The sequence below is a fragment of the Myotis yumanensis genome, unplaced genomic scaffold (genome assembly GCF_028538775.1).
Source record: "Myotis yumanensis isolate MYYU_CA2020_CCGP unplaced genomic scaffold, mMyoYum1.0.hap1 SCAF_5, whole genome shotgun sequence".
Lineage (NCBI taxonomy): Eukaryota > Metazoa > Chordata > Mammalia > Chiroptera > Vespertilionidae > Myotis > Myotis yumanensis.
Genome location: NW_027223756.1, coordinates 48783834 through 48906316, shown reverse-complemented (window position 1 = coordinate 48906316; position 122483 = coordinate 48783834). Strand labels below are relative to the sequence as shown.

The following is a 122483-nucleotide window of genomic DNA, read 5'->3' as shown; positions in this document are numbered from 1 at the left end:
TGACAAAGAAATGTATGTACTGATTTTAAAAAATCACATCTCTTAATTTAAGCATTTGTTGTTTGCCTGTTATGTACCAATCAGGGTTCCAAAAGGTAGTCTTACAGTAAATAAACACAAATATTTATTGCCAGGTGGTCCTAAAATAAGGCGTATGGGGAAGGGAGTTTTTACATACAGGTAGTCAGGGGAGTCTCTGTGTTAAGGTGACATTTGAGCAGTGTCCAGATGAAGTAAGGCAGTGAACCTTATGAGTGTGTTCTATTCTAGGCACTAGAACGGCAAGTTCAATGGCCTTGAACCAGGAAGATACTTTGTAAATTGGAGGAATAGCAAGAAGGCCAGCGTGGCTGGAGGAGAAAGAAGGGAAACGCAGAATGTAAGTACAAAGGACAATTTATATTGAAAAATACTCCCCACCTACACACACACACACACACACACACCCAAGACTCCTGATCCTTGAGCCCCCTTGCTCGAAAACAACCAGTATTAGTTTCTGGTTTAAACCTCCAGGAATATTCTTTGTAAATGTGTATATGTATATTCCCTTCATCCCCTTGTTAACACACATTAAAGCAGCAAAACGCAATTTTTCCACACCTCAACAAACATTTTTTAAAAGGTACTAATTGTAAAACACTAGATATGTGAAGCTTGCATAAGCCATTATCCCCATTCCATAGAAGCAACTGATAGTCAACTTGGTAATGAAATATGGACATATAATAATAAAATCGTAGAATCTTAGGTCTTGAAAGGGACTTGAAGATCACCTCATTGAATATTTTTATTGCACATAAGATTCAGAAAGGCGAAGTATACAGCCAATTTGGCAAATTAAGAAGTAGAAACTAATTTCTGTTTCAGGGGTCTTTGCGTTAGTTCATAAGACCTTTGTGAAATAGAAAGTGAGATAATCCTGTCGTAAAGTGATAGAATCCTTTTACCTTTCAATGTGCTGTACTGACGGTAGGGAGTGCAGGGAGCTCTTCTTGTCTTCATGCTACCTGTTGGCCCACTTCAATCATGTTTTTCTCCAAGAGAAGAGACTGCTAGCCTGTTTGGTCAGAACCTGAGAAGTGAATTGAACTGCACTTATTGGAAGCAGGGTCCCTGTACATTAAATTGTCATGTGCATGTGACTGCCTAATTTGCATGTAACTGGCAAATATATTAGACCAGATCTGTCCCTCTGGGAAGATTGACTTTCTCTCTTTCTCTCGTATTCTTAGATTTCCTTCTTCCATGTAGCTTGGCTTAATGGTGGTTAAGTCCTAAGCTTAGAATTCTGGCTTCAAGAAAAAGGTGGGACCTACTTAGGTCTCTAATTAAGCTGTGTGCTTTTACCTGGTCTTATCATGGAAAACAAAGGCTGCAGCCCACCGGAGTTTGGTAATATTTTTGAGTAGTACTGAAGAGTCGCTGCTTTCTTGGATTATCACCGAAAACAAACGAAGACACTGTTGATTTTAGAAGCTGCTTAATAGAAAGGGTTATTAGTATGGCTGTTAATCAACAACTTCTTGCAGTGTTCAGCATTTGATCCATAGAGAACCCAATATTAATGCCCCCTTTTGGAGTTTGTAAAGTCTGGAATGCAGTAAATTTATACTGAGAAATGGGTTTCCTCTGTGGAAGCATTAAAAATATCAAGGACAGCCCTAACCAGTTTGGCTCAGTGGATAGAGCGTCAGCCTGCGGACTCAAGGGTCCCAGGTTCAATTCTGGTCAAGGGCATGTACCTTGGTTGTGGGCACATCCCCAGTAGGGAGTGTGCAGGAGGCAGCTAATCGATGTTTCTCTCATCAATGTTTCTAACTCTCTATCCCTCTCCCTTCTTCTCTGTAAAAAGTCAATAAAATATATTTTAAAAAAATATTAAGGACAGTGGCAGCCTTGATTAATTTATGCTGATTTGCATTGCATTTCCCTGAAACCATATTAGGCACTGATTAGGGGGAACTCCTCATGTTTAGGTATGATTCTTTCAATGGGAGAATGGTGAAATATACAGAATGCCAAGGCAGATTTGTTCTCACAGCCACTGGTAATGGGCTTTGCAAATGAAAGTTTAAGCTATTCAGAATTAAGTTATGGGCTGGCGTGGAACTGGTAACCAGAACAAAGAAAATAAACATTGAATCAGGTAGAACTACTTATGATTGGTGGTGTTTTTTTGTTTGTTTTAAAATATATTTTATTGATTTTTTAAAGAGAGGAAGGGATAGGGATAGAGAGTTAGAAACATCGATGAGAGAGAAACATCGATTCAGCTGCCTCCTGCACACTCCCTACTGGGTATGTGCCCCCAACCAAGGTACATGCCCTTGACCAGAATCGAACCTGGGACCCTTGAGTCCTCAGGCTGACGCTCTATCCACTGAGCCAAACCGGTTAGGACGGTGGTGTTGTTTTTTAAGTCAGAGGATAAAGGGGAATAGAGAAGCAGGACAATTAACAGGGCCCCTACAAAGGGTGTGGTGGCACATTAATTATAGCTGAGATGAGGGAAGCCCACTCTAGCTTCTGCATCTACCTCACCTAGGTTTACCTATCAGATCTGCTCCGGTTATCCCAGCCTGCATGAGTTTAAAGCCAGTGATGTTGAAGGGAAATAAGGTATGTTTAGCTCAGGGTAGTGATTTTAATTCAACTATTAATGTGGGAGAAAAGGGCAATCAACTTGAGGGTCAAGAAATCTTTATTTGACCCCAGGTCAGAGGTCTAAGATTGTATGATATAGTCAGTGTTGAGTGGCAGAGGCACCACAACATTTTGAAGGACTATTTGGCAAACTATAAAACATATATATAATGGGCAGTGGCCCACGTATGCTTCTGAGACCCTACCATTCGAACACATTCACACATAATTTTAAAAGTTTCTGACACCAGAATATACACAAATGGGAGGTTTTGAACAAAACATAATACCGCCACCTTGTGGCTACCACTGGGATGTTTAGACTCAAAAAGTTCCTGATGATGGTGCTAGAGAGCTAGTTTGCCAGCATGAAAACATTTCCCATAACTTAAGAGTGGCAAAGTATATTGAGATCTGAACTACCTATGATACGATATGGAAAATATCAGAAGGAGATCGTTATAAAGAGGGTGCTGCACAAGAAAACTCTCAAATAAAATGGAATTTGTTTCTTGAGCGGTATCTCCGAAGTGTTATAATACACAGATGAGCAGGTAGCATCTCTGCTTTAGAGCTAATTTGCAGTTGACTTCTGTTGCTGAACAGTCGAAACCTCAAAACTCTCCACTAAAATAAAACACATTTCTTGGTTTATCCATGAGAGCTAGTGTACAGTAGAATCTCCATTAAAAAGTCACCTACTCTTTGTTCGATGTGCAGTAAATAAGTCAATGCAATGGGCCAAGTTGAGAGCAATATACATGGCAGTGAAGGAATAACTTAGTTCTGTGCCTCAGGGCAAGGTTTCAACATTTAAAGAGTCACAGGCAGTAACCAATATGAGAATATTGGTGAGTAAACATTAAGAATAGCCCCAGTGTAGGGGATGCAATTGTGGGAAGCCCTAAGGAACTTCCAAGAGAGGGTCATAGTGGGCCACAGAGATGCCTACATCAAGGATTGAGTTGGTTCAAGAGGGCAGTGAAATGTCAGGCTGATGCCCTGCCATTCCCTAGAAGTAGCCACCTCGGTAATTTTAGTGAGGACAGTGGTGCCAAAGGCATGTGGTAGTGGTGGTATAATGATGTATATCACTTGTCTTTTAAGTCAATATGGTAAGAGACTGTTGAATACTAATAACAACACCAAAAAAGTAGCCATTTAAAGATGACGTTTGGAATAGTTTCCTGGGCACAGGAATCCAAGCCTATAAAACCAGTGAACTATATGATTACTATTTTCAGTCCCTAGAGGAGTCAGATGGGTTTGACATTTATTCTGTCTTGGGCGAAAGTCCAAACCCTGTCAAGGCTATCTGTTCCCTGTCATACATCTCTCTGGACCAGCGGTTCTCAACCTGTGGGTCGCAACCCCTTTGGGGGTAAAACGACCCTTTCACAGGAGTCGCCTAAGACCATCGGAAAACACACATATAATTACATATTGTTTTTGTGATTAATCACTATGCTTTAATTATGTTCAATTTGTAACAATGAAATTGGGTTCACCACAACATGAGGAACTGTATTAAAGGGTCGCGGCATTAGGAAGGTTGAGAACCACTGCTCTGGACCAAAGAATGCATCCCACACCCCAGTGTGCAGAAATAGGCTCCCTAAATCCCAACGTGACATGAACATAGTGTATTCCTTACCATCTATAAAGTAGTTATTAACTTGATACTAAAACTGGTAACTGAAACATTATTGAAAATACAGTGTGAAGATATGGAGGGCTGACCAGATCACTTAGGTCCGTGGTCGGCAAACCTAGGCTCATGAGCCACATGCGGCTCTTTGGCCCCTTCAGCGTGGCTCTTCCACAAAATACCACGTGTGGGCGCGCACGTACAGTACGATTGAAACTTCGTGGCCCATGCGCAGAAGTCGGTATTTTGTGGAAGAGCCACACTGAAGGGGCCAAAGAGCCGCATGTGGCTCACAAGCCACCGTTTGCTGAGCTGCAGTTTGCTGACCACTGACTTAGGTGAATGTGTTTTGTTCAAATATGAGAGGAACTAAAGGGGGGACGGTTTTAACAAAGGACATGAACCTACCATTCCCAATTTTGTGGCTTAAAACAATAACTTATTTCTTGTGATTCTGTGGGTTGTCTGGTGTCAGCGAGGCAGCTCTGCTAGTTTTATGTGGGGTCCCCACATAGCTGTGTTCATTTAGAGCTCGGCTGGTGCTGGAACGTCCAAGATGGCCTCTCATCCTTGTGTCCCTCTCCACGTAGTCTCTAAGCATTAGGTAATTTGGATTGGACTTCCTTACAGCATGGCAGTTGGGCTTCAAAAAGAAGGTAAAAGATGCCGCCAGTCCTCTGAAAGCCTGGCTCAAGAGTCCCAGAACATTCCTCCCCTACTTTCTATTGATCACGAGTGATAAGGTGGGTGACAGGCTCCACTCTACTTGTGAGCAGCAACATGCACAGATGGAAGAATTGTTGAAGTACCGCAGTTTCCCTAAAGAAAATTTAAGTGCTTTTACCATGGGAAGGACAATTAAAAAAAAACAAAAAAAACCCCATCCCTTGTTGATCCGTGTTGGACTACTTGTCTGTACCACATTCCTGTGTCTGTTCATCTGGTTGTTGGATTGTAAGCTCTGCTTGCTGGAAGGGACATCCTCAATTTGTCTTCTGTAGGCCTTTTCATTGAGGGGAAAATCCTAGAAGCTTGTTAGCTCTTTTCCCAAAAATCAGGCTAGTCTTGGTACATTCATGAGTATAAGAGACAATTTTTTTCATTGAATTTTTTATTTTATTTGGAGGGTATAGGGTAGGATAAATGGTGATGGAAAAAATAAGAGCCGAAACCGGTTTGGCTCAGTGGATAGAGCGTCGGCCTGCGGACTGAAGGGTCCCGGGTTCGATTCCGGTCAAGGGCATGTACCTGGGTTGCGGGCACATCCCCAGTGGGAGATGTGCAGGAGGCAGCTGATCGATGTTTCTCTCTCTCGATGTTTCTAACTATCTCTCTCCCTTCTCTCTGTAAAAAATCAATAAAATATATTAAAAAAAAAAAAGAAAAAAGAAAAAATAAGAGGCAAATTTTGTACATATTGTTAACTTCTGGAATATAAAGGCCAAGCGGACATAATAGATTCCCCTACACTGGTGGTGGAGGATGTGGTGTTTTTATTAAATAAGTACTATCTTGGGATGGTTTGGGCATTTTTCTAAGTATAACCTATGCTTCTATTGGAGTGCTATCACGCAGTGATTCTCAAATATAGTTCCCAGGGCGGGAGCAGGGTGGAAGGAATCAATGAGAGAAAAAAGGAGACATCTGTAATACTTTAAGCAATAAAGATAAACTAAAAACAAACAAACAAACAAACAAAAACAAAGTGTAGTTCCTGGGGCCCGCAGCATCAGTATCATTTGGGGCTTGTCAGAAATGCAAAATTTGGGGTCCCAGCCCTAACCTACTGAATCAGAAACTCTGAAGATGGGCCCAGTAATCTGTGTTTAACAAGGTTTCCAGATGATTCTTGTGCGTACTAAAGTTTAGTGACAGCAGTCATAGATGGTCCATAAAAATCCCTTTCGATACTGTCATTTTCCTGAATTGTGCTCAACAAATGGCACTCACTTGGTACAGATGGCTTATTTCTAAGTAATTTGAAACAGAAATAGAGGCCAAGACAACTGACATTTTATCAACAGTCATTATCTTTCAGGTTGTTTTCTCCTTCAGGATCCTGTCTATATAGGAGACTAGAAAAATCTGTCCTCGTGTACTTTTCTGTGCTACTAACAGTTATGAGACCAGTGTTTAGATCCGGGTTAACTAAAGAAGCCTTAAAGGGCTGTGATGCTGGTAGTATCCCCAGAGGCCACTCTTCCCATTTCTATTATTTGAGCAAATATTTATCTTTAGCCTGGTAATTCTCTACTTCCCCTGGTCTGAATGTGACACTAAAGAGCACATCATAAAAGGGAACTCTGAGGGTCTTTGAGAATGCTACTGTTGTCTAGCTACTGGATTGCCTGGAGTGATATTTATTATTGGCTTCAGTGGTACTGGGCAGTGAGTACAGTGATTGGTTGCAACTGTAGCTCAGTTGTACCACAGGCTGTGTTTCAGTCAGTACCTTTGATCTGTAACATGCCCTGAAATGTGCAGTGGGGAATCCTATGTAATAAAAGCCCAATATGCAAATTGTCCCCTCGATCGGGAGTTCGACCAGGGGGCTGGGCTGTCCAGCCAACTGCGAGAAGGGAGGCCCTGACCAACTGCCTGCAGCCACTAAGGACCCTACCTGTTCATGAATTTTGTGCACTGGGCCTCTAGTATGATATAAAAACTTATCATATAAAAAGTGTCTTTCTCTTCTAGGGGTTTATCACATGGCAAAGGAAATAAAATATGTGCATAACAATTAAATATGATGCAGATTGAGTGCCCTGAGAGAGGATTTGAGTGTTACAGAGAGTTCAATGAAGATAGTGATCCCTTGGTGGATGGAGACCAATGAAGGCTTCATGGAGGAAGTGGCATTTCAGCTGAATCTTTGATAGGTAGGAATATGAGTGTGTGGGGAGGGCAGTTCATGTCTGAGCATGAGGAAGAAGCTGGAGTCAAGAACCAGCAGGTGACTGTTTGTATCTCTAGCACCTATTCAGTGACTGACACACAGTAGGTGCTCAATAAATATCATGTGTTCTGTCTGACTCATAGACCATTGGCTGACTAGAAGATTTTGGTTTTTCCTTTCTTTGGAAAAAGACAAAAGAAGAAGATATAATCTTACAAAATGTAAAAATCAACTCAAAGATATACTGATTTCAGATATATTAGGTGTGAGAGCAAAGAGCTTTTTTTGAGTCTTAAAGGCAGCTGAAAATGTGAAACTGGAGTTCAAGTTAGAGAACAATACATTATTGATTTTGGAGATAGCTTTGTGCTGAATAGCTTCCTTTCCCCACCACACTCTAGCCTACAACTTTCTCTACTCTGCTCCAGAGACCAGGAGGCAGGCTTGTATGCTCTAGGACAGTGATGGCGAACCTTTTGAGCTCGACGTGTCAGCATTTTGAAAAACCCTAACTTAATTCTGGTGCCGTGTCACATATAGAAATTTTTTGATATTTGCAACCATAGTAAAACAAAGACTTATATTTTTGATATTTATTTTATATGTTAAATGCCATTTAACCAAGAAAAATCAACCAAAAAAATGAGTCAGAGGTGACACGCGTGTCATAGATTCGCCATCACTGCTCTAGGACATCAAGCTGGACTTCCTTGCTTTCTGGCTTCCCGGAGAGCTTAGCCAAAGTGAAGACTGGCAAGAGTCTGACAGGAGGCGGGAGGATAAGGTGGATGTATTTCTTTCTCCCAGTTCTCTATCTGGGGAGCTGGCTGGGTCACTGCTCAACTGAAGGCCACAACTCCTGGCCACTAGCTCACGAGGAAATGGGTTATAGTGACAGGGTGGCATGTGTGCGAATCTTTGTTCCTCAAAGGGCCAGAAACCAGCCCAGTGGTGCAAGGCTGGTTTGAGGTAGAATCTGTTTTACCAGGCACTGCCAGTGAGTCCCACACAGGAGTAGAGTGATCAGAGTGGAGAACCCAAATAGAAAAACACATTTAAGGAGACTGGAGAGTCTCACCCTTTTGAAGTTCACCTAGTGTTTCCCAGCCTTGGCTGAAGGTCTGAGGAACTCCTACCTTGAACTTGGGAGAGCTCAGCAAATCTCCCTAGGGCTGCTGCTCATCGTAGACACAGTTTTTTCTTTCATAAAAGTTGACTCCCTGCTCCTTTCCTGGGTAGGGGGTACCAACCGATAAACCATAAAAGGTAAGGGGATTAAACTAAATCATGTGGGGTCAATCACGTCCCACATGAACATTTAAGCCATTGAAGCCATTTGGACATGTGATGGTTACCATTTAAGGCTAATCAGCTGAAAGTAAAGATACATATTTTCTGTAGGAATTTTTGAAATCTATGTATAAGATTTGAGGAACCATTTGCAGCTGTGTAACCTGAGATCCTATATGGAAACTGTTTAGCGCAGAGTCTGGCACAAAAGTCACTCCTACAGGAAGATAAAGTGAGTTCCTGAGCCCTCACCACGTGTCAGCCCCATAGCTTGTCATGTAACTAACCGCAGCCCTACAACCTTCGGATTCTACGTGCTGAGCAGACTCGGGAGGCGACAGGTGCAGAGTTCTCTTAGGGAAGGGAGCTCCCAAGGGGCGGGTGTGCCGGGGTCCCACAGACACCGTGGGGAGGGTGCGCAGGGGCGCGCGTCCAGGGGCGCAAGCGCTCGCGTGCTTCTTGGTCCTCGGTGGTGTGGGCCCTGCTCCCTGCCGCCACCGCTGCGCTGCCCGCTGCCTGACCGGACCCCACCAGCTCCATGAGGGCCAAGCAAGTGAACTTGCTGATGGCGCTCATCGCGGTCATGCTCTTCAGCTTCTCCTGTTTCTGTATCTACAGGATGACTCAGACCAGTAAGCGGAGGGTGGCTTCTCCCGCCAACTGTCTCGCTTCGGGGCTCCTGGATTGCTGGGTCAGAGAGAAGGGGGTGGGCTGACCTAGGGACCTGGCGGGGTCGCCTGCTCTCCTAATAGGGGCTTCACAGATGTAGCCCCCACGCCCTGGTCCTGCCAGCGGCTGAGCTGTAACGGACACCCAGGTCTATCCGCGTGGCTTTGACCGCCACTTGGCACGCGCGTTAACGCATTGGCCTGCAGGGCCTCGGGTAGGTTCCCACGTAGGTTCAAGGACCCGATCTGTGTCCAGCCGCACCCCCCACCCCCACCCTATTATTTCCAGAAACGCCAATGCCTGACTCCAAGAACTGTCCCACAGCCAGCATCTTTCCTCTTTCGTGTTCAGCATTTTTGAGCCACACTTCAGGCTCCCTCAGTATATTCTGGGAAGCTGCAAAGGATGAGATGGCGGAGAGAGGCATAACCAACAATTTAGAGTGCTGGTTTGGAATCTGACTGACATGGCCCACAATGCCACTTTGAAACACACCAAGGTTTTAATTTATTATTGTCTGTGGCGCTCCCAAGGTAGCAAATAAAAGTGGAGGTTGCCCAGTTAAATTTGAATTTCAGATAAGCAATGAGTAAGTTGTTAGTGTAAAAATTGCATGGGATACATTGATACTAAAAAATTGTTTATCTGCAATTCAAATTTAACTTTGGTTTCCTGTATATTATCTTTCAACTCTAGGCCATAGCATAACATTTTAACATTTATACAGTTAAATTTTGAACTGAAGACGTAGGGATTCTGCAAACATATTAACCCAGCCTTCCAAGACTGTCCTTGGGTTGTTTTAGGTTAAATTTTCATTCTTCTTTCTTATACTCATTTATGACTCAGGGTGCACACTAAGTAATCTTGGTAGTAGAGTCAAGGATAAAGTTTGGAAGTGGCTTTAGTCCTCTAATTAATGCTTGTGTCCTCTAATTAATGTTAAAATTATGTTTTAGTCCCCTAATTAATACTAAATTTTGTCATGTACTCACAATACCAACATTGTATGCCATTTGTTTCAAAGATTAAAAATGTATATTAATTTATATGATTTATACTACTAATCTTTAATCATTTTATACTCTTTCCCTCTTCATTTTCTATAAAGACTATGATCTAAATGTGTCTTTTATTTATTTTGGAACAATAAACAATGAGCAATTTTATTAACAAAAAAACACATAAGTCATTACTCATAATTAGAAAGTAAAATGTAAACTTCTTTTGATAGTAATTTTGGAGGACAATTTAGATTGGCAACCTCATAGGACACTTAAATACAATTAACATTCTTTCAATGAAACCAGACTTTTTGAGACACATACAACCATTTTGGTGTGTTTTCTAGTTATGACCAGGAAAAACAAGTTCGGTTCCTCAAAGTGTTTATATTACCACCCTTCATATATCCAAGTTCAGAAAATGAGATCTTGAGTAGTATACACTACTTTTTTTTTTTTTAAATCCTCAGGTGAGGATTTGTTTATTAATTTTAGAGAGAGGAAGGGAGAGAGAGAGTGAGGTGAGAGAGAGAGGAACATCAATGTGTGAGAGAAACATTGATCAGTTGCCTCCTCCCCATCCAAGTGGGGGACCATATATAATCAACCAAGGTATCCGACCTGTGGGAATGTACATTTGTGCCTACAGCATACCCTGCAGCAGGACTGGCAAGGAGAGAGCTCCCAGGTATAGTCAGCAGAGTCCAGGATCCAAGGGCTAGTGGGAGGATAATTCCATTTTGACAATTCCATTATACTTAGTTGTTCAAATATATGCTCCTTTCCCGCATCCCTTGCAAGCCTGATTGTTAGTTAATTTAGAGCAGGAACCTGACTTTATCCATGTTTGTTTACCTATCACAGCACAGTGAGTGGCACATGATACCTATTCAGTGGGAGAAAGAATGAATAGCTCAGCATGCTTCTCCTTACCGGAGGTATTTAGTGAATGAAATAAGGTGGAAAAGTTAGGTCATAGCCACATTGTATAGGACCTTGCATACTAAGGCAAGTTCATTTAGATTTTATTCAGCTAGCATTTAGGGAACCGTTTAAAGTCTTTGAGCAGGGTTTCCAGAAGACTAACTGTGGATTGGAGGTGAGAGACCAATTAAGAGGCAATTATAATACTAGTGCAGCGAGAGGCAATAAAGACCTGAACTCTATAGTGAAGTCAATGATGAGGAAGATGAAACTATTAGAGGTCTATTAACAGTACTTCTTAAATTTTAACATGAATCTCAGTCTCCTGTGAATCATTAAAATACAGCTTCTGACGCAGGAGGCCCTGGGTGAGGCCTGAGATATGTGTATAACAGGCTCGCAGCTGGTATCATCGATCTGTGCTGTCCGGTCCGGTAGCTCCTCTTCAGGTAGCTACTGGGCACTCAAAGTGTAGTGTGTGCAACTGAGGAACTGCATTTTAATCTAATTTTAAGTTAATCTAAATTTGCATTTTAAAATGTAAGCAGTGCAAAATCTTTCTCCATTAAGAATTTTTTTTGTTTTGTTTTGGTAGGACTACATTTTAGTATAACTGTTAATTTAGCATCTGAATTAAGATGTACTGTAAGTGTAAAATACACACAGGATTTTCAATACCATTTTTATATATATCCATTTTTTATTACAAAAACAAAGAATGTAAACTATTTCATTAATTGCTCTTTATGTTGATTACATATTGAGAAAAGTTTTTAGATATTTAGGACTAAGTTAAATATATTATTGATACTTTCACTTGTCTCTTCTTACCCTTTTTGAAAGGTGACTAGTAGAAAATCTAAACTTACAAAGGTGGCTTGCATTTCATTTCTACTGGCCCCTTGCTGTGAGGAGCGAAGGTCGGTGGTTCTCAGGACCTCACCTGGTTCATGGGTGGGAGTCCCATTGGCCCATTGCACATGTGAATTGATGTTTCTTTTCACAATTTTACCACAATTGACTCAAAACATCAAATTATCGTTTATTTCAAACTTTGCAGGAAAGGTAGTTTTATAACAGTCCATCCTCACAAAGTACCTCAGTGATTATGCAACTAATATAAATAACTTAAATAAAAGACTGATGATTTGAATTACCAGGTAAGAATGAACGAGAAGCAGACCTAAGCCTAGAGATTGTGTCCTTTAACATTTCTGTATGGTTGTTTCTGCAAATACTACTTCCTCTAGAGAAAACGCTTTCTTTTCATGTTTACCAAATTGATCCCTCAGGGACTGACTTACCTTGGCCCAGATATGTTGCATCACCTGTGTTATATCAACTCCAAACACATGATCCCTTTTGTAAAGAGAATATTACCTGGGAACCCCAGTAACAGGGTTATACTGGTTAAACTACGTCCCTGTTTATAAAAAGTAATATCCACTCTATAGATTTTCAAGATTTATTGGGGTAGTTGCAATTCTTTTGATGAAGCATGGTTCCGTTTTAGAACCTCTTAAATCAATTTCAATGCTTTAGATAATGCTCCCTGCTGGATTTCAAAGACTGAGTTCTTTGCCCAAGGCTAAGGCTAGTGTGAGCCAAGGCAGGGATGAAGTAAGATTGAGGCCGTATTCTTTCACTACATTGTCTTGCTCAGTTTTATAAGTGCCTCTCAAGATTTTTCGCTCTCAAATCTATAATACCAGCCTAATCTTTCCCTTGAACTTCAGAATCATACAGCCAAATGTTTGCCTTGTATTTGGAAGCCTCATAAGCATCACAATGGCTTTAATGACATTAAATATTCTTTTCCATAGCTGCATGGTATTCAATTGATAAATGAATAAAGAATAGTCCACCAAAAAATGTTTATTAGACATTTGTCAAAGCACTTTTTAAAATGTGTTTCACCATGTGGTTTGCATGCATTATTGAATTGCATCTTCACAACAACTCTGAGGCAGGGATTCTTATATATCCATTTACACGTGAAGAACAGGCTAGCAAAAATTAAACAGCTCAAGCTGCACAAATATTAAGTAGCAAAACAGATTTTATCATATGTGATTTAAGAGCCATCAGACTATTAAAAAGATATTCTGTAATTTATTTAGCATATTTCCATTGTTAGGTACTTAGGTTGTTTCTGATTTTCTTACAATGATAAGTAATGCTGCCCATGTTGAACATCCTTAGAGCCAAATCTGTACACATTCCTGGTCATTTTCTTTAGATAAATTCATAGAAGTGAATTTTCTGCCTCAATTTGTTTTTTCCTCTAATTACAAATCTGATACATGCACCTTCCAGACAGTACTGTGTTTAACATTTCATTCTTTTTTTCAGTCTTTTATGTACATATATATATATACCATATGTATATAGCACTATATATACACTTATACAAACACTTAATGCTAGATAGACAGTATAGCTATAGAGAAGCATACATTTTACATTTTTGTTATATATTATGAAAATTGTATGGTACCATTGCTACATATATAAACATATACATATGTGTTGTCTTTGCAGGTAATCAATTAATTAATTGTAGAAACCATATTTTGGAGTTTAAGGAAAATTTTCTACGTTTAAAAAACAAAACTGAAAGAAATCGCCAAGAGCTGATGGAAGCCTTGAGTAAAATGAAGTATAACAATAGACAGAGTGTAGATGTACCCGTAAAGTTAGGTTTGTGTTACTTTTGTTTTTGTGCATGGTGGTTTGTTTGTTTTATTTTTTATGTTCTGTACATTTTATGCTTCCTGATTTTAGGACATTTCTCCCCAATAAATGTAATTAAATCAGTTCTTTCTCTTTTATTGTCAGACATGGGAAAATCAGGTAAGAGATATCACTGCCTCTCACCTCTATCTGGAAGGGGGTCTTTCTGTGTTTTCCATCTCTGTGAATGCACCATGATGCACCCAGTAGACGCAGCCAGAAGCCTGAGCATCATCTCTGACTCCTGCCTCTCCCTCCTGCATACTTACTTCCATGTCAGTCAACGAGCAACCCCATTGATTCATAATCCCACATACCTCACAAATCTGTCCATATTTTTCCATCACCGTCTCTACGATCCTAGTCAGGCCACCTTCATGCTTCATCTAAAAGTGTGCTAACATACTCCTATTTTTTCTCTGTCTCTCTAGTCTTGTCCCCACCTACCTATCCTCACTGCAGCCAACCTGAAGACTGCACTGTCTTGTATATCAACCTTCAGTGGTTCCCCTTTTCTTCAGGATATAAAGTCCTGCCACGTGCCTCCCTCTGTGTAGTCAAATACTCGCCCCTCCCCTCGCCCCGCCCCACTCTTAATACCTGGAAACCACTGCTCAGTTTTTTGTCCCGGTATTTTTCCATTTTCCCCGAATGCCATGCAAATGGAATCACACAGATAACCCTTTGAGACTGGTTTCTTTCACTTCGCGTAGATTCATCCAAATGTCATGTGACCATTTGTTTGCTGCTTTGTTATTGCTGAGTAGCATTTCATTGTATGGATGCACAATGGATAGTTTGTTTCACCAGCTGAGGGGCATTTGGGTTGGTTTCAGGTTTTGGGTGATTACAAATGCCTGTTGCTATAAGCACTCATGTACAGGTGTTTTGTTTGAATTTTCATTTCTTTAGGATAAATATCTAGAATTTGTGGGCATATGGTAAGTATATGAGTAACTTTGTAAGAAACTGCCAAACTGTTTTCCACTCTGCATTCCCTGCAGCAATTGTATGAGAGTTCCAGTTCCTCCCATTTATTATGGCCATTCTAATGTCATGGCATTTTACAGTTTTAAGTTGCATTTCTGTCTAGTGTGATGATGTTGAACATTTTTATGTGCTTATTTTCCTTCCATCTTCTTTGTAATATGTCTGATCAAATCTTTTGCACATTAAAAAAATTGGGTGGTTTGTTTTCTTGTTGAGTTTTGAGAGTTTTTAAAAAAATATATATTTTTATTGATTTTGTAGAGGAAGGGAGAGGAGAGAGAGATAGAAATATCAATGATGAGAGAGAATCATTGATTGGCTACCTCCTGCACGCCCCCAACTGGGGTTCAAGCCTGCAACTTGGGCATGTGCCTTGACTGGAATCAAACCTGGGACCCTTCAGTCTGCAGTCCAACACTCTATCCACTGAGCCAAACCAGCTAGGGCTGAGAGGTTTTTAAAAAAAATTATATTTTATTGATTTTTTACAGAGAGGGATAGAGAGTCAGAAACATAGATGAGAGAGAAACATCGATGAGCTGCCTCCTGCACACTCCCCACTGGGGACATGCCTGCAACCAAGGTACATGCCCTTGACTGGAATCAAACCTGGGACCCTTTCAGTCTACAGGCTGACACTCTATCCACCGAGCCAAACTGGTTAGGCGAGAGGTTTTTTTTAATGTATCTTGGATACATATCAAATGAATATGTGATTTAGAAATACTTTCTCTCAGTCTGTGGCTTGTCTTTTTATTCTCCTAATGTGTCCTTCAGGAAGCAACCATTTTCAATTTAGATGAAATCCAATTTGTCAGTTTTTTTATATATTATGCATTTGATGTATCTAAGAACTCTTTAAGAGTCATGGGGATTTTCTTTTATGTTTTTATTTTATTTTATAGTTTCAGATTTTACATTTTAGTTCTATAAAACCTTAGAGTTTACTTTTATAAATGGTGTGAAGAATAGGTTAAGGTTCAGTCTTTTTTCTGTGGATGTCCAAGTGTCCTGGTACCATTTGTCAAAAAAGTGCCATTCTGCATTGAATTGCCTTCATATCTTTAAAAAAGTCAATCTACCATATTTGTGTGGGTCTCTTTCTGGATTCTCTATTGTGTTCCATTGGTATATATATCTATTTTTTTCTGTTATACCACACTGCCTTGATTTACATATATTATGAATTAAAATTAGGTAGTGTGAGTCCTCCAGCTTTGTTTTTCTTTTTCAGAATTGTAGAGGCAAATTCAAATGAACGGTGTGAATGGAGTCATTAAATATTGAGGGGGCTATAAAATAAAATTATAAGGATACAAACTTTAATGATGCAATATTAGTCAAAGTAGCAAAACATATGATATGTGCTTTGGAAATAGTTTCAGTTACACTTCTTTATAGTATGTTTCAGTTATACTTCCTTCTTTGGAACTGACAGTCCTATGAGCTTGTGGTTGTTGTAGTTCATAGGGATAGATTTAACTTAAATACAGGAAGCCCTCACTTAACATCATCTATAGGTTCTGCAACTGTAAGGTAAATGATATCTAAGGAAACCATGAACTCAGAAGCCCTATTTTTTCTCTTTCAGGTGAGAAGGAAGTGAATACATTGGATAAGAATGAAACAGTGTCTAATACATTTGAAGTCTTAAAGTTCTTTCTCCCTCATCTGAGGAAAGTAGGCAGAATTTATCCTGATGTAATCATCAGCAAAAAGAAAGAAGGCGGTAAGAAAATTAGAACAGGAAAATCAAATACAGATATTCTGATCTTTGGGTACATGCCTTTAAGTTTTAAAATGTAATCCATTAAAATGATGCTCAATTTGATACTTAGATCACCAGCCTATCTGGCATTAATTTGGATAACCAGAAATCAGTATATCGTCTGGCAGAAAAAAATAGGTTAATAAGTATTTGGAGACATGAATTTAAATTCAGCTTTGATACAGATGCTTTGAATATAACTCAAGTAATATGTTAAGTATCTGCTCAGTACCTGGTAACTCTTTTTCTCCCTTGTTTTTGATAAATCTATTCTCATCTATTATCTCCACATTCCCCATCTTTATGGGGACCGAGGTCTGAAAGGCTTTATAGCAGTGACCTGTGAGCTAAATGTTGAAGATTGAGTTCAAGCTCACCAGATACAGAAGAGGAGAAAAGGGACGTTAGACCAACCCTCAGAAACTTGCCTTTCTCGAAAACCTCATTCATTCCAATGAGTGTGTCCCTCTGTGCCAGGGGTCAGCAAACCACAGCCCCCAGGCTGACCCTGCCTATTTTAAGAACGGTTTTGCTGGACCATAGGCATGTTCGTTGCTTACATGCTGTCTGCTGCTTTGAGCATAGAACCTTGGTATCTATTTAGGATGGCATGGGTGTGTTCTAACATTTCTTCAGCCATTATTGGGCAATAAAAGTCACTTAGAGACATGGATTTATCCCATCAAGTCAGTTGGAAATTACCTCATGTACTGTTTTCACAGATGACATTATTTCATAGTATTTTTCCTATTTGGAGTTCTAGTGTCTCCTTAGGAAGAAGAGTAGAGAACCAGCCAATGCCTTTCATACCCAGTTAGATGACACTATAATAAATGGAGAGTGAATAGTTTTCTTTTCCACTATACTGAAATTGTCTCGTAGTCTATTTAACGCATTTCCTAACCATCCACTACAAATTGGAATTTCCTTAACACATTAAGCGCCCAGTCACTGGTGACTGACACTATACTTTTCATCCAGAAAACAAAACAGGCTGGGCGCTTAATGTGTTAAGCAGAAAATGAAATCCTATATAATAAAAGCCTAATATGCTAAGTGTCCAGTCATCTGGTCATCTGTTCAACCAAAGTGTAATATGCTAATGATATGCTAAGGCCACTCAACTGCTCGCTATGACATGCACTGACCACCAGGGGGCAGATAGTCAACTGGTCAACCAGTTGCTATGATGTGCACTGACACCAGGGGGTAGAAGCTCCGACCCGTAGGTTAGCTTGCTGCTGGGGTCCAGCCAATTGGGGCTGAGTGAGATGGGCCAGACATGCCCTGAGCCCTCCCGCGGCCCCTCCCCCCGGCTGGCTAAGCTCCTGCGTCCCTCCCAGGCTCTGATCATGCACTGGTGGGATCCCTTGGCCTGGCCTGCATCCCCTTGCAATCCGGGACCTTTGTGGGGGATGTCGGAGAGCCAGTTTCAGTCCGATCCCACAGGACAGATCAAGGGACCCCACTGGTGCACGAATTTGTGCACCAGGCCTCTAGTATAATATAAAAACTAACAGCTTTTGGTTGGGATTACTTCTGTAATACAATTTCAAGCACTATTTTTATGACCACACAATTAACCCAAATGTAGAAGTAAGCATAGATATTAATGCTAAATTATATTTTTCTCTGTGGTTTGAAATGGTGATGCCATCCTCGGGTGTCTGCAGTGTCTTTTGCACTGGGCATTTCCACTGTTAAAAGACGAAATTATAGTTACCTGAAGCAAACGCTGACCTCGCTTGTTTCCAGGATGACGCTTTCAGAGGAGAAGAACTCGGTAGTGATTGTCTCTATTGCAGATGTACGTATGAAGGCCAACCAGCTCTCCTTGCCCCCAGCCCACAGTCTCCATGCTAATCACTGTATCATTTCAAAATTTCCCCTCAAATTTCAAAAAGCAATTCACAGATGCCTTTTTTAGATAGAAGACAATGTATTTGATACCTTTTTTTGACACCACCAAGAAAGAAATATGTCAATCTAAAAAGTTTATTTAAATATCACATTTCCATGTGGAGAAATAAGATTATATTATTAAATATGTAAGTAGGCCTGGCCGGCATGGCTCAGTGATTGAGCATTGACCTATGAACCAGGAGGTCATGGTTTGATTCCCAGTCAGGGCACATGCCTAGGATGTGGGCTTGATCCCCAGTGTGGGGTGTGCAGGAGACAGCCAATCGATGATTCTCTCTGTTGATGTTTCATCTCTCTTTCCCTCCCCCCTCTCCCTTCCTCTCTGAAATCAATAAAAATACATTTTAAAAAATGTAACTAGGGGCCTTATATACTATATGGTACAGAATTGTATTTACAAACAGAACATTAAAATTGATGCTATAGTAATAAAACCAGCCCAGTAAAAGTTTGGTATAGGAATCAAGAGATAATTTATATTAAATAATAACTACCACTAATTGGGGGACTCCTTCCTACATATGAAGGATTGTAGACAATTTTTATATAACATTATTTATAACCTGCTTTACATCTCTGTAAAGGAGGTAGTACTATCCTGATTGTTCAGAGTTTATGAAAGTAATTTGCCTAGTTATTAATAGAGCAGATTCATCTCTCTAATGGCCCCAAAGTTTTCTATCTTGTAGTGCTATGTAAGTACTGTATAAATGTTAACACGATAAGGCCTTTGGGAGGGGAACTTGGCAACATGTATCAGATTTAAAATGTGTATACCCTTTGTCTCAGAAATCTCAGTTCTGGGAAGTTATCCGGGCAAAAATTTCAAAATGATAAAATATGACACACAGTATCGTAGTTGAGAACACAGACTCTGGATCTAGATTGCCAGCTTCAAATGCCAGCTTCTCCACTTCCTGGCTGGTGAACTTGAACTAGTTACTTCTCTGTGCTTCACTTTTCTTATCTGTAAAATAGTGATGATAATATTACCTTAGTCACACATAATTGTTTTGGCAATTAAATTAGCTAAAATATTTAAAGTATTTCAAATGCTGTGTGGCATGTAGTAAGTGTTCAATAAGTAATTATTTCAAGGATTTTTAGTGGAAAAACACCAAAATACTGAAAACAATCAAAATGTCAATAAGCGACTGATTGAATATTCATGTCTACACTGCAGTGATTTGTAGCCATTGTAAGAATGAATATCATATTCACTGACATAAAACCATGTCTAAATCATATTGTTGACTAAAAGAAGTTGTAAAGCATCCTGTTTAGCATACCGTCTGTGCAAAATGTGACAGAAAGAAGGAAGATAATACAGATTGATGAAATGTATAAAGAAAAAAAGAATGAGCAAATCTTAGAATGCTATAATGGTTTACATTTAAAAATTAGTAGTGGTATACAAAAACTATATATAAATATCAGTTTATATTTACATATAAGTATAAAATATAATAATGGTTATCTCTGGATGTTGGGAGTTGTTGTCCTTTATTCTTTTCTCTATTATTTGCATTTTCTATAATAAATGTGTCTTTGAAGGCAGAAAAACTCTAAACAAAACAAGCAACAGAAAAACTATTGGGAAAATATAAATAAAAGATTAAATAATCTTTCTCTCCAAATTTAATTTAATATTGGAAACATATACTTAATCTCTGAAATGTTTTGTTACTTTTTTTGTGTCACATATTACAAGCTTTGCTCATTTCCTGCTAACACAATGTACATCTGCCTAAAATATATTGACCAATAAAATATGGGGGACAAATTTTAAAATAGAATATATAATGCTTAAAAAGTACAACTTTAGCACTACGTTTAAAGTAGAATATGTTTCAGCATGTAACAATAACTAGAGATTCAATTTATGGCTGTCTTAAGAAGCTTAAGTAGTATAATAGAGTTATTTGCATCATGACATATGTTTTTAACAAACAACCTAACTATATACATTCAGAACTGCCTTTTAGAGAACTCAGATTTGACAATAGAACAGTCATTATTCAAAATATTTTCAGAATTTTATATTAGGAATGCTTGTAGGCGCTGCGGCTACATCTTGTAAATGCCATTGGTTATGTAAAAAAAAAAATCATCTGAGGGAATAAACCACCGAAAGCTACTTACAAATGAGTCTGTCATCTACTCTAAGCACAATACTCAATAAAGAGTAGGTACACAAAATTTCTCAATGGAAGAAAATTTGAGAGTTAAGCTGAGTAATACTGTTTGGAAAAAAAGTGAAATAATTTCAAAGTAAGCTTATTGTCATATAATACTCGTAAAATGAAGATATCTTCAAAAAAGAGCAATTCTTTGAAATAAGCCATCTGACATTTAAGGCAAAACTGTCTTAGATGCATAGCTTTTGTATACCACAGATATTTAAGTGTAAATAACATGTTGTGATATTTCATATTGTGACAAAAGGAGAATGACATATTTTCATATTCAAGTCAGATCTTTTAGTCACATGGATATTTTAAATTCTTTTATAGAAAGTGAAAACACTAGAAATGATTAGGAAATAATGACATTCCACACATAAACTAGGTTTACATGTAGCAAACATGTGTTAATAGAAGTATGGGGCATGTTTAGTTTCATTAAAATATTTTCCTCATTTTTAGAGTAATGAAGAGTATTCAAAATCTGTTGTTGACATGATTACAAAAAAGTAAGTACTGTTGGATAAATTTTTAACTGGCTGTTCTTTCATTTTTCTATCCTGTTTTTTCTGTCCAATCATTTTATTAGTGATCATATTTGTTTTAATATGTGTCTGTGCCCTATATTTCTATCTCAGGTGTGATAAAGTATAGCTTATCAATTTCCCCAATTGTGTAGGTTATCTACCTATTCCATGTTTTTCATGTTATTATTATAATAATATCTATTCTCCATGAAATCCATTGTCTCTGTGAGAAGCCTACTGGCTTAATTTTAAAACATTCTTGCGTTATTTTTACTGTATGAAGCTACTTTCACCACTCCTGGTTACAGCCTCCTGCTATATGCAGCCCAGGAGATGAAAACACTGATGAACAAATATGAAACTATCAAGCAAGATGTGCTAGAATGGACCCAGCCTTCCAAATCTCTATGTTCCAGTGGGCGATAAAACTGGCAAAACCCAAATCACACGAGGCTACTGTTATTGCGGTGGTTGGGGAGGGCAATATGCATACATATAGAGCAGAGAGTATTTTACGTTGCCCGAAAATATCAAGAACCACTTTCTTGAGAAGGTAACAATTGAGCTAAGTCTAAGGGTGTAAGTAGATATTCTTCAGGCAGACAAAGGGAGGAAGGGAATGCTTGGCAAATAGAATTGCCTGGGAGGCAGAAAGGCCCAAAAGAGAGCATGTAGATTTTTGGAAATATAAATACATCCTGAATCGTGCATTTTGTGTATTTTAATTTTTTGGTGTGTCTCTCTCTAATTTATAAAAGAAATATTTTGGCTAAAGAGTATTAGTTTTATGATATTGATATGCATCAACCTGTGAAATCATTCAAATAAAAATATTATGTGGCCACGTATAAGGAAATTCCTTGTAAGTATTTGTTATTTTGATATATCAAATATTCAATTACAAACCTCCATTTACTTCTATTGATAGATTCAAAAGGCAAGTGAAGTCTGGATCCTTAGAGGTCATTTCAATACCTGCCTTTTTTTATCCAGACACGTTACATGCCATGCAATCAGCTGAGGACTCACAAAAACTAGAGAGGTATGAAATTTAGAAAATTGTAGCCTTAAAAAACTAACTTCATTTGATGAAATGTTGGAATCAGCATCTAATAGATCCTATTTCAAACACAGCCAGCTCCTATTGACTTGCAAGAGCTATGTGGTTCACTTCCCAACTCTGTATTCAGTGACATCAGTTGGTAACATGAAATCAGGAGCATTTACACCACAGAAATGGGCAAAAGCTATAAATCAGGGCTGACCCCTGTCCCACACAGAGAGACAGTTGTTAAACACCACCAGCACACCACTGATACTCCATATCAGGGGTCCTCAAACTTTTTAAACGGGGGGCCAATTCACTGTCCCTCAGACCGTTGGAGGGCTGGACTATAGTTTTAAAAAAAACTATGAACAAATTCCTATGCACACTGTACATATCTTATTTTGAAGGAAAAAAACCAAACGGAACAAATACAATATTTGTATTTGCATGTGGCCCATGGGCCGTAGTTTGAGGACCCCTGCTCTATATTCAGTAATTAGCAAAAGCATAATGAAGGGGAAAAAAGCTTAGGGTTATAAATCATTACTCCTGGATTCTAGATCATCCTAGGCTGGTAATTTTTTTTAGCTTCTTCAACTTTCTAGTGTGTATAATAAAATCTGCATTACCTATTCAGAAAAATCATTGTTGATTATGATAGGGTTTATGCAAGAATTTTGAAAAATTAAATATATATATGAAGGTATATTATTGTTTGGTTGTAAATGTGGTAGCTATTACAAGAAATATAATAATTTGATTCCTCAAAACTTAGTAGAGCAAAAGACATGTCAGAATTCAGAAAGAGGACTTATCCCAATAAACTCATTAGCTCTGCTTTGTTTTAAAATAATAAATGTCATGTCAAAATCTAGAAATATTTTCAGGGTTTTGTTTTGCTTTTTTCTAATTTTATTTTATTTTTCAATTCTTTATTGTTTAAAGTATTACATATGTCTCCTTTTTCCCCCATTGACCTCTCCCGGGTCGTTCTTACTCCCCCAGCACATGCCCTCACCCCCCTACTGTCTGTGTCCATGGGTTATGCTTATATGCATGCATACCAGTTCTTTGGTTGATCTCTCACCCCCCGCCCCCCATCCCCCTCCCCACCTTCCCTCTGAGGTTAGGTGGTCTGTTCAGTGCTTCCATGTCTCTGGACCTATTTTAGTTAATCAGTTTATGTTGTTCATTATATTCCACAAATGAGTGAGATCATGTGATATTTATCTTTCTCTGACTGGCTTATTTAGATTAGCATAATGCTCTCCAGATTCATCCATGCTGTTGCAAATGGTAAGAGTTCCTTATTTTTTACAGCAGCATAGTATTTCATTGTGTAGATGTACCACAGTTTTTTAATCCACTCATCTGCTGATGGGAGCTTAGGTTGTTGTTTTGCTTTTTAATTAATGGTCCACAGTATGCCCAGTTTTTAGAGTCATAATGCTGGGAGTCACTCTAAATCCTTCTGCCCTTTATGTCTCTATCATCATTTCTCTTTTTAAATTTCTTTCCACATCATTCCTCTCATCCCCATTTCTCTGCCTTGGACTTAGTTCAGGCCATTCCAGATCTATTTGCTTTCCCTAACCCCAGCCTAGCCTAGCCTTTCCTCCAGTTCATTTTCCGCACTGTAGGCAGAAGAATCTTTTCATATGAGATCAAGTACAAAGTTTCCTGCATGTCATGAAAGATCCTTCACGATTTGACCTCTGCCAACCTTCCCATCATTAGCTTCTCTCCATCAGCTCTCTGTGCCCTAAATCTAAGGGGCTGCTGTTTCACACATCCCGTGGCTTCGTTCTCTACACTGAGCGCCCTGCAACCTTCTGCTTGACCCTCCTCATCTTATTGTAAATCATCATGGTCAGCATCCCTATATAGCTCTTATATAATTGTTCTAATTGTATTCTTTTTCTATATTTCTTGCTAGATTATGGGACCTAGAAGGGCAAGAACTGCATTGTGTATTGCTCTTTGTACCTTCGAGATCTGGCTTAGTATCCAAGCTTAGTATTACATTAGAATAAAGTTTCTTTATACTTTCATTTGAGCAAGACCTAAGAAAGAATATTAACTTTATTATAATAGATCAAAATTTAACAAACCTAAATGTAAAATAAATAGATTATGCTTATCCTAGTTTAGCAATGGTAGACACTACCCACTGAATAAAAATGGGAAACTTTTGAGTATAACTTTTTAGCATAACATCTTCAATTTTATTCCATACAGATAGTGCTCTATATTAGCAAAGTGAAGTTTATGTTTTTAATTTCTAAAGTGTGTCTATAAGCAAAAATTAAATAGTGATAAATATTAACAGATTTTATTACTTATCTTTAGTTGGCGAATCAAACAAGTTTTGGATTTTTGTTTTTTGATGCTGTATGCCCAACCCAAGGCCATGTATTATCTACAGGTATGACCTTGGTATAAATGTAAAGTGGAAGTTCTCCCTCTCTCTTTTGATTCCTTCCTTCTTCATTGTATTCCTCCACCTTCCTTCATACTCAGAAAATAGAAAATACTTACTATATTAAAATACCATAAGGAAGCTTAAAATTGATTATATATTAGTCTTCTTTCTGGGGTCACTATTAACAGAAGAAAATATAGTTACCTGAAACAAAATGAAAATAATTTATCTAGAGAAAAAAGACATTGTACTGCATACATTTGTCTGCCTACAAGTTTATTGGATTAAATAAACATAATTTGAGTACTTATTATATGTTGGACATTGTATATGCTTATCCCTGCTACCCTACATAGATTCAGATTTTATGGGTAATACTAGAGGACCAGTGCACGGATTCGTGCACTGGTGGGGTCCCTCGGCCTGGCCTGTGGGGATCAGCCAAAACCGGCTCTCCAACATCCCTCGAGGGGTCCTGGATTGTGAGAGGGCTCAGGCCAGGCCAAGGGACACCACTGGTGCATGACTGGGGCCGGGAAGGGACCACGGAGGGCTCAAGGGTGTGTCCAGCCCGTCTCACCCAGTCCTGATTGGCTGGACCCCAGCAGCAAGCTAACCTACTGGTCGGAGCATCTGCCCCCTGGTGGTCAGTGCATGTCATAGTGACTGGTCGAACGGTTGAACGGTCGGACACTTAACATATTGGGCTTTTATTATATAGGATAGTTATATAGTGCCTATGCTATATTTATGAAATAAATGAATTACCTATAGTTTGTACTCCCTGAGTTTCTGCATATTGTTAAATAGTAATGTTATGTTTCCCTCCAGTAAGTGTATCCTCACTACATGAGACACTGTGCAGCTGTGAGAAGAGTTTGAAGAATGTCATTAAAGAACAGAGTTAGAAAAAGGCCTGAAGAAAGGTCTTCTCTTTTATTGGAAGAAAATAAAAAATTCCTTTTGATTTCTAGTTAGTAATAAGGAAATTGAAACATGACATCCAGCCAGCGTACCCTTAGAAACAACACAACTCTATTTCGTGCTCTGGTAATGTGCCCGAGGACTTCCACATTCTTCTGCTAAGTCATTTAGGAGGCCCTCTGAGTCTGGAGATTATGCATAATGTGTATTAATTTTTAAAAGAGCCTGGGGTTTACTGTCACTCCTCCAAAGAAAATTTAGAGTGAATGAATGTTACATGTTAGCATTCAGGAAAGAAAGAGATAATCCCCGGTCTTAGAATCAGAAAATGAAAATTGACTAACAGTACTAGTAAATATCCTCAGTGAACTGAACTATAAATAAAATTATTACCTCATAAAAACATTTTCAGTGTAGTCTATTCAAAGTATTTTCAATTTTCAAGCTAATATAAATTATTCAATGGAAGCACCAAAGGTACTAATGCCTTTTTGTTTTGTTTTTTTTTTTCCAGCTAGAAGATGACATCATAGCTAAAAAGATGTACTTTACAAAAATTATAGATTTCGTACATAGTATCACTTCAAATAATTGGTTTTATATTGAGTTTTCAGTTCTTGGATTTATAGGTAAGCAATGGGTCAATTTTGTGGGGTCCAGCTTTTTGGCATGATAACCTTAATAGTTCTTAAGAACTTATCAAAAAGTTTGTTACTAAATGAAAACGAATGACAAGATTTCTAGAAAAATACAATTACTTTACTAGTAAAATCACATTCAAGGATCGGAATTTCAGAAAATGTATTTTTAAACCAAATTTTTTTTCTGGATGGACAATGTAAATAAGCTGATTGACATATATGCATATGCGTTACAAAAATGTTAAGATAGCACCCCTTGTTAAATACTTGCTGTGAGTCTGGCATTCAGGTTAGCTCAGTGACTAAGATGAACTTCTCTCGATTTTACATAGAAAAATACATGCAAAAAGCATTGTACTGTGAAGTTCCTGTAATTCCCATATTCCAAAACTGACGTACTCTAAAAAATATAATAGTATATGAGTTATATCCACCAAGGAAAGTTCCTAAAATTGTGCTCATGATGAGATTTTTCACTTTCACAATTTTCTGTGGACTTTCCTTTTCCTTTCTTTCCTCCCTTCCATTCTTGTTTAAAATTGCTCTGATGGCAGCAGGTTGAAGTACCATGCTCTCTTTGTAGTGTGTGTTTTCATTGCTCAGGCAGGGGCCCTCTCTTATTTTATTCTTTTGTTCTATGCCTAATTCCTACTCCCACCCCTCCAATAGATTTTCACTCTAATATGTGCAAAATATTATATAAGCATACATATATCCATGTAAAATATTTGGTGCTGATCATGTTTGTACCTGTTTAAAATTGACATAGGTGGTGAAGTGATAAACCTCTCCCTGTTCCTTACATTTTTGTCCTCAAAACTAGATGTTAAAACTGTTAGCATGTTGCTTTGTGTTTCAGTGGTTCTCAACCTTCCTAATGCTGAGACCCTTTAATACAGTTCCTCATGTTGTGGTGACCCCCAACCATAAAATTATTTTTGTTGCTACTTCATAACTGTAATTTTGCTACTGTTATGAATCGTAATGTAAATATCTGATATGCAGGATGTATTTTCAGGGGTCGCTACCCACAGGTTGAGAACCCCTAGTTAGTTCATTGCTTCTTACTGCTGTGTAAGTGCTACCTAACAATCCATTTGGCTCATCCACTCCCGGAGTGGTGGACCTTGATGGCCTGCAACTCTGCCACCACAAAGAAATGAAGTGCCATGTATGTTCCCTGGAGCAGGATCACAGAGGGCAAATTAGCTGGGTCTCTAAGTCCTGCCAGGTTGCCTCGCACATGGGCAGAACAGTGTATATGCCCATTAGCAGTGCATGTGAGCGCCTGCTTCCCCATATGCTTGGCAACATTTGATTTTACCCAGCAAACAATTTTTTTTTGATGTTGAGCAGAGTATAAAGCATTTCTCGGGTTGTTAGTAAAATCCATCTGTTCTTCATAAACTTACTTGACCATTTTCTTTCCCAAAGTTTCTATAAAGTGGTATGGAATCCAATCTTAAGGCCCTGAAGGTTTTTTGCTTAGCTTTGGTTAAAATAAGAAGGAAATTAGGTAACAGTAATACCTGATGAGAAGCTTGCAGAGAAAATGATTTTGTTGACATATTATTCTGAGAATTGTAAATTTTCTTTTATCTTTCTCAGCAAAGTCAGGTATGAGAAGGATAGAGAATATTCACTTTCTGACTACCACAAGAGAACATTGAACAAGGAGCTTGCTGTCTGTGATGCTGAAGTCTTCTTTAAGATTAACTTTACAAAGGCTTTTTAAAGTCATAACAGTTCTTTAGCCAATATTTACCAAAAATATGAGCTTGCTACATAGGATTTTACAATATGCTAACAAAGATAAGGAAAACAGAAATATTAAATCAACTATTTCCATCAGTAAATCACTTGCTTTGGTTCCTTTTTCTCCACAGGAAAGCTGTTTAAATCTGAGGACTTAACTGACTTCATACAGTTTTTTTTAATGTTCTACAAAGATAAACCCATAGACTGGCTCTTGGCGGACATTTTTCAGGTGAAGATGTGTACCCCAGGAGAAACTCCTGTGAGTATGTTTTTACTTTGGAAATACCAAATATTTTAGAAGAATACTATCTGTCTAATATAATTACCTAAAATTTGTTTACCAAACCAAAGCTGATGAATGCATCAGTTTTTTAACTTCCAATATTCTAAATTTATATTGACACTTCTACTGAGAGGTCAAAGAGCAGTGAGAAGTGCAAACAATGGGACAAAAAAAGTGAAGAAACAGAAAAAAGGCAATAAAATGGTAGGCCTAAATCCAAACATGTCAGTATTTACTCCAAACATAAACAGCCAAGATGTACCAACTAAGAGTTTATCAGAATAGATTAAAACAACACTATGCAATTAATTGCTGTCTGTACTCAATTTAGATATGCTATAGACAGGTTAAAAGTAAAAGATGGAAAAAGAGCCCTAGTCAGTTTGGATCAGTGGAAAGAGCATCGGCCTGCAGACTTAAGGGTCCTGGGTTTGATTCTGGTCAAGGACACATGCCCGGATTGCAGGCTTGATCCCCAGTAGAGGGTGTGCGGGAGGCAGCTGATCAATGATTCTCTCTCATCATTGATGTTTCTCTCTCTCCCCTCCCTTACTCTCTGAAATCAATAAAAACATATTTTTTAAAAAAGAGTATGTGAGTTTTAAGCAAAGATTATTGTTTCTCTTTTTCCCCAGGAGAAATGTGTAGAACGAAATAAGCAAATTCGTATTCGATATAAACCTTCCCTTTTCCAGCATGTGGGCATACAGTCATCACGTCCTGGAGCTGAACAATACTTAAAAGTAAGATTTTGAAATGGTAATTGAAAAAGAAATAATGTTTCATGAACTTATAAACTATTATTTAGAAAAGAAGTGATCAGAACATGAGAGAGACTGTAAAATATGGTTGTTTAGATACAATTCATCTTATGCCAGACTGTATATTGTGAAGACCAATCATCTTTTTTTAAAAAAATATTTTTTTATTAATTTCAGAGAGGATGGAAGAGGGAGAGAGAGAGAGAAACATCAGTGATGAGAGAGAATCATTGATTGGCTGCCTCCTGCATGCTCCCCACTGGGGATCCAGCCCGCAACCTGGGCATGTGCCCTTGACTGGAATCGAACCTGGGACCCTTTGGTCCGCAGGTTGACGCTCTACCCACTGAGCCAAACCAGCTAGGGCACCAATCATCTTTTCAAGACCCAAGTTATCTATCATGGTTGGAAAATTTAGCCTATGTAAACTTCTTTGCCTCACTGTTTGCAGCTGTGCAATTCAAAGAGTAAGACTAAAAAAAGTGTTTTGAAAATCATAATAAAGTTAATTATTTTATTATTTTTAATGAAATAACATTAAAAATTATATAAGAATATTTCAAAATAAAATGCTTCTGCTATTGAATTCAAATGTATTTTCATTCTTATTTCAGGCTACTATTTACCAGATGAGCAAAAATTCAGCAGTTTGGTTTTTAGTCATTTTAAAATTTTCCTTCATTTTTGGAAACAATTTATAATTGACTTCAGCATCTTGGTGAGGTAGAAGAAGCAAAGATTCTAGAGTCAAAACACTGAGTTTTAAGTTATGGGAGATATATATATATATATATATATATATATATATATATATATATATATATATATAGTATTTAGGGCAAGACTACCGCTCTTCTGAGCTCTCTTCATCTATAAACAAGGAGTTTAAATGAAATGATCCTTCAGATTTCTTCTATCTTTGAAATACTAGTGACACGTCTGCACACAACAAAGCGAATGATTGCTTTAATCCTTAGTTGAATTGAGAGAAAGGCACATCTGTATCCTCCCATCATTTCATCCATTATTTATGATCTTCTTTCCACCTTCTCTTTCTTTGTGTATTTATTATATGGTGCTTGGGACAGTGCCTGGAACATAGGGTAAACTCAGTAAATGTTAGCTATTAGCTATCAGGCAAGGTGGAATTCAAGATAAAAAGTGTTGGTTAAACAAGACAACAAGTGTCTGGAATAATGAAAATTTAACTGTTAGGAATCTGTATGTAAAAAGTAATACCATCAAAATATATGAAACATAGCCATAGATGATGCAGAAAGAAATTACACCATTCTATTTGTTGGTGCTATTATAATGGGATATTTTTCTTCCGTATATATATATTAGAGGTTCAATGCATGAAATTTGTGCAAGGGACTCAGCCCTCGCAGCCCCGCCTGTCTGGGCCCTCGCAGCCCAGGCTTTGTCTGGAAGGTCGTCCGGATGCTTATTCTGCTGTTTGGTCTAATTAGCATATTAGCTCTTTATTATATAGGATTTTTCTTGCCAAGTAAGATATTTTAATCTTACCTTTGTAAATTCACAACAGATTCAGTAGAATGTACACCTAATCACTAATTTTTTGATGTTATAATATTAGTTTTTTTCTTTTTTTATATTTCATACCACCTAAAATAAATAGGAATATATAACAGCTTAATGCTATATCAAAGTGATTATATTTAAATTATTTTTTAATTTCTAACAGGATATCTACTATTAGGAGTTGCATACTTCTAACACCTTTTATAATGATCAGAATTCTTTGGAAAAAAATGGCATAACAAGGATTAGACTATTTCCCAACCTACTTCATAGTGGATAAGCGACTATGTCATATTTTTAAAAAGTTAAACCTTCAATTATAAACTGGTAAGTATAAAAATGATATACTGTATAAACTTATAGAATATTATCAGATGTTAATCTTATTTTATATCCTTTGTGTATTAAAGTTTTGTACATATAACTTTTTAAAAAATATTTTTAAATTTATTTCAGAGAGAAAGGGAGAGGGAGAGGGAGAGAGAGAGAGAGAGAGAAACATCAATGATGAGAGAGAATCATCCATCGATTGCCTCCTGCATGCTCCCCTCCCCCCACTGGAAATCAAGCCTGCAACTTGGGCATGGGCCCCGGCCAGGAATCAAACCACATGTGACCTGGCTGTGCATATAATTTTCTGATACACTCCATAATATTCTATTTTAGAAGGATCAATCAGTATTTCCTTTCCCCCCTTTTGTTTATCATGTACTGTAGATGTAGATGTACAGTGAATTTGGAGACAATAGATCTGAGTTTAAGGCCTTATTTGTATCAATAGATATAACAATATCGATGAATCTCTGACACATTATACTAAGTGAAAAAAGCCAGTTGCAAAAGACTTTCAATTGTATGATTCTATTTGTATAAAATTCTAGGTAAAGCAGGTCCTGATGTCTCATTATGATTGTAATTTGCATTTCTTTAATGACCAGTGATATTGAACAACATCTCATGGAGCTTGTTATAAATATACACATATGGGTATATGTAAATATAATAATGAAATATACATTTTAATGAGATATATATTTGTGAAATGTCTATTCAGATATTTTCCCATTTAAAAAATTGTGTTATTTGCCTTTTTAATTTTGAATTGTAATATTCCTATTTTGGCATAGTCTGACCACATGTCTCAGCTATGGCTTGCCCTTTCATTTTCTTAATAGTGTTTGCTTGTTTATTTTTATCTTTCTCTGTCACATGCTTTCTCACATATTTAGTGATTCATGGTTGTCTGTTGAATTTGAATGAGCTTATAGAAAACTAGAGGCCCAGTGCATGAAATTCATGCACAGAGGTGGGGGGGGGTGTCCCTCAGCTCAGCCTGCACCTCTCGCAATCCAGGACCGCTGGCTCCTAACTGCTCGCCTGCCTTCTGCCTGATCGCCCCTAACCACTCTGTCTGCCTGCCTGATCGCCCCTAACCGCTCTGCCTGCCTGATTGCCCCTAACCACTTGCTTGCCTACCTGATTGCCTCTAACCACTCTGCCTGCCTGCCTGATCGCCCCTAACTGCTCACCTGCCTACCTGATTGCCCCTAATCACCTCTGCCTCGGCCCCCACCGCCACAGTTTCGTCAGGAAGGATGTCTGGAAGGTTGTTTAGCTGTCTGGTCTAATTAGCATATTATGCTTTTATTATTATAGACTAGAGGCCCGGTGCACAAAAATTTGTGCACTCGGGGGAGAAGGGGGGGGGGTCTCTCAGCCCAGCCTGTGCCCTCTCGCAGTCTGGGACCCCTCGGGAGATAACGACCTGCTGGCTTAGGCCTGCTCCCGGGTGGCAGAGGGCAGGCCCAATCCCTAGGTGCAGCCCCTGGTCTGGCTCAGAGCAGGGCCGATTGGGGAGTTGGGGCGCCGCCCCCTGTCATGCACAGAGCAGGGCGGATCGGGAGGTTGCGATGCCACCCTCAGTCACGCTCAGGGTAGGGCCGATTGGGGGGTTGGGGCACCGCCCCCTGTCACACTCAAGGCAGGGTCAATGGGGAGGTTGCGTCGCCACCCCCTGTCACTCACAAAGCAGGGCCCATCAGGGGGGTTGGGGCTCTGTACCCTGTCACGCATAGAGTAGGGCCGATAGGGGAGTTGGGGCACCGCCCCCTGTCACACACAGAGCAGGGCAGATCAGGGGGTTGGGGCGCCGCACCCTGTCATACTCAGGGCAGGGCCGATGGGGAGGTTATGGCTCTACCCCGTCACACACAGAGCAGGGCCCGTGGGGGGGGGGGGGCGGCGGTTGGGGCACCACACCCTGTCACACACAGAGCAGGGCCGATCAGGGGGTTGGGGCCCCGCACCCTGTCACACACAGAGCCGCAGGGCGATCAGGGGGTTGGGGAGCTCCCCCCTATCAGGCACAGAGCAGGGCTGATCAGGGGGTTGGGGCGCCTTTCCCTGTCAGGAACAGAGCAGGGTGGATAGGGAGGTTGTGGCCCTGCCCCTTATCACACACAGAGCCGCAGGGCGATCAGGGGGTTTGGGCGTGCCCCCTGTCACACTGATCCCGGTGCCGGGAGGCCTCAGGGCTCCGCTGATCCTGGTGCTGGGAGGCATATTACCCTTTTACTATTTAGGATAGAGGCCTGGTGCACAGGTGGGGGCCGGCTGGTTTGCCCTGAAGGGTGTCCTGGATCAGGGTGGGGGTCCCACTTGGGTGCCTGGCCAGCCTGGGTGAGGGGCTGATGGCTGTTTGCAGCTGGTCACACACCCTTCAGGGTGGGGGTCCCCACTGGGGTGCCTGGCCAGTCTGGATGAGGGGCTGAGGGCCATTTTCAGGCTGGCGGGTGACTGAAGCTTCCAACCGCTCCTTTTTTTCTTTTTTTCTTTTTTAATTCTGGGCCAGCTTTAGCTCTGAGGCTTGGCTCCAGCTCTGAGGCCTCGGCTGCTGAAAGCAGGTATCTGGTTTGTTTGGGTTCTATAATCGAAACACTGTTTCAACTCCAGCTCTGAGATCCCGGCTGCCTGAAAGCAGGTTTCTGGGGTTTTGTTTAGCTTCTATATTTGTAACAATGTTTCAAACTGCAAGCTCAGAGGCCAGCAGCAGCAGGCGGGGAACGTTGGCTTCCTCTGTCACTGGAGCAAGCAAGCCTCCTGTTAGCTTCAAGCTGCCTGGCTGCCGGCTGCCATCTTGGCTGGCAGTAATTTGCATATCACCCTGATTAGCCAATGGGAAGGGGAGCTGAGGTACGGCTAATTACCATGTTTCTCTTTTATTAGATAGGATGTTAATATTGGTCAGTATGGGTAAATTTTCCCCCCTCTCCCTGTCCCCCACACTACACTTATCCTCATATTTATTTATTAAAATGTAAGAATGAAGGAGGCTTCCTAGGAAGTTTTGGCATATAGGTAGAATTTGTTGGTTTGCAAACTATATTAGTGTATTTGAGTGGCTACGTTTCTATTGTTTTGTGGTGTGTGTGTGTGTGTGTGTGTGTGTGTGTGTGTATGTGTGTGTTTTTCCCTAGTCATTTGAGAGAAGTTGCACCAGCGTGCCAGGATACAGGGTGCTTTGTTCTGGGCACAGGTGCCTGCTCTGGTTATATCAGGCTGCTCATTCACTTTGGTTAGCGAAGACTGGGTGTGTGTGCATTGCCTGAGCCATAAAGTCCGGCTGCTCAGGTTTGGGCGATAAATGCTCCTGACACAGACTCTCATTTCATTCTCACGGTTCACCCAAGTTTAGCTCCCATCTTCCACCAAATCTGCCATCTCCGCTGTTGCCCCCATCCATGTGTCTAGGCACAGATTCCTCATCCCCTCTTTGTCAGTCCGTACTCATCCATTACATTTATACCTCTCATCAATTTGATGAAAGGTCTCCTAGGCTAAGAGCCTCCCTGCATCCTTGACACTTTGGAGTTTCACCTTTTTTGTGTATTTACAGTGGGGCCTTGACTTACGAGTTTAATTCGTTCCGTGACGGAGCTCGTAACTCAAATTACTCGTATGTCAAATCAAAAATTGAACGAGTGAGACACGTGATGCTGGGCTGATGTTGTGGCGTTCACTGTGATGTTTGCTGCGCCAACTAGCGGTGGGGTATCTGAAGCTGGCTCGTAACCCGAATTTCAGCTCGCAACTCAAAGCAAAAAATCGGCCACTCAAAGCAAAAAATCGGCCGAGAGACGGCTTGTATCTCAAAAAACTCATTAGTCGGGACACTCGTAAGTCAAGGCCCCACTGTACTGTCATTTCTTTGAGGTCTAGCCATCCACCATCTTGAACCAAGTGTTTTGATATTTCATTTCAGTTTTTTAGAACTTTTCTTTTTCTAATCCTCACCTGAAGATGTGCTCATTGATTTTAGAGAGGAAGGGGTCGAGAGACAGAAACATCGATGTGAGAGAGAAACTTTGGTCAGTTGCCTCCTGTACATGCCCCAACCAGGAAGGGGAGATCGAACCCACAACCTAGGTATGTGCCCTGACCAGAAATCAAACCTGAAACCTTTTAGTACACGGGACAATGCTTCAACCAACTGAGCCACCTGACCAGGACAGCTTTTTAAAAATTCAATTTTATTAAGTAAAATAGGATTTACTTATGGCCCCGTGGAGATTGTCTTCCTCTTTTCTTTATCCAGGACTAACATTTTTCTGATGTTTTCCTTAATATTCATTCCATAACTCAGTCTTCTTTTTTAAAACACAACTTTATGTAAAATTTTTTCCCTAGCCAGTTAAATTATATATTACACTTCTCAAAAAACTCCTTTTTAAATGTAAGCTATAGTTTAACCAGCAGAAAAAAAAATAGTTTATCTCTATCTACCTTGTAGTTCAAAAATAATTTAATGAAACAAAATTTATCTTAGTGATAATTTTTTTTAGTTTCTGAAATGTAAAAATCTTGCCCATTTTCAGTTTAAAAGTTCATTATCATTTTATGTTCTACATCTATAATAAACTTGCAAAAATTTCTTTTGGAACCAACTAAAATATTTCAGTATCAATAATTTCTGAAAGCAGTGGAATTTATATAATTTGATAAGCTTCCTCCTACATGAGAAGTCATTTTCCTTTCACTGCAGTGGAAGCAGTTGAATTAGTATAATTTGCTTTTGCTTCCTCCTACATGAAAAGTAATTTTCCTTTTACTGCATTGCTCTGGGCATAGGGCAAAGTATTTGCCACATAAAATAAAGGACTTCCAGTTACTTTGAATTTCAGTTAAGTAATGGCTTTTTTGTGTGTGTGACACATTTGTTTTGTTATTGTTGCTAAATCTAAGCATAGTTGGAGGTGATGGAGGGAGCCATAAGTTTATGCCCTTGACTTGTATTAACCAATGACATATGGAATGTTTGCATTTTCTTCAAAACTTTTAAAAATAAAATAAAATGGAGGTTTAAAATATTTGTACCTTATCTACAGCAGTTTGTTGGCTGTAATAACAATCCAACAATACAGATTTCCCAGTGGTGGAAATCTACTTTTAATCATTTTAACACCAGGACAATATTAAAACTAACATTGTCTCATATATAACTCATAAGAGTTATATCTTTTGCCAATGTAAAGTTATCTTCTCTATTTAATTGGTGGAAGTGTCAAAAAGACAGAAAAATGAAAGAATATAATCAAGTATTTGTCATGAAAATAATTACATCCTCATGAATTAATATTTCTAGATGTTACAGTTTTATATATTTTTATTTTTTTTCAATTATGGTTTACACTCAATATTATTTTGTATTAGTTTCAGGTGTTCTGCATAGTGGTTAGATGATCATATACTTTACGAAGTGTCCCCCCGATATTTCTAGTACCCACCTGGCACCATACATAGTTATTATGATATTACTGACTTTATTCCCTATGCTGTACTTTACATCCCTTGTCTATTCTGTAACTACCAATCTAATTCTCAATCCTTTCACCTTTTTCACCCATTGCCCCAACACCCCTCCCATCTGGCAACCATCAGTCTTTTCTCTGTATCTATGAGTCTGTTCCTGCTTTGTTCATTTATATTGTTCTTTAGATCCCACAAGTACTGTAAGTGAAATTATATGGTATCTGTCTTTCTCTGACTGACCTCTTTCATTTAGCATAATACTCTCTAGGTACACCCATGCTGTTGCAAATGGTAAAATGTTCTTTTTTATGGCCAAGTAAACTCCATTGTATATAGGACCACAGCTTTTTTTGTCCACTTGTCTATAGATGGGCACTTAGGTTGCTTCCATTTGAAAGAATATATCCACCCCTATGTTCATTGCAGCATTATTTACAGATTAGTTATTTGTATTTCAGGAAATACGAAGCTGACCATAACAAGAAGAAACTCTGTAATACCTTGGGACCTCAGAAACTGTGCTTTCTAAATGGCATCTTTCAGACATTGTAATAATGAAAGTATATAATTATATAGAAAAGGAGAAAACAGTGAGCAAACTAGTGGACTTGAAAGCATTAAACTCTCTCTTATGTCAAGAAAAATTAGAACATTTATTTATGATGTTTATACTCTTACAATTTAATATTAAAATAGTAAAGGCAGGGAAGCTTTTAAAAATTGAGAAATGTATTTTGTTGACTTAGATAGTGATGCTATTACATAATCTCAATAAATAGCTAAAAGCTCAGAAACTTGACACTGTCATGGACAGGTTCAGTATGAATTGGTGTATGTTCTAATACATTTTGTGAAGACATCTAAAGAAACAGAAAGCAAAAGTTGAAGCAAGCCAGGGTCTGACAGCGCCATAATATCTTCTTGTTTTTTAAATAATGTATTTAAAATGATAAACTTATGCCTAAATGCCATTTGATCTGATTACCAAACATCTTGATATTATATATTCTAATAGTCATTCAGTTCTAAAGATTTCATACTTTCTCTTATTATTACCTTTTTAACTCATTGGTTATTTGGGAATGTGCATGGATTTTTAAAAGTATATACTGGTTTGCCATATTTTATTGTTGATTGCTTATTTAATTACATTGTTAGAGAACCTTATGTAATAAAATTTGAGAACTGTCATGAATTCTTATGTTTCATACAAATTTGAAAAGAATGTATAGTCTCTATATGCATTTTAAAATATGTTGCACTAATTTGTTTTTATAAATGTATTATGCTTTTAAAATGTATTCTTAAAATATTCCTATTTATTGGGTACAGGGCTCCCTTATGTCAGCCTTTTAAATTTACTTGTTCAACTCTTTTAAGTCCTTACTAATTTTTGTCTGCCTGGTCCATCAATTTCTTATAGGAGTCCATTAAGATCTACTATTCTCCTTGTTATTCTATTGAGTTTTAGTTTATTTATTTTGGTAAATAATGAGATATTTCCTCCTTTTTATCCTTTGTCAAGTATGAAAATCTGAATTCATACTGCTGTTTTATCCTTGAGTGCCAAAAATGCACATTTATCTCAGTATGAAGTGTATTACATACCAATGTATAAAGAGAATATGCAAGATGAACTGTTCATGTCTCCATTTCATTCTCACCTTTTAGAGGAAAAGAAGTTATATCTCAAAGCTGGTGAGGGGGAGAGAAAAAGACATTATATGTATCTTAAAAATTTTTAAATTTGACTTAAATTGTGAATTTTTAAAATTAAATTTGCCAGAGCACATTCCAGGCTAATATGAAAAATTAAAGCTAAGTCCAGGTACAGCATTTTTTGAAAGGATGGCAACATTCCTTGTAAAGGTGCCTACTTGGACTTCATAGTCTACCATCCAAGACTCAAACAAAACTCCTGAAGGGGTGGGACAATAAAGTGGAACAGTATTAAAGGATGCTGTCCGACATATCACTGACTGTTACTGAAAAGCTGAGATGATTCCAAAGGAATGGCCCTCAGAAAGAGGCATTTGAATTCTGACCAAAATACCCTGAGAGTGGCAGATGCTAGAAGGAAAAGAAAAAAAAAGAAATTAAAAGACAGCCTTAAAGATTTAACCCCCTAGCTGCTGTCCTTAATGAACTGATTGCAGAATAAGAGTTTTGGTGGTCAGCACAAAGCATTTCTAGAAAACGTTCCTAATGTGACCAGGAAAGATGTCCCCGCTTCCATCTCCATCCCTACTGCTCCCAAATGCTGGGTGTTTGGAGGATCTCACTCACCTGCAGGGCCTCTGGTCTGAGGTCAGAGGGAGGGGAGATTTGGAGAACCTTAGACACTCATCTAGGATATAGCAGAGTAAATACTTATTGGTTGGTTTGGGCATTTGGTTTATAGCATTCATACTGATTTTGCTTCTTAAAAATCACTTTTTCTTCAAACCTACACATGAAGGCAAATTATGTGTTTAAGCCTCTGACTCAATATAGCAGATAAGTTTGTAAAAACCACATTCAGACCAGATTTAGTGAAATCTTTTTTTCTTAAACACCTTTTTTCAAGTGAAAAGAAGTTCTGCAAACATTGAGACATAATTGAAATTCTGTTGCCAAAATGTCTCTCAGGTATTGAGATAAGCTAACAACACCTGCACTATTTACTATTGAAGTAACTAGTCATATGGTAATATTACTAATAGTAGTAGCAATTGTAAATGTGGTCACACCCATGGGTAGAAGGGAAAGAGAGACCCTCTACTAACTGGGGTGTGTAAAACTATCTTGAGGTTTGTTGTATACTCTTATCTGGACCTTCCACCCTCTGGCAGAATTGCAACAATTATGAACAAACTAGAGGCCTGGTGCATGAATTTGTGCATGGGTGGGGTCTGGCCGGCCCGCCCTGATGGGGGGGAGGGGCCTCAGGCGGTTGGTGGCAGGCCCTGCCCCTGATCGGGGTGTTGGGCACTGATTGGGGGCCGGGTTGGCCAGTGGGGTGGGGGTGCAATGGGGACCCGGATCAGGCTGGTTGGCTGCCGCAGTGCACATCACAGCCACCGGTCATTCTGGTTGTTCTGCCTTTTCGGTCACTGGGCTTTTATATATATAGATAATGGGAACTAAATCTGGGCAGGCTTTTCCCATTGAAACCATCTTCTTATTTTTTCCCCCTTTAATTACCTTGACATCTATTTTTAGATGGTGTGTTGATATTAACAGCCAACCAAAGGCAATTAATTATATGAGGAAGTTTATATGAGCCAATAGGTTTTTGTTTTGCTGGTATTTTCTTTTTTTAAAAGGTGATAAAATGAGTGATTTCTTAGGAAAATGCAGTTTACCTAAATTGATGCAAGTAGAGAGAGAAAGCTTAAACCAATCAATATTCATAGAAGAAAAAAAGTTTTTGAGAAATAACAAAAAAAGCACAAAGAGGTACCAGACCTAGATTGTTGCACAGGGAGATTCAAGTACACTTTCAGAAACCAGGTAGTCCCAATATTTTAAATTTGTTTCAGAATAGCAAATAATGAAAGATTTACAAATTATTTAATTGAGTAGGTATATCATGAACACCTAATCCTGATGGTAGCACAAAAAGAAAGCCACAGACCTATATCATTTATGACAATTGATATAAAAATCTTAAATGCAATATTAGAAGTAGATTCCCAAACTAGTAGGAAAATAACACATCATAACCAGGTGTTTTGCTTTTTTTTAAACCAGTAGTGCAAGAATCAGATTAGGATTCTGTTAGAAAATTTGTTAATAGAGCATACAATACTAATGAGTCTGAGGAGAAAAATATGATTACCTTCACAGATGCTAAAAAAGCCTTTTAAAAATTCAACAGCTACTTCCTATAAAAAATTAAATTGCAGTGAATAGATACTTAACATGATAAAATTAAAATTGCCAGATAAATTACACATATGGAAATGTATGTACCAAAATTATTTGTTGATATAAAATTAGAACCTTGGGTATCCTGTATTTTAATTTGCTATACTGGCAATCATAGATAAAATGTACAAGCCTCATCCTAAAGATGGTTCTTACTTAATGGAGAAATAGTAGAGGCATTTGCACTGAGATCAGAAATATGGCAAGAATTTTTAGTTTTCAGCTTCTTCATTGCAAACTTTGAATATATCCTTAAGAAATTATTTCCAGCAAGTAGAATTGTCTTGGTTATGGGCCACAGAATTATGCTGAATAATAAAAGTTGGAAAGACTGAAGAGAGAAATACTACTATAAAGTACCTCAAGTTAAAAAATAATCAGTAAACACTATCCAAACACACTCCAAAAGGTGACAGCATCAAAAGTCTAGAGTTGGTAGCCTTATTACTGATGCAATGTGAAAAATGTTCCCTGACACTGATGCCTCGCCAATAATTAATTACATATTGTGCATGGATCGACATCAAGCTCAATCTGAGACTCTTCAACAGGGTTATCACAAGTCAATAAATATTTTATTCTTCCAATAAAATTGAATCGTGATTATAGCAAGTTCAAAGTCCAGATTTCCTACGAAATATAAGTAGTAAAAGCTGCATGATCCAACATCTAGGGGTCAAAAAAGAAAAAAACATTCAGTAGTATATTTATGCTATATTTTTATGTTTAGTGTGCTGGTTGAAACTACAGGTTCTGAAAGAGACAGGCCTGTATTTCAACCCTGTTATTTCCACATTTACTAGTCAAAGGCTCTGGCAAGCAAATGATCTTCAGTTTCTTTACCTGGATGGTTGTGAAGGTTAAATAAGATCTTGCAAAACCCCTTAAGAGTACAGCAAGCACAATACATGCTAGCAATTCATAAAAGTGTTTCAGAACAAAACACGACAATGCATTTATTATGTTAACATCTAATATATCTATATTCATCACGCACACGAAATAGGACGCCTTCCTGCTGACCCCAGTCTCCTCTCCGGACCTAAACAGCTGCAGGAAAAGCCTGGATGCTGTTCAAAACCTGATGTACATGGAATTCAGGACCCTAAGATGCGCACCAGGAGGCAGAACCCCACCGTTTGCAGAAAGGGCAGGCGCCGGGCGGGAGGGAGAGGTTGCGGAGCTCATCACGAAGCATCCCTCCCCTGCGGACCCGGGGGCCGAGCCCGCGCATCCCGGTCGGGTCGGGCCGTTGAGCCCGCGGAGCAGGTGCGCGCGGCCCGCCCTCCGCCGCCGCCTCCCGCGCCGGGCCGCACGCGCAGGCGCAGTTAGCAGTCGCTGCTGGGCGGCCGCGGGCGGGACTGGTCTGGGAGACGCGGGGACCGAGTGGCAGCGACTCGGACATATGAGCTGCCACTGCCGAAAACGGGCCCGCAACACAGGTGCGTGGGCACAGGCCGCCTCCCCGCTGCCCCTTGCGCTCGGCGGGGATGAGGAATCGAAATCATTGCTTTCTGCCCCCGGGAGCGGGGGAGGGGGGCTGGGACGCACCCCTTTGGCGACCCGCCAGGCTGAGCTGCTGGGGCAGGTGAGGGAGCGGCGTGGAGATCGGGGTGGGGCGCCGCGGCCAGTTCCCGGGCGGCTCTCCCGGCCTTGGGAGGAGGAAGGTCAGCCCGGCGGCGGGAGTTGGTGCCGCCAGGGTCCGTTGGGTCCCGAGGAACCGCCGTGTCCACCTGCTGCGCCGGGGTCGGGAGGACGCGGGGTGCCAGGTGCCCCCAGCCCGGGCGGTCCCCGAGGCGGAGCCCCTGGAGCCGAGGCCGTTGGTCCAGCGGTTACCCTTCCAGCCCGTTCCACGCTCGAGCCCGGCTGCCGAGGGGTGTAAAGGGGTCGCGGGGGGCGCTGCTCGTCCCACCCGCTACATCTCCCCAAAATGGGAGCCAAACCAACATTGGCTCGGCCTTCGCCATCCCCGCCCCTGTGAAGGCGAAAGGACCCCGCCCTGGGCTCCGGGCCACTCCCTGGATGCGCTGCCTGGAGCCGGCGCTGCCGCTGGGGACCAGCCGTGCACTTGGGTGACATCCAAAGGAGCCCTAATGACTAGGGACTCATTATCTCCCAAAGCCTGTTTATGATCAATCAGATGCTTTAGCCGATTGTATTTATAACATTTCCCCAAGGAACAAGGAGGGGGCATTTGCTTGGGATTTAAAAAGCAAAGGAACTCTGGGGGTGGGGGTGGGGGGAGAAGAAGTCTCAACTTAGGAAAGAGTTCATTTATATTGAGACGTTTTGATGCACAAGAGCCATTAAAGCCCCCGTCTAGCCTTAAGATTTTGCTGGCTTCAGCATTGTACATCACCCTAGGTCACTTAATCACGCCGGGTAAGCCCTCCTGTTGGTGATTGTAAGTTTGATTTTTCAGTTGACACAGTTTTGCCTTCAGATCTAATTGGGTTCGATCTTCCAGTCACATTTACACCTTATCCCTAAATCCTTAGAACAAAGTCTTCTATGTTGTTGATACAACAACATAGTTAATTATCATGTGTGTAAATGGTGTATATTGATGGCTCTGAACAAATTGAACAGTGCAGTAAATTAGCCTTATTTCTTATTTTCAGTACCTAATAAGTTTTAGTGCGCTTAAATAGAAAGCTAGAATTGTTAACCTTCATGGGCCATTAGGTCACCTAATTTAACCCTTTTACATGACCAGTGATAAAACAGGCCCAGAGCAGTTTTAACCCATTGCCTTTTTATTTTTAATTATTTTTTATTATTTTTTAATATATATTTTTATTGATTTTTTATAGAAAGGAAGGGAGAGGGATAGAGGTAGAAACATCGATGAGATAGAAACATCGATCAGCTGCCTCCTGCACACTCCCCACTGGGGACGTGCCCGCAACCAAGGTACATGCCCTTGACCGGAATCGAACCTGGGACCCTTGAGTCCGCAGGCTGATGCTCTATCCACTGAGCCAAACCGGTCAGGGCCTTTTTATCTTTTTAAAATATATTTTTATTGACTTCAGAGAGGAAGGGAGAGGGAGAGAGACAGAAACATCAATGATGAGAGAGAATCATTGAACGGTTGCCTCCTGCACACCCCCAACTGGGGATGCGCCAGCAACCCAGGCACCTCCTGCACACCCCCAACAGGGGATCAAGCCAGCAACCTAGGCATGTGCCCTTGACCTGAATTGAACCTGGAACCCTTCAGTCTACAGGCCGACACTCTATCCACTGAGCCAAACTGGCTAGGGCTAACCCGTTGCCTTTTTAAAAATAGGACTAGAAACCTTGCCATGGTGCCAGTTCAGTGTGTTTTCTATCCCATTCTGTAGATGAGTTCCCAAAGCTGCACGACAACTAAAACTTTAAATAATAGTGATTTTCAAATACTGTTTTTGAGGCACACTAACGTTGGACGAGTCCCCAGCCCGCCATTAAACCTGAATAGTAAAAAGGCATATAAGAATAGCACATAGGAAAGCATGAATATGTTAAATAGGCGAGTGTTGAAGAGAATGACAGAAATGAGTCTTAAATGGGCAGAATTTATGCTGAGAACTACAGAGAACTATTGAGCATTTTTATGAACAGCGAAATAAGTGTTGCTTTTTAAAAGAAAATTCATGCTAGAAGGTGGAGGATGGATTTGAAGGTTGGCAAGACTGGAGTTGAAGAGGCATAGTGGGAGTTTACTTCTCCTTTTCAGAAAGCACGGCTTCCTTTCCCATCCTTAAGGCTGTGGCACGGGGACAGAGAGAAGCACTTAAGAAATACCCACATGTATTTAGTTACCAATGACTAGTTTTAAGATAATGGTTGACTGGAGGTGCAGTTAGTGGGAGAAGGGAATTAAGGAGATAGAGAAGCAGGCTTGGGAGGAAAAACCAAGTTCAAATTAATGGAAGCTTTGGGACATTCTTTTTTTTTTTCTTTAATATATTTTATTGATTTTTTACAGAGAGGAAGGGAGAGGGATAGAGAGTTAGAAACATCAATCAACTGCCTCCTGCACATTCCCTACTGGGGATGTGCCTGCAACCAAGGTACATGCCCTTGACCAGAATCGAACCTGGGACCCTTGAGTCCGCAGGCCGATGCTCTATCCACTGAGCCAAACCAGTAAGGGCACTTTGGGACATTCTTGAAGATGGATAATGATTTGAATCTAAAGAGGAAGTGACCTCTGAATAAGATTTGAGAGTTTTAGCTAGCTTTTATAGCTAGAAGCCAAGTATGTTTTGCTAATGACTGTAAGTTTAGTGTCTGATATATGCCTGGCACATATTGATGATCACAAGTATGTGTGAATGATGAAATGTATTATCTACTGGCTAGACTCCTCTGAATTTCTGGAAACATTAGCTATCACCAAACGAGTAAATTCTGTAGCATGCTACTTTCTTCTGTGAGAAAACAGCTGCATTTTAAGACAAGTCTTGCAGCTTCTTTGGAAGAAGGCTACCTGCCAATAGTGTCACTGTTAACCTGCCTCTTCACCTCATTTGTGATTCTTCAAAGTCAATTTTTAAGAATACCCTTTAATTTTGGTGAAAATTTGTCCACTTTTATTTTTGTGATGTAGTAACACAAAACTTTTTAATTTTTCTGTTTATTATCTTTTCTAGAAAAGCAAATTATGAATTGAGTTGTTCAAATGCAGCATGTCCATAGCAAGATTATGAAATAACTCATAATCAGAGACGGTTTTTCATAAATGTAGAGTAGAATTTTAAAATATGATTAATTCTCCATATTAAACCAGATCATAAAACAGCAAACTTCCTAGACCATTATATTCCTACTCTATAGAAATGCCTTCATTTTGTTGTTTTAACAATGTTCTAATAAACTTTAGAAGACCAATATCAGAAGCATTGCCATAACTATTTATCTGTCTTAAAACCATAAAGACATCTATTGTGTAAGGATTCAGTTCATAAATTTTTCTAGGAGTTAAATTCCAGAAAAGATTTTTACCTCCAAGGAGCCTGTAGTAGACTTTTATAGTGAATACTCCCTCATTTTATTTCTGTTTTTCCCCAATTGCTTAGAAACCCTTTTGCTAAATTTGTTGCTGCCATACTGCTAAGAGAAAATTCTCCTAGTTGGTTGCTTAGAAACATCTCTTTTCCTCCTTCCTGGAACCTTCTCCCTCCACCTCTCCTCCCCATCACTTATGCATTCATTCATTTATTTCATACACATGTTCCTATTTATCATGTTCTAGCACTCTTTGGGACACTATGAATACAGAAATGATAGAGAATTCCAGTGCTGGGTGAGCTTATATCTATGTCTGTTTTGTTTTTTGCAAGTTGCCCCAAGCTATTATTTTGGAGCTATGTAGAAATAGTATAATCCTAAATAAATAAGAAAATGTATCATTATGATGTTTACGTAAAAAATGAGCAAATGATGCTATTTAGTCAATTTTAACTTTAGTGTGTAGCTATGGTTTTAAAACCCAGTGCAGATTTATTCACAGATTCAGGATTTCAGTTCTCATCATTTCACTAATCTTAGACCTTTAGTAGTTTCTCACTTTTATAACATTAGATCCAGGCTCCTCGAATATTTTGTAGCACTTTGTTGCCTAAACTGCCAGAAAGTTGTATTTCCAATGATTATTTCTGCTAATTATGGTTCTTTCCCACTTTCTGCTGTATTTCTTAAGGAATTTTTGTTGTTTATAGGTTCTTCTGATTTAGGAAAATATACCCAGTTTTCGTTAAGAAGTGTATTAATAAATGTAATTCAAAAAAATAAAATAAAAAAAAGCCACCTCAGAGGCCTCACATGGTTTCTGGTGTTCCTGAGGAGTGGATGGCTGTGATGGTTAATTGTATGTGTCAACTGAACCACAGTGTGCCCAGATATTTGATCAAACACTGTTCTGGGTGTGTCTGTGAGGGAGATTTTGAATGAGATTACATTTGAATGTTAGAATGAGTAAAGCAGATTGCCCTTCCCAATGTTGGTGGGCCTCAGCTAATCAGTTGAAGGCCTGAATAGAACAACAACAACAAAAACACAACCCCTCCTGCCTGTATTTAGCTGGTACTGCAGTCTTTTCCTGCCTCTGAACTCAAACTGAAACCTTGGCTCCTCTTGGGTCTTGAGCCTGCTGGCTTTCAGACTGGAATTTACACCATTGGTTCTTCTGGCTTTCAGGCTTTCAGGCTTTCAGACTCAAGAGTAGAAATGCAAAACAAGCTTTTCTGGGTCTCCCTCTTAACTCCACTTCACACCTAACTCCAAAGAAAATATAATATAGTGTTGTCCCCTGGAAAAAGAAAAAAACAACTTCATGATCAGCTAGCAGTCTCTCTCACACTTTACAACAAATATTGGGGATCCTATGATTGTCTTATTTTTAGTGCCCTAGCTACCTCTGCTGTGGAATTGAGCCTTACTTCAATACCAGTAAATGAACTACACTTTATAGTTTGTGATTTGGAGTTCTCAGTGGAAATTTATTAGGGCTTCTCGGTGATGTTGGTGAAGTTCTTTGAGGTATATTAGTCTGCTTGGTCTCGGTTTCAAAAATTAGGGAGAATGGTATGTCAATGGACAAAGTTACTTATACTTTAATTTGTTATTGATTAGCCCAGAATCATGGCAGAGAACTTACATGAGATCAATGGTACATGAAAATGAAGGCACACATGATATTTGGTAATTTCAGCAACTTGTATGGAGTGAGAAATACACAAGAAGCATAGAACCCTGGGCTTGCTATCTTTTATATGTTTATAAGGAGGGAAGATGGTAGAATCAGCACTAAATGTTTTACCTTATACCATATAAACAAATTCTTGCTGCACTAAAACTGCATAGCTCAGAACAACCATATAGATCAATACAGAAACAAAAGACTTGAACAATACTATAAACTATTTGGACATAATAGGACACATAAAGAACACTCCACCTAATAACAGCAGAAAGAAAAATGGATACCAATTTATTGAAAGAAATAATACCAATCTTTCTCTAACTCTTTTAAAATATTTAAGAGGAGGGAATAATTCTAGACTCACTCGATGAGGCAGCATTACCCTGATATCAAAACCAGACAGAGACTCTGTAAGAAAACCTCAGGCCAATAACCTCTATGAATATTGATGCAAATACATGTTTTTCTTAAATGCACATGTAATATTCTCTAAGATAGACTGTAGGTTAGGCCATAAAACATGTCAGTAAATTTTTAAAAATCAAAATCATATAAAGCATCTTTTTCAATTATAATATAATGAAAACAAAATCAGTAGCAGAAGGAAAACAGGAAAATCCACAAATGTGTGGAAATTAAACACCACACTCTTAAACAACCAAAAAGTCAAAGAGAAAATCACAAGGAAATAATAAAATATCTTGATATAAATGAAAACAAAAACACAACATGCCAAAACTTATCAGACACAGTGAAAGCAGTGCTAAGAAGGGAACTCACAGCTGTATATGCTTATATTAAAAAAGAAATATTTCAAATTAACAAACTAACTTTATATCTTAAGAAAGTAGAAAAACCAAAGCTAGCAGCAGGACAGAAATAATAAACATTACATGATAAATGGAATAGGTCATCTATAATAATAAAAGCATAATATGCTAATTAGACTGGGTGACCATCCAGACAAAGCCGGGGCTGCGAGGGAAGCTGGGGTTCTGGGTGCCAGAGGGAAGCCGGTGCCAGCAGCCGGGGGAAGGAAGGCTTACTCTTGCATGAATTTCGTGCATTGGGCCTCTAGTAGGTAAAAATAGAGAAAACAGTGAAACCAAGGGTTGGTTCTTTGAAAAGATCAACAAAATTAACTAACCTTTAGCTAGATTGAATAAGCAAAAAAGGAAGACTCAAATAATTAAAATCAGAAATTAAAGAGAGTACATTTCTACAGATATAAAGAGAATATTATGAACAGTTATATGACAACAAACAGGACAACCTAGATTAAATGGACAAATTCCTAGACACACATAACCTATTAAGATTAAATCATGGTGAAATAGAAAATCTGAAAAGACTGGAAGGTTATTGAATCAGTAATCAGAAACCTCCCAATTCACTGGTGAATTGTACCAAACATTGGAAAAAACTTAATTCCAGTCCTCTTCAAACTCTTCCAAATAATTAAAGAAGGAACACTTCCAAACTTACTCTATGAGTGCCGCAATAGCTTGATAGCTTTTAGAGAAGAAACTACAAGAAAACTACAGAAAAATATCCCTAATGAATAGGGATGCAAAAATTGTTACCAATTAAAATGACCAAGTCTATTCCTGGGATTTATTCTTAGAATGCAAGGATGGTTCAACATATGAAAATCGATCAACATAAGACACCACATTACTAGAATGGAGACAAAAACCCCACATGATTATCAATTCATGCAGAAAAAGGATTTGACAAGATTCAGCACCCTTTTATAAAAAACTAGGGGCCTAGTGCACGAATTTGTGCACCTTGAAAGGAACTGTGGACTGCAAGGCTGTGGTGGACACATGGGTGGGTCTCAACCCATTCTCCGCACCCCCGCCTGGCCCCTCCCACCATGGCCCCTGGTCCCCTGTCTGCCAGCAGTGCCGCTCCCACCGTCGCCACTCCCACGCACTGACGGTGCTGGCCCCGCTTGCACCCGCTGACGGTGTGAAGCAAGTGCCTGGAGGACTGTGGTGCAAGGGAGCAAAGAATTTTCAGTAACCACCAGAGTCTCACCCTAATAACAGAGATCGGCGCCCCACCTTGGTCTGGTGCCCTCCATCCTGCTCCACCATCCAGCCACGGCTGATGCCTGCCATGTTCCACGTGTGCCCCCTGGTGGTCAGAGCATGTCATAGCGACTGGTTGTTTGGTTGTTCTGCCGTTTGGTCTATTTGCATATTAGGGTTTTATATATATAGATTCTTAACAAACTATGAACAACAACAAAAACTCTCTCACAATAATAAAGGCCATGTATGAAAAGTTAACATCATACTCAATGGTGAAGACTGAGAACTTTTCCTCTAAGACAATGGTTCTCAACCTTCCTAATGCCGCGACCCTTTAATACAGTTCCTCATGTTGTGGTGACCCCCAACCATAAAATTATTTTCGTTGCTACTTCATAACTGTAATTTTGCTACTGTTACGAATCGTAATGTAAATATCTGATATGCAGGATGTATTTTCATTGTTACAAATTGAACATAATTAAAGCATAGTGATTAATCACAAAAACAATATGTAATTATATATGTGTTTTCCCATGGTCTTAGGCAACCCCTGTGAAAGGGTCGTTCAACCCCCAAAGGGGTCGCGACCCACAGGTTGAGAACCGCTGCTCTAAGATATGGAACAAAATAAAGGATGCCTGCTTTTGTCACTTCTATTCAACATAGTATACGTTTTCCCCACTATCTGAAAGTAGATTTTTTCCTATGAAACCTTTCACAAGTCAAACTGGTGTAAAGCAAAGGGTACCCCCCTGCCACACACACTTTTTGAAAATGGGATACCTGTACTGGAAGTCCTAGCTAGAACAAGTAGGCAAGAAATAATAAGACCTCTAAATTGAAAAGGAAGAAGTAAAATTATCTTTATTAACAGGTAATATGACCTTATATGTAGAAAAACCTAAAGATTCCACACACACACACACACACACAACCCAAAACACCTGTTAGAACTAATAAAGAAATTGTAGTTGCCAGGGACTCAGGAGAGGGGGGAATGTGGGAGTTCCTGGATGAGTATGGTTTTAGTTTTGCAAAAAGGAAAAAGTTCTGCAACTTAGTTGTATAACTGTGTGAATATACTTAACACTACTGAACTGAACAGTTAAAATTGGTTTAAATTATAACTTGTAGGTTATGTACATTCTACCACAATTAAAAAAGTTTAAACTGCGCAGATTAGTTACTTCAAAGATCCAGGCCCGGCAATATCTTACTTATTTTTTTAAAAAACAATGTGTGACAAACCTCACAGTTTTGTTTGGAGCTTGATGGCATGTTCACACCATAGTGTAATAGACTTTAAAGTGATACACTGAACTTCATGATGTAATTGTCAGCTGGTGTATCACTGAATAATGTTAGAACACTGAAGAATTAAGCAGAAACCATTAGGTCTATATTTCTACTTTTTTTTTTTAAGAAAAAAGAATAAATAGCAACAGGTAACTTGGAATATTTTTCTTAATGGAGACTGTTATAGAACTGCATTGTCTACAGAACAGTTTGCGACCACTTGCAGTTTATTTTTAAGTATTTCACTTGTATAGTAAGGTAGATATGGCTATTTTGGGGTAAATATCTTCATAGCTTAATACTACTAGTAATCTAAATTTTGGAAATTTCTAGGAGGTTTGAAAATGCATGCTGTTAACATTTTTGTGATTTCTTTCCATTGCTTTATCAGTAAACATAAGGCAGTGGGTAAAATTAAAATAAGAGGTAGCATGGCATGTTGATGTAATGTTTTTGGATGGTTTCTAATCATGTGACTTTGACCAGTTTTTTAAATCTTTCTGATTCCAGTTTGTAGATTAGAGGTGATAATGCCCACCCTGTTTATTTCCTGGGTTTCCCATTAATTCTTCCACGGCGGGCCAGTACACCAGAGCTCACACAAAGCACTTAGGACATTTTTATCCCCAACAAATTAATTATTAAGAACCTAAAGTACGTATGTGTTCATTTTGAAGAAGATATGGGTCTAAAGTGATTTTAATGTTCATTATTACTGCTATTATTAATTTATGCATTTCTGTTTTACTCAAATGTTATTGATAGTCAAGCAAAGCACCTTTACATTGTATAAATCATGAGAGGTTTTTAAATTTTTAGAACAATGAAGCTTTTAGGGTTATTAACAGTTAATAAGCAATTGGCAAATATACTCATTTCTGTGCCAGTAAGTGAAAATTTTAAGAAATAAAATTTCATGTTATTGAGTCAAACTGCCCTCCTTCAGTTACTTCCTATCCCAGTCACACTTCCTTCTTATGTTTCAGAGAGCTCAAACTCTTCTAACAAATGACAGCATGCATCGTTTTGTATTGCCTTTGAACATAAAGATGGTGTCATTAACATACCTTTTAATAGGGAATGTTCATATTATGGTAGACCCGTGTTGATTTAAAAACAAAACAAAACATGTTTTCAACGTTAGAGTTGAGCCAATGACCTTTAGAAGAAACCAAGGCAAACTCGCCCATACATCCATGTAACATTTTGATCTCAATAGAAAGGGTCCTAATCAGTTGAGTTAACTATGGAAAAAAAGCTTTGTATAGCCGAATGATTCTTTTTTAGAAACAGCTTATTGATACATTATTTGCACCTTCAATAAACAGCTTTATTTTTTTTAATTCTTTTTTAAAAATATATTATAATAAGTATTACAGAGGGTATTACATATGTGTCCTTCCCCCACCCCCCGCCCTTGACAATCCCCTGCCCTCCCTTATCCCCCAGTGTCTTATGTCCATTAGTTATGCTTATATGCATGCATACAAGTCCTTCGGTTGATCTCTTACTCCCCTCCCTTCTGCCCCCCAACCCTCTCTGGCCTTCCCACTGCAGTTTGACAATCAGTTTGAGGCAGCTCTGCCTCTGTATCTATTCAATAAACAGCTTTATTGATACATTATTTGCACCTTCAGTTTCATGTGTGAAAGTCAGTGGATTTTAAAATACTTACAGTTATGCAGTCAGTAACATATTCCAGTTTTAGAACATTTTCAGCACCCTTCCTTCTCCTCCAAATCTTTCTATCCACTAACCCTTTCTTTCCACTCTTTTCCCTAGGTAATCACTAATCTATTTTTCATTTCTCTGGATTTGCCTGTCTTTTAAATGGGATCATGTAATCTGTGGTCTTTTATTACTGGCTTCTTTTACTCAGCAGAATGTTTTTGCAATAAGAGTCCCATATTTGTTTGTTTTTTAACCCTTTGAGTGCCAACCAATATCCTAGGAACTATGCTAAAATTGCCAAGGCATTTTTGCTGATTTTACAGCAGTTTAGGAGAAAAATTATGAATCGCAAGTAAATGAAGTTACATATTCAAAAACTTAAGGAAACCTTTACTACATTGACATATTTAGCAATATCATCATCACTAACAAAAGCAGACTTAGAACTGGACGCCATTTCAAAGCTTTGATAGCGCTCCTGGCACTTTTGGCGAAAGACAGGAGGAGCGCGATCGTGCTCCCTGGCACTCTAGGGGTTAAGCTGTGATTTGATCTCAGCCAAAGACTATCACATTAAATTCTGATAAAGGTCATTTTCTTTAATTTTTGGTGTTTATCAATGTATTTTGGCTTTATAATTAAGATTTCCAATTGTATGTTTTTATATGCTTATACAATGTTATAATAAACTAGAGGCCCAGTGCACAAAAATTTGTGCACGCGGCGGGGCGGGGGGGGGGGGTCCCCCAGCCCAGCCTGTGCCCTCTCACAGTCTGGGACCCCTCGGGAGATAACAGGTGGCAGAGGGCAGGCCCAATCCCTAAGTGCAGCCCCTGGTCAGGCTCAGAGCAGGGCTGATTATGGAGTTGGGGCGCTGCCCCGTCATGCACAGAGCAGGGCGGATCGGGAGGTTGCAATGCCACCCTCAGTCATGCTCAGGGTAGACTTATTGGGGGGTTGGGACACCGCCCCCTGTTATACTCAAGGCAGGGTCAATGGGGAGGTTGCGGCGCCACCCCCTGTCACTCACAGAGCAGGGCCAATCAGGGGGTTGGGGCGCTGCCCCCTGTCACTCACAGAGCAAGGTCCATCAGGGGGGTAGGGGTGCTGCCCCCTATCACTCACAGAGTAGGGCCAATAGGGGAGCTGGGGCACCGCCCCCTGTCACACACAGAGCAGGGTGGATCAGGGGTTGGGGCGCTGCACCCTGTCACACTCAGGGTAGAGCCAAAGGGGAGGTTATGGCTCTACCCTGTCACACACAGAGCAAGGCCCGAGGAGGAGGGTTGGGGCGCCACCCTCTATTACCCACAGAGCAGGGCCGATCAGGGGGTTGGGGCACCGCCACTGTCACACTCAGGGCAGGGCCGATGGAGAGGTTATGGTTCTACCCTGTCACACACACAGCAGGGCCAGTGGGGGCGGGGGGTTGGGGCGCCTCACCCTGTCACACACAGAGCAGGGCCCGTGGGGGCAGGGGATTGGGGCGCCTCACCCTGTCACACACAGAGCGGGGCCGATCAGGGGGTTGGTGCGCTGCACCCTGTCACACACAGAGCCGCAGGGCAATCGGGGGATTGGGGAGCTCCCCCCCTATCAGGCACAGAGCAGGGCTGATCAGGGGGTTTGGGTGCTGCCCCCTGTCATGCTGATCCCAGTGCCGGGAGCCTCACTGCTCCGCTGATCCTGGTGCCGGGAGGCATATTACCCTTTTACTATATAGAATAGAGGCCTGGTGCATGGGTAGGGGCCGGCTGGTTTGCCCTGAAGGGTGTCCTGGATCAGGGTGGTGGTCCCCACTGGGGTGCCTGGCCAGGCTGGCTGAGGGGCTGAGGGCTGTTTTCCCGCTGGCAGTTGACTAAAAGCTTCCAACCGCTCCTTGTTTTCTCTTTTTTTTTTTTATTCTGGGCCAGCTTTAGCTCTGAGGCCTCGCTGCTGAAAACATGGATACAATGTTGCGGTCCGGGGCTGACTGAAAGCCGGTTTTGTTTAGCTTCTTATTTGCAACATAGTAATAGTTGCTTAGAGTTGCAGTTGAGAGGCCGGCAAGTGAGGCGGGGAACGTTGGAGTCTGCAGTTCCTGGAGGAAGCAAGCCTCCCTGTTCGCTTCAGTGCGTGGCTGCTGGCCGCCATCTTGGCTGACAGTTAATTTGCATAAGGATACGCTGATTAGCCAATGGGAAGGGTAGCGGTCGTACGCCAATTACCATGTTTCTCTTTTGTTAGTGTAGATAAAGCAACTTAAACAAACATGTAGGAAAGAAAAGGGGAGTGCACTTATTATTTGAGTTTGGTGATCACTGTTATCTGTATCTTGAGATTTGTGCCACTGGCTGTTTGTTTTTAGAGGCAGGCCTGTAGCTCTAGAATCTGTGTCCTGTGAGATTGAAAGTTGGTATTTTCCACATGGTCAAAACATAATTTAAGTAATTTTCTTAATTATTTGTTTTAAAAGCCATCCTGAAATAAAGGAGGTATTAAGAAGAAATGATTTCTTTGTAAGTATACTTACACCTATTTTTTCAGAACTTTGTTTTATTTTCACTAATAACTTTTAATTTCACAGATAATCAGTATGCATTTCCAAGGCTTTTGGCTATGTTTGGGTATTTTATGCATCTCAGTTAATGCAGAATTCATGGATGATGATGTTGAGATGACAGACTTTGATGAAAATCCAGAAGAGACTGATGTTAATGAAAATGAACTCTCCTCAGAGGTAAGGTTATTGAGAAATCAGTTGTAAATTATTTCTTTACATGATACATAGGAGTGACTAATCTCTTAAGATTTATTTCAGTCGAAACGGCCCTGGTGAGGCTCAGACGGCCCTGGTGAGGTTGAGACTACTCCAGTGAGGTTGGGACAAATAAAGGGGACCAGTATGGACTGATGAACAGGGGTAGATACAGAAGCAGAGCAACATTGAACAGAATGTTAAACTACAGTGGGAAGCCTGGGGAGGGTTGGGGGGGGGATTAAGAGACCAACTGAAGGACTTATATGCATGCATATAAGATTAACCAATGGACACAAGACACGGGGCGGGGAGGGCGGGGGGGAGGGGCCGGGGGAATGTCAAGGGGGGGAAAAAAGGAGACATATGTAATACTCTTTGTAATACTTTAAGAAATAAAAATTATTTAAATATTAAAAAAAAAAAAAAGAAAAGAAATATTTCGCTTTCGGAGAACAAGAAAAATAGGTTTATTTGCGTCACGCTTATTTAACTTGTGCAGTTATTCAGTGTCTGGTAAGTTAATGTTCAAGAAAAAAATATTCATTTTTATTAAAATTGTCTATTATTTTATGTTAATGATTACTCATTTATTTCAGCCCTTTGTATTCAGCATGCCTCTATGGAAATAAACCTACGTTTCTATGAAAAAAAAAAAAAAAGATTTATTTCAGTCAAAATAATCTTCATTTTCTAAATAAGTAGAAGAACATGCTTTCCTCCAACTATTTTTTGCTTTGTGTTTAGAGTGCCCTTAACTACAGAAATTTGTGCATGGCACTTGACATGGTTTTATTACCAAATAAGTACGGGGAAGGTTTTTACTAGGAAAATAGGAGTTCATCACTAGCTAACGAGGACTAAGTGCTTCTCGCTAAGAGGAAGGTTTTCAGTCTTATTTCTGACACTGCCAGCTCTCTGTAGGTAAAAGAAAAGGTAGTATTATTTGCAGTTCTCCTAGAAGTAAAGTAAAGTAGCTTTTTTGGTGCGTGTCTTGAAGGAGAAAAAGTACTAAATAGGAGGATGAATTAGAAAGGGAAGTGATGACGAAGTCAGCAGTTAGCAAGCTCAACTGTGTTTCTGTCTTAGCATCGATAAAATGTGCTGTGAGGTGGTGACTAACAGGAGTCTGAAAAACTTGGCAGAGTTTTTTTTTTATGTCTTGACAATCCGTAAGAGTTTTCACATTGAGGACTATTCATCTGTAATAATAAAAGCATAATATGCTAATTAGACTGGACAGCCAACTGACCTTCCGGACGTCCTTCTGGATGACCTTGTGTATGAAGCCAGGGCTGTGAGGGCCAAGCCCCTTGCGTGAATTTCGTGCATTGGGCCTCTAGTATATAATATTAGGACAGTCAGACATTTTTCAGAAATATTTTTGATGGTGAGAGCATCAATTGTATTGTGCCAGCTGTGCTTAGAGGGTGAGAGTAATATGCAGTTGTTATAGACTCATTGTAGAGGTTTCTATTTGCAAATGCAAGTGTTGTTCAGCTGTTTAATGTGAATATTCACTCTCCAGTTAAATTTTAAGCCCCACAAGCACATTCTTTTAAAACTTAGTTTTATGAACCACAGAGAGTAAGTAACCAAAGTGCTAATGACTGAGTTAGATACAGCTACTACAGGGTCTTTGGAGATGAACACTCCAAACCAATTGGCAGATACCCACCCCTCTTAACTACGGTTGATGATAATTTGAAAAGGTGATAAAAAGTGGGAAAGAACAGTTTTGATTTTTGGCCCTTCTAATTGTACGGCATGAGTAATCAAGTTGCGATAAAGTATAAATAAAGGGCAAAATACACTGCTGGTGATGTAAAGGGCGGTCTAACAGAAGAAGGAGGCCTCTGTGACACCATTGCCCAATGTTCCGTTGTGCCAAAAACAGAGAGAGCAGGTAACTTCATAGTCGGTTGACTATTTTGATAGCAGAATCTGGATCCTGTTGATAATTATGTGGAATCTTGTTTAACCATTTGTACACCATAAGCGTCTATAGATGCAAGTGGCGGACTTTTTAAAATTAAATTCAAAATATCATGGCAGTTAACTGTTAATTACTGATTTTTCACCCTTTAACAGACAAGAAATGTTATACTATTAGGACAGGATAGGGACTGTGAAAATAGAAAAAGTACTTCTACATCCTTTTCTCTAAAGGCTAAGAGAAGGCATCTCACAATTAATCATACAAATAAAATCATGAAGGCTAACTCAGAAAGGACCCAGATCTATTATGTTTGGCAAAATTTAATTATTCATCATCCATTCAAATTATCTCTTGATAATTTGTCAGTAAACTATCTTTAATCTTGTAAGTTCTTTTGTTGGCATGTTCTATGTAGTGTAGCGGTGAAGTGTACAAGCTTTGGAGTAGGACAGCCTGGACTCATAACTAAATGCAAGACAGTGGGCAAGTTACTTTGTCTCTCTCCTATAGCTTCATCATACGTGAAATGGGCACAAAAACAGTACTTTTCTCGTAGGAGTGTGGTGAGGATTAAAAGGCCACCATATCTCCCTCACCACCACCTCATCCATCATGATCATCATCAGAGCAGCTCTGCAGATAATTTGCTTTGCAGTGCTTTCTCTATTGAATATTTTTGTTTAATAGGTTCCTAATTTTTCAACAGTGTCATCATTCTCTAGTCACATAGGAGTGAAATTTAAGAGTCAATTGTTAAACAAGCCTACATGCTTAGTAAGTTCTTTATCTTGTATTTTTATTGTGCTATTTATTTTGCTTCTAATGATTTATATCCCCCAATATGATAACCTGTTAGAATTCTTTTAAGGCCATGTCAACTGTGTCATGAGGCCTTCTCTATTGCTTCTTGTTCCTTCTGTGTTAGAGGAATCGGTGTATCCTCTGTTTGCACATAAAGTATGTTTTTTCCCCCGTCATCGTATCTCTTATATTTTCTTGTATCTTTTCACCACCAGGATACAAAGTTTTGAGGTCAGCCGTAACCCGTTTGGCTCAGTGGATAGAGCGTCGGCCTGCGGACTGAAAGGTCCCAGGTTCGATTCCGGTCAAGGGCATGTACCTGGGTTGCGGGCACATCCCCAGTAGGAGGTGTGCAGGCGGCAGCTGATCAATGTTTCTCTTTCATCGATGTTTCTAAAACTCTATCCCTCTCCCTTCCTCTCTGTTAAAAAAAAAATTAATAAAATATGTTTAAAACAACAACAACAAAGTTTTGAGGTCAGAGACCATGTTACCTTATATCTGTATTACCTATATGTCCATTATATAATAAGTTCTTAACTAGTGAGATTATTTAACTAAAATATTTGTGAAGATGAATAACTTTAGATTTTTAAAAATTATTTTCTAGATTAAATATAAGACACCTCAACCTACAGGAGGAGTATATTTTACAGAAACTTTTGATAGTGGAAGGTTGGCTGGGTGAGTATTCATTCAAAAGAATGATTCCCTTGATTTGATTAGTTTTTTTGAAATTATTGGTTATTGGCTTATGAAAATTGCCCCTACTATGGAACTATAAAAAAATTTTAAAGTGCTTTATTTGACAGTGTAAACCAGTATCTTAACACATTTTTGTTATGGATAGAAATGTTTAACTTGAATAGTTATTTATATAAAGAAAATAAAAACAAATGAATTATGAATATAAAGTAAGAATTTATAACATTCTTCCCCCTTTAGGACAGATATTAATAATATAATTTTACATGACAAATTTAATTTTCTATTCTAAATAATGGTAAAACAATAAGATTCATTACTTATTGATTATTATATGCCACTGTCCTAAATAGGTAGGTAAATACTACCTTTATCTCATTTTATAGGTGAGAAAAGTGAGGCTTAATGTATCTTACCCATGATCATACAGCAGATTGCAAATAGCAAATCTGATTTAACTCTAACCTTGCAGGATGATGTATAGGTGTCCGATTTAGCCTCTAAATATTTATTTTTGAAGAGAAGTAACTGTTGGATATTCTTTTATTGTGTTTCTAATATGCATTGTATCTATAAATTGCAGTTTTATTTTTAATGCTATACATTTGCTTTTACCTTTACTTATAGGTGGGTTTTATCAAAAGCAAAGAAAGATGATACAGACATGGAGACTTCCATATATAATGGTAAAATTTTTATTTAAATATTACTAGTATGACCCAAAATTCACTAACTTTAGAGATTATATTTCTATGAAATATGTATATAGGACCTCAGTCTTCACAATAGAACATTCAGTCTTTTGTCTCTTTTCCAGTATTTCTTGGAGTCCCTGGGTAATCCATATTTAAGCCACCAATATCAGATTTCCTTGCAGGACTATTTAGTGTTCATAGTAGTTAATGATAGCATCTCTCTTTTTTAAAAAAATATATTTTTATTTTATTGATTTCAGAGATAAAGGGAGAGGGAGAGAGAGATAGAAACATCAGTGATGAGAGGGAATTACCAGTTGGCTGCCTCTTGCACATCCCACACTGGGGATCGAGTCCGCAAACCGGGCATGTGCCCTGACCTGGACTGTGACCTCCTGGTTCATAGGTCGATGCTCAACCACTGAGCCACACAGGCTGAGCAATGATAGCATCTCTTAAGTGCCACTTGAATAAGTTTCATTTTCACATTTTTAGGAGTAAGCAAATGGGCATGAAACATTAAGTGCTGGGAAACAGGGTTTACATTGGGAATAGACTTATTTAAATTTTTCAGATTGAGTTGTTAATAAAAATAATAGATGTTTAATAAATACCAATTCTTTTAAGTGACCAACTTTCAGGATATCTTATGAAACCATATAAATTCTTTTATGAAGTTTTAATTACCTCAGATTTTATATTGCCTGGTATTGTCTACATCAGTGATGGCGAACCTATGACATGCGTGTCAGAGGTGACACGCGAACTCATTTTTTTGGTTGACTTTTCTTTGTTAAATGGCATTTAAAGATATAAAATAAATATCAAAAATAAAAATCTTTGTTTTACTATGGTTGCAAATATCAAAAAATTTCTATATGTGACACGGCACCAGAGTTAAGTTAGGGTTTTTCAAAATGCTGACATGCCGAGCTCAAAAGGTTCACCATCACTGGTCTACATGGTACTAAATGGTACCATGTAGAACTAATGCTAGGTGGTACCTTTTTCAAAGCTGATAAGTGTCTGTGCATAATTGCAAAGAAAAAGTAACACAGTTTTAAAAATCTTTCATTAAAAACTTGGCCTGGCCTGTGGGGATCAGGCCAAAACTGGCTCTCCGACATCCACAGAGGGATCCCGGATTGCAAGATAGAGAAGGCGGTTCTCGGGTGATGCACCCCAGAATCCGGCTCCCTCCTCTCTGGTTCTGGATGCGACACCCAAGAACCGCAGCTGCCAAGCCTCTGCAGCTCGGCAGCTCCTGCATTGAGCATTTGCACCCTAGTGGTCAGTGTGCGTCATAGCTACTGGTCAGACGGTCACTTGGGCTTTCATATATATATATACTAGAGGCCCGGTGCACAAAAATTTGTGCACTCAGAGGCGAGAGGGGATCCCTCAGCCTGGCCTGTGCCCTCTTGCAGTCTGTGACCCCTCAGGGGATGACCACCTGCTGGCTTAGGCCCACTACCCGGGGGATTGGGCCTAAGATGGCAATCAGACATCCCTCTGGCAGCCCAGCAGCACTCGGGGGATGTCCACTTGCCAGCGGGGAGCAGGCCTAAACTGCAGTCGGACATCCTTAGCGCTGCTGAGGAGGCAGGAGAGGCTCCCACCACCACTGCTGTACTGGCAGCCATCAGCCTGGCTTGTGGCTGAGCAGAACTCCCCATGTGAGAGCGCCCTGACCACCAGAGGGCAGCTCCTGCATTGAGCGCCTGCCTCCTGGTGGTCAGTGTGTGTCATAGTATCCAGTCATTCCCAGTCCTTCTGCTGTTAGGGTCAGTTTGCATATTACCCTTTTACTATATAGGATAGAGGCGTGGTGCACAGGTGGGGACCAGCTGATTTGCCCTGAAGGGTGTCCCAGATCAGGGTGGGGGTCCCGCTTGGGTGCCTGGCCAGCCTGGGGGAGGGGCTGATGGTTGTTTGCAGCTGGTCACACCCCTTCAGGGTGGGGGTCCCCACTGGGGTGCCTGGCCAGTCTGGGTGAGGGGCTGAGGGCCGTTTTCAGGCTGGTGGGTGACTGAAGCTCCCAACCTCTCCTTTTTTCTTTCTTTTTTTAAAATTTATTCTGGGATTTATTTACCTTCTATGGCTGTCACTGGAGCTGAGAGCCGGCTTTAGCTCTCAGGCCTGGCTCCAGCTTGAGGCCTCGGCTGCTGAAAGCAGGTATCTGGGTTTGTTTAGCTTCTATAATTGAAACACTGTTGCAATTCCAGCTCTGAGGCCCGGCTGGCTGAAAGCAGGTTTCTGGGGTTTGTTTAGCTTCTATAATTGCAACATTGTTTCTTAGAATGCAGCTCAGAGGCCAGCAGCGGCAGGCGGGGAACCTTGGCTTCCTCCATCACTGGAGCAAGCAAGCCTCCTGTTCGCTTCAGCTGCTTGGCTGCCAGCCGCCATCTTGGTTGGCAGTTAATTTGCATATTGCCCTGATTAGCCTATAGGAAGCGTGTCGGAGGTACAGTTAATTACCATGTTTATCTATTATTAGATAGGACTAGAGCAGGGGTGGGCAAACTTTTTGACTCGAGGGCCACAATGGGTTCTTAAACTGGACCAGAGGGCCGGAACAAAAGCATGGATGGAGTGTTTGTGTGAACTAATATAAATTCAAAGTAAACATCATTACATAAAAGGGTACGGTCTTTTTTTTTTTTAGTTTTATTCATTGCAAACGGGCCGGATCCGGCCCACGGGCCGTAGTTTGCCCACGGCTGGACTAGAGGCTCGGTGCACAAATTCATGCATGGGTGGGGTCCCTCGACCTGGCCAGTGATCGGGGCCGATGGGGGCCCACCGGCGGGGGGGAGGGACCACGAAATGTTGGCCAGCTGGCTGGCTGCAGGAAGTTGGCTGTGGGAGCGCACTGACCATCAAGGAGCAGCTCCTGCATTGAGCGTCTGCCCCCTGGTGGTCAGTGCACATCATAGCTACTGTCCAGTCGTAAGAGTCGCTTAGGCTTGTATACATATAGATAGATATCCTTAAAATCCTAAAGATAAAGGTGTTACTTCTAAAAAGAAGACCTTTTTGTTTTGGTCAAAACAGGTTTGAAGTGATAATATAGTTTATCAGTGTGAGAGAAGTAACATCAAGTATATTAATCTTCTTTTGAAAAGTATGGTATAACCAAATTAGAGGGAGAAAAGGAAGAGAAACCCAAAAACTTTAAAAAATGCATTTTTAAAAGCTCAATAAAGTCTACAAAATGATAGACCAAAAACACCTTTCTCTGATTCATAAACCTGGTTTAGGTAGTTGCTCTGTGGGTTTTTTCAGAAAGAAAAAAAGTAATATAGAAAGCATTAGTGATTCAAAAATGCTTGTTAACGTTTCAAGTTGGCACAATGCTGGAAAATAGCCAATTTTTGTTAAATTGAGGGGTTTTTTTTTGGAATAGGCAAGCCTACAATTTTCAAAACTAGAACAAATTAATATAAGTTGGTTATTTTCCTTTCTAAAAAGAGGATAGGAGAACATTCCAATACACAAGATTTGGGCTACAGGTATTGTATGCAGCCCATAATCTAATTTCAGGAGCTTCCTGACCTTAAACCTGGGAAATTCTGGCCAGAGAGGGCCTACCTCGGCTTTGCAACGGCACAGCTTGTGCTTATCCAGTGCCTATCCAGTGCTTGCTACTCTTTTGCCCAGAAGGCCTGAGAGCTGGTTGGCTTAGCCTGGGAAGGGTGACTACAGTTTGTGTTCATTGGACATACAATTTTCAAAATAAAATTTAAATCCTCACAATAACTTCTGCAAAGTAAGAAAAGTACTGTTGAATACCATGTGTTTCAAAATGAGGTGAACACATTTTGTATTAAAGATGTTCTCTGTCTCGTTTGTAACTTTAAAATATCTCAGTTTAAAAATACAATGTTGAGACAAAGCATATTTTGTAATTTTATTGATAAAAAATTTTTCAGAGAAATCCAAAAACGAAGCCAGCTTTAAAAGGGCTTTGATCAGATACTGTAGTGTTTGTTATTAGTTTCCACAATTTCAGCAAAGAAAATGAAACCATTCTCTGGTAAGAGAAAAAGGAATAGGCATACATACAGTTGCAGATATTATTTTCTGATATTAAAATTTGCTTTATTTTTCCCAAATCAGCTTTCATGGAAAAGTCCTAACAGTCACCACTGCTGATGAATAATTTTTAAGTCAGTGTTTTGGTTGTAGTTTAATTTGCTCTGCTTTATATTTTAGGAAGATGGGAAATAGAAGAACTGAAAGAAAACCGAGTGCCTGGTGACAGAGGACTGGTGTTGAAATCCAGAGCAAAGCATCATGCAATATCTGCTACATTAGCAAAACCCTTCATTTTTGCTGATAAACCTTTGATAGTTCAGTAAGTTTTATGTTTTTAAAGATTTTCTTAAATTTATATTAGTTTTATATAATTTGATTTGTGAGGATAACTATAATGGTTATAAAATGGGCTAAAAATCCAGATTTTCCTTTTCAGTTTTACTTAAACACACAATGCATGTGTACACACAAACACTCCGGGGTTTTGAGTGAAAAGCAGTTAATTCTATATAATAAAAGGGTAATATGCAAATTGACCCTAACAGCAGAATGACCAGAATGACTGCTCAGCCAGTCACTATGAGGCATACTGACTACTTCTCGGTCCCTTTCCCTGGCTGGCAGGCTCCAATTGTCCGGTGGCAAACGGGGAACTAGGGTTAGGGGGGTGGCGCCAGCTGCAGGCAGCCAGGGAAGATGGCTCTGATCTCAGGCCAGGCCTAAGGACCGTACCCGTGCACGAATTTTGTGCGCCAGGCCTCTAGTTTAAAAATAATAGACAGTGATTGAGTCTAGACATAATAGGATAATTAAGCTATATTTACATTTATAGATATAATTTACAAATTGCTCTTTCTCGTGCTTAGCTTTTCATAGAGCACTTTGTTCCTCAAGTTACCTATAATATAGCTATATCTTTTTATGTTATTTTACCTAAAATAGTGAATGTGTATATTTAAGTCACATTGTGAATTATTTATTTTACTTTATAGTCTTCAAAGACCTGAATTTCTTTGACAGCTACTGCCTATAATAAAACTATTGAGAAGGCTTTGAGGAAAACAAACTGTCCTTTATTTAAAAAATGAAAAAGGATAAAACAAAACCTTTCTTCTGATTATAAGAGAAGCTAACATTTTTTTTTGCATTTTTTGACATATTAACTGATGCCTACTTTAATAATATAGAAAAGGAATATAGTTAAATGAAAATTACATTGCCCACATATTCAAATGCTATTTATTAATTAAAAATTTTAATATCAATTCAAATCTTAAAGTTAACCATGGTACGAAAACTATAGGATAGAGTTCACACATAACATTAAAAAATTTCACTAGCATAACACGTTTAAAATTCATCTATTATTACAACTTCATTTAAACATTTTTATAATATTAATTATAATTTTATAAATTTTCATAATTTATGAAAGCAATGGTAGTTTTGACTCATAAAAACCAATGTAGGAAATTTAGAAAATTTTAGTCATGAGAAAAGAAACTCTTCCTTGCACAATTATACTTACATTGTTCCTTTTTTTTTTAAGAAGCCAAGTAAATTTAGTTTTTATTTCTCCTTCATTTTTATTTATCTTTATTGTTGAAAGTATTACAGATGCCCCCCTTTTTTCCCCTTTGGCACCTTCCTGCCATTCCCGCATCCTCCCCAGACCTCTGCCTCACTATTGTCTATGTCCATGGGTTAATCATGTATGCATATAAGTTCTTTGGTTTATCTCTTCCCGAGCACCCCCCCCCCCTCCGAGAATCCTTAGTCTGTTGCATGCTTCCATGTTTCTGGATCTATTTCGTTTGTCAGTTTATTTTGTTCATTAGATTTCACATATAAGTGAGATCATGTGTTATTTGTCTTTCTCTGACTGGCTTATTTCACTTAGCATAATGCTCTCTAGGTCCCTCCATATTGTCTCAAAGGGTAAGAGGTCCTTCTTTTTTATAGCTGCATAGTATTCCATTGAATAAATGTATCACAGTTTTTTTTATCCACTCATCTACTGATGGGCACTTGGGCTGTTTCCAGCACCAAAATGAAAAGGGAACAGCTGGAAAGAATATATTTGCCAATGATAAATCTTATAAAGGGTTAATTTCCAAAATATAGAAAGTACTCATGTAACTCAACAAAGGGAAAACAAACAATCCAGTTTAAAAAATATAGCAGTGTTATTTACAATAGTTAAGAGAAGTTTTTAACATTTTGAGCATTTATTTACCCATTGCTGTGACAGGGTAATCATTATGACAGTCCTTTGAGGTGTAGGTATGGGCAGTGTGTCCATATGAGAGATGAGCAACTAGAGACTTAGAGCTTAAATAATTTGCCTTTACCCTCAGAGTCACTAGAGTAAGTGGCAGAATCAAGAATAAATCTCAGGTCTTTTTTACTTCAAAGTATACACTTGTCACCATATTGTAGAGATCTTGAGAACTAAAGCAGAGTAAAAATAGGAGGGGAGATAACCATGATCTGGCATCTCAATCACTCAAAATGTTACTGTATTTCTTGTTCTTTTCAATACAAAATGTATACACTAACTGTGTTCACACTGTTAAAGTTTTGTATTCTATTTTTTTTACTCTATTATCATTAAAGTTTCTTTTAGAAAGATTTTAAACAATAGTTCATTAAAATTACCACTAGTTTCTGTTGTTTTTCTAGTTTTTATCCTTCTTTTTTATATATATCTATCATATCTATAGATATATACATTTTTTTTATTGATTTCAGAGAGGAAGGGAGAGGGAGAGGGAGATAGAAACATCAACGATGAGAGAGAATCATTGATCAGCTGACTCCTGTACGCCCCCTACTGGGGATCGAGCCTGCAACCTGGGCATGTGCCCTTGACCAGAATCAAATCTGGGACCCTTCAGTTTGCATGCTGACACTCTGTCCATTGAGCCAAACCAGCTAGGGCTAGTTTTTATCTTTCTTTTTCTTAAATTCATTAAACCAAATCATAACTTTTTGGTTTTCATCGTTTTTCACTGATAGACAGTTCCTCATTGATTTATATAATTTGTAATTAATCACTTTACCCAAATTCTCTTCTAAATACTGTTTAATAAGTCTGTGTCTCATTGCCTAACTAGTTCCTTAAGGTGTTTGTTTGTTTGTTTGTGTGTATGTGGGGGGGATTTTTTGCTGAGAAGTACTCAGTGTTGTAAATCCATGAAAAGACACTCATGTTAGTTCTCTCCTTTAATGTTATACTATATTTCCCATCTCTCCTGGCTGTTAAAATCTGAAATACTCCAAGTTATTGATTGAGATTATGAAGACTCTTTGCTGGAGGCATTTCATTGGATGTACAATTCTTTAACATGGTTAGGTATAATTGAACTAAAAGACAAATTAGTAGTGCACTGAATATCTATGATCATTAGCAATTCCTTAGAGTTCTATTGCTGTGGCTATCGATGGTCCTCATAGTCTTTGTTTTTTAGTCTATTAATAAATATGTAGGGTATACCTTATCTGAATTTGAAGTTTCCTATTGTTTTAGTCAAAGTATTTTATTCTTAATTCTGCAGTTTTGATGGAAAAATTATTTCAAAAGTTAGTTGGCTTTTTAATACTTGATAATCATTCTACTTTTAACGTTTTAAGGATGTGCATAAAGAAAGCATTCTGCTATGTCCTCTAGGCTGTGGATGTGCTTATAATGGGCTTTCTGGCAATATAAAATATTCATGTTTAAATGAATGGAGAGTGATGTAGTAGATTTTTAAAGAGCAATTAGTAATTTTTACTTATCAGCAGTGTGATTTTTTTCCCTTTATTTAGATATGAAGTAAATTTTCAAGATGGTATTGATTGTGGAGGTGCATACATTAAACTCCTAGCAGACACTGATGATTTGAATCTGGTATGATATTTTAATGTTAATAAGTATTAAAGTTAATAAGTACTTTAAGGAGTAATTGATAAAATTTAAAAATTTTCATTTTCAACTGAAATTGAAAACAACTTTGAAAATCTTTTCTAACATGAGTTTTCATGGCTTTTACAGTGTGCCTTCAAGTTTGATGTACAGCCGTATTACTTGATGGCATCAATTTTTGTAATTTTTAGCAACATAAAAAAATTTTCCATGTCTATAAATAAGAAATAACATGGTGCTTATAAATGTCAGTGAAAAATCAACTTAGAGTTATTTTCTTTACCAAATAAGAATCATATATTTGTTCAGAAAAATAAGATATCAGAGCAAAGTAGTGAAACAGAATGATCAAAGAACTAAATAAAAAAGGTGGGCCAGTTCAGGAATTGGCAGCCCACAAAACATAACTAAAAATGTTTCATAAAGAAGCAGCTTGTATTAAGCCCATTTGAAGGCTGGCGATGTTGAATTCGTACAGCGTTCTCCTACAGGAGGCTGGCAGGGTGCCTGCATACAGCAGGAATAAGATGCGGGAGATAGTGAGATACCTGTCAGAACACATGGCTCTGTACAGGCTGTGGACATGGAGTGAAGGAGTCCTGCGCCACTATTTGGACCTGGTAAAGGGGAGGTTATATAGTAAATGTGCAGGCTCTTGTTTAGGTATTACCAGGTGACAATCACCGGAGGGTATAACTACAATAATAAAACCTAGTGCCAAGTATTTCTTTAAGCACTTTATCTAATTAATTCAGTTGATTCTCAGAGAAACCTTTTAACATAGGTACTATTATTATCTCCATACTTCAGAGGTGATGAAACAAAACTACAGAGCGGTTAAGGAATTTGCCAGGGCCACATGCAGCTAATATAAGTGGCAGCGGTAGGACTTGAGCCCCGGCATCTTACTCTAGATCCCATGCTCTTAACCAGTAGGCCATGTCAAATGAGAAATTACTAGCAGGAAAACAGCAGGAAAAACAGTCTCTGTGTCTTTTTTTGTTTCTGAATTTCTCTTCACTCTGCTCAGGAGGGTCATTTTCTAGTGTATTCCTGCATAATAGTGATGGATAATTGTTGTCTTGAGGTCATAAGTATGCTTTTCTCTATACTGAATTTTCTTAATAAAATAGTAATATAGATTTGCATAAAGTAAATATGCTTATTATGATGTTGCTAGGGTGGTTTCAGCTTCCTTCCTACATCTTTATGAAGGTGCTTTAAAAAAATTTATTTTGAACAGTATTTGTCATTTTTCCACATCCTTTTTTTGTCATGTGTGTTAAATAATTCTTTGGTGAATTAGCATTTAATATATTTTTGTAAAGTCGGCCCAATTGGATAGACTAGAGAAATTCATTAAATACTCTAATTCTGGATTAATCCCATCACTCATCTCTCTTTGAAGGAAAACTTTCATGATAAAACATCCTATACCATTATGTTTGGACCAGATAAATGTGGAGAAGATTATAAACTTCATTTTATCTTCAGACATAAACATCCCAAAACTGGAGTTTTTGAAGAGAAACATGCCAAACCTCCAGAAGTAGACCTGAAAAAGTTCTTTACAGACAGGAAGACTCATCTATATACCCTTGGTATATCCTTTTCATTCATTCATTCATTCAAAAATATTTGCTGACTGCTGATATTTTTCATGGCAAGTGCTTTGGGAGAAACAAACATGGAAAAAAGGAAAAAAGACAGGCATAATTCTAATATAGGTAGGAAGTAAAATACCATTTGAGAGGTACAGATGAGTTAGTCAAGAGTTCAAAATCAGTATCACTTCCAGTTTGGTGACTCTAAGAAAACCTAGTAAAGGAGATTGTATCTGTACTAGTCTTGAAATGTAGATAGAATATGGAAAGTAGGAGGTGAAAAGGATGTTTTAGGCACTATGATATTAGTAGTGCTGTAAGAATAGAAAGCTGGAAATAAGATCAAAGAGGAAGAAGTCTGTAAGGCCAAGCTGAAAGCTTAGACTTTATTCCAGAGGCAGTTGTGATTACTGATAGGTCCTACCTCAGGGTGGTTGTGTCTATCTAAACTTAGAAAGGGAAAGCATTGAGCAACCATGCATCAACACACCTAGCTTTACTTTATGAAAATAGGAGTCTGTATAGACGTTCAGGGGGCAGAACTTTATAGGGGTCATTCCTCCCCTTCCCAAGTACATATGGTTGTAGAGCTATGGTCTGCCCAGGATTCTGTAAAATCACAGCATGAGAATCCAACAGGACAACTCCATCCAAGACTGAGGCATTTCAACTTTCCTCCCAAAGATTGCAGTTGCAGAAATATTCACCTGGTTTGCACAGGCAATGACCAGTTTCATTTTTAATGGAAACATTGACACCAAAGACTGTATATGAAATTGGAAAATAGTACTGGACATTTTGGGGAACATATGTTGTAGAAATCATGTGAAATTATAACTAAGACAAATTAATGTAATCAGACTTTACTGTACAAACCTGGTCAGAAACAATTTGGTAGTATATATTAAAGACCATAAGAGGTTTATGTCTTTTAAAACCACAGTTCCACTTTCAAGAATTTATCCAAATGACCTCTGTGTGAAAATATGCTATAAATTAGAAGCAACCCAAGTGTTATATTAGTGGTTTTCTTTACAATGCAAAATGATAACTATGAAATGTTTAGCAACAGGAAAGCAATGCTTATAATATTAAAATGGGGAAAGAAAAGATTCAAATCGGAGGCACATCATAGTGCCACTAGGCAAAGTATGCAAGCACATAGAAAAAGACTAGAAAAAAAAAGAACTAAAATTGTCATTAATCATCTCATATGTACCATGCTCTATGCTAGGCACTTTGTTTAGAACCATCATGTGAGGGGAGCAGTTTCTATTTTGCCTTAATTTAGCTTAAGTAACTTGCCCTAAGAAGCAATAGTAACTGATAGGACTGGAATTGAAATTCAGGTGTGACTCTTAAACAGGTGCTTTTCTATATATAGGATTTTACTATATATAAAATCTTTATTGTGTTAAGATTCAGTGACTTTTTTCTTTAGAAAAAACCCCCTCTGTAATACTGTTATATTTTTATAACATTGTTCTGTAATTGTTCTAAGTACCTTACAGAGTACCTTCTGTAAACATGGAAGGGGGTCACTAGGTAAAATTTATATCTTTGGAAAGAATGATAGATGAAAATAGCTGCCTAACATTTGTTTTCAATAAGCTAAGGAAATACAAGCTGCCAACAAATGTCAGGATCGTCTGACTCACCTAGTTACATGGGCTTCGGCTTCCTGAAGAAACGGCTCTGAAATAGAGCCAGTCTCCAGAAGGTTCAGTCACAACAATGCCAAATTATGTCAAACTCAAGTACTGCAATTCAGACACAAATCCAAATAATGCAAACACACACTCAATATTGTCTCTTCTTTTCTCCACTATTTCCTCTTCTACTAACAGCTGAGATTATAACACAATATTACTACAACAAAGGAAAAAAGTCAAGCTAAGAGTAAGAGTAAGACCTTAAATGCAAAACAGTACTAACTAGTTCCTTCCTTATTCAAGAAAAAGGTGTTTCTCAAGAAAAATCTGGTAAAGAATGTTTTCTGAATAAATTTCACAATTGAAATTGATTTTTTAAAAATTAGAGTTTAAAAAGTACACAGCAAATAAGCGTTATGTAAAAAACATCTTTGGACAAAAAAAATCCATTGAGAAGTAATGGTGCATTTTATTAAATTATGTTGTTACTTAAAATTTTATCTTTGATTTTAGAAATCACTAAATCTAGTGATTTCAGCATATTTTAACTTAATACATTGGTAACTCCTCTATTTCTGGTTGAGAGAAAATTTTACCCATGAAGTTTAGGGTAGTTTTAAAAGATTATTTTTAAATGTCTATCAATAAGATAACTATAATATTTTTAAATTGGTCTTTAGTGATGAATCCAGATAACACATTTGAAGTGTTAATTGATCAAATAGTTGTAAACAAAGGAAGCCTACTAGAGGATGTGGTTCCTTCTATCAATCCTCCCAAAGAAATTGAAGATGCCAGTGATAAAAAACCTGACGACTGGGATGAAAGAGCAAAAATTCCCGATCCTTCTGCCATCAAACCAGACGACTGGTAAGCGAAGTTTTTGGTAGTAAAGCATTATTTGGTATAATTAAATAATGGCACAAAACCTCTAAGTGAAGTTTACTACTAATGAAATTTATTCTTTTAAACATCAGAACTACTTATTTTGATTATTTTGGGTGAAGTACTTTTCTAAAATAGATTTGGAACTTCCCTGCTTTTTAATTATCTTAACTTTCATTTTAATTTAATTAACATTTTAACTTGGTTGCTTTTTTTCAATGTATTTTTATTTTTATGCTCCCAGTGCTATGGAGAGAAAGTTCCATAACTCTAACACATTATCACTTTATTTTAATTTCTAGTTTAATCTTTGTCATGTGTATGCATATTTTGCAGAGTTGTAGTCTTTTCCATTACTTAGACTTAAAATAGGTATGTCTTCAACATCTTATAAAACTACTAGAGGCCCGGTACACAAAAATTTGTGCACTGGGTGGGGGGAGGGGGGTTCCCTCAGTCCGGCCTGTGCCCTCTCGCAGTCTGGGACCCCTCAGGGGATGACCACCTGCTGGCTTAGGCTCGCTTTCCCGGGTAATTGGGCCTAAGCTGGCAATCAGACATATCTCTAGCAGCCCGGGGGATATCCACTTGCCAGCTGGGAGCAGGCCTAAGCTGCAGTCGGACATCCTTAGCGCTGCTGAGGAGGCAGGAGAGGATCCCACCACCATCACTGTACTGGCAGCCATCAGCCTGGCTTGTGGCTGAGCAGAGCTCCCCCTATGGGAGCGCACTGACCACCAGGGGGCAGCTCCTGCATTGAGCGTCTGCCCCCTGGTGGTCAGTGTGTGTAATAGTGACCAGTCATTCCCAGTCTTTCTGCTGTTAGGGTCAGTTTGCATATTACCCTTTTATTATATAGGATATAGAAGTCAGTCATGCCAGTTTGCTTAACCATAATTGTTTTGCTAGCTGAGTATTTGTGTCATTTTTATTCTACAGGATTATGAATATTTTCCCTAAAAGAAATGTATTCAATTCCTGAGTTCCCATAGCTTGAGTCCGGATGGTGAGAGATACCTGTATATGTCTCTATTTCCTCTATTCCCAGTAACCTTATCATTTTTTTTCTGCTGATTGGGTAACAGTACTTGGTTTCGCTAAGTAGATTATCTGTCTGTTTATATTTAACCCACTATATTAGTTATCTATTGCTATGTAACAAATTATCTAAAAACTTAGCAGCTGAAGACAAGAGACATAGCACATCCAGTTCCTGAGTTGGAGATCTGGAAGTGGTTAGCTGTGTGGTATGAATACTAAGTATGAGTTTATAAAATTCTGTTCTTATTTTACTAAGTTTTTTTTTTCATGATTAAGTGTTGGATTTTGTAAAATGCTTTTGTGCATCTATTGAAATTACCATATAGATTTCCTCCTTTATTTTCTTAGTATGGTAAATTATATTGATTGATTTTCTAACCTTACAGTCCACTTGGTCAGCAATTATTGTTCTTTGTACATTTGCTAGACTCTAATTGCTTTTTTTCTGTCAGGTGTAGTATAGTATAATTTCATACAGTTAAATTCATATATATATGAATATAGTTCTGTTAGTTGTAATGGACATAAACAATGATGTAACTACCACCACAATCATGACATAGAATATTTACATCATCCAAAAAGGTCCATATCCTTTTGTAATCAATTTCCTCCTCCCACCCTTAACCCCAGGGGACAACCACTGATCTGATTTCTGTCCCTTATAGTTTTTTAGACTATCATATGAAATGAAATCATACAGTGTATAGCTTTTGTTTCTGGCTTCTTTCACTTAGAGTAAGCTTTTTGAGATTATTGGAATTATTGATGTGGTTGGATGCAAACCTACCAACTCACTATTGTTTTCTGTTTGTCCCATATATTCTGTGGTTCTTTGTAAAAGGATTTCCTGACTTCTTTTGGATTGAGCTATTTTATTTTATTATTCTACTTTTTTCTTTTCTGTTAGCTTATTAGCTTCATTCTGGTTTATTTTACTGGTTGCTCTAGGGTTTACAATATGTATCTTTAACTTATTTCAGTCTACTTTCAAGTAGTATTAAACCACTTCATGTCTAAGTGAACATTTCTCCCCTTCCATCCTTTGTGCTTTCATCATATATTTCCTTCTATGTATGTGTGAAGGCCACACATATTTATTTTTCAGTCAGTGTCTTTTAATCAGACAATTAAGGGGAAAGTCCTTTTAATTACCCACATATTGACCATTTCTAGTACTCAATCTTTTTTTAAAAAAAAATCCTCACCCAAGGATATTCTTATTGGTTTTAGAGAGAGGGAAAAAGGCGGGGGGAGAGAGAAAGAGAGAGAGAGAGAGAGAGATTAATGTGAAAATGATTGATTGCCTTCCTTACATGCCCCAACAAGGGATTGAAACAGCAACCTATGATTTCTATACACCAATAGTGAACTTTCAGAAAGAGAGATTAGAAAAACAATCCCATTTACAATCGCACCAAAAAAATTAAGATACCTAGGAATAAACTTAACTAAAGAGGTTAAAGACCTCTACTCAGAAAACTACAGGACGTTGAAAAAAGAGATAGAGGAAGACATAAACAGATGGAAGAACATACCATGTTCTTGGATTGGTAGAATCAACATCATTAAAATGTCCATACTACCCAAAGCAATCTATAAATTCAACACACTTCCCATTAAAATACCAATGGCCTTCTTCAAAGATCTAGAACGAACTCTCCAAAAATTCATCTGGAATAAAAAAAGACCCCGAATAGCTGCAACGATCCTGAGAAAGAACAAAGTAGGTGGGATCCCAATGCCAGATATCAAGCTGTATTACAAAGCCACTGTTCTCAAAACTGCCTGGTACTGGCACAAGAACAGACATATAAATCAGTGGAATAGAATAGAGAGTCCAGAAATTAGCCCGAACCAATATGCTCAATTAATTTTTGACAAAGGAGGCATGAACATACAATGGAGCCAAGATAGCCTCTTCAATAAATGGTGTTGGGAAAATTGGACAGATATATGCAAGAAAATGAAACTAGACCACCAACTTACACCATACACAAGAATAAACTCAAAATGGATAAAGGACTTAAATGTACGACAGGAAACCATAAAAATTCTAGAAGAATACAAAGGCAACAAAATCTCAGACATATGCCAAAACAATTTCTTCACTGATACAGCTCCTAGGGCAGTTGAAACTAAAGAGAAACTGAACAAATGGGACTACATCAAAATAAAAAGCTTCTGCACAGCAAAAGAAACCATCAACAAAACAACAAGAAAACCCACCTCGTGGGAAAACATATTTGCCAACGTCATATCTGATAAGGGCTTAATCTCCAAAATTTATAGGGAACTCATACAACTTAACAAAAAGAAGATAAACAATCCAATCAAAAAATGGGCAAAGGATCTAAATAGACACCTTTCAAAAGAGGACATTCAGAAAGCCAAGAGACATATGAAAACATCAAAGTCACTAATCATCCGAGAGATGCAAATCAAAACAACAATGAGGTACCATCTCACACCTGTCAGAATGGCCATCATCAACAAATCAACAAACGACAAGTGCTGGAGAGGATGTGGAGGAAAAGGAACACTTGTGCACTGCTGGTGGGAATGCAGACTGGTGCAGCCACTATGGAAGGCAGTATGGAGGTTCCTCAAAAAATTGGAAATGGAACTCCCATTTGACCCTGTGATCCCACTTCTAGGAATATATCCCAAGAAACCAGAAACACCAATCAGAAAGGATATATGTACCCAGATGTTCATAGCAGCACAATTCACCATTGCTAAGATCTGGAAACAGCCTAAGTGCCCATCAGTAGATGAATGGATTAGAAAACTGTGGTACATCTACACGATGGAATACTATGCTGCTGTTAAAAAGAAGGAACTCCTACCATTTGCAACAGCATGGATGGAACTGGAGAGCATTATGCTAAGTGAAACAAGCCAGTCAATGAAGGAAAAATACCACATGATCTCACTCTTTCATGGATAATTAAGACCACTACAAACTTTTGAACAATAATAAATACAGTGGCAGAGCTGCCTCAAACTGATTGTCGGACTGCAGTGGGAAGGCCAGGGAGGGTTGGGGGACAGGAGGGAGGGGAGTAAGAGATCAACCGAAGGACTTGTATGCACCCATATAACCATAACTAATGGACATAAGACACTGGGGGGTAAGGGAGGGCAGGGGCTTGTCAAGGGCCGGGGGGGGGGGGGGGGCGGGGGGAAGGACACTTATGTAATACCCTTTGTAATACTTTAAGCGAAAAAAAAAAAAAAAAAGAAAAGAAACAGCAACCTATGTATGTGCCCTGATTGGGAATCGAACCCACAACCTTTTGGTGTATGGGACAAGGCTTCAAACAACTTAGACATACCAGCCAGGGCTCTTGTACTCTTCTTCTTTAGTGTAGATACAAATTTCCATCTGTTACTGTTTTCCTTTTGCCTGATAAACTTCTCCTAACACATTGTAGTGTGTGTCTGCTATCATTGAATTCTCTCAACTTGGATTTGTCTGAAGACATCTTTATTTTGCCTTCCCTTTTGAAGGATATTTTCACTATTGGATTAAGGTTGATAGTTATTTTGCAACAGTCATGTCTTTTCTTGAACCTTGCATTGCTTCTGATGAGAAGTCAGTTGTTCCCATCTTAGTTCTTTACCTAATATGTCATTTTTTTTCCTGTTGGGTTTTAAGATCTATTTTATTATTACCAGGTTTAAACAGTTTGATTTTCTTGTCCCTTGATGTAGATTTTTTTTGTGTGTTTTTCTTCCTTTGGGTTTTTTGAGTTTTTTGGAATGTGGGTTTATAGTTTGAATCAAATTCAGGTAACATTTGGCCATTATTTCTTTAAATATTTATATGTACCTCCTCATTTCTTTTTGGAGAGCACCACTTAATGTATATTAGATTGCTTTATATTACCCCACAGGTCACTGAGGATCTGGGTGTGTTTTTTTGTTGTTGTTTTTTGTTTTGTTTTTGTTTTTTAATATATTTTATTGATTTTTTACAGAGAGGAAGGGAGAGGGACAGAGAGTTAGAAACATCGATGAGAGAGAAACATCGACCAGCTGCCTCCTGCACACCTCCTACTGGGGATGTGCCCGCAACCAAGGTACATGCCCTTGACCGGAATCGAACCTGGGACCTTTCAGTCCACAGGCCGATGCTCTATCCATTGAGCCAAACCGGTTTGGCCTGTTTTGTTTTTTTAACCAATATTTCTCTTTCTGCTTCATTTTGGAAAGTGTCTATTTCAGTTTCTTTAAGTTCTTGATTGTTTGTGAACATTGAGGTTACTACCTTTTCAGAACATAGAGTGTTGCTCCTGGAACCAAAAGTGTTAACTGGTTAGCTCTCTTGTAGATAAAGAGGGATACTGATTAGTAATGAAAACGTCTTTGCTTTCAGGCAAATAGTATAATAGGGAAGTAACTTGGTCAAGGAGGGAAGAACACTACAGTTTTTTAAACAATAAAAAATCACTTATTAGAGTATCACTTTATGAATTTATACGATCAGAAAAGGTAGGACTTCATCCTCCTTGTAGGTTTTCTAACATTGCTTCATATTTGTTTCCCCATAAAGTGTAACGCTGACACTGGGAAATAAGTTTGCCCTTAAATGAGAGAAACTGCATATAGAGACCTCACTCTGATTGGTGACATGTATTAGAAGTTGTCATATATGTAAGTGTACAAGAAATGCTCCCTTAAATTTTAAACTCTGGTTATTCTGAGCCCTCAGAGACTCAAGATAACACTGACATCAGCCAAGTACCAGTCTTTACACAGAGAGTTGATTGCTTTAGTTTATTTGCTTATTTCATCTTGATTGGAAAATCATAACATAGTCTCTTTTGAAATTTCTACTTTTCTATAAAAGTTATATTAGTAGTTCTATTCAGTACATATTAAAATTGTGGGTATATATTTTAGAGTTTACAAAGTTCTATTTTTAAATTAAAATTACTAAAATTAAATATTTAAAAATATTAATGTAGGAAAGACCTTTCTAAATATGATATAAAATTGAAAAATTAAAAAGAAAATATTAACAAATTTTAACTACATTAAAATAAATGATTTTTACATGGCAAAAAAATCACCATAAACTATAATAAAAAACACATGAGAAACTAGAAAAAATATTTTAAATTCATATAGCTGACTATACTAGTAGAGGGCTAATAGTTTACTAATTTCTAATATATTCCAGGATATTCATGATAGCCTTATTTGTAATAGTACATTTTGGAGAACACTGAATGCCCCTCAGTTGTAGATAGGCTAAATAAATAATGCTACACCCTCCAAGGAGAAGACTGTGGAGCTGTTAGAAAGAATGAAGCAGATGTATGTGTACATGAAATAGAGCTCCTCGGGCGGTCTTCACATGTCAACATCCAATATGTATTTGTTGATGAATGACTGAGTTTTAAATGACAAAAGCAACACTTAACATATTTTATATAGAATGCTCTTTGTATAAAAAAGAATATATACATGTGTGCATGTAAGCATAGAGTGCAACAGGAGCAATGTACAAAAAACTGGCAAGTTAGTGGAAGATTTAGGTGATGAGAGGTGGGAACATAGTAGGCACAAAGAAGTGCAGTAAATACTTTTGGTACCTTCTGAATTTTGTACCGTGCATTTGTAAACCTTTGAATAATTAATAACTAACATAAAATCCTGGACTTACAGGGATGAAAGTGAACCTGCCCAGATAGAAGATTTAAGTGCTGTTAAACCTGATGGCTGGCTTGACGATGAACCGAAATTTATTCCAGATCCCAGTGCTGAGAAGCCTGATGACTGGTAAGCATCTTTCATCTCCAGAGGCCCATCCATTGCATGTTTCTTAGTTGCTTTTTTGTTGCTAGTGTATATGACTGACAGTAGAGAATTGAGGTTATTATATTTGCTTTGTTTTAATGTCCTAAGGAATGAAGACATGGATGGAGAATGGGAGGCACCTCTTATTTCCAATCCAGCCTGTCAGATTGGGTGTGGTGAATGGAAATCTCCCGTGATAGATAACCCAAAATATAAGGGAGTATGGAGACCTCCAATGATAGATAATCCTAATTACCAGGTAAGGACCACTTGTTCCAATCCCATTGTAAAGTCAAAATGTTATGCTAGTTCTATTATACTAGTGCCCCAGTGTACAGATTCATGCACATTGAAAGGAAATTAATTAGAAGGTGGCCGGCGGGGCGGGATTGGGTAAGAAGTGGCTGCGGAGTGAGCGGGGTCCCTCCAGCAGGTGGGGTCCCTCGGCCTGGCCTGTGGGGATCGGGACAAAACTGGCTCTCTGATATCCCCAGAGGGGTCCCGGATTGCAAGAGGGCAGTTCTCGGGTGACGCACCCCGGAATCGAGCTCCCTCCTCTCTGGTTTTGGGGTATGTCACTTGAGAACCGCTGCTGCCAAGTTACCACAGTTTGGCAGCTCCTGCATTGAGTGTCTGCCCCATGGTGGTCAGTGTGCATCATAGCTACTGGTCGTATGGTCAGATGGTCGCTTAGCCTTTTATATATATAGATATCTAGTTATTGATGTTACATTAATGTTAGAAAATTGATTTGTAATAGTGTATCTTTGGCTATTTTAAGAAGTCAAAGAAGATAGACTCCAACTAATCTATAATAATAAAAGTATAATATACTAATTATACCAGACGTCCTTCCAGACAAAGCCGGGGCTGCGAGGGAAGCCTGGGTCCTGGGCGCCTGCTGGCAGCCGGAGGGAAGCCCAGGTCCTGGGTGCCAGAGGGAAGCTGGTGCCGGCAGCCAGGGGAAGGAAGGCCTACTCTTGCACAAATTTTGTGCATCAGGCCTCTAGTTTATATTTTAAAAGTAAAGCATTCTTTAATTTTCTGGAGAAATAAAGAACTGGAGATCAGTCACTTCATACTCTATTTCCCCTAATAATCATTGTGGAATAAAGTTCTATTTTAGAATGAAATATAAGAAATGACTTCTGATCAAGAGGACTGTCTGTGCTTAACTAATGTGCTGCTTACTTTCTGGTATTATTAAAATTTGGATTTTTTTTTCTAAAACGAGTCAAATAGCTTTTGAGTGTACCTACTTTTTTGTAGTAGAAGTCCATTATGTTACCCATTTAACCTTGCATTTTTATCTAATTATTCATTGACATTTTCTAACATGTGTTTTACATATGCAGTTACATATTCTAATTGCTCACTTTAGTTTTTATTCATAGCATTTATCACCAAATATTTATTTTGGAAACTTTTTTCTTTAATGTCTGCCTCCCTAATCAGACTTTACCCTCCATAATATAAGAACTATGTCCATCACTGTACCCCTAGCTCTGGCATAGTGCCTGGCATGGAATAGCTACACATGATGTCAGAGTGAGTCAGTGAGTGATCATACTGTCAAACTGATTTAATTGGATCGCGTTTAATCATTTCACACCTAATGGAACTTTTTTGTTGGATAGTTGTTCTGAGGTTCGACCATGATTAATGCCTGTCATGGGTATATATTAAAAGGAGTGGCTCTATTTTTGCCAAACAGTGATCTCTATGATTTGGGCAATTTTAATAACATCTTGCCTTAAATTTAGTAAATACTTTGCTAAATATAGAAAACTTGTCTACCTGGCCAAGTAGCTCAGTTGGTTAGAGTGTCATCCCGTACACTGAAAGGTTGCGGATTCAATTCCAAGTCAGGGCACATGTCTGGGGCGTGTATGGGAGGCAACCGATTGATGTCTCTCCCTCTCTCTCTCTCTCAAAATCATTAAAAAACATATCCTCAGGTGAGGGTTGAAAAAAATCGTGTCTAAAATAGTACCATTTACTTGTGAAATTTAATTACTCAAGTTTCTTTGTGTGTTGGATTTTCACTATGCCTTTTTTTCTGTAGAGTTTAAAGTCAGTATTATTTACAGGAACATTATGTACAGAATAAGCACAAGATTTCATTTCCATTGAATTATTAATGAATTAATATCCAAGTTTTCTTTTTCTCTAGTTAGTATAGATGATTTCACTAAACAACTACTTCTTAAGTAGCATTTATAGTGAAATTATTTTATTTGAAAATGTCTTCCAATTATTTTTCTTCCAGGGAATTTGGAGTCCTCGAAAAATTCCTAATCCTGATTATTTTGAAGATGATCATCCATTCCTTCTGACTTCTTTCTCTGCTCTTGGTTTAGAGCTTTGGTCTATGACCTCTGATATCTACTTTGATAATTTTATTATCTGTTCGGAAAAGGAAGTAGCAGATCGCTGGGCTGCAGATGGTTGGGGAATGAAAAGAATGATAGCAAATGCTAACGAGGTACGGTACTGACCATATAGTAATAATGGGACTTGGTCCTGGTTATAGTCATGTAAATTATCCTTTAAAAGGTAAATAAATATTTAATAATTATTGAGTACCAAATAAATGTACTTAAATTTATATAGCTAGAATATTTAGCTTTACTATATTATGATACTATATAAACTATATAATGAACATTATATGATACATTATCAACTATATAATGAACTATATGTAAGTCTTCATTTCATTCATTAAATTATGATAGCTGTAATGAGGTTATTTGCTGTTTATAGAAATGATACTACTTATTTCTATTTGTAGTCTTTGTCTATAAGTCTTTGTTACCTTGTCAGTTCTAGGCCTAAGTGGTAGCAATAATTCCCAGGTTGATTTTATTAATAAGTCCTTTAAAAGTATAGAATGCGTTATCAGAGCTGTATACTTCTAAATGAACCAGATAACACAAGTTGGGGCAAAAGTAGATTTACAGTTATTCAAATAGAAAATAATACAAATAGAAAATCCATAAATAAGAATTTAAGAATAAACTCTGTTTTGCATACTCACAACTGTAAACCTACTTTTGCCCCACCCTGTGTATATCTATAAAGACTAATTATATCCTGCAATTTAAAGTTACCAAAAAAGAAAATTGTCATTATTTTTGTTGGTAGGTTAGCAGTTTCCACCTATGTAGTAACATATCTTCTACTACAAAGTCTCCCAACAGCAATGGATGCTAATAATTAATAGGTTTAAACTTTATAAAGTATAAGAAAAGAATATGAAGTATCTTTTAGTTTAACAAGTTCACACTCCTTAATATAAAACTCCTAGGTAAAATAAGTTTTGGGGATAGGCTGTATTTCCTGATGAAGGTTTGTAATCTGAGTTACATTTTCATGCTGATTTCCTCTGCAGCCTGGTGTACTTACACAGCTAATGGCAGCTGCTCAAGAGCATCCCTGGCTTTGGCTCATTTATCTTGTGACAGCAGGGCTTCCAATAGTATTAATTATTTCATTTTGTTGGCCAAGGAAAGTAAAGGTAAATAAAATGAATTTTCTTCAACTTAAAAAAAATACCTCTTAGTGTTTAAGAGTTCTATGAATTGAGAAAGTGATTCTTAAACTAAATTTTGCATAGATTTTTTATTGTGTATGATGTCAGTTATTGAAAATTTTTTTTTAAAATATAGTGCTTTGTGGTCCTGGCTGGGTAGCTCAGCTGGTTAGTGTCTTGTCCTCATACACCAAGGTTGTGGGTTTGATCCCCGGTCAGGGCACATACAAGAATCAATCAATGAATGCATAAATAAGTAGAACAACAAATGTATCTCTCTCTCTCTCTCTCTCTCTCTTTCTCAATAAATAAATAAAAACAGTGCTTTGCTTTTAGTAAAAATAGCTTATGTTAAACTACCACAGAAAAAATATGAAGATGCAGAGTATAAAAAACCTGACATATGTAAACCACAGACAAAGGGAGCGCTAGAGCAAAAAGTGAAGGAAGAGAAAGCAGCCCTGGAGAAACCAGTCGACTTGGAAGAGGAAAAAAAGCAAAGTGATGGTGAAATTCTTGAAAAGGGTAAGACAGTGACAGTGATTTATAATGAGGACCCTGGCCAAAGCTCATTAAAACAGTAGATTATCTGGGAAACACTAGCTCTTGTACTACTTGTGTATTGTCAGAATTATACCATCTGAATCCCCAAGAATGTGTGACTATAGCAAAGAGGAGTTATCATCCCTGCCTGGGTGTTGTACCTTGAGCAGCCATCACCTTATTCAGTTTTTGTCTTCTAGGAAGAAAGATATTTAAATATTGTTCAGTTGCTTACGAGCCTAGCAACTATGAATTCCACATGCCCCAGCTTTTTGCAAGGACTTTCCTTCACTCCAACAGTGCAGATGAGATGGGCTGTGTAGCCCATGGCCTCTGTACAAGAGAATAGGTGTAAGGCAGGTGACTGCAGCAACAAAATCAACACTTCCAATGGCTGTTGTTTATCAGATAGCTTATCAGATCAAATAAATAATTTAATCTCCTGAAAGGGTTGCTGAATTATATGTCCCCTTCCCACCCTATACTAAACTCCTAAAGATGTAAAGAACTGAGGCTTTTTGGTGGCTCTCCATTGAGACCTCCTCACGAACACCTAGGTAAGTGTAAAACTATTGGTATTTGCCTGTTGTCCCCAGCCAAGATCCAGGTTGAGCCCTTTATGACTTAAATTATGTCATGAGCACTGATTTTAACTCTAATAAGTTTATGAAATAGTTGATTTAAAAACACACACACATACATATATTTACATATGTATGGGTACATATATAAACACACACAGAGATTCTTTGGTTTTCATATTACATACAGACGGCTTAAGAATTCTTTAAATCTGTCCCTTCAAATATAATTTATTTATAAAATGTAGTATAATAATTAGCATTTTTAGTTATTTAAAAAATTTATAGAACAGTTTGTTTTTAAACATTAAAACTTAAATAAACCCTCCTTATTGTATTAATTACTTTTCAATAGCAAAATTCTAATTCATCAAGCCTTTGCCTTTAATAAAATCTGTATTCCAGAAGAAGGTGAACCTGAGGAAAAGAGTGAAGGAGAAATTGAAATAATAGAAGGACGAGAAGAAGGTAACAAGTCAAATAAGTCTGGATCCGAGGATGAGGTGAGCAACTCTAACAGAAAATAAACCAGTTTCTATGTATGATCATTAGCCAAGTGTTTATGTCAATAAAGCAGAAATCTGGTTTGTAAAGGATGTTTTTGCCATTTTCCTCTCAGCTTTCATAAGAGCCTCAATAATGTTTTTGACATATGTCCACTAAACAAGCAAGAAAATACTGTAATTTATATCATCTTAATGCCTAATGAAATAGTATAAAGCCAGCCCATGGTTTATAAAATATATAGAGAGGACTATGTCTATAAAATATTACAACTTTATCATTAAAGTATTCTGTTGAAAGGTATAATAAACAGACCATTTGAATATTTAAAAGGTAATTGTGTTTATTACAACAGTTTCTTAACAGTCATTTTATACACATTCTCATTGATTCAATAATTTATATCCCACATTCTGAAATATTTCACTTATTGATTGGATAATTGAGTACTATCTGCCTGATATGGTGCTTTTCTCAAATCTTTAGTAAATTTCCCCATTAACTTGATGGGTCTTCCCCTTTTTATATCCTGATATGAAATAGCACTTTCCATAGTACCTTTTTTAAGTCAGTTAAGTCAGTTATGGAATCAGAACCACCCAGGTATAATCAGAACCAGAGCTTTTTTTTTTTTCTATCCAGCATATACCCAAGGCCGTTTTCTATACTTCTCCAGCCCTTGAAGAGCTGCATAATCTTGGCCCAGTCACAACTCTTACTACTTAGCGTTAGATAGGGTGACAGTACATGATGAAATAAACTTTCTATTTTGTCCATTTGAAGAAATCTCCCAAATAAACTTGCTTTATTGTTATTGTTTTCTAAAGCTGATTCAGTACATATACCTGGTTACTGGTCTTAACTGCTTTGTGAGGTTTTAAAGGGGTTTGGAGATCATTATCTAGGATGAATATCCTAGTTGGGTGGAGGTAATTTCTTCCAGAACAGAGTTTTAAACAGTCATTATTTCAGCTGTCATTCGCTAAATAATAATACTTGCAATCATTCACGTGCATATATATTCTAGTTACATTTTTTATTGTTAACACTATTACAGATGTCCCCCATTTTCTCTCCTTTCCCCCACCCTCCCCACCCCAGGCCTTTATCACACTATTGTCTGTGTCCATGAGCTATGCATATATGCATATCTGTTCTTTGGTTAATCTTTTTCTGTCCCCCCTCTAGTTACATTTTGCTTCACATAATATTTTGTGTACCTTTAAAATATCTTAATTCCATCTTCCAGTCGTTTAGTCTTCTCATATACATTTGTTAGTGAGCTAAAATAAGCCACTTTTTGTATATTATAACCTTCAAAAATAATTTTAACTCTTTTGTATAATCCTATATAATAAAGAGGTAATATGTAAATTAAATCTCACATCCTCACAAGATGGCTGCCTGTGACCAGGCCAGCAGGGGGGTTAGTGAGGGACGACCAAACGACTGAACAGCAGGCTGCATGGGGCGACCAGGCCAGCAGATGGGGGCAGTTGGGGGCAACCAGGCCGGCGGGGGGGAAGGGGGCAGTAAGAGGCAACCAGGCCGGCGGGGGGGGGGGGGGGAAGGGGGGGGGAGGGGACAGTTAGGCGACCAGGCCGCCAACAGTGGGGGGTGTTGCAGTTGGCGACCAGGCCAGCAGTGAGGGCTGTTGGGGGTGATTAGGCTGGCAGGGGGGGCAGTAAGAGGCAACTAGGCCGGTGGGAGGGGGGCAGTTGGGGGCGACCAAGGCCAGCAGTGGAGGGCAGTTAGGAGCAACCAGGCCAGCAGAGGGAGGCAGTTGGGGGTGACCAGGCCGGCAGTGGGGGCAGTAAGGGGTGACCAGGCCAGCAGGGGGGGAGTTAGGGGCAATCAGGCTGGCTGGGGAGGGGGGCAGTTAGGGGCAACCAGGCAGGCAGGCAGGTGAGCGATTAGGAGCCAACAGTCCAGGATTGTGAGAGGGATGTCTGACTGTCGGTTTAGGTCCGATCCCTGGGATCAGGACTAAACCAGCAGTCAGACATCCCCCAAGGGGTCCTGGATTGGAGAGAGTGCAGGCTGGGCTGAGGGGACCCCCCTCCCCCCTGTGCATGAATTTCATGCACCAGGCCTCCAGTATATAATAACTCCATTATTTTATATTGTTACACAAGTTTATGTGTAGATGCTTATTTTAGAAGGATAAGAATTAAAGGAAAGAAAAAACCCAAACCATAAATTTGGTGTTTACCTTTCCTCTCTCCTAATTTGTCTCAAAGTACTATTTATGCCAGAAATTCTGTAAAACCACTCCAGCAATTCATTACTTACAGAAATACTGTGATGAAGTTAGTGTTTAATATCTGTCAATGAAAATATCATATGACCTTTAATTATGACAATATCATATAATCTTTAATTAAGTTCTAAATCATAATATAAAATTGTGAATTGAATTGTTAGCAGTATTCCTTGTCAGATGCATATTTGATAAGCAGAGTTATTCTAAAAATGTAATCATGCCAAAAGGTGAAAAAATTAAAACATCAATTTACACATTTTTGGTCAACTGCATGAAGTAAAGGATAAGATAGTATTTGATTTTTAGATTGTATTTTAGAGAATAATAAATATATTATTTACTACCACTTACTAGTTTACACGTAGTATGAAAATAAACATTTTCACAATTCCTTTTTTTCTAGATGAAGGAAGCAGATGAGAGTACAGGATCTGGAGATGGGCCAGTAAAGTCAGTACGCAAAAGAAGAGTACGGAAGGAGTAAACTCTGTTCAAGTATTTTTAATTCCTGAGAGAAACGTGGCGTTCTAAAATCAGTGTGCCAGAACTGAACTTGAATCAGTCTGCACATCCTGTTTTTACTATCTAGTAATGTTACTCATAATTTCAGACATCCATTGTAGTGGAGTCAATTTCAGGAAAAAAACCAAAAACTTTGAAGTCTTTGAATTCAGAATAAAAGAAAAGTGGCAAGTTACATATCTGATTTAAAGAGATTAATATCATTATAAGTTACAGTTATTAATAGTTTGGAGAAAGTTTTGGTTTGTACAGAACAAAATAATATGCAGCAGCTTTCATGCTTTTAGAAAAATCAGTTATTGGAATTTCCTCTTGAATGGCTGTACTACAATATAACTGGTAGCTCTACAATAAAAACGAGAGTGTTCTGTTGTACAGAGCTAAATGCAATAAAGTTTCTGTATGGTTGTTTAATTCTATCAACATTTGAAAGTGTTATGTGTAACCCACATTTACCTAGTTTGTGTCAAATTATAGTTGTGGTCCATTCAACTTACTAGTAAATTACAGATTCCTTTAAAGAGGTGCTTTGTTGGCCGACAGGTCAACAAAACAGAAATGTCTAAGTGTCATTCACAGAATCACTGGTCAGTAGTGCAGCATAATTTACATTTGAATACAAAGCTAATCAATTCATCAAAATAGATTTTTTCCCCACGCTTTTATAGTTGTTTTGAGTATTCTGGCTTTACCCTACTCATAATATTGCTTATGTGTACACTGTTCTCAAATAGAATTTAAATATTTTTCTTCTTTAATTTATATCCTTTTAAATAGGTGAGTTATTATTGGGAGGCTTTAAATTAATTTTCTGTTCATTAAGAAATTCTAATGGCTAATAGATATGCTTTATATTTTTGTCTTGCTTTTTTCCTGACAAAATTAAATCTACTTTGTCTATTCTCTCATCTAGCTTCAAAGCTACCTTTAAGGTAGATAGAAGCAACTATTACTACTACTCCTCTTTTTAAACTACAGTAGTTACCAAAAGTCGTAGAATGATATTATAATCGAGCTGTGTTGTTCCACTTAAAATATTTTAAGAAGTTTTTATGTTTGGGTAACAGGTTCCACCTTTTGGAAGGTGATCTAAATCTTTGAGACCACAAAACTACTTTAATACTATCTTAAGAACTTTATACTAATTGGGTACTATTTTGGATTCCTTCATGGATATACACACCCCATCTTTGGACAAGCACCAACCAAGTTCCCATGTAACTCCCCCACCAGTAGTACATTTAGAGTGCATGCATAGGAAAATGAGTGTCTAGCTTCTCCTTTTACTAAAGGAAGCAGAACATAGTCTACTTATTTCAGGGAGTGAACTGAAAATGAAAATACCTTCTTTATTCCATTGGTGTGTTCTGAACTTGCATAAATTGGTGCTGGCAATCTTAATACATAATTAACCATATTTGTATTTACTTAATAATAAACGAACACATCTTGCAAGGACCCCTTTTCTTGCTTTGTATTTGGAATGTCCAAATGAACTGGACATACTGAATGATTCTAGATGAGAATGTTTCTGAAACTACCTCAGGAGATAAATCCTTTATTATGGAAACCTTCTTATCTGATAGGTATCTTGTATGTAAACTTTTTTTTCTAAAGATTTATTATTAAAGTTTTTTTTACTTCCTTGGTTGCAGATTCGTTTTAACTTTAACATTTGGTTAAACTCCAAGAGCTTGCAGTGGTGAAATCTGAGCAACCAGTTTTGCCAACTCATTGCTACTTCTGTGGATGTACCCTCTGTGAATGTACCATAGCTGACAGGTTTAACCCAAACTTAAACTCTCATCAATGTGTACTAGATCCATGCAGTAGACAGATATAGTATTCCTTAATCCCAAAATGGCTTTTTCCTTTTACCACCCCAGTCTGACTTTAAGATGACTTACATTTTGTCCTTTTCTCTAACAAAGAGATTTTCGCTTTTAGTTAGCTTTTTAAGAGACTTTTTAACTTGACCAGGCTAATGTAGCTGCCTTTTTCTTGAATTTTTTAAAGATAGCCTTGCCACCATTGATTATGTCTCTAGGAAGACACATTAGCAGAATAGTAGCCTTTCTCAAAACTTTGCAACTGTGCCCCATGCACTTTTTCTGCAAATTAGAATGGTGATAATTAGTATGACTTGGCAGTCATGGTTAAAAATGACAGAGCCATCTTCAGTTTCTGCCAACTTGCAGCACTCACCTCAGAACCATTAGTTGGGAGGGAAATTTCTTTATTATTTTATATTATTTATTACTCTATCACATCTTTTTATGGGAGATTAGCCTAACTTAAAAAATACAACTTGAAATCTTGGATCCTTCAAATTCCTTGCTTTTATTTTAAAAATTAATGTATAATATCCTATAATGTTTGTTTAATAAAATTATTATTCCCCTACACATCCAGGAACTGCTATTTAAGGAAGATATGCTACTTACCCTCTGGCTTTGAACAACCCTGGATATACCACTACACCACCCAGTTACTTAGGCAACCAAATCAAAACACACACAATCTCTCCACAAACAAACAAAAAACTAACACACACAATCTCTGAAACAGCCTTTTATTAAACAGCAAAGCAAAACTGCAACACAATTTTAAACATTTGTAAATTAGGTAACAAAAAGGATGCAAAATGTTTTGCATTATGATAATACCAGTATATTCATATAGCTAAAGTCATTCATTGAATCATACACCAATACAAACATAAGATTATTCCATGATTAAAAGTAGCCCAAATCTAGTAACTGTAATTTATATTAATGAATCTCTTTTCCTATATTTTTATATTAATTCTGATATTAATTTCCTTAGCAAATGGAATCTACAAACTAAATTTTAAAAAAAATTGTTAAAGAATGATTAAAACTCTGCATACCAAGTAGTTGGGCTTACAGAAAACTCTGGGAGAAGTAGTGAGATAAAATACTGAACATTATCGATTAGTTTACATGAAAACTCTCCCATTTTATTCATGATTCTGATACTAATACACTCAAAAGATTTTGCAAAAATTGATCTGCTAGATACTATAAATATACTTTGAGACCAAACTCTTTGTAACTATTGTAGATGCGGTTTACATAGGTGAGTCAAACTTAATCCACTTTCATATATATCCCCCAAAAGATCTAATCTGTGCCAGAGATAACACAAATATGGAGTAAAAATATTTGGAGTTGGTTACTACTATTTACCAAGTACTTTTTCCATCCTATTTCTATTTTTCCTCAAATTTTTTGTATTTCAAACATCCGTACAACCAGAGTTCATCTTTTCAGATTCCAAGTTATTTTGTGTAAAAGGAAGTTTTCAAGCACAAAATTTCCCAACTTGCCAGTTCAGCTTCAAGAAAAACCCCCACTTCATTTTTATAGCTTGTTTTCAAATGATTAAAGAAAACCAACAATCCTACCTAAATCCCAGTATTAAATACAGTCATGCACTGCTTAATGACTGGGATACGTTCTGAGAAAAGCATCACTGGGGAATTTTGTTGTGCAAACGTCACAGAGTGCACTTACACCAACCTAGATGGTATAGCCCACTACACACACGTAGGCTACATGGTATATACCTGTTGTATCTTCAGTCTGTCATGGACTGAAACGTCATTTTGTGGGCGGGTGGCTGTATAATAAAAAACAAGCCCTAACTTTTGGTTAAGTTTCAACAATACTGTTCAGGTTACTCTCATAAATGATTAACTACTAAAATTGCTCTTACAAATGTGAAACCAATTTTTCCTTCAGGATAAGGGAAATGGGAAGGAAGGAAGAAGCAAATGAAGAAGAGGCACAAGATGGTAGACAGGGTACATAAAGCTGTGCATTCAGTACATGATTTTGGTCACTTTTCACAACATGGTCATTTTCTTGTATCTCCTACTATATAATAAAAGACAGTGCTGAACCTAAATCTGATAAGACATCAAGTTTCATAAATATATGCATTTCTAATTATAAAGTCTCTACATTTTCATGTTTTCATAGACTAACATAATACACAAACTCACGGAAGTCTGTTATGCTCTTAATTTTGCCTAGATCTGACATTATCTTCATAAATATTCAATGAAGCCACAAACAAAAGTACTATAACTTCTGGAATCTATCCAAGTTTTTTAAAAAAAGATCAGCAGCAATCCATAACAGAGAAAGGATATTGATCTCTTACTTTCTTTTGCTTTTTGTGTCAGTTGTTTGAAAAACACTAGAAGCTGACATGAGGTTTTCTATATATTGTCCAAGAACTTGGTTTTCTGATTTTAGCTTCAGATTTTCTTCCTTCACTGCATCTACCCTTGCAGAGAGGTCTATATTAAAAATAAAAAAGCCCATTATCGATAACATGATGGCAATGTTTCCATTGTACAAAATGCTTAAGATTCATTCTTGAGAGAACACGGTTCTTACATTTTCTATTTTTAAATTGAGATTACTTTAGAAGTTAAAGTAAACAGAGTGCAAATAGCCAAAATTCCTAAAATGACATTTCACAGTAGACTAAATGTTATTCTTTATAAACAGCATTTATGTTGACTAAAACCTAAAAGGGTTTTTAAGATGTGGTAGGTGAACACAACTGAATTTATATACTGGATATAGAAAGCTGGTTTCCAAGCAATTGAACATTTTGTATTTTTCATTAGCAAATAATTTAAAAGATGTAGTTCTTGACGATCAAATAAAACATCACTAACATTCATTCCTTTAACAACTAAGTATTGGGTGCCTGCTTTAAAACCTGGCACTCACTGTTCCAGAGGCAACAGTAACAAAAAAGAAAGGTCTCTGCCCTCACAGAGCTTACATTTTAATGTGCATTTAGGGGGCCCAAGTGGGGGTCAGAAGAAAAAGCAAGAAGAGTAAGGGTCACCAAAAGCAAAAGGGAAGTAGCCCTTTTATACAGTATAGTCAGGGACAGCTATTTTGATCAAGGAAATTTGAACACAAACCTAAAGTGAAGGAATGAGCCTAAATAACTATGGGAAAAAGCAGAGGGGAACAGCAACTGCTAAGACCCTGAGTAGAAGCATACAGAAAGAACAGCGGGGGATGTGAGGGGCAGAGTATCAGGGGTAGAATGTAAGAGGCCTTGTGTGTGACACGGCTCTGAAAGGTAGAAGGGAATAGACTTCCAGAGAATAACTTGGCTTTTATTAACTGTGACGTGGGAAGCCACTGGAATGACATGATCTGCTCACTGTGGTGTCAAAAACAAACACACACACACAGAAAACACACAAAAAAAACCCCAAAACTCAACCTCTTAATTAAAAACCAAAAGATGTTTCAGTGTTAGTATTAATTCTATGTAAGACATTTAGAAAATGAAAAACTCAGATCAATTCCCTTTTAATCTCTGGGGTGAAAACCGCTTTTAGTACAAGACTTAGTAACACAATGTTACCTTATGAAAAGGAGCTCTCATGTACTGAGTAGCATTATGATAGACTTTAAGAGGGAAGCTTAAGGACACTATTTGACTTCCTTATTGAAGCATATCTGTTCTTTAAAATCACCAAAGCTACAAGCCCCAGGGGAAGGGGACGGGGGAAACTATTGAAATGGGCTTGAAATTTATGCTTTTTAAAACTGCGCACTAACAAAATTTAACAACACAAAGGCTCACAATTTCAATTAATTTATGTTACTCAAGAAAGCTACAAAATGCAAACTAACCTTCAAGTGTGTGTTGGAGTTCCAACACTTGGTTAATAAGTCGTGTTTTTTCCTCCAGTTCCACCTGATTTTCAGCATCAACTGCTGTAATAAAAAGGTTCAAATTTACCATAAATATTAGGTACCATTTGTGTAGGGTAGCACTTAAAGATCTGCAAAATGTTTTATATTTACTATCTAACTTGACTTATGCAAGAGACCTGTGAAGCAAAAAGTTCTATCCCCACACTGCAGATAAGGACACCAACGTAGAGATAAAGTGTTTTGCCAATATCTCACAGTTAAGGAACAGAAGCTGCCTTAAATTCTTCCCAGAACTAGAAGAGATATAAATGAGTAAATTAGCCAAATCCAAAACTCTAAATATTCTTCTCTGTTCTTTCCATTGCTTAATAAAGCAAAAGCACCCACAAAACCAGGATTATACAAAAGGAAAATAACATACCATCCATGTCAGCATTCATCATCTTGGGTAACAAACTTTTGGACCTCGGATACAAAATCCTTGGTAACTGGTCTGCAATCAGAAAAAGAAACAAACACAGAGAAATGAAATTTATGTGACCCAGTGGGATCCTTTCACATGCTTTACTGTTTCTAAGAATAAACACCCAATGGCTAAGTAAGCAAAGGATATGTACAAATAGTTTACAAAGATAAGTAAATAAAAGTGCTGAGTTTCTTGGTTATCCGAGAAATGCATAATAAAATGCAACTGTATATCTATTATTTTTTAAAAAAGATGATCAGCCCTGGCCAGTGTTGCTTCATGGTTAGAGTGTTGTCCCATGTACTGAAGGGTCACAGGTTCAATTCCCAATCAGGGCACATCCCCAGGTTTTTGTTCGATCCCTGGTCTGGGTGCTTACAGGAGGAAAACAATTGATGTTTCTCACATCAATGTTTCTCTCTCTCTCTCCTTCCCCTCCTTCCTCTCTCTCTCTCGAAATGGGGGGCAGGGAGGAGAGATAATGATCAATGCTAGCAGTTATGAAAAAACTATTAAAATAATGTCATTGTGCATTAATATAGTAAATGCTTCACATACTTAAATGCATCAAATCAATAGAAGAACACTGCAATTTACAGATGTGGATATTACATCTCAGAAAGTCTATGCATCTTGCATTAGATTTCTGAGCCAACGTCTGTACCAATTATTTGAACCCAGGTCTAACTACAAAGCCCCCTTTTCCCATCATGCAATGGAAGAAACTGTAATAGGACCTTAATCCAAGTTTGCCAAACATTTTGCAGCTCCTGATGTCAAATCCCTTTGATATTTCTACTAACTAAGCAACTGAGGATAAATTACATTCCCTTCAAGCTGCATCAACTGTGAACATGGTTTGTTCGCTCGGGCCCGTTCAAGTTCTGACTTGTTCTGGTTACATAAATCCACAAATTAAGGAACTGTTTGGCCAAACAAGGATCGGAACGGGAGGCAGATCCCGAAGAAACGGCTATGTATATTGAGCGCAATGAGCACAGCACAGAGTATATAGACAGAGAGCTGTGGATCCCGGGTGCAGAAACGGTGTTGGGACCACGTCATAGCACGTCCGTAACACCGTTACGTCACAGTACTGGGATCAATGCACTGCACAACAAAAGCCCTGCTCTTTCTCGGTTCCAACAGAACCCCCCAAACAGGTCACCCAAGAAGATGCTAACCCGGGAGCTACTTTCAACGCCTGGACAGATGTCGCCGGCCCTCACCGTACCGCTCACTTGCCCCCAGAGCAGCGGCGGCCAAGTCCAGGCGCGCCAGGTCCCCTAGCGCCATACGCCCTCCCGCGGCCCCATTTGAGGGCGGGGATGCTGGACAGCGGCCCGGGCTCCAGGGCGGCGGGGAGAAGGCGACAGGACGTTTCGTCAGGGTCCGCGGGGCGCCCCCACGCCCAGAGGAACCTCTGGGCCCAATGATGAGACGATGAGAAAAAGAGATGCGCGGCGGTTCTGCAGGGAGCCAGCTCCCAGCCGCCCACCAGACGCCCAGGCCCCAGGCCGCTCCTCCCGGGCCCCGGTGCACCGGGCCCGGTCCAGCCCGCCCTGGCCGCTGGGTCCTCGGCGGGACCGAGGCCACAACTCCAGTCGCCTGGGCCAGGCCCTCTGCTGCCCAAGAGCCCTCACCTGCCGTTCGAGGCGCCGGGAGGGGCAGGTACCTGGAGGATGCTTCAGGCCCCGACACTTGGAGCAATTGACACCGGCAGCTCCGCCCCCTCCGCCCACAGAGCTTGCGCGGAGCCGGGAGTCCCCCGTCCCGCCAATCACCGCTCCAGGAGGCACGCATGCGCATTAGCTGCTCGGCGCCCCAATCGTCTTCCCTCTTAGCTCCAGGATCCACCTTTTACTTTAACAAAAAAAAAAAGGACATTGGCATCCAATCAGCATTTAGGTCATTGGGGGCGGGTCCTGGAACAGCAACAGCCAATGACAGCACAGAAGGAAAGTTAAGCGTGAGAAAGCCGACGCCTGCGCGGCGTTCCTCCGGTCTCCGCGGGAGCCTGAAAATTGAGGTCACAAATCGTGTATGAAACCTGACAGCTGTCAGGAAGGAGGTTGGTAAAAAGAAACGCCGGGCAAGAGAGAAACACAAATGTGGGAAAGGAGCATTCCTGGACGTAACAGATACAGAAGGCCAATGCAATTCCGTGGTTCCTCAGTTCTAAAAGCAGACTCTTCCATATTATTTTTTTCACTTCCCAAGTCGCAGAGCTCCTACGTGCACCTCTCGTAGATTGTTCCTCTCCGCAAACCTTCCAAAGACCATTGGATAATATTTTAGAGTTGACAAAATACCTTAATTGTACTTTGGTATATAGCGCTTTCTCTCACCTTATTCCATATTCATCCTCACAACAACCCACAGAAAGAAACTGAAGCTTCATAGTAAACAAATGTCTTGCTCAAGGCCATCCCCGCAGTGTGTCAGGCCTTGGGGTGTAATGTAATCTGGCTTGATACCATGCACAGATAGACCCATTCACAGATAGACGGTCCTTGACATAAAGCACACCCTGTTTGTTTTCAGTATATGGTGAGTACATGGTAGTAGCATTCTCCCGAGTTATAGGGGTGACATTATGACTACCTGTTTCTTGGCTTTTTACTTTGGGTACAGTTTGCTGATATAGGAGAATCTGAATTATATTTTGCCGAGTGAAAATAGCCAGGCAGAAAATGTACCGTCTGTATGATTTTATTAATATAAAGTTCTAGAGCAAACAAAGCGTATCTAGTGTGATAGAAGTCAGAACAGTGGTTGCCTGGGGTGGAAGATGAATAGAGGGTTGACCTCAAAGGAATAGGGGGAACTTTCTGGTGTAATGGAAATGTTCTATAATATCTTGATGGACGTGGTAGTTACACAGTGTATCCTATAACTTACAATGTGTGTATTTGATTACGTATTATATTTCTTTAATAAAACCGATATTTTTAAACAAGATTTCTTTAGGGTTTGAAATATTCTAGGCATGTTTCTTGGGTTATTTTACTCAATCCTCAAACAATCCAGTGATCTAAATGTTATCAATCCCATTTTACAGATGAGAAATCAAGACTCAATATCATATAGCTAGTGATAGGCTGAATCGAAACCTACCTTTTTATCTGTAAAACGAGTATCATAATACCTACTTTGATGAATCTTTATTAGGATTGTCAAAATTAAGTAAAAATAAAGCACTGCAAAGACTTTTCAAATTGAAATGCTTTGAAATCACAGCCCAGAGAAGGTGGGTTGGAATTTGCAGCCCAACCTAACCAACTCAAGTTTCTACTAGGGCAAAAATATCAACATTCTTCATAGGACTGAAACAAGACCCAGGGGCTCATAGTGTAACAGTCAAAATATCCAGGATCTAATCCACAGTTACTCCGTTTATGAAGAAGCATAAAAATCTCAACTCACATGAAAGTAATCAATAGATGGCACAAATGTTGAACTTATCTGGAAAAGATTTTAAGCAGCTATTAAAAAATACTTGAACAAGTGATCACTAAAAATCTTGAAACAGAAGTTATAATTGAAGGTATAAGCAACATAATAGAAGCTATAAATAAGAACCAAAAGGAAACTTCATATCTGGAAAATAAAATAATTGAAATAGAAAACTGCAAAGACTCCATGACAGGATGGAGATGAAAGTGGGAAGAGCGACTGGAGGCTGCCTCAGTAGAACTCACCCAATCTGAGTAACAAAGAGAAAAATCAACAGAGTGAAAACACCCCATCACCTCAGGAATAAAAGACCACAAAAAAGATCTAGCATTTATGCCATCAGAGTTCCAGAAAAAAAGGAAACAGAGTATGGTACTGAAATACAGGGGGGGGGGGGGGGGGGCAAAGTAGGTTTACAGTTGTGAGTACATGAAACATTCTTTTGAGTTAATAAAACTATTATAATAATCATATCCTGCATGTATTTTTCCATATGAACAACTGTAAATGTACTTTTGCCCACCCCTATATATTTAAAGAAATTATGGCTCTCCAAGTTTGGGAAAAGACAATTTCATAAGGGGAAGGGGAGATTAGGAAAATAATGTCTAAAAGGATCTGGGGGTGGGGTGAAATGAAGACGACTTTTGAGAAACACTGTTCTAGACACTGAGTACCAATATCACTAACATCACAAAAAGGACCCCCAGATAGCGATTACTTTCTGATGGAAGAAGGATGCACCGCCATCTGTGAAGAGTCTTGTCAGGAAAAAAAGAAAAGAAAATTGCAACCTGACCTGATCAAGCCCCCAAAATAGCAATTTTACACAAAATACGGAGGACAGATTATATATATAATTTTCATTCTACCTCCTGGATAGAATTAGCAAAATCTGGCTATGGAAAAAAAAAACAAGACAAAATAAAAAAAACAATGCCCCTTACTCTAACAAAAAGAAAGTAATTTGCACTGGAGGAAAAAATGGAAAGAAAACCTGTAGGTAAAAAGACACTTAAAATACATACTTCTTTTAAACAAACAAAAATCCTATGGTTTATGTTGGATGTATCCTTGGATAATAAAAACCATTTAAAGGATGCAAGAAAATGATTGCCATTCAGTAGAATATGGTTATTTTAGGGCATTCACCTTTTTAAAAAAAATTCCGGAACCCAACATATATCTTGGTAGATAATTTAAACTTTAAAGGAAGTCTAAGACAAACTATCTAAAAAAAATAACATACAAAAAGATAATCATAAGGTTAGAGAGCAATAGAGCATTCACAAAATATTGCAAATTGGATAAAACAGTGTTGCTGATACTTAAGATCTGTCCTTGAAATAACAAAAATGTGAAGAAGAAGAAGAAAAGGAACACCCAAGTGAATATAAAAAGGGAGTTGAAATTTTGGCAAAGTAATCATGAAGTGAACATTCATTTATATATTTATTTTATACAATGTTCCATACTTGCATTATATTTTTTCCAATAAAAACTGGTTTAAAAATAGGCACTAAAGTTTGCTTCTTTTGAATAGGGAACACATACAAGTACAAATAGAAACCACTGAAATTGCATAGAAATATTTGATTATGATGAATATTCATGTGATCTGGAATATGCATATATTAATGTCAAACCATCTAAATAACAGTAGAAAATTAAAATATTTTCATAGGTAATGGGGAACTCCAAACTGAAAACTGTTGTTACAAGGCAATTAGTTATATGAGGAAGAAATGATAAATAACAAAATAGGGAACTTACAGATCATTTTGATCTTCCAGTCTGACATGCTCTCATCATGCACATAAAAACTTCTAACTTGTCTTAAGTAATTAGAGGGTTCTAAACATACTGTGGATATTTTAAAGTGTAATATGCTAAATGGAAGCATTTTGATAACTTTCAAGTGTAACCAGGTGTGTTCCCTGGTATTTTAAGCTCATTGATTTGCAAAATGTGTTTCATTTCATTTCTAAATAAGAACTCATATTTTCCTTTTTCTTTTTCCTTGAAAGGTTATTGAATTCATTGGAGAATGAGTGCTGTCCCAAACTTGGTGAGTAAGGCATATATTTTACTAGCTGAAACTTGATTTCAAAACCAGACTTAAAAGTATATTCATATTGCTATTTGGTAAGTTAGGCTGTTCATGTGTACTTTTCTCAAGATTATAATTTTCTGGTAATAATCAATAGTTGGCTAATTTGATCAGAATCATTTTCATTCATTTGTTCAATAGATAAAAAGAAATTACCAGTGTATTTTTAGAGTTTTTCAGATGAGAATCAGAAGGATATTAGGGTCTCCATGGAATCAAGCTTTGAACTTTGCAACAAAATTTAAAATAATTAGGAATGATTATCCAGTCTTGATGCTTATTTTTCTCTTGACATAGTCTTGTCTAATCAGTGCTTCCCAAACTGCATACCTCTGGTTGTACAGATGAGCTTTTAAAAATAGTTACAATAGCTGCATCTTTTTAAAAATACATTTTTATTAATTTCAGAGAGGAAGGAAGAGGGAGAGAGAGAGAGAGATATGTCAACGATGAGAGAAATCATTGATTGGCTGCCTCCTGCACGCCCCCTACTGAGGATGGAGCCTGCAATCCGGGCATGTGCCCTGACCGGGAATTGAACTATGACCTTCTGGTTCATAGGTCGATGCTCAACCACTGAGACACGCCGGCCTGGCTACTACATGTTTTATTGTAATAAAAAATATCAATACAACCACTCTCAATTTGAAGATGCTTGGCCTAGAACCATGGTCGGCAAACTGCGGCTTTCGAGCCACATGTGGCTCTTTGGCCCCTTGAGTGTGGCTCTTCCACAAAATACCGACTTCTGCTCATGGGCCACGAAGTTTGCGCCCGCACGTGGTATTTTGTGGAAGAGCCACACACAAGGGGCCAAAGAGCCGTATGTGGGTCGTGAGCCGCAGTTTGCCGACCACTGGCCTAGAACAAAGCCAAGTTCAAAAATGATATTACTTAAATGGTTAATTTAATGTGGTAAAAATTATGACGTTGGTATGCAAATGACTGGTTTGAAAAATACTGATCTATCAAAAAGCAATAAGCATTGGTTTGAAAATGAGGAAATCTGGGTTCCAATTCTGGCTCAATCTATAATTCTTCATGTATATTTGCTGGTTAGAAAATTTATTTTAGTGTTTATTATGAGCTAGATAGTGTAGTGTATCCAAATATTTGAAATTGACCACACCCGTGTGGGGGATGAGTCACTTTACTATAGACCCCTGTTTCCTCAAATGAGGGGTTCGAATAGAGTTCATTCTGCTTCTCTAATATTGAATAAAATAACATTGAGGAATTTATCAGATAACAATACCAATGAGTTGTAGTCGATGGTTCCCCATTTTTAAGAGTGAACCCTTGATGGTTTGGTTGTTATTTTACCATTGTGCTCTTGGCACTATGCCTGCCACAGGTTCTGAAGGCTCTCCTGAGTGAGTTATCTTTGCTCCATTCCAGCTTCTGCAGTTTGGGGTTTCTCTGATTCTCTATATATGAATCTACCATTATCAGTCATTTCAGCTGGGTACATCTTCCACTAACTTATTTTAAAGTAATCTGCTTTAAAATCAAGACTAATCATTGGGCTCTTGGAGCATAAAAGGAGTTCTGTTTGAAAAAGACAAAGTGGTTATTTGAAGGGCATTAGGAGTCAGTTACAGTGATAACTAATATTCTATGAAAGAATGCACATGATTTGCTAGCAAGGCTCTAAAATGCTACGCTGCTCATGGATTATTTTACTTTCAATACACAAGCATAATCTTCATAGTATTCTGTTTCCCTGGTAACCACTTATACTTAAAATAATCAACTTGGGAGAGTTCTTCTGTCAGGATATGAGATTTTGCACTACTTACTAGCTAACAAGTTAGCCCTCTAGGAGTTCATGAATGCCTGATTCCTTAAGTACCTTGGGGCACCAACCGATCTTCATGAATGTAGCCTCATTGCCAACTACATGTTGGTTGAACGAATGAATGTTCTGTTCTGGGTCCTTACTTTTTCTATCTTATAAGAGGCAGTGTCTGAGCTATGTTAGAGGATGACACTGGATTTCCACGGTGTCTTTCCTCCTCAGAGCTCACACTACTTTCTATCAAATTATCGTACGGCCCCTAATCACATCCCAGTAAGAAGCAATTTTCTTCATGGTTACAGTCGTGGCTCTTTACCCTTCCACAACATTAGGCGCACGTGGAACATCACCTAGACCAGCGGTTCTCAACCTGTGGGTCGCGACCCCTTTGGGGGTGGAACGACCCTTTCACAGGGGTCGCCTAAGACCATCGGAAAACACATATATAATTACATATTGTTTTTGTGATTAATCACTATGCTTTAATTATGTTCAATTTGTAACAATGAAATTGGGGGTCACCACAACATGAGGAACTATATTAAAGGGTTGTGTCATTAGGAAGGTTGAGAACCACTGACCTAGAGTGACAACTGATGTCACCTCATAGCATATGTCTGACAACTGTCCGGAGGTATTAAGAATAAACACAGACACCATGAATGCCATTTAAGGGCACAGATAGGGAACTGCTAATGACTTCATTACATTTATATATTCTCTTTGAGGTGGAACACCGCTGACCTCTAGTGGCAAAATTGATTCACAATAAGTATTCTAATACTGGGGAAGGAAGATGTGCTGATTTTGAGAGGCATGTGAAAATACCAGTGCTAAGATTAGGGAATGTATCAAAACTTCACCACTGCCTTTGCAGCTTCAGTGATGCATGCACAAAGTTGTCTTAGAAAAATAAGGTGCAGAAGGTAGAAAATTTAGTTATAGGATACACAAGGCACAGAGGGAGGGCAGCAGGGGAGATAGGACATACACTGTAAATGCCACCTTTCAGCACAGGCACAGCTTATTTTAATTTAATTTTTATTTGGAAACAATCTCAACTACTGAAAATTTGCAAATACACCAAGAAGGATTCTTTTTTTATATTCCTGAATAATTGAGAGTTAGTTGCCAAAACAATACCCTGTCACCCCTGGATACTTTAGTGCACATTTCCTACAAACAAGGATTTTTCTCCTTCACAATCACAATACATCCGACAAAATCAGGAAAATGACATTCATACATCACCATCATCTAATCTTCAAAGCACATTGAAGTTTCACCAGTTGCCTTGACAATGTCCACTAGAGCAAAAGTACCTGGTTCAGAACCATACACTGCATCTACTTGTCATGTGACCTTAGCCTCCTCCAACTGATTCAATTCCTCAATCCTTACTTGCCTTCCATGACCATGATGCTTTTAAAGATCATAGGATAGTTATTTTATAAAATATTTCTCAATACTTTGGCAAGAATATCACAGAAATGATGCTATGATCTTCTCATTACATTGTATTAGTGGTGCATAATCTCTGTGTATCTCTTCACTAGTAAGGTTAACTTTGATGCCTTGATTATGGTGGTGTCTTACTCTTTTTCTTTTAATAATTAGCAAGTATTTGGGGGGGGAGATATTTTGAGACTATGTAAATATTCCATTTCACATAAACTATTTATTTATTTATTTATTTATTTCAGAACTAGAGGCCTGGTGCACGAATTCGTGCACAGGTGGGGTCTGGCCAACCTGCCCCAATGGGGGCCCATTGGACCGGGCTGGCCGGGGGGAGGGGCTGCGGGTGGTTGGCCGGCCAGTCTCGCCCCTGATTGGGGTGAAGGGGGTGGCCAACTGGAGCCTGGATCAGGCTGGTTGGCTGCTGCAGTGCACATCATAGCCACTGGTTGTTTTGGTCATTCTGCCATTCTGGTTGCTAGGCTTTTATATATATAGATAGACTCATGGTTCCTGATTCAGTGAGTGGGTTATAATCTGCAGCATATCCTTAGAGAAGGAGACGAAGAGCTACATAGTATCTTGAAATCTTTTCTGTGTAATATTTTCATCAAATGTATAGAGATTCTATGCCTACTGCCTTGAATTATTAAAATTCTCATACTAACTTTATTTCTTCTTGTCCTGTAAATTAGTCTCCAAAAGAGATGTAGGGAAGAATGACCAACAAGGAAGAACTATTCATTCAAACATTTAACAAGTATTTAATGAGAGCCTAGCATGTACTAAGCACTCAATTCAGGCTGTAACTTCAGGGTGTCTGCTTCAAGGTGCAAGATGGGCACTTCCAGCGGTGGGTGGCCCCTGGGTGGGAGGCAGAGTGAGGCAGCACGTGCTCCTGTTACCATGTGGCTGGCCTCCCCAGTGCTGCTCACTTTAATTTCTCTCAGAAGACTGGATATTGACAAACCAAACATTGGTATTTTCATATGGATCTCAAATTCAGGGCTTGAGTTCGGATTATGATCTTAACTTCCACATGTCAAATATGCCACCTTGACAAAATGGTGAGACACCGCAGAGCTGTCCTTGTCATTTCACTACCCTACTTCTCATAACCCTTCCTCCGACGTTCGTTTTAAGAGAAACACCATCCCGTATGGCTTCATTTTCAGGATTCTAATAGAGGTAGATTGATAGCAGCATCTTTTTTTAAAAAATTTTATTTTATTGTTTAAAGTATTGCAGATAGTAGTACATATGTCTCCCCCCCCCCACCCCCGACCTTCCCCCGGCCTCCCCTATCCCCCGGCACATGCCCTCACCCCACCCCACAGTGTCTTGTGTTCATTGGTTATGCTTATATGCATGCATACAAGTCCTTAGATTGATCTCTTACCTCCCAACACTCCCCAGCCTTCCCACTGTAATTTGACAGTCTTTCAATGCTTCTCTGCCTCTGTATCTATCTTTTGTTCATCAGGTTATAATGTTCTTTATTATCCATAAATGAGTGAGATCATGTGGTGTTTTCCTTTCATTTCCTGGCTTATTTCACTTAGCATAATGCTCTCCAGTTCCATCTATGCTGATAGCAGCATCTTTAATTCATTGTGCCTCATGCCTTCTCTTCTTCCTCTTCACTCATTCCCTCCTTGAATCTTCTTCATCCACTGTGTTCTTCCTTATCACCTTGTTCTTTATTCTCTCTCCATTGCCCTCTGTGTCCTGTTCTCTCTCCCATTCCTCTCTTCCGTCCCTTCTGCCTACTCTCTCACATCTGCCTTGTCTTAGGTTCTCCTCTTTCATTTCTCTCCATTCTGATCTCATGGCCTGACCTTTGCACTTTTTGCTCCTATTGTACTGTTGGTTTAAGGACTTAGAGATAAAGAAACACCTCGTTAATCTGAGTTGAACAACTTTAAAAAAATGTTTTAGTTTTTATTTTAAGTGCATGGAAAGGAAGTATTTAGCTCAGATAAATTTAGGTATAAGCATTTACAGTTTGCATATTACTGGGCAGTTAAAATCATTGCTGCTAAGTCTTATTAACTGTTCACACAAATATTACTTCTAAGGCTAGTATTTTTCCTTTGTTATTCATGTACAAAGTATGCTTTTTCCTTAAGTAGCAGTGAAATGGAATATTTACATAGTCTCAAAATATCTCCCCCCCCAAATACTTGCTAATTATTAAAAGAAAAAGAGTAAGACACCACCATAATCAAGGTATCAAAGTTAACCTCACCAGTGAAGAGATACACAGAGATTATGCACCACTAATACAATGTAATGAGAAGAACATAGCATCACTTCTGTGATATTCTTGCCAAAGTATTGAGAAATATTTTATAAAATAACTATCCTGTGATCTTTAAAAGCATTAGGGTCATGGAAGGCAAGTGAGGATTGAGGAATTGATCCAAGTTGGAGGAGGCTAAGGTCACATGACAAGTAAATGCAGTGTATGGTTCTGAACCAGGTACTTTTGCTCTAGTGGACATTGTCAAGGCAACTGGTGAAACTTCAATGTGCTTTGAAGATTAGATGATGGTGATGTATGAATGTCATTTTCCTGATTTTGTCGGATGTATTGTGATTGTGAAGGAGAAAAATCCTTGTTTGTAGGAAATGTGCACTAAAGTATCCAGGGGTGACAGGGTATTGTTTTGGCAACTAACTCTCAGTTATTCAGGAATATAAAAAAAGAATCCTTCTTGGTGTATTTGCAAATTTTCAGTAGTTGAGATTGTTTCCAAATAAAAATTAAATTAAAATAAGCTGTGCCTGTGCTGAAAGGTGGCATTTACAGTGTATGTCTTATCTCCCCTGCTGCCCTCCCTCTGTGCCTTGTGTATCCTATAAGTAAATTTTCCACCTTCTGCACCTTATTTTTCTAAGACAACTTTGTGCATGCATCACTAAAGCGGCAAAAGGCAGTGGTGAAGTTTTGATACATTCCCTAATCTTAGCACTGGTATTTTTATATGCCTCTCAAAATCAGCACTCAGTCAGGATTCATCTCTTACTTCCACATATTAGAAAAACTAATGTTAATCTTATTTCTAAGAAAAAAATATTGTATAAGTATAACATGAAAATGTGATAACCTATTATTTCTTCACACAAATAAATACAGATTTCTAAGTTCTCTTCCCATCCTAGTCCATATACATAAATTATTTTCACATGGTTGTAATCACATCATAGGTACAATTTTACATTCTACTTTCCTTGTTTGAACGTATTCCAATATTGTCAGAGAGCCTCTGGGGTTCTTCTTGCCCTCTGATTCTATGATTACATTTTTGAAACACTGACCCCATAATATAACTAGGAGACCATATTTCATTATTCAATACCTGCAATGCAGGCACCTTATTGCTTCTACCCAGTCAGTATGATACAGTTATGCTACATATCTAGAAGTTTCTATCCTGATGCATTGTCATTTGACAACAACTTTGAAGTCACTCAGACCAGGGCTGGAATTCCAGCTTTGCTTTGGACAAGTCACTAAATCTTTCTGAGTTCTAGGTTTCAATCTGAAAAACAGAGATAATATTTATCACATGGTATTTGTGACGATTAAATGAGAAAATGAATGTAAAGTTCTTAGCACTGTGCTGGGTATGTAATAAGTTCTGAATAAATGTTTGTTACTATTATTCATCATCTAAAAGATGCATGACTAATTAGTAAAATTGGGCTTACTCCAAAGATTTAATTTTGTGACTCAGTTTTATTTGTGATGAGTATTGGGTTATTTTTTTTAGGTAGTACCAAGTATCCAAAGAGTTAACTAGGAATTCTAAAGAAATGAACTTATTTTCTAATCATCAGAATTGAGAACATATAGGAAAACTAGAGTGACAGCTGATTAGTCATCTTTCTGCAACACCTGCTTTAGGTTTTCTGCCTTCCAAAAGAAAAAGAAACAAGTTTATAAAGCAACAACGCAAGCTCTTAAAGATGTAGTCACTGGAACATAAAATAAATATTACACATACAGTTTGCTTTTTAAAAATGGTCAGTTTGCTACGAATTTGCTTTTAAAAAGTGGTCAGTTGGCTCTGAATTTGCCGAATTTCTTGCACAGTCCAGTGATTACACATTTTGGAAAAAGGATAATGTCCCAGCTTATAAACTGGACCCATAAAGAAGTTACTGTTCATATTAGTAAAAAAAAAAAAAATCTACAAAAATGGTTATTTAGGAAATTCCTTGAAATAGAGGCCCTCCTTGCTTGGGCAATCAGTAAATATTTCACAGAAAGGCACTGGCTGAGAAATTTAGTGTGTAGGGGCCAACAGTCACTGCCAAGTGTGACAGAGTCTCTCAAATTACACATCAATTACATTTTGACAGAAATTCTGTTTTTACGCTAAAGCAGAAGGGACAGGAATCCACTATGTAAGTTGAAGAACATTTAATATCATGAAGCTCAAGCCATTTAAAATTCTAAAATAAAAAAGAATGAGAAACATCATTGAAAAATATCTTCAAATATTTTTTATAAAAGAAGTTTCCAATAGTTATTGTGACTTTAGAAAAACCCACCAACTTTGCTACCAAGAGTGAAAACGAAAGCAAAATATCATGGGCGAACAGATGATAATAGTCTTTTGTCTGCTGGAGAAAGGTATTGAAGATTCTGAGGCATAGGAAAGGAAGAATGTGTTTTAAAATGCAGACTTTCCCAAACAGCTTTGACTAATGTCATGCTACCAGCAATGAGAGAACCATGTGTGTGTACAGCCAAGTACTCTGAGCCAAAGTCATTAAGCTGACACCAAAAGGAAAAGAAACGTGTGAAGAGAAACAAGGGAACAATGAATGAATGAGGAGGAAGGCCATAAGGGCTGAAAAGAAGCGCTGTTGGCTGTTTGCATCCCAGGAAGGCGTGGGGAAGGAAGACGTAGGTGGCTCGCTCTAACAGAAAGGAAGCAAGGGGACACTGTGCTGCGGAACCATTCATGTGGGCTGCCACTGAGTCCCTTCTGTGTCCAGTGTTGAAGATTGAAAGTGAATGCTAAAGTACTAGTACACCCTCCAATGAATTTGGCCATGAATATTAATTTAAAAGGTTATTCAAACATCCTTAGGGATGTCAAAAAAGATCATCTCAAGAAGGGTAGACTTTTTAATTTTTTTTAGTGCAAATGAACAAAGTACATTCATTGCAGCAGCAAAGGCAGGAAGCTTCTGCATTTCTTAGTTGGCATTTGGGATCCATATAAGTCGAGATAATGGCACTGGCCCGGTGGAATATCTGTAAGCTGAAGCTAATATGGACAGTGGCATCAGGAGTACCTCCCCTGGCCCAGCAAAATGCCTTGCAGATTTAGCATAAGAGACTCAATAAGAAAAAAAGGAGATTAACTCTGCTTCTCAGTAGCTTTTGAGAGTGGGATGGCTCTGGGGTCAGGAATGATTTGCTAGAAATTGCAAGTGCTCTTTCAATTGGAGGAAATCCACTTAAATGAAATGAATGATCTAGCATAATGCAAAACCTGGTTTCAGTAAACAAGCTTAACAAATGGAGTGTTAGAGCGGTCTCTAAATGTTTCAGTAATTAAGAGTGTTCTCTAATTTTCTCATCGAAGGGTAAACATTAATATTTTGACTCTCCCTTTAAAAGACAAACCATCCATCAGATAGATGCCTTGTACCAGCAATGTTTTTTTTCTTCATTTGTTCAAAAGAAAAAAGGGAGTCAGACACATATGTAATACCTTAATCAATAAAGAAAGATGTTTTATTGAAAAAAAAGTCAGATTGTTTTATGCTAAATGTATATGAAATCTTCATAAATGTGCTAGTTTATTTTTCTAGAGAAAAATCCAGAGGAGACCCCCCCAAAATCAGGGGTGACTTTTATTGACCCAAGCTCATGAGCTAAGGAGAGGCTGACCTTTCCCAGGTTGGCTTCCTGCTTAGAATGGGCCAGCGGCTTTTCCCCCCAATTGGATTCGATCAGCTTTGGATACACCACCCTTCACAGGCCTTCTGTCCACCAGACTTGTTCAAAATTTGGGGGTTAAAGACTTGTTTCCTTAAATACCCTGGCGCTCCCTTAGGAAACCTGTAAATGAACCTTCAAAGAGAAACTGGAGTGGCAGAGAAGAAGGAGAAATCTAAAAGAGCAGGGCAGCCCAGCTGGTGTGGCTCAGTGGTTGCGTGTCAACCTATGAACCAGGAGGTCGCAGTCCGATTCCCAGTCAGGGCACATGTTTGGGTTGCGGGCTCAATCCCCAGTGTGGGGCATGCAGGAGGCAGCTGATTAATGATTCTCTCTAATCATTGATGTTTCTGTCTCTCCCTCTCCCTTCCTCTCTGAAATCAATACAAATAAATAAATAAAAGAGCAGGACAAAATGCATGAAGTAGCTTCAGCTGACCCTCAACTCTACGAATAAAAATTTCAAATGGCCCCAAAGCTATGAGCGACCCTACTGGAAAGAACATGTGCTCCGATCACAGAACCAGAGTTACTGTCACAGCTGTTGCAGGAAGACAAGTTTTGCTTTCACAGATACTAGTAAATTGAGGACTTGGGAGCGCTTTACTGCTCCTGACCAGCACACAGCAGACACTAGCCTCATCCTTGTGTACTTAGTTAAGGACGCCTCCACTCTGGCACTCTCACCTGCATAGGATCCTCCCAAGTGGTCCAGTGTAACCTGGCAAAGCCACAGCGCAGCACGCACCAGGGAGCTTGGTGCTGGCTGCAAACACTGGCTCCATTTACTGCCAGAAAAGAAAGGCCTGCTCCCTTTTCATGGACAAGACTCCTGCTAGAGCTCAGTGTGTCTCCCAACTGGGTAGCCACAAGCCTGTTTCCTCCTTTAGCCGGCAGATAATGGAGGGTGAGATGAAAAGGAATACAGACCCTCGATACCTTTTACTTGGAGTGCTAACTAATGCAGCGCCTCGTGTCTGATCTTCTGCTCGGCTGAGGGGATGGCAGATGGCCCTCTGAAAGCTTTTCAAACCCAGGCTGCTTGCAGCAGAGCATGAGGGGGATTGTTACATTTCCCCTACAGTGGTAGGAAGCAGCACCAAATAAAAGCACACAATTGTGCCACTTCTCTGGGAGGCTTATTACAACCTTACAATGAGGGCTAATTGGCTGAGGCCAAAAGCAGATGCAGAAGCAGCTTTGAATATTACTCAGGAGAGGTTTTAGAGAGCAGGGCCTGGGAGGAGGCTGAGGCACAGAGGAGAACAGCCATGGGCGGAACATCGACAGGGAAGAGGTGAGGCTGAGATGAAGAGGGAAAAGAGAAGCTGTTATTTTAATCACGAAAGATCCATGCTCTTGTTTAAAGAATTTCTTCATACCCACCTGCCACTTCTTCCCCAAGCCTCCTCCTCTGGAAGACGTCAACAGGCAGGCCTGGCCTACAGAGCAGCGACTGCAGGACACTGCTGTTACCATGACAACTGTAGTGAACAAGTCTTGGAGCCTTTAAAGGAACTTTTGTGTGAGCTCCTTGAAGTGGACAGAGGAGGAACGAAAACATACTGAATGAACACTTGCTGTACACCAGGCTAGTTCAAGAAGCTACCTTTATTATTTCATTTAACCTCCAAAACAATACTGAGACACATTTTTAGATCATTTTGCAACTGAGGAAACTCAGGCTTAGGGATGTTAAATAACTTGCTCAAAGTTCGACAGAGTCATATTCAGGCATTCCTGACTCCAAAGTTCAAATCCTTCCTGCCACTCTATCCTGAGTCAATTCTTCTAATAGCAAGGTAGTGATCGCATGTGATAGTATGTGCTCAATAAATGTTTTCTGAAAGCACAACTAAACTGAACCAGAAGTGGAGACAGGGAAGAAACTCTAAAAAGTAGAAATAATAGGGGAGAGCTGACACTAGTAGTAAATTCTTAGCTAGGGGATGGCCAGCCTCACTGGCCCTCAAACCAATATACACACAAATTCAAGCACAATTGTTTGCAAAAAAAAGAAGGTATTGTCTACTATGTGCTAAAAGTATAGATATTTTAAGACCCAGGCTCTGTCCTATAGTAGCTCATAGTCTGTTGGGTAGGAAACATACATCAAGGGCAAAATGCTGTGAAAAAATATAGGTAGCGATAAGATTGTAATTTTCAGGACGGAGAAAGGAAACTGGGAAGGTCAGGGGAGGCTTCCTGGAGGAGGTAGTGCCAGAGTGAGTTCTTACAGGATGAGTAGTAGTTAGCCAGGCAAGAGAAGGGTGAGTGGTGGTATTCCAGGCAAAGAGAGCACCATGAACAGTCAGAGGCATGACATAGACAGCATGTGGATAGAACATTAAGTGTTTCCTTCTGAGCCCAAGCTGTGTGGCAGGAAATGACACTGAAGAGATAGGTCAAGCCAGGAAGGAGACTTTAAATAAATGCCATGCTAAGTGTCTTGGACTTTGTCCATCAGAGGATGAGAGGCATTGATTGTTCTCTGCAAGGAGAGGGAGTGATACGGTCAGTGTGGAGGAGAGATTTGAAAGGATAATAATTGAAATAGGAAGAACAATTGGGAGGTTGATGCTGTGATTTATGTGGGAGATAATGAAGGCCTTAATCAAGGAAGGGTTGGTAGGGTTAGAGAAGGCCAGGTGTATTGGAGAAACATTGTCAAGGTCAAGTCAACAGATGATTGGATGGTGAGAGATGAGACTGGGACAATGACATATGAATTTCTAGCTTAAGGAACTGGCTGGATGATGGGACCATTCATTAAAATTATGAATCAGGAGTAGGAGCAGATTTGGGGTAGGAGTGGGGAAGATGAGTTCATTTGACACCTGGGATATATCTAGGTGTCTAGTAGTTAGTTTAAGAATCAGAGACTCAGGAGAGAGATAAAGACAAGTGATAAAGATTCAAAAGCAGAAGTCTGAAAATAGTTTCTTCTGCAATCATGTCTATACTGAAGATGTGTTTTGTTTAGAACTTGGTGATAATATTTTAAAATTAGAACATGGAAATATCAGGAAAGTGCACCAAAAATTTTCTGCATTTCTAGGACCTCTTGAAAATTCTGCTTATTTGCATTTCCATTCTTCCCAGGCAACAGTCAGCTGGAAATAGGAAGCAGCTGTGCTCTCTGAGCAGGGCTCGTGCTCTCCTGGTAGCTGTAGTCCTCACCTGGCTGGACCCCTGGCCCTGAAGTGAGGTTTAGCATTGGTTGCCATTTTATCACAACAATTGCTCTGTTGCCTTTCTTATGGTAGAGTTAAGAGGAAAGTAACCTTTTCTTGTTCGCTTATCTCATTCAAAAGTAGAAAATGAAATCTAGTCCAAGATAACAGTGTGTTTCAAGGAAAATGGTCATAAGAAATGAAAAAAGTTGCCATATATTTGATATGCAAATAAAGCATATCCTGTTGAAAGAATTAAACTTGAGACACCATTGTGAAATAAACTATATTAAAAGCAGTTGCTGTTATATTTAAAAAATGCATAACTTTCCATTTGTTTGTATCATCTTTAATTTCTTTCATCAGTATTTTCTACTTTTCATTTTATAAGTCTTTAATATTATTAAAATGTCCATAGTACCCAAAGCAATCTACAGACTTAATGCAGTCCCTATCAAAATCCCAAGGGCATATTTTACATAAAAAGAAAAAAACTGTAAAATTGATATAAAACCACAAAAGACTCCAAATTGTCAAAACAATTTTTTAGGGAGGAAAAAAGAACAAAGCTAGAAACATACTTCCTAAAATCAGTGTAATAAAAATATATTACAAAGCAGTGGTAATTAAAAAGTGTAGCACTGGCATAAAGACAGACATATACACCAATGAAACAAAATAGAGAGCCCAGAAATATATGGCCAACTGATCTTTATCAAGGGTGCCAAGAATACACATGGGGAAAGGATAATCTCTTCAATTAATGGTATTGGGAAAACTGAATATCCACATGCAAAAGAATGGAATTGGACTCTTATCTTACACACACACACACACACACACACACACACACAAGAAAACTCAAAATGGATTCAAGACTTAAAATGAAAGAACAGAAGTTATAAAACTCCTAGAAGGATATATAGAGGAAAAGCTTCATGACATTGGTGTTGGCAATAATTTCATGGATATGACACCAAAAGTTCAGCCAACAAAAGCAAAAATGGACAATTGAGACTACATCACACTAAAAAGCTTCTGTGCAGTAAAGGAAACAACCAATGGGCTATAGAGGCAACTCACAGAATGGGAGAAAATATTTGTAAATCATATATGTGATAAGGGGTGATTTCCAAAATATATAAGGAACTCCTACATCTCAATAACAAAAGCATTAAAAGCCCAATTGAAAATGTGGAACTTGAATAAACATTTCATCAAGGAAGACATACAAATAGCCAACAGATATGTGAAAAGATGCTCAATGTCACTAGTCCTTAGGGAAATGCAGATCAAAACCGTGATGAGATATCACCTAACACCTGTTAGACTGGCCATCAAAACAAAAAAAACAAAAAAAAAACCACAGGTGCTGGTGAGGAATTGGAGCCCTTTTATACTACTGATGGCAATGTAAAATGATACAGCTGCTATGGAAAACAGTATGGAGGTTCCTCAAAAATTTAAAAATAGAACTACTGTATCATCCAGCAATCCTACTTCTGGATATTTATCCAAAAGAATTGAATTCAAGAATCACCATTATAATAGCTAAGATGTGGAACAGTCTAACTGTCCATTAACATATGAATGGATAAGCAAAAATGTAGTATATACACACAATGGAATATTAAGACTTAAAAAAGAAAGACACCTGGAAAAATGCCACAGCATGAACCTTAGTTTACTAAGTGAAATGAGCCAGTCACAGAAGAACAAATAGTATGGTATGATTTCACTTATATTATACTAGAGGCCTGGTGCACAAAATTTGTGCAGGGGAGGGGGTGTCCCTCACCCTCTCCAATCTGGGACCCCTCAGGGGATGTCTGACTTCTGGTTTAGTTGGACATCCCTAAACCGGCAGACATCCCTCTCGCAATCTGGGAACGCTGGCTACTAACTGCTCGCTTGCCTGCCTGCCTGATTGCCCCTAACCGCCTCTGCCTGCTGGCCTGATCGCGCCCTAACTGCTCCCCTGCTGGCCTGATCATCCCTAACTGCTCTCCCCTGCCAGCCTGATCGCCCCTAACCACCTCTGCCTCGGCCCCTGCCACTGTGGCTTTGTCCGGAAGGATGTCTGGAAAACATCTGGTCTAATTAGCATATTACCCTTTTATTAGTATAGATGAGGTCTGAGGTATCTAAGATGGACTCATGGAAGCAAAGAATAGAATGATGGTTGCAGATGCTAGGGGGCGGGAAAGGGACAGTGGCATAAAATTTCAGGTGTGTAAAATGAATAAGTTCTTGAGATCTGATATACTGTCGAACATGACTATAGCTAACAATACTATATTGTACACTTAAAAAAATCTGTTAAGAGGATAAATCTCATGTTGTGTTCTTACCCCATTAAAATAAAATAAAAATTTTAACAAAAAGATGCATGTTGAAAAACCCAATGAACTGAAAAAAAGAATTGAAATTTCAATAGTTTTTTTTGGAAATTGAATGAAGTAAATGATAATATACCATTGCCTCTGTCCCATGAACACACTGCCCGACCTTAAGTGTGTTTGAATTTGCAACCCCTGTCTTAGAGTCACTGGTATATAGCATCATGGACAGTGAGAATGGAATTTGGAGGAATGGATGAGATCATCCAGAGAGTATGTCTAGAGAGAGAAGAAAAGTAGGCCAAGGGCAGAATCTTAGGGAAATAATTGAAGGAAGGGATTCCCAAAAGAGTCTGAGAATTATGAGAGAGAGGTTAAAGGAGAACCTGAGCAGTGTGGTAGCATCAAAGCCAGGGGAGAAGAAGCATGGAGGAAGGAGAGATCAATACTATCAAATGTTTGCTCTATACGATACCATATGCCTCCCACCCAGAAAGGAGGCCAGTCCAGCTACTGCATAGCTTAGACCAGAGATCTCCACACTACCTTGGTTCACAGTGCCTTTAAGTCTGTCATTTTTAACAATGCTCCAAAGTCCAGAGGAATACCCAACAGTTCCATAAAATAATTATTTAGTAATACAAATATTTATATCCTTCAAATTTAGTAACCATTTGAAAAAATACTGCACTTAAACTGAAAGAAATTTCTATTTTTAAATTTCATTCTTTAAAAGCTACAATTACTTACTTATGGGACATATGAGCCTCTTGAGCATTTCACAAATTCTCCCATCTTCTCCAACTGACATCCTCATTACCTACATTGATTTTTATACAGAACTTGCTTTTAGCACAGCGACCACAGAAAACCCAGCATTGAAAGAGATGTCACTGAAAGAAATGTAGCTCATCTAATGTGAAATTGTGAACCGGTCCTAGCCATTGATCACCACAGTGTCTGATAGAGGTGGAGACACACCCCCGGAATCCCTGTGGGTTTGCTGTACTTCCCTGGGGCACCTTGGCACACACTTTGGGAACGGTGGGGTTAAAGCTGATTTAGAATCCTATCATTTATATACTTGTTTCTATGGAGATACCTGGTCTGCAATCCATACAACTAACCTATAAATGAATTGATGCAGCACAACTGGTTTGTGATTTGAGTAACTGCTGCCACTGCCAGTTCTCATGCCCCCAGACTAACAGGCAGTAGGATCACCTAAATAAATATAAAGATAAACAAAGTTTAATGCCTTCAGTCTTCTTCCCAAACAAACCTTTTCTCTGAGTTAGCAAATATTTTCTTTTCCTTTCTCTTGCTATCCTCAGAATAAGAAGATAATCAGTGTTATGATGGGGGGTTAGGGGGTGGGATGGAGACAGTGAGTGGGTCTGAAGCAGTCACACTGGCAATCAACATCTGAGTACTTGAAGCCTCTGTATACTCAGAAGTAAAACTGAACTTTCCTTGTAGGATAGCCTCCATATCTAGCAGTTTCTTTCTTTTTTTTTTTTTTTTTTTAATATATTTTATTGATTTTTCACAGAGAGGAAGGGAGAGAGATAGAGAGTTAGAAACATCGATCAGCTGCCTCCTGCACATCTCCTACGAGAGATGTGCCCGCAACCCAGGTACATGCCCTTGACCGGAATCGAACCTGGGACCTTTCAGTCCGCAGGTCGATGCCCTATCCACTGAGCCAAACCGGTTTCGGCCATATCTAGCAGTTTCAAGTACAACACTTAGCTCCATATCTAGCAGTTTCAAGTACAACACATAGCTTGCCAGTGTGTACCTTGGGCAAGTCATGTAACCTCTCTGAGCCTCTGTTTCATATATGTGTGTATATGTATGTGTATTTATATATATGATATATGTATGACATATATACATTATATAGTAATCCTATCTAATAATAGACAAACATGGTAATTGACCGTACCTTCACTATGCCTCCCATGGGCTAATCAGTGAGATATGCAAATTAACCACCAACAAAGATGGCAGTTAATTTGCATACGTAGGCACGAAGCGGTGGAGCGAAGGCTTGAAGGTGGCTCTGGCCGGAGTGAAGGCCTGGGTCCCAGGTGCCGGAGGAAAACCAGTGCCGGCAGCCAGGGGAAGGGAAGGCCTATTGCACAAATCTTTTCGTGCAACAGGCCTCTAGTATATAATATAGAACAAAAAGAAAAGTAAGAAATTGAACTAAACTTTTTCATATTATAAGCCATACCTTTTTCATGCTTTACTCTTGCAAAGATGCCATGATGTCTATTAAACAAGCTGCATTTATTTCCCAATAGTTTGTTTTCCTATTTTTATTTATCAAACACCAAGAGCCTCTTATTAACAACAGTGAACCAGTGCAACCACATCAAATTGATACAATTATCTTCCAAAGCCAAAACACATGATGTCTCAATTCATTGTCATGACAAGTAAATGAACAATTTCTATTTAACATCTTGGAATGCTGAAACAGCACGTACACTTCGTACTAGTCCTCCAGCCCGCCGCTGGTTACTATGCTGGACCATCTCTTAAGGCTTTTGCCCTCAGAGTCTCTGACTTCTCTAACCGAGCACGGGAGGTGGCGAGTGGGAGTAGGAGACCCCAGGGCCGTTGCCACCATTCTCTCTGCCAACCCAGGAGGGCCGCTTACCCCATCCCGGCTTATTCAGCCTTTCTACCCATGGACTCAGTTAGCAAACGACTCCGACAGATGCCAACAGTGGACTGGACACCTGACTTCAAGTCACTGTCCTCCCCTGCTCTTGTCTGCGCTGGAAGTGTGAGCGAGGCAGAGGTGGCAACATGAGAGCAAGGTTTTGGCAGTGCCCAAGGCTGGAGGAGTGTTCAGAATGGCTTGTTGCCCAGCCACACGCACGGTCCCCTGTTCAGGTCCAGCCCACGCTACTATCATGAAAGAATCCTGGGATGGGCCGAATTGGAGCGAGCAGGTACTCCATAGGAGCTACACCCGCCCACAGCATACAGGGCTCCCCACGCGCACGCTCGTCGTTCATCTCTCATGTGCCTTCCAGAAGCAAAGACACAGGTTTCCCTTGATCTTCCTTTCTTTCCTTCCCTCGCTCGCTGCCTTCTGCAACTCTGTCATTTTCTAAAATGCCCTGGTGCGAGCACGTTAAGGCCGAGGGTATCCAATTGCTCCAACAGCCCCAGAACCTGGTGTCTTTCCTCTCCTCGTAAAAGCTGAAAATGCTCCTCTTTGATTCCCAAAGCCCCCAGCATGCTTATGCGGTGCCAGGAGGGGAAGCTTAGCTTGGCTGGCTGGCAGTTGTGCTAAGTCTGGCCACAATTTAGAAAGAAGCTTTTTGGATCTGAGCATTTAGGTAGAAAGTGGAGAAGTGTGGCTGTATGAAAGAGCAATTGATGTTAAATATTCATGCTCTGTTCTCTGTTCATCAGAATCAGTAACCCCCATTGTTTAGCTGCAGCTCTGGCTTCTTACTAGGGTTGTACTGAAGGAACTGGATACAAAACAACGCCAGCCACACACACACACACACACACACACACACCCCTCACTCCCACCCCCACACACCCAGACATGAGTACTTATACTAGTATGTTTGAAGTGTTTCCAGTTAACATTGTGCAATTCAGCATTATTAATTTTTCTGGGATAGTTATCCTTCCATCAGCATTTTTGAACTATTACTATCTCTCTCCCAACCCCCCACCTTTTCCTTCTCTCATGTTGTTTTCAGCAACTTTGTCCTTACTTAAAAACCATATAAAATAGTATTTTATATGATCAGCATGTGTTTTAAACAATTCTGAAAGTGAATTGCAACATATTCTAGTTCATTTTTCAGAAATAAAATTATTTTACAAAATAGAGAAGAAATAGACTATAATTGAATAAAATGTGGTAATATCATAGGTTGCTTTAGTAACAACTTTGAAGTCATGTTTCCTGAGCTTTTAGGAAATAAACATTTTATATTTTCATATGTTGATTTATTTTTTCGAAATACATGTAATTCAACCACAGGAACTTTAAAAATAGTCAACTTTAAAAGGAACTTTAAAAAACTTTAAAAGGAAAAAGAAAAACAGCACTTAATTAAAAGCTTTTATGTCTTATTTTTGTAGCTATATTTTTTCAAATTTTCTACAAAGAGTATGTTTTACCATTATAATAAAAATGATAACATTGATATTTTTAAAAAACAGCTGAGCGGTTGCTGAATTCTGTGTTTCAGAATCCACCAAGTTCTCCCTTACCTATGTCGTCTGCAAGAGAAATGTTGGTGAAGGTGCTGTCCTCCTCTTCTTCTTTGCTGGGCCCGTCCATCTTGTATGCTTTTCAGGTCTGTTAGTGAGGAAAATGAGGGCAGGGAAAAGCGGCAGTCTCCCCATGTGATCACCCTTGTTAAATCATTAATAAATGAGCGTCCAAGAAGGTGCTATCTGATCCTTGCACTAGCCATCCTCTTCCTGCTTGTCACCTGAGAAGTCCTACCTGAGTGTTACGTTCTCAACCGGAAATGGTTAGACACTCAGGTGAAAAAGCCACAATCTTTACCTGCAGCTGCTGAGCTGGTACTGGTGCTGTTCTCTGGCTAGATGCCAAACCTGGCCTTCAGTCCTATGGCAATTTCCTTGGGCTGCATGGCCCAAGAACATTGCCAAAAAAGCACCGGGATGAGGTTGGGGGAAGAAATGGAACTTCATATGATTAGCATATCTTTTAGGCACCTACAAGAAACAAGGTTTTGGGAGAATCGAAGATGGCGGCATAGGTAAAACACCAGAGACTGCCACCGTGGACAACCACTTCAAAAATACAACTAAAAGTCGGAGCGGACATCAACCAGAACCACGGGAAGGCTGGCTGAGGAGAGTCTCTTCAACTAGAAGCAAGAACAACAGCATTCCGACGCTCAGCGGAGGCGCAGTGTGGAAAATTTAAAGGAGCGAATCTCAGACTCTGGGCTACAGATCCGGGCGAGTCTCTAGGGACCCAGACTCAAACGGGAGAAGCGGGACTGTCTGGCTACGGCCCCTCCGAGGTTTGCAGCGATTGCTGGGACAGAGAGGCAGAGCCCCTGGGGACGGACTGAGAGCGGCCATAGCTGCTCCCTCCCCCCCGCCCTGTTGAGCCCGCCCCGCCCAAACCCCACGCACAACCATTTGCCGACCGCCTCAGGCAAGGGCTGGACTAGCACCTCCCCTGAGGACTGAAGTTTTCCCACAGCTGATTTCCACCACCAGTCGGCCTGATGGTCAAATCCCTCTAGTGTTAACTACAACAATTAAGGCTTCGCTAGAACAAGACTGCGCACAGAGACCACAAGGGGGTGCACCAAGAAAGCATAAAAGATGCGGAGACAAAAAAACATGACAGAAATGGAGGATATGGAGCTAAGAATCGCAATTTTGAGGGCTTGCCATAAATTTGTGCAGAGCCTCATGAAAACTAATGAGACCCTCGATGCTACGATAAAGAAATTAGAAAGTAAGCATACACGGACTGAAATAAAGAATATTATACCCAATAGCAGACCAGAGGAGTGCAAGAATCAAACCAAAGATTCGACAAAAAACACCCAATTGGAAAAGCATAATGAAAAAAGAATCCAAAAGTGTGAAGACAGCGTAAGGAGCCTCTGGGACAGCTTTAAGCGGACTAATATCAGAGTCATTGGAGTCCCAGAAGATGAGAGACAGCAAGATATTGAAAACCTATTTCAAGAAATAATGGCAGAAAACTTCCCCCACCTAGTGAAAGAAATGGACTTACAGGTCCAAGAAGCGAAGAGAACCCCAAACAAAAGGAATCCAAAGAGGACCACACCAAGACACATCATCATTAAAATGCCAAGAGCAAAAGACAAAGAGAAAATCTTAAAAGCAGCAAGAGAAAGAGGCTCAATTACCTACAAGGGAATACCCATACGACTGTCAGCTGATTTCTCAACAGAAACTTTGCAGGCCAGAAGGGAATGGCAAGAAATATTCAAAGTGCTGAATACCAAGAACCTACAACCAAGATTACTTTATCCAGCAAAGCTATCATTCAGAATTGAAGGTCAGATAAAGAGCTTCACAGATAAGGAAAAACTAAAGGAGTTCATCACCGCCAAACCAGTATTATATGAAATGCTGAAAGGTATCCTTTAAGAAGAGGAAGAAGAAAAAGGTAAAGATACAAATTATGAACAACAAATATGCATCTATCAACAAATGAATCTAAGAATCAAGTGAATAAATAACCTGATGTACAGAATGAACTGGTGACTATAATGAATCAGGGACATAGAAAGGGAATGGACTGACTATTCTTGGGGGGGAAAGGGGAATGGGAGATTCGGGAAGAGACTGGACAAAAATCATGCACCTATGGATGAACTCAGTGGGTGGGGAGTGAGGGTGGAGGGTGGGGTGGGAGCTGGAAGGAGGGGAGTTATGGGGGGAAAAAAGAGGAACAAATGTAATAATCTGAACAATAAAGATTAAAAAAAAAAAATAAGAAGAAAAAAAAAAAAAAAGAAACAAGGTTTTGGTCAGTGACCTAGCAGCATGACTTGGTCACAGAGCCTCAATTTCCTGTCCTATATCAGGATAGGTCTGTGGTAAAGATTAAAAGTGAATAACAGGCACCTGTTAAATGTCAACCACAGTAAGAACTACAGATGATCAGTCATGTGTGAGGAAATAAGATTCTCCATGGACTGAGCTCATCAGTGCCCTCTCCTATTACTGTATATATACCTCACCCTGTGAAAGTTCATTAAAATGACAGGGCCTCCCTTTCCTATTTCTGGAGGAGCCCAAGGGGCGGAACGTTGGCCTTGCCAGCCTTTAGGGCGAGGGCCCTTTGTCAGAGGAGGTAGCATTCTTTTACAACCGTTTCTTGGTCCCCTGGTCCACATTCATATACGCAGACAAACCCAAAACTATTTGAGAATTTCATGTAATTCCTCTGCAGGGAAAAAAACCAGCCAAATTTGATGATGAAATTTAAGCAAAAATTAAAATTGAGTTACTACATGCTACATTCTGCCCTAAGTGCTTTGATACATAGGATATTTTTATTCACTCAAGTTCACTGTTGTTACATCAAGCCAAATGGATGTGAGCTATTGGAAATTCTGAATGTTACAAATTAGATTCACTAGAATAGAATTCCTCCTAATTTTCCAATTACATTCTACACATATTGGGCGTTTGTTCTATACAAACTGGGGACTTTGGAGAGTTCAAAGTAAGAGATAGCTATTGCTGTTAATAAGCTTATAACAAAGCTCAAAGGTAAGAGTCCCAGAGGTAAACAGAAGGGAAAGAGTATACCTGGCTGGCAGGTCTTGGAAGGCTGAGAGAAGGTGACACATACATGAGATGCATAATCATTGACAAATTGGATCCAACAGGCATACATGGTCAGGTGGTGAGTGCTGTCTTAGTGAAGGGGCATGGGCAAAGGCTCAGAGTTGGAAAAGCATTAGGCACGGTTGGGCGCCAAGGTGGAATATAGGTTAAGGCCGTATCTAAGAGAGCTTTGAATGCCAGACTGTGTTAGTCCAAGTCCTCTAAGAATCAGACACTAAGATGGGATTAAAAGCATGAGAAGAAATAGGGAGGGAGTCAGGAAAGGCTAGGAAAGCCTCAGACCATGATGTAAGACTGACCCAGAGCAAAGACACAACAGAGTGGAAGGTCTAGCTTGTCCTTCAGACTAAGGAAGTTCTGACAAGGTTGTCAAAGAGTACTCGAGCCAGAGTTGACTATAGAGGAGTCCTGTGCCTCCCAGGAATGGCCTTCCTTAGCATTCTTGCAATGCTTAGTTACTGGCTAGGAGCAGCTGGTGGGAAGGGAGGCCTCTGTGCAAACATGGATTTCAGATCACAGCAGCTGGGGCCCCTGGTCAATTACACTCCCTGTAGTCGGAAGTTAACAAGGCATGTGATCATGGCCATCATATGAGTTTTTTTTTGTGTGTGTGTGTGTGTGCGTGGTTTTTTTGTTTTGTTTTGTTTTGTTTTGTTTTAGCAACTGTATATATAACCATTGACCAGTACTTTAGGAAGCATAGAAATACCTCTCTTGCCTAATCTATCATCTGTCAGTCCTAGAAATAATAGCACATACTTAAGAAGTTCTTACTATGTGCTAGGAAAAAAAACTCCATGAGGTAGGCACTAATATTCTCATTTAAAATATGAGGGAGCTGAGGCAGAGAGAGAGATGAAATAAAAGACAAGCAGTTAAGTAAGTGGTTGAGCTGGGATTGGAATCCAGGCTCTCTGAATCCAGGGTCTGTGCTCTTAACCACTATATTAACCATTATGTTAACTACTTTTAATAAAATTATGGGGTAATAGAGGGGATGGAAGAGAAGAATTAATCTGGAAAAAGAATTTAGGAACTGAAATGTGCCTTTGGTTTAAATTGTGAATTTGGGTTTTATTTTTTATTACTCATGACCAATTGGCCTAGGATTAGCCTACCAGTGGTCGGCAAACTCATTAGTCAACAGAGCCAAATATCAACAGTACTTCTTCAAAATAGACTTGCCCAGGCCGAAAACCGACTTCTGTGCACGGGCCACGAGGTTTCAAGCGCACTGTACGTGTGCCCGCACGTGATATTTTGTGAAAGAGCCACACTTAAGGGGCCAAAGAGCTGCATGTGGCTCGCAAATCGCAGTTTGCCAACCATGGGCCTAGGCAGTTGCTTTTTTGTCTTCTTTCTGATTACCTTCAAGGACTTTTATCATGAAGTATCTATCCCAATGGATAGGGGAATGAAAAGAGATAAATCAGAAGTCAGTCATCATTGCTACCATCCCCATAGTCTTTGGGCAAAAGTTATGATGGAGATGATGTTCACTTTTTACTAGAGTGGGAATTATCTGTGGATTTAAATTATTCATGGTGAATATTTACCCCTATGTTTTCTTCTAATAGTTTTATTTTTTTAGCTCTTATATTTAGATTGTTGATTCATTTTGGGTTAATTTTTGTATATGGAGTGAAGTAGGGGTATTATAGCTCCATTCTTTTGCATTTGGTTTACTCAGTTGTCCCAACACCATTTGTTACAGAGAAAATTGAATGGTCTTGGCATCCTTGTCAGAAATCAATTGGCCATATATGTTTGTGTTTATTTCTAGACTCTCAGTTCTATTTCACTGGTCTATATGTCTATCTTTATGTCAGTATGACACTGTTTTGATGATTACAGCTTTTTGATAAGTTTTGAAATCAGAAAACGTGAGTACTCCAACTTTGTTTTTCTTTTTAAAATAATGTTTGACTATTCGGGGTCCCTTGAGGTTGTATATGAATTTGAGGATTGGCATAAATTTGGCAATGGATTCTTAGATTTGACATAAAAAGCATAAGTAACAAAAGAAAAATAGATAAATTGAACTTTATAAAAATTAAAAGCATTTGTGCACCAAAGGCATTATCAAGAATGTGAAAGGGCAACATACAGAATGGGAGAAAGTATTTTCAAATCACATATATGAAAGGGTTTAATATCCAGAATATATAAAGAATTCTTACAACTCAACAAGAAAAAGACAAACAACCCAATATTTAAAATGGGCAAAGAATAGGACCAGACATTTCTCCAAAGAAGATATACAAATGGCCAATAAACACATGAAAAGCTGTTCAAAATTATTGGTCATTAAGAAAATGCAAATCGCCTAGCCAGTGTGGGTCAGTGGTTGAGCATCGACCCATGAATCAGGAGGTCACGATTTGATTCCCTATCCAGATTGTGGGCTCGGTCCCCAGTGTGGGTCACGCAAAAGGCAGCCAATCAATGATTCTCTCTCATCATTGATGTTTCTCTCTCTCTTTCCCTCTCCCTTCCTCTTTGAAATCAATAAAAACATATCTTTTTTAAAAAAATGCAAATCAAAACTATAGTGGGATACCACTTCACACTCACTAGCATTGCTTTAATAAAAACAATACAATGAAAAGTGTTGGCAAGGATAGGGAGAAATAAGAACCTTTATACATGGCTGGTGGGAGTGTACAATGATGCAGCTACTATGAAAACCATTTTGGCAGTTCCTCAAAAAGTTAAATATAAACGTACTATATGACGCAGCATTTCCATGCCTACAGATTTACCCAAGAGAAATGAAAACATAGGTCCACACAGAAACTTGTATATGAATGTTTATAGCAGCATTATTCATAGAAGCCAAAAGGTGGAAACAACCAAATGCCCATCAATGGATGAAT

General features: G+C 38.8%; 3 protein-coding genes across 8 annotated transcripts; 2 read left to right on the top strand and 1 right to left on the bottom strand.

The window, feature by feature from the left end:
* The first annotated feature begins 9018 nt into the window (after positions 1-9018).
* Positions 9019-37720, top strand: MGAT4D (MGAT4 family member D). Of its 2 annotated transcripts, XM_070415213.1 has the most exons (12): positions 9019-9112; positions 13619-13777; positions 16392-16529; positions 18242-18375; positions 21137-21183; positions 22130-22243; positions 24599-24674; positions 26110-26224; positions 28123-28253; positions 28913-29020; positions 30747-30910; positions 36850-37720. In XM_070415213.1, the coding sequence occupies exons 1-11, from the start codon at positions 9019-9021 to the stop codon at positions 30759-30761; spliced, it is 1131 nt and encodes a 376-aa protein (XP_070271314.1). In that variant the 3' UTR covers positions 30762-30910; positions 36850-37720. The 2 variants fall into 2 exon arrangements, with proteins under 2 accessions (XP_070271314.1, XP_070271315.1); XM_070415214.1 differs by lacking the exons at positions 30747-30910; positions 36850-37720 and adding an exon at positions 14021-14038 and having other exon boundaries at positions 13619-13753; positions 28913-29032.
* Positions 37721-41658: 3938 nt separating this feature from the next.
* CLGN (calmegin) lies at positions 41659-86179 on the top strand. 3 transcript variants are annotated; one of them, XM_070415210.1, is made up of 15 exons: positions 41659-41742; positions 54567-54719; positions 58088-58161; positions 58810-58868; positions 63093-63234; positions 66726-66807; positions 68231-68423; positions 70759-70948; positions 77681-77794; positions 77921-78071; positions 80082-80297; positions 81207-81332; positions 81713-81872; positions 82880-82974; positions 85642-86179. In XM_070415210.1, exons 2-15 carry the CDS (start codon positions 54576-54578, stop codon positions 85720-85722), a joined length of 1827 nt encoding a protein of 608 aa, XP_070271311.1. In that variant the 5' UTR covers positions 41659-41742; positions 54567-54575; the 3' UTR covers positions 85723-86179. The 3 variants fall into 3 exon arrangements, with proteins under 3 accessions (XP_070271311.1, XP_070271310.1, XP_070271313.1); XM_070415209.1 differs by having other exon boundaries at positions 82877-82974; XM_070415212.1 differs by lacking the exon at positions 54567-54719 and having other exon boundaries at positions 41724-41742; positions 82877-82974.
* A 2139-nt stretch (positions 86180-88318) lies between these two features.
* On the bottom strand, positions 88319-116605 carry SCOC (short coiled-coil protein). 3 transcript variants are annotated; one of them, XM_070415206.1, is made up of 5 exons: positions 116500-116580; positions 93590-93809; positions 91902-91973; positions 91457-91540; positions 88319-90087 (listed from the first exon to the last, which is right to left on the bottom strand). In XM_070415206.1, exons 2-5 carry the CDS (start codon positions 93753-93755, stop codon positions 89945-89947), a joined length of 465 nt encoding a protein of 154 aa, XP_070271307.1. In that variant the 5' UTR covers positions 93756-93809; positions 116500-116580; the 3' UTR covers positions 88319-89944. The 3 variants fall into 3 exon arrangements, with proteins under 3 accessions (XP_070271307.1, XP_070271308.1, XP_070271309.1); XM_070415207.1 differs by lacking the exon at positions 93590-93809 and having other exon boundaries at positions 116500-116605; XM_070415208.1 differs by lacking the exon at positions 116500-116580 and having other exon boundaries at positions 93622-93669.
* Positions 116606-122483: the final 5878 nt, after the last annotated feature.

Coding starts and splice junctions, on each gene's coding strand:
- MGAT4D (XM_070415213.1), top strand. CDS start 9,019: ATGAGGGCCAAGCAAGTGAACTTGCTGATGGCGCTCATCGCGGTCATG. Junction 18,376..21,136: donor TGATTGTCTCTATTGCAGAT/GTACGTATGAAG, acceptor CCTCATTTTTAG/AGTAATGAAGAGTATTCAAA. Junction 22,244..24,598: donor GACTCACAAAAACTAGAGAG/GTATGAAATTTA, acceptor ACTTATCTTTAG/TTGGCGAATCAAACAAGTTT.
- SCOC (XM_070415206.1), bottom strand. CDS start 93,755: ATGCGCATGCGTGCCTCCTGGAGCGGTGATTGGCGGGACGGGGGACTC. Junction 91,541..91,901: donor GATGAATGCTGACATGGATG/GTATGTTATTTT, acceptor TTTTTATTACAG/CAGTTGATGCTGAAAATCAG. Junction 90,088..91,456: donor ACTCCAACACACACTTGAAG/GTTAGTTTGCAT, acceptor TTTTTAATATAG/ACCTCTCTGCAAGGGTAGAT.
- CLGN (XM_070415209.1), top strand. CDS start 54,576: ATGCATTTCCAAGGCTTTTGGCTATGTTTGGGTATTTTATGCATCTCA. Junction 70,949..77,680: donor GCCATCAAACCAGACGACTG/GTAAGCGAAGTT, acceptor CTGGACTTACAG/GGATGAAAGTGAACCTGCCC. Junction 77,795..77,920: donor GCTGAGAAGCCTGATGACTG/GTAAGCATCTTT, acceptor TAATGTCCTAAG/GAATGAAGACATGGATGGAG.